Below are 144,179 nucleotides of genomic sequence, written 5' to 3'. Positions count from 1 at the left end.
TCCCTTGCCTTCAATGCTACGGGCGGCAACAATGTCATACTTGTTTGGACCAGATAGCATCAGATATATGGCCTACACGTAGATAGACAGAGGGGCGCTGTTTCGCTCGCTCGGGTGCTTTCTCCTGTGAGTTACATTCATCCTCTTGCAAATTGAAGGAAAATTATGAAACAGAGAAACTAAAGATATTTATTTATTTTGTATATATTTGGGGAGTGGGGGGGCTGGCTTCCCTTGGCATCCATGAATACATGCCACTGGTAAGCGGCAGGTAGCCTAGTGGCTTTTGGGCAGTAAACAAAAGGTTTCTTGTTTGAATCCCCAATCAGACTAGGTGAAAAATCAGTAGATGTGCCCTTGAGCAAGGCACTTAACCGTAATTTCTCCTGTATGTCGCTCTGGATTAGTGTCTGCTGAAAGACTAAAATGTACATATAGCTGGCTAAAATGGCCATAACAGTATCACTCCTGAAATAACTTCCAACGCTCAAAAGGCTTGGCAGTATAGTCTCAAGCTTGCCAGTTGCCCCTTTCTTGTTACCATTGACTCTGACTCTCTCTTCCCTTGTCTATCTCTCCCCCAAGTTCCAGATGTCTCAGAAGATCAAGGCAGGGTCGGTGGTGGAGATGCAGGGGGATGAGATGACCAGAGTCATCTGGGAGCTCATTAAGGAGAAGCTCATCTTCCCCTACCTGGAGATGGACCTGCACAGGTGAGTTATACCTGCTGACTGTATTCATTAGTGAACACCGTAGAAAAGCGTTTTGTAACGGGAAACGTCTTTCAATGAAAATGAGCACTTCTTATTGAAGAAATTCACGTAGACCCTCCCAGTTCGAGGGGGGGGGGGTAGAAGACTTGTCACACCAGACGAGCTTGTCAACACCTGCTTCAGCTCCTCTGTGATTCAGTTTTTACCTGATTTGTCGATACTCTCTTTTTRRTGGTCAGGTCACATAGTCAYGAAAACCCATTTCCCTGTAATTTCCAGGAGTACACACAAGTGATGTGGAAATGCTGATAGTAGCTGTGCACGGCACGTCACTACGCTAACCCTTGACACTAGCACAATATCACCAAGGACACACCTGTGTGTTAGTTGTCACTGCATATTATTGCGCAGTATACAACGGGTGGGTCTAATCTGGAATGCTGATTGGTTAAAAATTCATTCCAGRCGTGTCTATTCCACCAGCTAAATCTATGACGTTAAAATGCCTATTTACTGATTGCGCAATCCACTGTCTCATCAGCCCAGCCAAGCAATTTATAAAATTGATCTCCACTATAAAAAGCATCTGGACATTATCTCACATTTCTTTTAGACTAACATTTAGTTTTCAACAGTGGCGATTTGTATAAATCTTGCTGTCTGTCTCTCTGACATTTGCAACATTGTTTCAATATTTAAATTCAATCTCCAGCTGTCCCATGGTAATGAACGTGTCGGGACGAGACAGACAGGCAGGCAGTTTTTCTCAGCCAGTCGAAATCATGAACAGCTGGCATCATTTTTATGGATATATACAAAGGAATGTCAATTGAAAAAAGGTCAAATGAAATTAAGTGCAGCTAGTTTGCAGACTTTCCAGCTTCAGTTTGAAGTGATTGTGTTAGCTGTGTTGTTGGCTAGCTCCTCTGAACAACAGTGTCCTGACGAGTGAACAAATGTTGTATGCCAGACGAAATCACACCTCATTAGCTCATTGTTATGGATGTATCCAAATAAATGTCATTAGAAAACAGCTTAAAGAAATGCAAATGTGGCTACTTTACTGTTATTCTGTCTACACTTTTTGACGTGACTGTAAGTTAGCCGTAGTTGGCTAGCTAGCAAGCAAGGGATAAGAACGTTGCCAGCCAGTATGGCAATGGAACATTTAGAACAAACGACTGGGACACGTCCATAGATACAGAACAAAAAGACTGAATGACCGGGTCGTGTCTCTAGCAACCAAACTGATTGGCTTGGGTAGTAACCCTAGATTTGTTTCTGGACTATATCTTGTGSAAGGATGAAATGCATGAATAAAATCATTAAAAAAATATTTTTTTAATGAAAATGTCAATCATTTGAATATGTTGGTAACCCGTTGTATAGAAGTGATAATACCCTTGAAGCCGGTGTTTGGAGGATATATTGTCACGGTTTGCCTAACATCACCTGTGCCAATATACCCTCCAAACACCGGATTCTCTGGCATTATCACTTAAACTTGTTTTTTATTGTACTCTTATGCTACCCAGTGTTAGATGTCTGTTCAGCATGTGTGGAGTGTTTCAAGTATTAGATAAGAGAGAAGTGTGCTTCTGTTGTGCTGCCCAGATCAAAGGGAGTTGGTATAATAATTGATCACTTGTATAGACAAATGCATATTCAAATTCTGAYGACGAGTCTGTCCCTAGGTGTAGCATAAAGACCAATGTATTATCCAAACCTGCAGACAATCTGATCACATGACATCAGCAGTCTACTGTAGTTGCTACTCTACTGACTGACCTAGGACGATCAAGAAAATATAATTTTCAAGATGTACAACTCTGGTCTGTATATCTGAACAGTTATAGTCTCATTCTCTAGTACCGTCCATTGATTTCCCACTCCTATTTTTTGCACCGCCAGTATATGCCCTTTAGACTGGACTGATGACACACACACCAGTGTTAATTTTGGCACAATTTATTTTTATTTAGTCTAGTCTTCTTTCATTAAGTCTTAGTCACATTTTTGTCATTTGAATATTGATTCAGTCTATTGTCAAAATGACAAACAGTGGGCCATTTTAGTCAACTAAAAACCCTTTAATTGTAAGTCACATTGCATATTTACTGCCTCATTAACTTACAGTAAACATAAATCACTGACTTCCATGTGCACAAACATATTTTTATGCATTACATTCTATCGCATGATTCTCTTCCCAACAGCCAAATTGGCAGAAGAACACATTACTCAGCAGCAGATTGAAAATCCCCCCTTGACAGGGCTCCAGACTAGCATTTTCTCCTGGTGGGATTGGTGCCAATTACTTTTTCAGTTGGCGGCACCAGCCCAGGATTTGGTTGCACCAATTTTCCCCCGCGGCATCACACCATATAAAAAAGGTGTTATCACATCATTCACAGTGCTTTAGACTGTGTAATATACTACTGAGGTGGTAGGCTATTCAATAAATAAGTTGTTTCATCTAACATGTCCAAGCAGGAATGCATGATTCACTCGGAATGGCCGATCCATGCTTCCTATCTTAAAGCCATATCAAATATCTTGGTTGTAAAATAGTTGCTATTGAGCTCAATATTAAGAGATGACAAATAAYTAAAAAATATAGCCAAAGAAAGTTGAGAACAACAGTAGTTGCATCCAAAGCTTTGTATTTCCCACAATTGCATTTTGAAATGTACAATCAGAAGCCTTTTTTCCCCTCTCCCGGAGCACATCCGGGGAGAGAGAGGGGCTCGCTCATTATTGAAGCAGGCCCAGGAGCTGGGTAGACTTTCATTAAAGGAATTGTGAGGATAATGCACTTTACTGTTTGACCAAATCATGGTTTTATCTGAAAAAATAGGACGTTTTGAAACGTTTGATTAATGTGACCCTAATGATGATCAGCTGGCACTGATGCAACCAAGTCAAAATGTGACTAAATGTTTGCAGTCTGGAGCCTTGTCCCTTGACATACTGTAGCTAAATTGCAATCAAAGTTCTGTCAAGTAGTGGTCTGTTAGGTTGGAGCAAACTAACTAGCTAGCATTATAAATATTTTATTACCTGAACATATACGGTATATTGGGATGGTGCGCTTTCAGATTTCTCTTGGGGTTGGTAGTATTTTTCCCAGTCAACTTGTGGGTGCCAACGCTGTCTACTCCAGTGGTGGAAAAAGTACCCAATTTTCTTATTTTAATGTATACTCCAACACTCAGACATCATTTACATACAAAGCATTTGTTTTTAATGAGTCTGCCAGATCAGAGGCAGTAGGGATGATCAGGTATATTCTCTTGATAAGTGTGTGAATTGAACATTTTTCCTGTCCTGCTAAGCATTAKAAATATTACAATTACTTTTTGGGTGTCAGGGAAAATGTATGGAGTAAAAAGTACATAATTTCAGGAATGTAGCAAATATAATATGTAGGTAATATAAACTCATCAAAAAAAGAAACGTCCTCTCACTGTCAACTGCGTTTATTTTCAGCAAACTTAACATGTGTAAATATTTGTATGAACATAACAAGATTCAACAACTGAGACATAAACTGAACAAGTTCCACAGACATGTGACTAACAGAAATGGAATAATGTGTCCCCGAACAAGGGGGGGTCAAAGTCAAAAGTAACAGTCAGTATCTGGTGTGGCCACCAGCTGCATTAAGTACTGCAGTGCATCTCCTCCTCATGAACTGCATCAGAATTTGCCAGTTCTTGCTGTGAGATGTTACCCCACTCTTCCACCAAGACACCTGCATGTTCCCGGACATTTCTGGGAGGAATGGCCCTAGCCCTCACCCACTGATTCAACAGGTCCCAAACGTGCCCAATGGGATTGAGATCCGGGCTCTTCGCTGGCCATGGCAGAACACTGACATTCCTGTCTTGCAGGAAATCACGCACAGAACGAGCAGTATGGCTGGTGGCATTGTCATGCTGGAGGGTCATGTCAAGATGAGCTTGCAGGAAGGGTATCACATGAGGGAGGAGGATGTCTTCCCTGTAACGCACAGTGTTGAGATTCCCTGCAATGACAACAATGATGCTGTGACACACCGCCCCAGACCATGATGGACCCTCCAAATCGATCCTGCTCTAGAGTACCGGCCTCGGTGTAACGTTCATTCCTTCGACAATAAACGCGAATCCGACCATCACCCCTAGTGAGACAACCGCGACTCATCAGTGAAGAGCATTTTTTGCCAGTCCTGTCTGGTCCAGCGATGGTGGGTTTGTGCCCATAGGTGACGTTGTTGCTGGTGATGTCTGGTGAGGACCTGCCTTACAACAGGCCTACAAGCCCTCAGTCCAGCCTCTCTCAGCCTATTGTGGACAGTCTGAGCACTGATGGACGGATTGTGCGTTCCTGGAGGGATTGTGCGTTCCTAACTCGGGCAGTTGTTGTTGCCATCCTGTACCTGTCCCGCAGGTGTGATGGTCGGATGTACCGATCCTGTGCAGGTGTTGTTACACGTGGTCTGCCACTGCAAAGACGATCAGCTGTCCTTCCCTCTCTCCCTTTAGCGCTGTCTTAGGAGTCTCACAGTACGGACATTGCAATTTATTGCCCTGGCCACAACTGCAGTCCTCATGCCTCCTTGCAGCATGCCTAAGGCACGTTCAGGGAGATGAGCAGGGACCCTGAGGATATTTATTTAGGTGTTTTTCAGAGTCAGTAGAAAGGCCTCTTTAGTGTCCTAAGTTTTCATAACTGTGACCTTAATTGCCTACCGTCTGTAAGCTGTTAGTGTCTTAATGACCGTTCCACAGGTACATGTTTATTAATTGTTTATGGTTTGTTGAACAAGCATGGGAAACAGTGTTTAAACCCTTTACAATGAAGATCTGTGAAGTTATTTGGATTTTTAAGAATTATCTTTGAAAGACCGGGTCCTGAAAAAGGGACGTTTCTCTTTTTGCTGAGTTTGTTTGTTTGTTTTATTTATATATTTATATATATATAATCTCCCCCAAAAATACTTATGTATTTTTACTTAAGTACTTTACACCACTGGTCTTCTCCCGTGGAAACGTTGCATTCGGTCTTGTTTGAATCGACACAATAAGTACAGTGGCTCCAAAAGTTGCCCCCTTTTCTACGGGGAGCTTGTGCCGTGCACCGGGAGAGTAGCCATGGTGTGTACCTTATTTGCATCAATGATGTGTGTCCACCAGATTGGAGAGCTGTTCAATTTCTCCAAAAACTCTTGCCCATTCCATTTACAAGTCAGATTTTAGTCACAGAGATAATTTAGTCTCATTTTCGTCAACTGAAATTAAAAATAATTTTCATAGAGTTTTTTCTGGGTCTATTTAGTCAGTTATCGTCTAGTTAATTGCCACTGAAAATAGGTGTTTGATGAATATTTTCATAATTTTTTTTGACAAAATTAACACTGACACACACACACACAGGAGTTTAGCTGCAGTGCAGTTAATATCACAATTCACATGACCTCACCCTCTGTCTTAACTCAACTTCAAAACTGAGTTTTGGACCGAATCACCTAAAGGCCCGGAATAAATCCATAAGGTCGGTTTGTAAGAGCTGATTTCACAATATTTTCAGTATTAATGCAAGAAGGTGTATAAGGTGTAATAGTAATTATATAACCAACAGAGCCACATGAGCACAGTCAAGTCATGATACAAACCTCCAAGTGTTCCAAACCCATGACCTAACCTCTGTCATCACAAATGTCCAGGGATTTTTTTTTGTAATTTAAAAAATGTATCAAATTATGGCATCTGTGAAGTTGGTCAAGCAAGAATGCCTAACTGATAGCTTGAGGTGGGGGGGGTTTCTTGGTGGGTTGTGTTATTACTGCTGTCTCGGTTTCTGTGTGTCTGTAGGGCACCCTCATTAGTTTCAAAAGTTTTAGGAATGCATTCATTGGTGTGGGTGGGGGATGTGGGGTGAGTGGACGGGTCATCTTGGTCAATCCCTCAGACTGCATAAACAGCCCTCTCAGGAGGCAGTGCAGCTTATCTCCATCACACACAATTACACAAAGCCTGTAGTGCTGTTTCACACCGTCTCAGAGATTGTGTGTGGTGTTTCACAGAGACATTGAGTTACACCTCTACTGTGTGCTGATCTGTGGTTGTGTATCCTAATATTTCTTATCTAACGTACAGTATTTCTGTGGTGCAGCACATTGTTGTAATACTAGGCTACGGGCGAGAGGAGAGGAGAGGAGGGGAGTGGAATGAGAATCTGAAAAACTGGATGAAAGGTAGTTTCCGAAGGAAAGGCCTACAAGCAAATTATGGGTATTTATGCTTAGTCTTGTCTTTTTGGAAGTACGGGTGCACACAAAGTACTATTTTTGTGGGGTGATGAAACTGGTGTTCCTTCCTACACTACCTTGTTTTTGTGAGCAGAGCATCCCCATCCCTTGCGAGGATGTGTTGGGTCTTTCAGAATAGTTTTTTTTGTTTGCATCTTCTACAATGCCTTCCGAAAGTATTCACACCCCTTGACTTTTTCCACAATTTGTTGTTAATAAGTGGGATTAAAAATGATTTTAATTGTAATTTTTTTTGTCAATGATCTATACAAAACGCTAATGTCAAAGTTGAAATGAAAAGGGGGAAAAAACACTAATATATCTTGATTTAGGTAAGTATTCAACCCCCTAAGTCAATACTTGTTAGAATCACCTTAGGCACCGGTTACAGCTGTGAGTCATTCTGGGTAAGTCTCTAAGAGCGTTCCACACCTGGATTGTGCCACATTTGTCCATTTATTAATTCTTCAAGCTCTGTCATATTGGTTGTTGATCATTGCTAGACAACCATTTTCAGGTTTTGCCATAGATTTTCAAGTAGATTTAAGTCAAAACTGTAACTCGGCCACTCAGGAACATTCACTGTCTTCTTTGTAAGCAACTCCAGTGTAGATTTGGCCTTGTGTTTTAGATTACAATCTCCCAATGTATGATGGAAAGCAGACTGAACCAGGTTTTGCTCTAGGATTTTGTCTTTGATTAGCTACATTCTGTTTTTTTCTTATCCTGGTAAAACACCCCAGTCCTCAACGATTACAAGCATACTCATAACATGATACAGCCACCACTATGCTTGAAAATATGGGGAGTAGTACTCAGTAATATGTTGTATTGGATTTGCCCTAAACGTTACACTTTGTATTCAGGACAAGTGAATGAATTGCTTTGCCACTTTTTTTTTTCCTTCAGTATTACTTTAGTGCCTTGTTGCAAACAGGATGCATGTTTGAGAATATATTTTTATTCTGTACAGGCTTCTTTTCACTCTGTCAATTAGGTTAGTATTGTGGAGTAACTATGTTTTTCATTCTTCCTCAGTTTTCTCCTATCACAGCCATTAAACTCTTAACTGTTTTAAACTCACCATTGGCCTCAAMGTGAAATCCCTGTGCGGTTTCCTTCCTCTCCGTCAACTGAGTTAGGAAGGATGCCTGTATCTTTGTAGTGACTGGGTGTATTGATACTCCATCCAAAGTGTAATTAATAACTTTACCATGCTCGAAGGYATATTCAATGTCTGTATTTMTTTTCCATCTACCAATAGGTGCCCTTCTTTGCGAGGCACTGAAAAACCTCCCTGGTCTTTGTGGTTGAATCTGTGTTTGAAATTCACTGCTCGACTGAGGGACCTTACAATTATCTGTATGTGTGGGTTACAGAGATGAGGTAGTCATTCAAGAATCATGTTAAACACTTATTGCACACAGTGAGTCCATGCAACTTATTATGTGACTTGTTAAGCACATTTTACTCCTGATCTTATTTAGGCTTGCCATAACAAAGGGGTTGAATAATTATTGACGCAGGACATTTCAGCTTTTCWTTTGTAAAAATTTCTAAAAACATAATTCCACTTTGGGGTATTGTGTGTAGGCTACTGACAAAAATGTAAACCGAAAGACTTTGTTTCCTGGGTCCCATGCTGCTTTGCTACAGTGTGGCTCTGTGAACTGGTAGAGCAGGGGACTCCATGGTGAGGTGGTTCAGTCATCTGAGGTAGCGGTTTGGATTGGGAATCCCCACTGACTTCATTATAGAAGGCTTAAAACCAACATAAAAAAACACACATTGTATCAGAATTAAATATGATTGTATCATAGTATAGCCAACTGTAAAACAAATAATATAATGTCAGATTAGTTTCACAGCCCAATGCACTTTTCATGGCATTTTCCCTCCCATGAAACCTGAATGTAACTAAATTCTACTTTCTCCCTACCCCCTTCCCTGCTCCTCTCTTCTGCTACCCTCCCTGCACTTCCATCAGCTACGACCTAGGCATGGAGAACCGCGACGCCACGGACGACAAGGTTACCGTTGAGGCGGCGGAGGCGACGCGACGATACAACGTGGGCATTAAGTGTGCCACCATCACGCCGGACGAGAACCGGGTGGAGGAGTTCAAGTTGAAGCAGATGTGGCGCTCGCCCAACGGAACCATCCGTAACATCCTGGGAGGCACCGTGTTCAGGGAGGCCATCATCTGTAAGAACATCCCCCGCCTGGTGCCCGGCTGGGTCAAACCCATCATCATCGGCAGGCACGCCCACGGAGACCAGGTAACCTTTTACCAACCGTTCAGCAGTAGAACCCTTACTAACCATTCATCAACCCTCCTTTACTCTATGCACCCCTAATGAGTCTCTCAAGGTCGCTCTCTAGGCCCTTCTTCGTCCCTCGCTTCCTTAAATCTACCATTTTTGAAGGTAATTGATTACCTCAAAGGTGGAAGGATGGATGCTAGGCCGTAGGTAGACGACACAATGTGTTTATTAGTTCCTTGTATCTGTTAACACGTTTTCAATGAAGGGAGATCTTGTACACCAGTCTCAAAATCAGTAACCGACCCAGTTGATCACATGTTAACTTTATGCCGACTAGAGCTGTGGTTGTCAGGCCTGCTCACAGGGAGACAGATGGGCAGGCAGGGGCCTGGTGTTGTCGCTGAAGGCTCAGTCAGTCACTGATTAAATGGATCTGTTGCCCTTTGGACCATGATGTTGACACTTGTCTCCCTGGATCAAAGTCTCAAACTGCTACATCATTCATACTGTACAGCAGCTAGAGGATAATAGAACATGTACGTGGCACCATGCCATAGTTAATATGCTCAAATGACAAATGAGGTGAGCGCTGGGTTGGTTACTGATTGTTGAGAATCGTGTCACGTTATGGCCTGGATGCATGATACATGTTTTGTTTTACTGCTATTTCTCGATTTGCTTTTTCTGTTGCATCCACACTCCTGATTGGTAGAAGCCATTCGGAACAATGTTTCATATTAGCCCAATATACAACAGCATTGTAACCTGTCATCTATTCATAAAGAACTGTTAGCATATCCCCCTGAGACGCCCTTGGAGAGTGGGGTCACAACCAGGGTCTGCCATTATTACCTGTTGCACCAGACAGGAGGTGGCATTGCTGTTTTTCTCCACTAGATGGAGTCCTGTCTGTATTACATCTATTGACCTCTCCTCCTGCCTCTTTTCACAGTACAAGGCCACAGACTTTGTAGTACCAGGGCCTGGGAGATTGGAGATGAAATTCACACCCAAGTCTGGGGAGCCAATGAACTTTGTCGTCCACGACTTTGAAGGTAAAACAACATGTTTACTTGTCGATGAAAATATTTCTTTGTTCTTGTATAGGCAATAATGTCCAGTACAGATTGTGTCSCTTATATAACACTGTGTTAGCCTATGGTGCCAGCCTGGGTACATCATATTGACTATCTTTACATTGTGTTTGCAGTGTAAATATTACAAAATGAGAATAGCGTTATCTGATTTAACTCTGCTTGTAGGATAAATCAGCCATGGACCTCCCTTTCCTGAACATACTCTAGACAAACCTTGAACTTTYATTAAGGTTGGCTCCATCGTTCTGTTTGAATGAGAAAAGGCTGTCTTAATGAGGCTGTGTGTGTGCATGCATGTTTCTTTGTGTGTGTTTGTGTGACTGTGTACCGTATCTACATGAGAATGATGCATGTGTCTGTCTCTCTGTCCTCCAGGTTCAGGTGGTGTAGCTCTGGGGATGTACAACACAGACAGCTCCATCAGGGACTTTGCCCACAGCTCCTTCCAGATGGGCCTGGTTAAAGGTTGGCCTCTGTATCTCAGCACCAAGAACACCATCCTCAAGAAGTATGACGGACGCTTCAAAGATATCTTCCAGGAGATCTACGAGAAGTAAGACTGCCTAACCTCAGAACATTTAATCAAGTCGAGTAAATCATTATTGTCCCTACTGGCAATATATTTTTCAGGAAGTAGATCATACATGATCATCATACATGAAACATGATCATTATAAATAAAGTATGGTTGATATATGGTCAATGGCAGGCAAGCCCCCCCCCCCCCCCCCAACTACCATGCCTCTTTTCAATGTATGGCTCACAAGTTTAGAATGGACAGATTGAGGTTTTGGTGTGTAAACCCTCTCCTCAGACCTGTTCCTGTGTGTGTCGCAGGGAGTACCGCTCTAAGTTTGAGCAGAAGGGGATCTGGTATGAGCATCGTCTGATTGATGACATGGTGGCTCAGGCTATGAAGTCTGATGGAGGATTCATCTGGGCCTGCAAGAACTACGACGGAGACGTTCAGTCTGACTCTGTAGCACAAGGTGAGATAGTCTACATGTGTACTACAGTAGCTAGCTCTGAGGGATAAACAGTATCACGAGGTGAGTTACTGTTTAGCTAGGCTTTCTGAATGAAAACAATGTCATTGGCTACATTGCTATATTTCTCACCTTAAATGTAGGTTTTCAAGGCAGACTATACACTGTATTCTGATAGAAATTTAGTTTGCTGTTAAGCACTTTGCGACTAATGTATTTGTGTGTCCACCAGGCTATGGGTCCCTGGGTATGATGACCAGTGTGCTCATCTGTCCTGACGGCCGTACAGTAGAGTCAGAGGCTGCCCACGGTACAGTAACACGCCACTACAGACAGCACCAGCAGGGCAAGGAGACCTCCACCAACCCCATTGGTAAATAACACATAGATAGAAAGGAAAATAGAACATATTGTATCTCTATGACTGATAATACCTGCTCTTAAAACCTCTAGTCTAGCTTCTTCCTTTTCACTGTTTTTATATCTGAATGTACCAGCCAAGAGAAATAAAGGCAATACAAGGACCTAGGAAAAGATTTCCCTTATGTGTTGTGGTCGTGTGTGCGCAGCGTCCATTTTTGCGTGGTCGCGGGGGCTGCTGCACCGGGCGAAGCTGGATGACAACGCAGAGCTGCGTGTGTTTGCTGAGGCCCTGGAGGTCGTCTGCATTGAGACCATCGAGGCTGGCTTCATGACCAAGGATCTGGCTATCTGTGTCAAAGGCATGGCAGAGTGAGTCACACACACACACACACACACACACACACACACACACACACTTCAAACTTTCTTACTTTTCCCCTCTCCTCCTTTCTTAGTACCAAACGCTCAGACTACCTGAACACCTTTGAATTCTTGGATAAGCTGGCGGAGAACCTGAAGATCAAGATGTCCAACCAACCCAAACTGTGATCTCCTCATCTCTCAATTACACACACACACTGTTGACACCCGGGACTATGGGTCCCAAGCCAACACTAAACCACTGACGGAGGGACTGTTTGACCCAGTACTGAATCAATCATTCCCATCTCCAGGAGTCTGTCTGCTAAAGGAGATTCCTTGTCCAGGAGGAGGGGATGTAGGCTTCAGATGTAGGCTGAGCTGAGGCCCCTCCATTGATCATTCACCACTATAGCAAAGCCATATCTTATGGTAACACTCATCCAGTCTAAGTGTCCTGAATCTTAACTTGAGATCCATGAGCATAACTCATGTTTATCATGATTTTAAGAAATCTGTGAGTTAAGTGTGATTATCCAAGTTAGGATTCTCGCAAGTATGATATTATGACTGTCAATACCATCACATACAGATGGTTCCAGAAATCAGACTGGACACAGAGTCAGTAATATATTTTACGATAATTGCACTGTTTTTTTTTTTTTATGATGACGTGTGTGTTTTTAAGTGTTGTCAGTCAGTGATCAGTAATAGTGGCTTGTCCTGCCTGAGTTTGTCTGAGGGTTGTCTTACCCTTGTTGCCTTATTTGTTTTATGTCAAGTAATTGATCTCAGTGTCACACATAATATATTCCATGATGACTACTGTGGTAGACGAAAGCCTGCTTGATTTTTGACTATGTTGACTTTGATTCACACAAAGGTGTTAGCATCACTTACTCCTTATGGATGGTTGTGGAAGGGGTTGTTGTGGGCCTGCTCGTTGTCTTTGTGTGTATAATCCATAGCGTAACACTTTACTCCTCAAATACAGAAACCAGTGTCAATGTACGTCTGCCAGTATCAGGGGTTGTTGGTTTGTACTCCACGGTGTGTGTGGTTAGAATATTAACTCAATAAATATTTTATTTTATTGTGGTCTTGTGCTTTTAGTTTTTCTTGTCTATTACCCCATCAATCCAAATTTTAAAAAAGAAAAGAGAACTGTTTATCTAGCTCCACTATATCTTACAAGAACAGCTTTGGAAGTTTGTAGAAATATAATTTTCCTCTTAAAGTTTGCCACCAGATGGTGCCATAGTAATCCATGTGACATTGTCATGATTGGTTGTCGTGACGATGTATGTGCATATTCCTTTTAACTGCTCTCAAAACTCTGAAGATAATGGTAGGTTTGCAAAGTAACACTGGGTACGAAGCAGTATCCGTGTAATCATACAAACCAACAAGACTACTATTAATGTACCGTATCATAGGCTGTCAGATTGAATTTGACAACCTGGACTGAGCCATTACTCAGTCACTGAAGTGGAATGAATATATCATCTYTAGCTTCTTTAATTTCATGCAGAGATAAGATAGACAATAGGCTATTCATATCCAATGTATTATCAGTTGCAGCACGACATCCCTATAATCCTAATATATCACTGTATGGATGACTGACTGGGTCATGCATCCACATTGGGAGTATAGGCCTACAGCAGTGCACTGTCCTCATACACACTCGGGGACACCCTTGACATGATTAGCTTTTTGCACCAGATGGCATCCACTTGGTTAATCCTAGCGGAAGCTGAGATGGGTGGATAGATAGACACAGAGGAAGGGAAAGCAGAGGCACTTGGTTCTCTCCATCGGATGTCCAAGGTTTCCAAAAAGGTATCAGAGCCTGCAGGGCTGCTACTATTGTCCCAAAGTAATTGGATTTGGTCRGGGGGAAGGATGTCTCATTTGCCAGTCTGAGGCTCCACAAAGATGGCTGTGCCACTGAAAGAGCAGGATCATTATCTGTGAATGTGAACAGTGGTTACTGTTTTCAATCAGGGATGGATGGGACAACATTGCATGTTGCTTGTTGTTGATATCTCTGTGTTATTGATCTGTCAGCCCTCAGAGGGAGTAAACCCAGCTAGCACATAACATTCTGAAAATGTTTCTTAGAGCTTGGTGAGAGTGTGGTTGTCCTATGGTTATTTTGCATTCGGCCATCCTAAAACTTTCTGAGAATGGACCAGGATAGTGGCTTGGCTTTGGAACATTCTCAGCACATTTTAAGGAAATTGACAAAAAAATATTTTCTTGGTACTTCATTACTTTAACAGAACATTTACTGAAAGTTAAAACATGGTTACATTTAATGTTGGTAATTTTCTAAGAACATTATCCAACTGGTTTGACATTGGGAATGTTTTCAGATTGTTCCCAGAACATTACGAAACAACATTCTGCTGTGGGAATGTCAATACTTCAGCATAACGTTTCCTCGTGGTTCTATTTAAAGTCATGTTCTCATATTGTTCCAAGAACAAAGAAAATGTTCCACAAAAACCACAACTTTAGTAACGTTCAGAGAACATTCTAGGAATGTTATTTAAAAACATATGTTCCATTCTTAGCATCAACTAAACTGGCCTCTTGTTTAGGTGTGTTGCGCTCGCTAATTGGCCACACCTGATCTTAATGAGTTCTTGTTTCCTTTGAAATGGGGTATGTTTGAATAGACTAAAATTAACAACTTTATATGTGTAAAAAAGCAAGGCACTACCTCCATCCTGGTGGTGCAGTGGACTTATTCCATTGATAGAGAACAGAAGATTATAGGTTTGAAACTCACTGATGCTGCTGAGGGGAGCGCCGCTCATAATAATGGCTGGAATGGGGTGAATGGAATGGCATGTAACACACAGAATCCATGTGCTTGATGTACAGTATTTGGTACCATTCCACTAATTTCCCTCCAGCTATTACCACGAGCCCGTCCTACCCAATTAAGGTGCCACCAACCTCCTGTGCTTTCTATAGCTGTATGTCTATGGCGACTACAAATCTAGCACATCATGTTGTAAAAACCATGTTTCTTAGAGCTTGGTTAGAGTGTGGTTGTCCTATGGTTATTTTGCATGCAACCTTTCCACAACTTTCTTGGATTGGTGCAGGATAGTTGCTTGGCTTTGGAACATTGTCAGCACATTTAAGGACCTTGACAAAAAAAACGTTATTTACTTGGTATTTCATTAATGTAGCCCTTTAAACTTTTGGATTGGTGTCTAAATTTAAACGCAGCGGCTGTACAGTAACATTCTATACATGACGTCAGAGCTCTGGGTCTATGCTTTACAGCTCTGATTGGGTTTTGACTGACAAGAAGTTGCCCCCATCCTTCCCGCTAATTGGGCAGCTTTTGTAAAAGACAAATGTACGAGTGAGGGAAATACTGTAAATTAAGGGAACTCAATGCATTTTAAAAGATGAGAGGATTATTTTATTATTGTTCAATTTTTTTAATCCTGTTTCCTCGGTATTCAATTGTTCGTAACAGTCTTGTTTCGTTGCTGCAACTCCCACACGGACTTGGGAAAGGCGAAGGTTGAGAGCCGTGCGTCCTCCGAAACACAACCCAACTAAGCCACACTGCTTCTTGACACAATGCCCATTTAACCCGGAAGCACCAATGTGTCAGAGGAAACACCGTACACTTGGCAACCGTGTCACCGTGCACTGAGCCCAGCCCGCCACAGGAGTCGCTAGTGCGCAATGGGACAAGGACATCCCTGCCGGCCAAACCCTCCCCTAACCCGGACGACGCCAGGCCAATTGTGCACCGCCCCATGGGTCTCCTGGTCGCAGCCGGCTGCGACAGAGCCTGGACTCGAACCCAGAATCTCTAGTGGCACAGCTAGCGATGTAGCGCCTTAGACCACTGCGCCATTCGGGATGCCCCAGGGTGTCATGTTCAATGGCGCCCTGAGACCACTAAGTAAAAGAAACAAAATACAATAACAAGTACACCACACCAAAACATCACCAACATCACAGCCATAATAAACAAGTGACTAAATAAATCAAAAAATAATTGCACACCTCGGTGAACTAATTTATCATCAGGGTTTTAAAATGCCCTAGTGGTACCAGGGAATCCAAATGTAATTAATTTTGTAAGTGATTCCAAAAATGTGGAGTGTAAAAACTAAAAGCGGATTTACCTAGTTCGGTGGAAACCCGAAGAATCTGAAGAGTTAACCAGCCCTAAGAACGGGTTTGGTATCTCATTATTTTATATGTTAGCAATGAAGTTAGGTCAATCAAACAAATGTATTGATAAAGCCCTGTTCACATCAGCAGATCTCACAAAGTGCTGTACAGAAACCCAGCCTAAAACCCCAAACAGCAAGCAATGCAGATGTAGAAGCACGGTGGTTAGGAGAAACTTCATAGAAAGGCTGGAACCTAGGCTCTGAGCGGTGGCCAGTCCTCTTCTGGCTGTGCCAGGTGGATATTATAACAGTACATGGCCAAGATGTTCAAATGTTCATAGATGACCAGCAGGGTCAAATAATAATAATCACAGTGGTTGCAGAGGGTGCAACAGGTCAGCACCTCAGGAGTAAATGTCAGTTGGCTTTTCATAGCCGGTCATTCAGAGTTAGAGACAGCAGCACTCTCTCTCTCTCTGGTACAGAGATCAACGAATTGGCGCGGGCACTAGAACAGTCTGCAGCACCCGGCCTCACCCTACTAGACTCTGAAGTCAAATGTCTACTGTTTGCTGATGATCTGGTGCTTCTGTCACCAACCAAGGGAGGGTCCTACATGCAGCACCTAGATCTTTCTGCACAGATTCTGTCAGACCTGGGGCCCTGACAGTAATCTCAAGTAAGACAAATAAGGTGTTCCAAAAAAGGTCCAGTCGCCAGGACCACAAATTCGCATCTAGACACTGTTGGCACCTAGAGCCACAAAAAACTTATATAACATATCTGCCTCCTCCGGCAAACTACAGTCGCACAGGTATAACTTCCACAAAGCATTGTGAACGATCTGAGTAGGAAACAAGGCAGAAGACATAGGAGATCAACCTCTATGGCCATCAAAGGAACAAATTCATACTAAATTGGATCTTGGCTCAACATACTGTTGCAGTATAGAGGATGGATAACAACGACAGTATAGTCTCCTTATGCGTTGTCGAAGGACTCTGGGGTTCCGCTCACCAACCAAAGATTTCACAAAATGGGACAAACACCAAATTGAGACTCTGCATGCAGAGATTCTGCAAAAATATCTCCTGTGTTACAACGTAGACACCAAATAATGATGCTGCAGAGCAGAATTAGGCCGATACCCACTAATTATCAAATCCAGAAAAGAGCCGTTAAATTCTACAACACCTAAATAGGAAGCGCATTCCCAAACCTTCCATAACAAAGCCATCACCTACAGAGAGGATGATACCTGGAGAAGAGTCCCCTAAGCAAGCCTGGTCCTAGGCTCTGTTCACAAACACAAAACACACCCCACAGGCCCCAGAGACAACAGCACAATTAGACCCAACCAAATCATGAGAAAACAAAAATGATAATTACTTGACACATTTGGAAAGAATTAACAAAAAAAACAGAGCAAACTAGAATGCTATTTGGCCCTAAACAGAGAGTATACAGTGGCAGAATACTAACCACTGTGACTGACCCAAACTTAAGGAAAGCTTTGACTAATGTACAGACTCAGTGAGCAGTAGCCTCTGTCGCTAATTCGAGAAAGGCGCCGTAGGCAGACATGGCTCAAGAGAAGACAGGCTATGTTGCTCACTGCCACAAAAATGAGGTGGAAACTGGAGCTGCACTTCCTAACCTCCTGCCCAATGTATGACCATATTAGAGACATATTTCCCTAGATTAACACAGATCCACAAAGAATTCGAAAACAAAATCCAATTTTGTAAACTCCCATATCTACTGGTGAAATTCCACAGTGTGCCATCACAGCAGCTAAGATTTGTGACCTGTTTTGCCACAAGAAAAGGGCAACCAGTGAAAGAACAAACACCATTGTAAATACAACCCATATTTATGTTTATTTATTTAACTTGTGTGCTTTAACCATTTGTACATTGTTACCACACTGCATATATATAAGTATGACATTTGTAATGTCTTTATTGTTTTGAAACGTCTGTATGTGTAATGTTTACTGTTCATTTTTATTGTTTATTTGACTATTTGTATATATTATCTACCTCACTTGCTTTGGCAATGTTAACACATGTTTCCGCATGAGCCAATAAGAAGCCCCTTGCAATTGTAAGAACTTGAACTTGAAATCTAGCATATGATATTGAGAGAAGAGAGAGAGAGAAAGAGAGAGAGAGAGAAGGAGAGAGAGAGAGAGGAGAGAGAGAGAGAGAGAGAGAGAAGAGAGAGAGGAGAGGAGAGAGAGAGAGAGGAGAGAGAGAGAGATTATTGGAGGGAGCATACTTAAATTCACGCAGGACAACGGATAAGACAGGAGAAAATACTCCAGATATAACAGACTGACCCTAGCCCCCCGACACATAAACTATTGGAGCATAAATATTGGAGGCTGAGACAAGAGGGTTCGTGTGACACTGTGGCCCTGTCCGGCAATACCCCCAAACAGGGCCAACCAGGCATGATATAACCCCACCCACTTTGCCAAAGCACAGCCCCTACACCACTAGAAGGATATCTTTAACCACCAACTTACTAGCCTGAGACAAGGCCGAGTATAGCCCACGAAGATCTCCCCCACGGCATGAACCCGAAGGGGGCGCCAAACCTGGACAGGAAGATCACATCAGTGACTCAACCCACTCAAGTGACGCACCCCTCCTAGGGACAGGATGGAAGAGCGCCAGTAAGCCAGTGACTCAGCCCCCGTAATAGGGTTAGAGGCATAYAARCCCMMTAAATTAGGTAAGTTAGAAGCTAATGGCAGGGATGCAGGGTTGTGTTCCAAACAAAACAACTACAAGTGTGCTTGCTCTAGTTCGTCAACGGCACAGCTAGGAGAGCTCAAAAAAGCACCTTATAGTTGAAGAGTCTTCTTTGAGTCATAAAAATGCATTTAAATTACTTGGGAACTGTGCACAATGTGTCACTTGGAGTCACCAGTTTGACCTCTCACTCAAACCCTTGTGATTTTTTTGTCTTATGTTGCAACTAACCCAAATTATCCAAGAATATTCTTATCATATTACTGAATGTATACAGAGTATTTTCAGATTTCGTTATCGACAAATGCGGCGAAAAGTACAGTAAATGTAAAATGCACATAAAATCAACAGTGTAATGTTTGGATTCAGTCTTGTGTCAGGTGAACTGTTGTGTCCTCAGCTTTAGTTTAATAATGTTTCCATAATCTCCAAACTGTTCCCTTTTAATTGCTATCATGGTTATGCATATGSTTTCATATTTCTTCTATGAGAAACTTTTCAATTTAGCCCTATCCATATAGGCCAATTCCCACTAGTGTGAAGGGTTAACAGAATGTTTCCTGAAAGTTCAAACATGTTTACATTTCATTTCAAATTTGGTAATGTTCTAGGAARATTCTCCAACTGGTTTGACATTAGGCATGTTCTCAAATAGTTCAGAGAATGTTAAGAAACAACATTCTTCTGTGGGAATTTCAGTACTTCAGCATAATGTTTCCTGCAGGTTTCCTCATGGTTCTATTTAAAGTCATGTTCTCAAATAGTTCTGAGAACGTTAAGAAAACTTTCCATGAAAACCACAAGAAAACTTTTGTAATGTTCAGAAACCTTTCTATGAATGTTATTTAAAAACATACATTCAGTTCTCAGTATCAACAAAACTCTATCTTGTTAATTGTGTTCAGGTGAGTTGGCCGCACCCACTAACAGATCTTAATGAGTGCTTGTTTCCTTTGAAATCTGTTTGAATAGACTAAAATGAACAGCTTTGTATGTGTAAAAAAAGATGGCATGCTAGCTCCATCCTGGTGGCGGGGTGGACTTATTCCATTGACAGAGAACAGAAGATAATAGGTTCAAATCTCACTGATCATTTAAAAAAAAAGTGTTTTCATGATTAATGTTTAAGGAAATTAAGTTCCATGTGTCCTATCTGTGCTTGCAGTTCATAAAAGTTAACTCAAAATAAGCTAGCAGTGTTACTAAAAGTCATATTGAAACATTCAGTGAAAGTTTTAAGGAAGTTATTCAAAAACCTCCAAATAACCTATAATGTCCGTTCTCAGAGCATTAATAAAACCTCCCAGGAAAACGTTCAAGGAACCAGAGTAAAACGTTCTCAGAACCTCCCTACAACCTAAAAATAATATTCCCAGAAAAGTCAGGAAACATATGGCTTTGTTCCCACAACAAATGTGAAACCAAAAACATATATGTTCCCACAACTTCCAAGGAACCAAATGTGCCAGCTGGGTACATCCAGCCAGGAAGCTGTCTCTTCAGGTTGGTCATATGTTGATACTGTTGGTTTAGTCAGTGCTTTGAATGAACACATTCAGGAGGTCTAGTTTTGTAGTCCTAAATGTTTACTGCTATACATTGGGCCCCCTTTCAATTAAGTCTTTGTCCATCCTCCCTCTCACATCCTATAGTCATGATATTCATAATTATAACATACTATGCCCTTTACAGGCCCCTATGGAACAGCATATATAATGGCAACATAATGGCATGATTATGATTGTTCTGTTTTACATAGATTGAAATGCACTAGATGTCTACTGGTATGTGACTTAGCCTTGCATAGCAAACAGACATCCTGGCAAAAAATGCCATTCCAACATGAAAAAAAAACAGATCATAATACACAGTCAAATTGCCCCTATTTCTCCTGAAATCACTTCCTTTTCACAGATTTATAAGATAAGAGCTGTGTTTTCCTTTGTGTTCTTCTGTCTGTACTCTAACTCTGTCTCTGTTCTGTGGTGAGGACACCTTGCTCCGGTAGGGAGGACATAAGAGGCCCCTGTGCTGCCGTTTCCATGGGGACCCAACAGCCACTCTACTCTTCAAAAGCGGTCGAGCAGAGCAGAGGTAGCGGGCCCTTTGTGTTGGAGAGGGAGAGAGCAGAACAACACTGGCCAGATGAAAGCACTGCCATCCTTAAACCCAATCATAATTTAGTCATCAGAACAGGAGGGTATAATCAAAATATAGGGGGGAGATGGATGGGAGAAACAGACAGAGAGAAAAGAGATATAGATAGATAGAGTGGAGTGCGTGGGTCAAGAAACGAGAGAGGGAAAGAGTGCTGTTAGATGGAAAGATGAGGGGATACGGACAGAAATGGTCTTGTTCTTGATGTTGATACTCAACCTTATTTGCAATGTCAATCTTGTATCCAGGCAGCGCACTTAGATTGAAAGTTTTGTTGTGTCTTGCTGGATACAGACACTGTGGGAGGAAAATAACATATAATATGTATTATTGTATTACACAAATAAAATCATTATGTGACAAATTTGCATTTATACTTTACTTGGTGAATGAACAATTTTTCCTTCAAGTCTCTGAAGGAAGCAACCAATACCATTCAATGTTAGTAATGTCCGTGCTACAATTGTGTTCAATGCCATGATGTCCTTGAGGTTATCACATTATATACTGCTCTATTTATGTGTATATTATTTCAATATAATCCCATTTCAAAGGGTATTTATCCATTATAGTATTGAGCTATAAAACAGAACTACAAGTCCTTCTCTGCCTCCTGCATCGCTCCCAAAAGCAYCTAGGCCTAATCCCTGACTGCCATAATTGACTCTCCTCTCAGAACAAAAAAAAGAGAGGAGAGTTTGCTGGGACAAATAGAATTGAGCAGGAATTCACATGCAGCTCTATGTAGGTCATGCACAATATGGCGTCTGCAAGTTTACACCTGGGGCTCATAGCACCATTATCCCACAACAATGCTTCGGAGAGGAACTTATTTGAGCCCATTAGCCCGGGCCAGTCCCCCTCATTAGAGAAGGCTTTTTAAATGAGCCTAGACAATAAGCACACAGAAAGGGTACAGTGGAGCGCTGAGGGACCGAGTGAGGGGAGGTCGGAGGTTTAGCCAGAGAGCCCACGATAATTACTGTGTTTCTCTCTCTGGCCTGAATGAGACTTGAATAATGTTTCTCTTTCTGTGGGGCAAGCACAATGGACGCTGGGTAGCTTCAAGGACCGTTAGCTCTGCCCTATTAGGAAAAAATATGCTCTGTTCTCTTTCCTCCACCCCTCCACTCAGATTCGTCATTAGAGAAATGTCTTTATGACCTCTGTAGGAGGACTTTCAGTTTGAAATGTCCCCCCCGCTGCTGTCACCTGCCTTAGTCATTCGATTGGTATTATACTGGTCTTGAAGCAACTGTAGGTTAATTTGTGTGAATTAAAAAATACAATAAATGGTAAAAAAAWATATATATAATAACAAAAGGGGTGATTGAGACAGAGGGATACAGGATGAGGCAGTAACTGAAAGGTTTAGCAACTCACCAAAAGGTTGTCCATTATTATTACACACTTAGGTTCTTTCGATTAATGTTGAGATTATAGTAACACCAGCATTATCATGTTAATATCACCATACTATTACATTATTACTTATACAATAATTCATTACTATGCATGATATTGAAGAATGTACAACTCTGTACAGTAATTCTTCTGACCTGATCTGGGGGAATGCATGGCAAACTCACACAAATTGTAAGACCATGCAATAACTCCCCCGGCAGAATTGAGACGGAACATTTAATGACGGAACTATCAGTTCCATCCGGTGAACGTTTTCGCTGACGGACCAGAAAATTACATATTTGTAAACAGATTCAGGTGAGTCACGATTTATATATTTGTTTTACGTACATGTGGGTATTTAGCTAGCTTTATGTTGTTTTTGAAATACAATATTAACAAATATTGATAAATATTTGCGCGTGTAGATGGTTTTACCCCTGCTATCAAAATGACATTGTTCAAGGATGGWGGCTAGCTAACGTTAGCTAGCTTGCTAAGTTAGCTAGTTACAGTAGAGGATGGACGTTCACACCTGCTAGCTAGCTGAGTCGTTTATCTGGATTGGTCACGTTAGGCAAACTCTACAAGCTAGCTAATTATTGTTTCAATMACGAATGTTGGAAGTGGTCTAATATTCTGTGCTAATTTGGGGCTTGCTAACTAGTTATGTCAGTGAACCACTCAACCAGGATGCAGCTGGTCAGGATGTCTAACCTTATGTAAAACTGTAATACTTGCGTTGATGACAACTAGTCGACTGAAGTTCTAAGAAAGACACCTGTCTTGACTGCGCTTTCCCCTTGTATTGATCAAGGAATTGCTACCTACACTAGAGACACTTTCTCTGTTAGCTAGTTAACGTTACCACCATTTCAAATTAATATATAAAATAAAGTGCATAGTCTCTCTAGCTATAGACTATATGTTCATGCTTACAGACACACTGATGCTAGCTACTGCCCTAAATCAAAATGTATTGGTCACATACACATGGTTAGCAGATGTTATTGCGAGTGTAGCGAAATGCTTATGCTTGATACCCTAAGGGGGGATGCAATGCCTGCTGTGTGCTGCTGTGTGAGAGGGATATAAAAAGTCAGTGAGGAGGCACTGTGTGCTTCTGTGTCACACAGGGTGGTCTGCTGGGAAGGTGAGGACACAGTCGTGACTCAGCTGCTGGTGGTGCTGCTAGCCTCAGACAGTCATGCACTTAACCCATCACATGCAACCAAGCCTTTTTGAGTCAAGGTCACTCATGTCAAATGTCATGATTTGTGTTTTCCTTTTTACCGTTTGCTCTTGGGGATGGTTGAATATGTTTTCCTGGTGTTGGGCGTACTCTTTAGTGCAGGATGATTGTCTGGATGTTAGTTTGCTATGAGCATACAGTACATAGCCATGTTGACATAGTGTTTCATTAGATGCAGTGAGGTCATTGCTGAAGAGAGATTGATGAGTCCGATAGCTGCTGAAGCTGGAGTCACAACCTGCCCCAGCCTCTGGCCAGGGTTGTTGTCACGGAGATAACATTCCTAAGCACAGCCTCATCTGGCCTGCCTGCTCTCTGATCCATCCACCTCCCCACCATCACCCCCTTCCTCCACATCACCCTTTCTAGGTGAAGTACTGACTGTATGCCGTCCAGCGATTGGCTAATGGTGATGTAATGCCCTCTAAATAATTCATTACTGGAAGAAAGTGAAAGACCCTGAGCCAGAAGGGGCAAGGGAGGGAGGCAGGGAAAATCGATGGGCCTGTCAGAGAGAGAGAGAGAGAGAAAGAGAGGTAGCGATGGATGAGGAGTCAGAGGTTGCATCGGGGAGGAAGAGAAAAATAACAACAAACCCTGACAGTGAGAGGCTAAACTGGCTGGGCAGATGAAAGGGAACCCCGCTCCAACCAGGTTGGTCCATGCCTGAGGCACAGGTTGGCTGTGTGTTAGACTATTCCATTTACTCCCTCAAACTGGGATGATCCGAACATTTGAGGGAGCGTCTGATGATGAGTCTGACTTTTGAGGAGACGTCCATTTGAGACCCTTTTTAGCTGATGATTGAGGGTAGGTTCAGATTGATTTACAATGAGTTAAGATTGTTGGTAGTGAGTGTTTAACTATTTTTAGGCTATCTGTCAGGATAATGTGCATGTTCTATTATAATGGGAAATGTGAAGCTTGCTAAGCCTCGTTCAGTGCTAAACCTAACTGATGTTGACCCTGTTCTGTGTTTCTTACTGTCCAATAATCAACCCTGACATGCTTCCTTTTTTTTGTTCCCTCTTTTCCATGACACAGTGAATCTTCATATTGACATCATCACCCAATGTGGAGGAGGAGCATTCTTCTTTGTTACACACATCCATATGTGGATTCATGTGAAAGCTCTCTCTCTCTCTCTCTCTCTCACACACAAACACACAGCACCACAGTTCTTCAAGTGTGTGTGTGTATCGGCCTGTGTAAGAAAAACAGTGCCACCCAAAACTGTGCCATGAGAATTTCTGGCAAAGGCCAGACCTACTCCTCTTACTGTGCCAATCTCTGCATTAACTCAATAGGATCGTCCGCCTCTAGCTAGTTGATTAACAGAGCTGTGTTAAAGAGGGATTGTTGTCCTGGAAGGAGCTTCCTGCCCTCGAGGAACACCATCCGCTCAGACTGCCTCCCTCTGGGGCTCAGACGGCAGATGCTCCGGCTGCAAGTTCCAGAGCCACCCTGCCCCATAGAGGACCACCCCACCCCATAGAGGACCATCCCGGCCCATAGAGGACCACCCCGCCTGCCCTAACAGCCTCTCGGAGGGACCCACCCCGGGAGCACCATGGAAGGGCTGGAGGTGGAGGACATTAGTCCTGCCCTGGAGGCCACTGAGGACTTCCTACACTGCCTGGATGGGGGTGGAGGCCAAAGCCACTGCCAGGGTGGGGATGGGTTCCGGCAGCCCAGGCAACACCACCCCAAGCTGCAGGAGATGTCTGCAGCCCTGGGGAAGCTGAGCTCTAGCGGGGTTTGGGGCCTGCTGGCCAGGGAGCAGGGGACTGAGGTGTCCCCCCGTAACGTGGCCTGGGCTGACCAGCCCTCTGCCTTCAGTGTGCTGGCTCTGAGGCAGGGGAAAAGGAGTCGTGCTCGTTCCACCAACGACCTGGCTGCCCACACCAAGGACACCAACAACACCACCTCTAACTCCTCCAACACCGCCTTTAAGAAAGGCCACAACCGCTCACGTTCTGATGTCAACTACCGGCCGTCCTACACAGACAACACTAATGGCCTGCCTGCTGTGGACAAGAACATGCTGAAGAACATTGCTCTCAACGACCAGAGAGAAGAAGGTAAGGCAGGAAGGAAGAGTATGTCCTTCTTTGGTTAGCTGATAAGGACACACAGCTTATGTATTATTGGTTAATAATAGGGCTGTGACGGTAATTGAATAACCGTGTGATGGTTATGGAGGAAGACAGTCATGAAAATAAAATAACTGTCAAAACCATTTAAAAATAGGCCTACATACATTTTTTTGAAAAACATTTTTAATAAATATATTTTCATATAGATAAACTTGACCTATTAGCGGTATTATTAGCTAACAATTATAAGCAATTGTTTTGCTAACTAAGTCTGTCTATTAAACTGTCAACATCTCCTCTTTCCAACGGTCATTTGATGATCCAGCAGCTAAACCGCTAACGTTAGATGCGCGGAGGTGTAGAAGCGCTAGCCTATAGGCTATGCCACTTGATGAGTGGACTTTCTTTTATACAATGCATGTTTATAGACTCTTATTCCTATAATACGCCAACCCCCCCCCCCCCCCCACACGATTATGTCAGTGACCGTGTACATTGCCCTGGCCAATTACCGCAACCTCAAATTCCAAYACCTTCACAGCCCTAGTTGATACTCAAATCAATGCTAGTGTCTGAGCTTTAATTCTATTAAAAATGTGATAAATAGGCTTATGCTATAATGACATGTACTTTTCCTTGCTGTGTCAGAGACTGGATTAAGGTTAGGACTAGTTTCCACTTTTGTCTAAATGAAGATAATTTCAGCGTCCTAGAGAAAACAAATAGTCCTAGGCTATGACACAGCTGTACTGCATGCAGCAGCCAGTATTGTATTCTTCTGGAACACAGCAATGGCCACTCAGGATCAAATAAATCAAATGTTATTTGTCACATGCTTCATAGACAACAGGTGTAGACTAACAGTGAAATGCTTACTTACGGGTCCATTTCCAACAATGCAGAGTTAAAGATATATAACAAAATAGAAACTGATGAGGAATAAATGCACAGTGAATAATTAGTAAAAATAACATGGCTATATGTAGGGAGTAGAAAATAACATGGCTAAATACAGAGAGCACCAGTCGGTTTAGGGGTATGAGGTAATTGAGGTAGCTACAGTATGTACTGTACATACAGTACCAGTCAAGTTTGGACACACCTACTCATTCCAAGGTTCTTCATTTTTACTATTTTCTACATTGTAGAATAATAGTGAAGACAAAGTGTGAAACAAATTTAAATATATTTGAGATTCTTCAAAGTAGCCACCCTTTTTTGCTCGATGACAGCTTTGCACACTCTTGGCAGTCTCTCTACCAGCTTCATGAGGAAGTCACCTGGAATTCATTTCAATTAACAGGTGTGCCTAGTTAAAAGTTAATTTGTGGAATTTCTTTCCTTCTTAATGCTTTTGAGCCAGTCAGTTGTGTTGTGACAAGGTAGGGGTGGTATACAGAGGATAGCCCTATTTGGTAAAAGAGAAATGACAGTCCATCATTACTTTAAGACATGAAGGTCAGTCAATCCTGAAAATTTCAAGAACTTTTAAAGTTTCTTCAAGTGCAGTCGCAAAAACCATCAAGCGCTATGATGGAACTGGCTCTCATGAGGACCGCCACAGGAAAGGAAGACACAGAGTAACCTCTGCCGCAGAGGATATGTTCATTAGAGTTACCAGACTCTAAAATAGTTACTTCAGAGTTCAAGTAACAGACACATCTCAACATCAACTGTTCAGAGGAGACTGTGTGAATAAGGCCTTCGTGTTCAAATTACTYCAAAGAAACCACTACTAAAGGACACCAGAGGGATGGAGACTTGCTTGGGCCAAGAAATGAGCAATGGACATTAGAGCGGTGGAAATCTGTCCTTTGGTCTGATGAGTCCAACCGCTGTGTCTTTGTGATGCAGAGTAGGTGATCTCCGCATCTGTGGTTCCCACCGTGAAGCATGGAGAAGGAGGTGGGATGGTGCTTTGCTGGTGACACGGTCTGTGATTTATTTAGAATTCAAGGCACACTTAACCAGCATGGCTACCACAGCATTCTGCAGCGATATGCCATTCCATCTGGTTTGGGCTTAGTGGGACTATATATWTTTTTTCAACAGGACAATGATGGAAGGGCTGTGCTGTGTAAGGGCTATTTGACCAAGAAGGAGAGTGATGGGGTGTTGCATCAGATGACCTGGCCTCCACAATCACCCGACCTCAACCCAATTGAGATGGTTTGGGATGAGTTTGACCGCAGAGTGAAGGATAAGCAGCCAACAAGAGCTTAGCATATGTGGGAACTCCTTCAAGACTGTTAGAAAGCATTCTAGGTGAAGCTGGTTGATAGAATGGCAAGAGTGTGCAAAGCTGTCATCAAGGCAAACGGTGGCTACTAGAAGAATCTCAAATATAAAATATTTAGATTTAACACTTTTGTTTACTACATGATTCCATATGTTATTTCATAGTTTTGATGTTTTCACTATTATACAATGTAAAAAATAAAATTTAAAAAAGACATGGAATGAGTAGGTGTGACCAAACGTTTGACTGGTACTGTATAGGTAGGGGTAAAGTGACTAGGCAACAGGATAGATAATGTGGTGAATAATTCGAACCTCCCTGATGCATGTTGTTTAGTCTGCTTGTTTTGTATTTGTTTAGGGAGAGACCATAATATGTAATTCTGTCACCAAATGTACTCAAATGAGGAGAAAGAGAGAGGCCCAATTATCCCTCATATTAGGAGGGATTAGCATACGACTGAAAAGACATTAGTTGGCTCTAGGCAGGGAAGAGGGATGGATAGTTAGGCTTCACAAGAGGATAGTAAAATCATGGGCTGCATTCAACAGCACTTAGCATCCGAACAGATACTGCTGTTTGCCAGTCATTATAGTTGGCAATGCTTTTATGTAGGCCTAATTGTATTCTCTCTTGTCCTGTACAACATATTTCCATGACATTTGATTATGTGTGTACTGTGTAGGTAGGCCCCTAGGTGCACTTTTACCCCCTTTTTCTCCCCAATTTCGTGGTATCCAATTATAATCTTGTCCCATCGCTGCAACTCCCGTACGTACTCAGGAGATGCGAAGGTCGAGAGCCATGCGTCCTCCGAAACACAACCCAACCAAGCCGCACTGTTTCTTGACACAATGCCCGCTTAACCCGGAAGCCAGCCGCACCAATGTGTGGAGGAAACACCGTACACCTGGTGAGTGTCAGCGTGCATTACACCCGGCCCGCCACAGGAGTCGCTAGTACGCAACGGGACAAGAATATCCCTGCCGGCCTAACCCGGACGACGATAGGGCAATTGTGTGCCACCCCATGGGTCTCCCGGTCGCGGCCGGCTGCGACAGAGTCTGGACTCAAACCAGGATCTCTAGTGACACAGCTAGCACTGTGATGCAGTGCCTTAGACCACTGCACCACTCGGGAGGCCCAGGCTGTCTCTTCTTAGAACAAACCTAAGCAGAACTGTTTAATTGATAAGAGAAAACCATGAAATCCCCACCATCTTGAATAATGTGAATAAAATGGGGATCCACTGCAGTTGTTGTCACATTAGATGCAACAGGGAAAGGAGGCTTTGGTGCCACTGGCATGCAAGAATGCTTCCTCCCTTTCCCACTGCCAGCGGTAAACGTTCCCTCATAAAGACCCCAGCCCACGTACTCCTGCAGAGTCCCTGTGGGGTGATATTTACTGATTTCCTCAGCAGCAACACTCACACACTAATGCTGATGGATCTGTTGATTTCAGCATGGCCAGAAGCTAGCCAGTGAGAGAGTGGGCTTCACAGCGACCTTCAGCTGTCAGTGTTATAGTGCTGTAGGGATTTTACTTAATTTACCAATCTACTCGTTAAGGTTTTATATTTTTGTTTAAGACATTAGACCAGACATGTACTTCTGGGATTTTAATGTATAGCCTAGCTTTATTAGCTGTTAATTGGTCTTTCAATTGGTTAACCTCATCTATTGAATCTCTCAGTTCTGTTGGCTTTTCATCAACACGGAACAAAAATATAAATGCAACGTGTCGGTCKCATGTTTCATGAGCTGAAATTAAAAAAAATCCAGAAAATGTCCATATGCACAAAAAGCTTATTTCTCTAAAATGTTGTGCACCAATTTGTTTACTTCTCTGTTAGTGAGCATTTTTCCTTTGCAAAGATAATCCATCCACCTGACAAGTGTGGCATATCAAGAAGCTGATTAAACAGCATGATCATTACACAGATGCACATTGTGCTGGGGACAATAAAAGGCCACTCTAAAATGTGCAGTTTTGTCACACAACGCTACAGATGCCTCAAGTTTTGAGGGAGAGTGCAATTGGCATGCTGACTGCAGGAATGTCCACCAGAGCTGTTGACAGAGAATGGAACATTAATTTCTCTACCATAAGCCGACTCCAACATCATTTTAGAGAATTTGGCAGTACGTCCAACTGGCCTCAACCGCAGACGGTCGTAACCGACTTCAGAGGGCAAATGCTCACCTTCGATAGCCACTGGCACCAGTGGAGGCTGGTGACTTGAAAAATTGAGGAGGATGGGAGACCTACGGTACAGGCACGGGACGCACAGAGACGTCAAAGTGTGTTTCAAAAATCATCAAAGTAATTATTTTAACCTAAACCATTTAATATTGTACTATAAATGTCTTTATTATTGGGAATGGGAATGAGAGGGCTAATTAGTGTTGGGAAGGGATCACAGCAGTGATTGAATGAGGGTATGAGGTAGGAGTTGAGGTAACACAGAGGCTTAACTTCAGGGGTTGACTGGGAAGACAAACAATAACAAAACACACCACACAGTTAGACTAAAGAGTTAAGAAAGAGTTTGTCCAAGCAAGTAAAATCAATGTGTAATAATGTAATTGTGTATGTGATTGACTATATACAGTAATGAGAGAATTGATAGGGTTACTCAGTGATTGGAGAGGAAACGTTCAATGTGCCAGTTGATGAGCGGGCACATGAGACGTGGCTTCAGTTCATGTCAGGACAGAGTTGACAATGGTAGTAGTGTGGAGTGGTCATCACCTCTTAATCAGGGAACAGGAGAGGACTTAGTTGGAAATACAAATAGCAGATACAGTTGAAGTCGGAAGTTTACATACACCTTAGCCAAATACATTTAAACTCAGTTTTTCACAATTCCTGACATTTAACCCTAGTAAAAATTCCCTGTCTTAGGTCAGTTAGGATCACCACTTTATTTTAAGAATGTGAAATGTCAGAATAATAGTAGAGAGAATGATTTATTTCAGCTTTTATTTCTTTCATCACATTCCCAGTGGGTCAGAAGTTTACAAACTCAATTAGTATTTGGTAGTACTGCCTTTAAATTGTTTAACTTGGGTAAAACGTTTCAGGTAGCCTTCCACAAGCTTCCCTCAATAAGTTGGGTGAATTTTGGCCATTCCTCCTGACTAAGCTGGTGTAACTGAGTCAGGTTTAGGCCTCCTTGCTCGCACACATTTTCTATAGGATTGAGGTCAGGGCTTTGTGATGGCCACTCCAATACCTTGACTTTGTTGTCCTTAAGCCATTTTGCCACAACTTTGGAAGTATGCTTGGAGTCATTGTCCATTTGGAAGACCCATTTGCGACCAAGCTTTAACTTCCTGACTGATGTCTTGAGATGTTGCTTCAATATATCCACATAATTTTTCTTCCTCATGAAGCCATCTATTTTGTGAAGTGCACCAGTCACTCCTGCAGCAAAGCACCCCCACAACATGATGCTGCCACCCCCGTGCTTCACGGTTGGGATGGTGTTCTTTGGCTTGTAAGCATCCCCCTTTTTCCTCCAAACATAACGATGTCATTATGGCCAAACAGTTCTATTTTTGTTTCATCAGACCAGAGGACATTTCTCCAAAAAGTACGATCTATGTCCCCATGTGCAGTTGCAAACTGTAGTCTGGCTTTTTTATGGCGGTTTTGGAGCAGTGGCTTCTTCCTTGCTGAGCGGTCTTTCAGGTTATGTCAATATAGGACTTTGTTCTGGGATTGATTTGCACTTTTCGCACACAAAGTACGTTCATCTCTAGGAGACGAACAAGTCTCTTCCTGAGCAGTATGACGGCTCCGTGGTCGCATGGTGTTTATACCGGTGTACTATTGTTTGTACAGATGAACGTGGTACCTTCAGGCATTTGGAAATTGCTCCCAAGGATGAACCAGACTTGTGGAGGTCTACAATTTTTTTTCTGAGGTCTTGGCTGATTTCTTTTGATTTTCCCATGATGTCAGTTTGAAGGTAGGCCTTGAAATACATCCATGGGTACACCTCCAATAGGCTAATTGACATAATTTGAGTCAATCAGAAGCTTCTAAAGCCATGACATAATTTTATGGAATTTCCAAGCTGTTTAAAGGCACAGTCATTTCTGACCCACTGGAATGGCTATACAGTGAAATAATCTGTCTGTAAACATTTGTTGGAAAAATTATTTGCATCATGCACAAAGTAGATGTCCTAACCGACTTGCCAAAACTATAGTTTGTTCACAAGAAATTTGTGGAGTGGTTGAAAAACGAGTTTTAATGACTCCAACTTAAGTGTATGTAAACTTCCGACTTCAACTGTACATTCCATTACAGCTGCACCATAGGTTTGAACAGCAAGTTTCTCCATTAAGTTAAACACAGAGTGCGCATCTCACCCACTTGACACATCAAAGTTGCCCAAGAAACATTCCTGAATAATACCCTGGTCATCCACATAACTGACAACTGCAAGCAGACTGGTGGCTCCATAGGTCCCAGAGTGGCGGGGCAATTRTTACCCCCTGGGGCCCAGAGTTTTTCCTTATCTGTTAACCTAACCAGGAAAACTTGAGACCCTATAAGGTGTGACAGTGATTAATCCGTTGTAAAAATGTAAGAGCTATGATGGGACCAGTTTTTCCCAATCAGGTCACATGGTTTTTAAAAACTCCTGGCCCCTGGGGGAGGGGGGGGAGGTGAAAACCCTGTCCAACTGCAGCAACATTATACTTGGTCATATGAATTATAGTTAGACTAGATGAGCAAACTCTACCCAGACAGTGACAACAACTGATAGACAATAGCACTCACAGGGCTGAGCTTGCTTGCAGTTCTATGTAACTGTAGGCCTAGTAAAAAAAAATTGACTCACATCTGTCATCACTATTATGTTGATTGATTAATTCCAGTTAACAATTTGGGATTGAAAACGAATAGGCAGCCTAGCCAGCCACATTTTGAATATAAACCAAATTGGATCACATTCACATTTCTCCTTAGTTACCCTGACCAAATGGACAGCGCACGTAGSCTGTATGCAGCTGCTCTTATTAGTAGCCTACTGTTGATCAGACTGAAGAAATAGTCTCGTTTTCAACCCATAAAACATTTGTGTAATACGTTTTTGCTTGGGTCTGTCCGGATTGATTGAGTTATATTTCTAAATAAATACCGGAAGAAAGTGGAAAATGTACTTGAGCGCGTGCGGAAAAATACGCAGCGTCCACCTCTTTCTTTAATCTAACTTTTAATGGATGATGCGATGGAAGCTATCAAATCATTCTGAACTGATTTGACATCCTAGAAAAGACAGAACGTTCCATGTGTTCAGCAAGTAAAGCATCGTAACGTGCAATTACCACTGCAAGTTCATTGTAGTTGCACTTGTTAGCGGAACTTTCCCTCTCGTCGTGTCCTTTTAAAAGCCAATTCTTGAAAACCCAGTGGTGTTGATAAACCGCTTGAGAACATTCCTGTTCCTTCTTACTTTATCGTTGTGTTGCGCAGTTTGAATACGCAGACCTTTGTCATGATCGATGCAGCTTTTCCCCAGAAGCTTGAATCTGATGTGGCCATTTATATGCACCTTGCTTTTGTTTTGCCGTTTAGCTGAACGATTAATGTTCTTCAGGTCTTTGTACCCTCTTTCGCCCAAGGCACAGACTTTCCAAAAAGCAGGCAAGGCCAGCAATATCCATAGCAAACACCCAAACGGCGTTCCATAGTTGGCGGCAAAAACGGCACACTGGAGCTGGTAGATAGCTAGCTAGCTACGGCTACTTGCTACTGAAGTTAGTACAATTTATTTAAATTTGCCTTGTAAACTGGACACAAAAATAAAGTTCTAAAACCAAGAAAACAATGTATAATCTCACCCCCATCTCCTGTAATTTGAAGAAACTAATTTGAATGGAATAATAACCAAAAAGTTCAACTATCACTTTTCATCTATCCAATAATGTCACCAAGCTTCTCTTCATCTTCTTTGATGAGGTTTAACAGCGGTTGGCATCCACCAAGCTTCTCAATACATAGAACCCACCATAATGCTTTGCGGCACAACCCCAATACAAAACACCAGGTTCGTTCTCTGGTCCTAATCCTATGATTGGATGGACAACATGTCAGTTCATACTGCAAAGGTTTTAATTGGTTTGAGGTTGTCCTCCAGAAGTGGTCATAATTACCATGTATGTCTATGGAAGGGGGTAAGGCCTTTGAGCCTCTTAGGTTTTGTATTGAAGTCAATGTATCCAGAGGAAGACAGAAGCTAGCTGTTCTCCGGCTACACCATGGTGCTACCCCAGAGAGTGCAGTTGAAGTTACTATAGACCATTAAAAACAGTGTGTTTTAATCAATTATTTGGTGACATATATATTTTGTATAGTTGTATCTAAAAAGGAAAACTTTTTTAGTGTTTCACAATTTTTATTTTTATGAAATTTCACTGAGGAGGATGGTCCTCCCCTTCCTCCTCTGAGGAGCCTCCACTGACTGGCACGCTGGAGAAGTGTGCTCTTCATGGATGAATCCCAGGTTTCAACTGTACAGGGCAGATGGCAGACAGTGTGGATGGCTTCGTGTGGGCGAGCGGTTTGCTGATGTCAACGTTGTGAACATAGTGCCCCATGGTGGTGGTGGTGGGGTTATGGTATGGGCAAGCATAAGCTACGGACAATGGGAAAAAATAGCATTTTATCAACGGCAATTTGAATGCACAGAGATACCGTGACAAGATCCTGAGGCCCATTGTCTTGCCATTCATCCGCCACCATCACCTCATGTTTAAGCATGATAATGCACAGTCCCATGTTGCAAGGATCTGCACACAATTCCTGGAAGCTGAAAATATCCCAGTTCTTCCATGGCCTGCATACTCACCAGACATGTCACCCATTGAGCATGTTTGGGATGCTCTGGATTGACGTGTACAACAGCGTGTTTCAGTTCCCACCAATAACCAGCAACTTTGCACAGCCATTGAAGAGAAGTGGGACAACATTCCACAGGCCACAATCAACAGCCTGATCAGCTCTATGTGAAGGAGATGTGTCGAGCTGCATGAGGCAAATGATGGTTACACAAGATACTGACTGGTTTTCTGTTCCATGCCCCTACTTTTTTTTAAAGGTATCTATGATGTGACCAACAGATGCATATCTGTATTGTTAAGTCCATAGATTAGGGCCTACTGAATTTATTTCAATTGACTGATTTCCTTATATGATCTGTAACTCAGTAAAATCTTCAAAATGTATGCATGTTGCGTTTTATATTTTTGTTCGTTTTAACTAGGAACCAGCGAATTAAATAGAACACTAATAATATATATGTATGTTTGGGATGTTTTCCTTACTGGAAACACATTATTCCTTTCTGTTCTCTTTGAGTCTGTCTGTCCTGGTTATGGTGTCCAGGATTCACCAGGGGGTCCATTGGTAAAACATCTCGTCTCTAAAGGCCAAAGTTATAAAATGGCACTTGTTCTGTTGTGATTGGCTGTCCTTGGTCTGTCTGGGTGTGGCAGTCAGTCATTACAGTAAGAGTGACTGCTCTAGCAATTCTGTCTGGACTTTGGCAGCCTAACCGGTACTCCCTATTCCTGGTACAACCCTCCCCCCCCAAATTACACCCTAGCCCATGTACAGTGTTTATTGTCACGTCCCCATGTAAGCCTTAAGGCAGCTGCTTTAGTGTGATTACAGCTCTGGATGGACTGATATCCTATTTCAGCGTTTTATCTGCAGGACTGAGGCAAGCGTTAGCTACGTGTTGGTGGTTTTACAGAATGTCAGTTTTGATTTCAGGCTGTTGGGGCCCAAGGCTGCGTGGCGTAACGTTAGCTTGTTCATGTCTCACAGTGTTACCGGAGCATGATGTCACGGCACACAAGCGGTGGTGTAGTAATTGAACAGTGTGTGTGTGTGTCTCACCTCTTAATTCTGCTCCACACTCCACCGAGCGTGGCGACTGTCGAGCGGAGGCTGAATCTCAATCAGGCTCCTGGCTGCATTTACATATTTATTGGTCCCTAAGGAGTATTTTAGCATGCAAGTGCAAGACTCAAAGTGACACCTTGTCTGTCAGTGTTTTTGTGCAGTAAGATGGATGGGACACCCAACCACCACCTTCGTTTACCTCAGTAGTCAAGAAAGAAAGAAGGAAGGAAAGGGACCATTGCCCATTTGAACCACATTTAGCCTCGTTTCTAGAAGTATTTTCCCATCTTATTAGGCTAGCCGAGTTCATCTAGTGAATCTATTATACTATCACTAAGGGACAAGGTACAGCTAAACCACACAGTTTTGAGTTGAGTATAATATGAACTGATGGCTCAGACACCAACAATGAGTTCATAACAAGATGTCCTCTCCTCACCTGCCTCTGGGCCAGACCATTCACATCACGTTAATGTTAAGTCCCTGTGACGTTTCAGCAATGCTATCGCATCAGGTGGCACTAACGGCCATGCAGGGCCAGGCCAGGACAGCCAGTTCAATCCAGTGGAAGTGTAGGGCCGTGTAGGGCTAGGATGCTGCTGGTTGACCAGGCCCAGCAAAGCAAAGCGCCGACTGAGACTCTACTAATTGAGTCATGTCCGTGCGCCTCGCCTCCTTTGTAGCGTGAAATGAACAGTGACCTACACCGCACCCACGTGCTCACAGGAMCCTTTGAAGCCCAGGGGGACAGGCGAGCCCCCTAGCACCCCCAACCTTTGCCTGAGGGGCTCCCGAAGGACAAAGCACAGCGGCCAACTGGCCCGGCCGTCTGGTCGTCTGTCCCGGGCTTCTGGCATCTGCTCTCTCCGTCTGACAAACGTAGACATATTAGCCTACAGACCCACAGCCGCCTTTTGCCACCCTCGATTGACAGAGGAGAACAGGGAGTAGGTTGGGTCAGAGCCTATTGGGTTTTAAAGGGGAGTGAAACAGCAGGTAGGCTACATAACAGTATAGTACAAGATACATTGAACTGAACTCTGAACTTATTTTTTGGTCAGTTGATTATCAGTTATTATCATTGATTGGTCAAGGATTACACCCACCTGTTAACCCTGGTATAACATCATTTCTGATAAGGATAAAAACAAGTATACGTCAAGGCTGCGAGTTGTGCTCCAATGACAACTAGTGTATGCTGGAGCACTACAGATAAGGAAAGTGGCTCCTATATGTCTCAGACATTTCTATTTACGTGCAATGCTATTTGGCTTCAGCAATGCTCCTGGGCCACTGGTAGGTGGAGACACGTCTGCCCTTCTACACCCTACGTGCAGCCACAGCACAAGTCAAAATCCACCATGACCACTGAACAGGAAGCTGAGAGATGAGATGCAAAAAGGAGGAATGGAAAGGAAAAGAGATAAAGAAAGGAGTGTGTAAAAGAAACGGATGGAGGGAGGAAGGGCAGAGAGAGGGTGTGCCCCAGATAAGTGAGTTTCTCCTGGTTCTCTGTGTTTGCACAGCGTTCTGGGTAACAATGCTGTTTCTTCCTGCTGACCTCACAGGAAGGACTTTCAAAGCTAACTCTGCTAGTTGCTATCACAAACCAAAATATAATCTCTCACGTTCAGACCTGAGCATCTGTGTTTGGCTCCGATAAATAACGTGTCAAAAGTGCTATCAGACTTGTGGCCCTCAAATGGTGGGAGTTGCATGGTAGCCTAATTCATTTAGTGAAAACGCTGGCTAAGCAAGCTGACCCAGAATAGGCTAGGCAGTTAGAAGTTTGCCCCTGCACTTAGTAATGTGTCGCATTTGAGTTGTTTAATAAGTTGAGAATTTTAGGCTGCGGTTTGAAGATGTGTCCTTAATGACGGGAGAATGAATGTCCTACGCGGTATATTAGCCAAGAGCACACTGCTGAGTGCTGACTGTTGAATGGAGACCAGTGTTATTGATCCAATGAGCAGATAATAAGATGAAATTGCTGCAGAGACATTCTATGAGTGGTAATAGCATGTGTGGCTGGCAGCATAGCCCATTGGAAGGGCCTGCACCCATTTACAATCAGATAGTCACTGTTCTTTTGTCTGCCCTCTGAATCTTTCTAAGGCAGTTAGCTTCTACATGTAACCTCTTCCAGTAGGCTATACATTGTTCAATATAACAAGTAAGGCCTAATAAATGTAGTTCTAGCCTATGTGTTTAGCAGTGGGGTAAAAATACACTGCTCAAAAAAATAAAGGGAACACTAAAATAACACATCCTAGATCTGAATGAATGAAATATTCTTATTAAATACTTTTTTCTTTACATAGTTGAATGTGCTGACAACAAAATCACACAKAAATMATCAATGGAAATCAAATGTATCAACCCATGGAGGTCTGGATTTGTAGTCACACTCAAAATTAAAGTGGAAAACCACACTACAGGCTGATCCAACTTTGATGTAATGTTGTGAGGCTCAGTAGTCTGTGTGGCCTCCACGTGCCTGTATGACCTCCCTACAACGCCTGGGCATGCTCCTGATGAGGTAGCGGATGGTCTCCTGAGGGTTCTCCTCCCAGACCTGGACTAAAGCATCCGCCAACTCCTGGACAGTCTGTGGTGCAACGTGGCGTTGGTGGATGGAGTGAGACATGATGTCCCAGATGTGCTCAATTGGATTCAGGTCTGGGGAACGGGCGGGCCAGTCCATAGCATGCATGCTTCCCTTGCAGCTGCTGACACACTCCAGCCACATGAGGTCTAGCATTGTCCTTGCATTATGAGGAACCCAGGGCCAACCGCACCAGCATATGGTCTCACAAGGGGTCTGAGGATCCATCTCGGTACCTAATGGCAGTCAGGCTACCTCTGGCGAGCACATGGAGGGCTGTGCGGCCCCCAAAGAAATGCCACCCCACACCATGACTGACCCACCGCCACACGGTCATGCTGGAGGATGTTTATGGCAGCAGAACGTTCTCCACGGCGGTTCCAGACTCTGTCACGTGCGCAGTGTGAACCTGCTTCTTCATCTGTGAAGAGCACAGGGCGCCAGTGGCGAATTTGCCAATCTTTGGTGTTCTCTGGCAAATGCCAAAACGCCTGCACGGGTGTTGGGCTGTAAGCACAACCCCCACCTGTGGACGTCGGGCCTTCATACCACCCTCATGGAGTCTGTTTTCTGACCGTTTGAGCAGACACATGCACATTTGTGGCTGCTGGAGGTCATTTTGCAGGGCTCTGGCAGTGCTCCTCCTTGCACAAAGGCGGAGGGTAGCGGTCCTGCTGCTGGGTTGTTGCCCTCCTACGGCCTCCTCCACGTCTCCTGATGTACTGGCCTGTCTCCTTGTAGCGCCTCATGCTCTGGACACTACGCTGACAGACACAGCAAACCTTCTTGCCACAGCTCGCATTGATGTGCCATCCTGGATGAGCTGCACTACCTGAGCCACTTGTGTGGGTTGTAGACTCCGTCTCATGCTACCACTAGAGTGAAAGCACCGTCACCATTCAAAAGTGACCAACATCATCCCAGGAAGCATAGGAACTGAGAAGTGGTCTGTGGTCACCACCTGCAGAACCACTCCTTTATTGGGGGTGTCTTGCTTATGCCTATAATTTCCACCTCGTGTTGTCATTCCATTGCACACAGCAGTGAATTTATTGTCAATCAGTGTTGCTTCCTAAGTGGACAGTTTGATTTCACAGAAGTGTGATTGACTTGGAGTTACATTGTGTTGTTTAAGTGTTCCCTTTATTTTTTTTAGCAGTGTACTTTCAAGTACTCCTTAAGTGTTTTTTTGGGCTATCTGTACTTTACAATTTATATTTTTGACAACTTTTACTTTACTTCATTACATTCTTAAAGAAAATAATGTACTTTTTAATCCATACATTTTCCTTGACACCCAAAAGTAGTCGTTACATTTTGAATGCCTAGCAGGACAGGAAAAATGTAAAATTGACACACTTATCAAGAGAACATCCCTGGTCATCCCTACTGCCTCTGATCTGGCGGACTCACTATAAACACAAATTGTTCGTTTGTAAAGATGTCTAAGTTTTGAAGTGTGCCCCTGGCTATCTGTAAAATGGTGCCACCTGGTTTGCTTAATATAAGGAATTTGAAATGATTTATACTTTTACTTTTGATACTTAAGTATATTTAAAACCAAATACTTTTAGACTTTTACTCAAGTAGTATTTTCCTGGGTGATTTTCACTTTTACTTTAGTCATTTTCTATTAAGGTATCTTTGCTTTTACTGAAGTATGACAATTGGGTACTTTTTCCACCACTGGTGTTTTGCTGTATATCAAATTGTGTTTTCTGCAGATGATCCTGTTGCTGAATTTATGTTGTGTTTGTTCCAGCCCATAAGGACAGCAGCAGCGGCAGTGTGGTGAAGCAGGGTTCCCTGGAGCATCGTGAGGGTCAGAAGGGTCGTTGGAGCATCTGCCACCTAGAGCTGACCCCCTGTGAGCTGCGTCTCTACAGCCTGGACAGCAGTGGTAACCGCCAGCTCTGCACCGCCTACTCCCTGTCCCACTGCCAGGGGGTTAGCCAGCCCCAGCCACCACAGGACGGACGAGTCCTCCAGGCCCTCTTCTTCAACAGGTAAATTAACGGTGCTCAACTCTTAGGAGACCTCTTGCCAGGTCTCCTTCCTAAAATAGGTCTTCTAACCTCAACGGAACTTCCTGGATAAATAAAATAAATCAAAGATTGTTTGAGTCAACGGTCAATCACATAAACATGAGTTGCAATTGAAGCTATTTCTCTCATAACATGTTTTAATAGACCACTCACTGACCTCATCTTCAACAGCTCCACCCGCCTGCAGTTACGTGCCGCCTGCCAGTGGGAGGCGCTAGACTGGAGGAGGCAGATCTGGGAGAGAGTATTGGCTGCCCGGCCCGCCCACAAACAGGCAGAGGCGCCTCCAGTCTTATCTCCGTCGTCATCCATCTCCTCTGGAGGTCTCGACACCAGACCAGACCCCATTGGTCCTGCTGAGGCTGCCCTGACCCCTCATACCTCGCATCTCCCCCCAGCCCGGCCCACGGCCCTGCCCCTGTTCACCAAGCACTGTGCTGATGTCCTCAAGGTGGGTCTGCTCCACCAGCAGACTGACCTCAACAACTGGAGGGCCTTCACCTTCGTGCTGAGTCGTTCCACGCTGCAGGCCTTCCCAACCGAGGGCCGGGGGCCCGTGTCCGAACCTGTCCTCCACTACCCGCTGGCCTCCTGCCTGGTCGTGCAGAGGGACGAGGTCGAGGGGGCCAGCGCCGCCCGTTTCCAGGCAGTCTTCCCCAGAGAGGTGCTCCGTCTGCGGGCTGAGAGCCAACTCAAGGCCCAGGACTGGATGGAGGCCCTGCTGACGGCCGTGGCGGCCCAGAGGCCCCAGGGGGAGGAGGGTCAGGGCTCCATCCAGGCCCAGCCAGGTGCAGTGTCSATGGGGACGGGGGTGCTGCTGAGGACCAAGCCCTCCAGGGAGAGGAAGCAGAGGGATGCCCAGAGGGCCAAGAGACAGTCAGTCACCACCAGCTTCCTCAGTATCCTCACCTGCCTGGCTGTGGAGAAGGGCCTGACCACCCAGAGCTTCAGGTGTGCAGGTAGAGACCTCCTCCTGTTACCACACAGACACACACACACAGTCAGTCTGAGCAAGACACTTACCCCTAATTGCTCCAGGTTTGCCGTTGATAATGGCTGACCCTGGCCGTGACCCCACACTCCCAGGGTCTCTCAGGGGGAGTTGGGATCGCTAAAAGCACATTTCCCTAACAAAGGTTAAATTTAAAAAATCTAATTCACACATGCATGTTAATGCACACGTGTAAAATATAAACCCCCGTAAAAAAAAATTCTACACAGACACTAAAGTGACACATTCTTCACTAAAGTTCCAAAAATATAATCTGTTACATCACTGGTTCATCTACATATCTCTACTCTTTATGGAAATATTTTTTACAACATAATCCATCAAAACCGTGGCTTTATATTGACTCAAGGAGTAACCACTGTCATTACTCAAAATCTATTGATATTACTACAGAAAGAGACAGCATACTTCAGTAGTGCTCTGCAAACAGATGCATTACACAATCTCAGTCTGCTAATGAGTGTGTTCAAGAGGCCTACTTGTTAACTGGATGCATACTCCCGTGAGGGTAGCTAGCTAATGACTGTCAGATGGTGCAATATAGGCTTTGTATCTCTCAATCCTATCTACAGTGCCTTCAGAAAGTATTCACACCCCTTTACTTTTTCCAAATTGTGTTATATTATAGTCTGAATTTAAAATMGATTAAATTGAGGTATTTAGTCACTGGCCTACACACAATACCCCTTAAGGTCGAAGTGGAATTATGATTTTCCAAAAAATTTTACAAATTATTTTTAAAAAGTTTAAATGTCTTGAGTCAATAAGTATTCAACCCCCTTTGTTATGGCAATCCTAAATAAGTTCAGGAGTAAAAATGTGCTTAATAAGTTCCATGGACTCCATCTGTGTGCAATAATGGCGTTTAACATAGTTTTTTTATGACTAACTCATCTCTGTACCCCACACATACAATTGTCTATAAGGTCCCTCAGTCGAGCAGTGAATTTCAAACACAGATTCAACCACAAAGGCCAGGGAGGTTTTCCAATGCCTCGCAAAGAAGGGCACCTATTGGTAGATGAGTAAAAATAAAAACAGTCATTGAATATCCCTTTGAGCATGGTGAAGTTATTAATTACACTTTGCATGATGTATCAATACACCCAGTCACTGCCGCTTTCCCTCCAACAAAACAAACACAAACAGACAGACAAACAGCATCCCTCCAATGGAACACTTGGTAGATCAACAGATTTTTTGGGGTCTGTAATTTTATGAGTTCCTATTTTATGAGCCCCTATTTTGTTTCTCTTTATTTTTCACTGCACGACGACATGGCATTACCCAGAGTCCTGTGCGGTGGCGTTACCTTTGTTGGCAAAGCAGCTTTGTTGTGGAGGGCTTCATAAGGGCAGCTGGGAGACGGCTGGGGATCAAGGTGTCTGGGGCTCTCACCCACAGCCACCAGTCCTTTGAGCTTAGACCAGTCACCTGTTACACCACTGGGGGTCACAGACCCCCCCTCCCCAAAAACTACCTTTCACACACACACACACACACACACACACACACACACACACACACACACACACACACACACACACTGGCTGGCTGCAGCAGTTTTTGTATTTACTAGGCTTATGACCTGACCTGTATGTTTGTAGGAGTTATAGAGAGGTAGCTACAGTTCATAGTTCCCCTTAGAGATGTCGCCACCATTACATCTGTTTCGTTCCCTAAGCCTCTGGACCATAACTGATATCTCACTACCAGATAGCCCTCTCTTCTGTCTGACAGCTCAGTAAATGGAGCCATGGCGGCTCTGTGTTTGGTCTTCCTGGGTGTGAAATCTGTGCTCACTAAAAGGGGATGAATGAGGTGGTTTCCTCCTTCTCTTCTGTAACCAGCGCTCTATTAATGCATGCCGTCTGAAAGGGCCACTGAACAAGGGGAGCGGGCACCTGACGATAATTGGCCGGCATAAAGCAGAGGGAAAAAATCATTTTTTATAATCAAAGACAGGCGCCCGGGAGGCTGGGATGCTATCGTCAATGCGGAAGCTAATTGTTTGATACAGGGGCTCTTTTTGCTCGGGCTGCAGACCTGTTTGAATGAGACACAAGCAGAGAATAACAGCTGGATACAGCTTGTCCCATGCTCTGTTCACAAAACCCTTTAATTATGCGCTCTCTTTCTCTCCCTATTTCTCCTTTCTCTCTTTCTCGTTCATTCAGACTCGCACAGTCTCTCATGCTGTCACTGTGTTCACTGAACTCTACTCTTTCTCTCTGGCTCATTCTCTCCCTCTGTCCCCCCTCTATCTCCCTCTCTCTCTCTCTCTCTCTCTCTCATGCTCTCGCTCGCTTTTTCCTCTCTCTAGCTCTTCCCGCCCTCCCCAATCCCCTTGCCTGGCTCCTTGGTAGAGTGCCAGTTTCCTTTTGACTGCTTGTTCTTGTCAGTCACTTAGCTTTGGATGGAGAGTCAGGAGCCAGCCTGTTGTATTACAGTTTAATGGCTTTTCCCTAAACAAATATCCCTGGCCTCCACGGCTCTGTTAGGGGGATTAGGGGATGCGCGATGAGGAGGGGTGAGGACAACAGGCAAATAGAGGGAAAGTGAGAGAGTGGGAGAAAGAGAGGAGAGTGGGAGAGAGGGGAAGTTACCATTGTTGGGTCTGACAGAGAGCACAATGGCCAGGGAGTGTAGGAGGGGGGCGTGGGGGTTCAGGGGTCCCCATTACTGTAGCCTTCGCCCCTCTGTCTATTTGGGGGCTGTGATTGAGCACCCTGTGCCTCTTCTGTCCCCCACCTCCCCACCGGCCGACACCCTCTGGCACCAATTTGTTAGCCCCCATAAAGTATAGATGATGGATGGTGGATTGGCCCCGCCTCCTCCTGTGCCTGTGTGTGTGATTCTGGGGGGAAGGTTGAGGGAGCATGTGCACCCTCTTTTCAACTGGGCTCTGGTGTCTACTAATTACCCATCAGACCTCAGCAACTTAATGGTCTAGGAATTTGTAAAGAGGCCAGAGCACAATAGGCAAAAAAATGCAACAAAACAACCAAAAACAATCCTTGAGTTGAATCTTCTTGCCTTCATTCCCCCTGTCTTGCCCTGCTCTTCCCTGTGCTAGCCAAATCATCAAATGTATTTATGAAGCCCCTTTTACTTCAGCAGATGTCACAAAGTGCTATATAGAAACCCAGCCTAAAACCCCAAACAGCAAGCAATGCAGATGTAGAAGCACGGTGGCGAGGAAAAACTCCCTAGAAAGGTAGGAACCGAGGAAGAAACCTAGAGAGGAGCCAGTCTCTGAGGGGTGGCCAGTCTTCTGGCTGTGCTGGGTGGAGAATCTAAGAGTACATGTCATTAAGGACAGATTGGGGAGGAGAATCTGACTCAAATCTCATGTGCTTTACCATTTCTTTTTCGGCTGTTCTTTTGACCCGAAAGTGAAGTCAAAATATCCTTGTTAGAACAGCGGCCTGCAATGAGGAGTTTTGGCATTGCGTCTCAAAGCTTCAGATGAAGGGTCTTAATTTGATCACCCTGTTATTGCAGAAAACTTGTAGTGTATTCTAGGCAAAAAAAAATGCTTCTAAAGTTTGTAAGTTCCACATTAAAATATCAGACTTGATTTACCTTAACTAAAAATATATCAACCCCTATAAAAATATCCGTTCATTATAATCCACACAATAATTTACATTTTCACATTATATGTTCCTGCTGTGAGAAAGGGTCAAATTAAGATCTTACATCTGTATTCACATGAACCAGAAACAAAATTCCCAAAACAATTCTGGGCCTGGCTGAACACAATTTTTTTTAAATCAGTTATTGATGAATATTGAACTGTGACCTAAATGCATCTATAAGATTGTCACTGGTCAGATGGATACTACTATGTGAATGCACTATATTCAGGTTTGGGTATTTAAAAAAAAAAATGTTATGTAATCCGTTACTAGTTACTTGTCCAAAATTGTAATCAGTAACGTAACTTTTAAATTACCCAAACTCAGTAACGTAATCTGATTACATACTTTTAGAAGACAAAAATGTATGTTACCAATTGAACGACATCTATTGCAGGATAAATCAATGTTAAAGTTTACATAGCTGGTCATATATAGATGTTKAATTTTACTTTATGGGTTGGTTATGTAGTCTTCTTCTAACCCATCGCTTTCTACTACATATAATAATACAATTAAATTATATCTTTACATTAAAAACCAAAGTCTATCAGAATTCCAGTCATTCCAATAAATGTTATACCCCTTGATCTTCCAGAATAGGACTTGGAAGTATAGATTAGCTAAATTGTTTTACCTGAGCATAACCCCAAAACTAAGGACTTATTATCCAGCCCTACTCTGTTTATGATTTTGTTGTCATGGAGGACTGATTGGGCTCATTGATTCGAGTTGAAAAATAAATGCTGCCCTTATGGAATGGCATGCTTTGAGCGCACCTGAAAAGTGCTATTTACATGTGAAAAATGAATGCCATATGCTGCATTTGCTATAGGCCTKTTGTTTACCTTTTTGTTGGTGACACTGATATCTTGCTAATATGCAGCTGTTTAAAGGGCAAATCCACAGACGAAACAATAACAAAATGTACACCCCGCCTCTGTTTTGGTAAAAACCTGAGAGATGGGACTGGAGAAATGTAATGACTCTCAGAATAATAGACAGAGCAATGGATGCAAGGACTGACCATCCTTGATAACATGGTTAAAACAATAATTTCGATATGAGGCTATACAGTTTTTGTTTACATCTACAATGTTTACAAACATTGGAGAAAAACAAGCGTATATTTTGGGTTCCTTGTGGTGTATGACAGTTGAACTAAGCTCATGAGGCATTTATAAGTTATATTCTTCAAGAAGCAATGGATATATACAGTACCAGTCAAAAGTTTGGACACATCTACTCATTCCAGAGTTTTTCTTTATTTTTTTATATTTTCTATATTGTAGAATAATAGCGAAGACATCAAAACTATGAAATAACACATATGGAATCATGTAGTAACAGAAAAAGTGTTAAACAAATACAATATATTATAATTCTTCAAAGTAGCCACCCTTTGCCTTGATGACAGCTTTGCACACTCTTTGCATTCTCTCAACCAGCTTCAGGAGGTAGTCACCTGGAATGCATTTCAATTAACAGGGGTGCCTTGTTAATTTGTGGAATTTCTTTCCTTCTTAATGTGTTTGAGCCAATCAGTTGTGTTGTGACAAGGTAGGGGTGGTATACAGAGGATAGCCCTATTTGGTAAAAGACCAAGTCCATATTCAGCAAGAACAGCTGAAATAAGCAAAGAGAAACAACAGTCCATCYTTACTTTAAGACATGAAGGTCAGTCAATGCGGAACATTTCAAGAACTTTTAATGTTTCTTCAAGTGTAGTCGCAAAAACCATCAAGCACTATGATAAAACTGTCTTTCATGAGGACTGCCACAGGAATGGAAGACCCAGAGTAACCTCTGCCGCAAACATCCTTTCTGAATTTAATTATCTAGTTTTTCAAAAGTATCTGTAATCTGATTGGAATATTTTTGCTGGTAGCGTAATGGATTACAGTTACCGTTCTTTTTGTAATCCGTTACATCCCCAACCCTATCTATATTTGCCAATCTATAAAATAAGATTTTTGGTACAAAGCAGGTTTAAAGTATCTGTCCAGTGAACATCTCACTTTTAAGAGTTCATATTCTGTTAAATAATGTTGTTGACTCGTCCTATACTCATATTTGTGTCCATTTAAAAAATATATAGCTATTTCCTCATAGACCTTGATGTCATCTCCCTGAGGAAGATGAGTTGGCCAATCAGCGGTCTAGAGGAGAATGAGCTGGCCAATCAGTGGTCAACTTGCATGAATATCTTTAATGACCGTTATACAGCCACACCATTCCAACACAGAAAAGCAGATTTTTAACATTATTATTWTTTTTTTTTAAGAAATACTATTTCTACAAATACTACTTTTTAAAGAAATACTATAACTACTATTTCATATTGTTAGTAATTATAGGTAATATTTCATAGATATCTGGAATCACTGGGCAGTTACTTTTGCTAACCAGTCATGCAGGTCAGGACSCTACCATGAAAGGCCAGTGACCCTCCACCTGCGTGTTGTCTTTGTCCTTTTGTTTCATAAGAATTGTGCCACATGCATATGGGGCAAGTGATTGTTCACATCAAACCCATACTGAAACAGAATTTAATGAGAAATATTTATTCAGCTAATTGCACATGGGGAAACACATGGTTGTTTTTTTGTTGCCGATGTTCGTTTGAAGCCTGATTACCCCCCCCCACCCCCCCTAACACCACCTCTACCATTCTATAAGGGGCTGAATGTACCCCCAGGTTCTTCTCAAAGTTTGCTTGACCCCGGTCTTTCAGCCTGTGTGGATTCACAGGGTCCTCAGAGGAGAGGGCTTTGTAGGGAGGAGGACTGGAGTATCCAGAGGGACAACCAGGGAGAGGAGGTTGAGAAAAGAGAGATGCTTTGGGGTTGGGTGGGAATCTGTAGGTGGAAAGGGGTGTTAGGGGAAGAGGTGGGCGTTCACATCAAAAGATGGGCAGCGCATCCCCCACCCTCCCCCCACACACAAGCACTCTCACTCTCTCTCACATACAATTTTCTCCCTCACACACAAGTGTTCATCTGCCTGAATGAGACACATCAAAGCAGAGGCCTCTTGTCTTTGCCCCCTGTGCATGCACACATACACACACACACTGGTCAATGTCCCCTCAGCGGTGCGGTGGTGTAAAACGTCGGACAGTTGAAAGCGTGGCTGAGTAGGAACCCCTCTCTGAGGACGACAGAGCAGAATGACCCTCTCTAGCTGTGGGACTGGGACCTGAGGGGCCACAGTTTCATCATAGCAGCAGGTAGACCTGGGGTGCCTCAGTATTACAACAGTGGATTTCTCTCACGTTCCATCTCCTCCCATCACCTCTCCTCCCCTCAGTGTCAGACATTTTGAGGCGACACTGGAGGTTTTGGGGAATCCCTACAGTGGCCTCTCAAGTGGGAGCTTGAGATGGTGGGTCCATGGTTTTATTCCTCTTCTTTCCCACACTGGTGGGCATAGACAATCCTAGAGGGCATGTTGTTACCATGAGCACCACTGCTCTGCCCTCTGCACTCTACACTAGAAGGCTACTAGAATGTACCTAGCTGTGTTAGGGGGCTGTGGCTTTAGGGAGGACATAACCATGAAGTAAGCTCCCGTGTGGCTTAGTTGGTAGAGCATGGCCCTTGCAACACCAGGGTTGTTGGTTCGATTCCCATGGGGGACCAGTATGGAAAAGTATTAATMTATGCACTCATTACTGTAAGTTGCTATGTATATGAGCGTCTGCTATATGACTAAACTGTAAAAATGTAGATCAATATGCGTTTGTTTTTTTGTGTGAGGGTTTTTCTTGTTGTTGTTTTTTTACTGACAGTGACAGCAGACCCAGCGGCCGTTCCAGCTGTGGTTTGCTAGTGGCCAGCTCCTTCCCAGCAGTTACACAGCGTTTGGCCGCTGGCACTGACCATCCTCTCCTCTCTGCTGGACATTGCTCATGGAGGCCCTAACATCCATCACATACTCACTAAAATAAGCCACATCATCCACATCATTAGTATAGGATCTGTATTGCCAAGGCACAATCCAACACAACAAGTTACCGTCCAGATTTAAACATGCTGGATCCTATTTCAGAGAATCTAACTTATACAGAAGCCAAGGTGTAGTTCTGGAAACGACAATGTTAGTGAATGCTATCAATAATTTCCGAGAACACTTGGAGGAGCCCTTTTCAGAAAACCCCAATGGCTAAATCCAGCCCTAGTGAGTGAGTTGATGGGCATCAGAGCAGCAGCAGGCTGGTTTGTTTTCTGGGGGAGTGGATGGGATGTGTGTATTTATGGAGCGGAGTGGTTAGTGTGGGTTTGTGCTGCGCTCCTACACTGATTACAGGGCAGCCCCGACACACGACACCCCGCCGCATGGTCTGTGGTACACTCCACACTGCAGCCTCGTGTGTGTGTGTGTGTGTGTGTGTGTGTGTGTGTGTGTGTGTGTGTGTGCAGGGATGGATGGTAAAGAGGGAACTAGAGTTGAGGGGGGAAGACACCAACTCTGTCTTTTTATAGCTTGGGGTCCCTGCCCCAAAAACCTCAAGTTGACATTAGCTCCAGTGTGCCTGATTGGTGCGTGGCTAACTCCTTACCTCAGCCAGTGGCAGTGCAGCCCCTGTGTTTATGCCATATTGCCTTGGGTTTAGGAAGGCATAAGGAGGAGATGGGTTCTCTCTCCAAGAGAAACGGGCACACCACATCGGTCCCTGCTTAGTCATTTATCTGACTCATTGGGGCCTCTTATATTGCTTTGGGTTGTGTTCTTCACCGGCTTTCCCTCTGACTGAATCACAGTAGAAACTAATGGGCCTCAAAGTTTGTCCCCAGAGTTTGAGGTAATTAAGATGTTGGCTGGAGAGGCTATTGGGTTAATGTAGTGTTTGCGATCTGTAAGGTTTTTACATTGGTGTCCCTTATGTACACAGTGGTGAATGTTCAACCAATTACTCCCAAATTTATTTTACACCTGGACTAAAAAGCATGCTCATTGAAGAATCTCCATTACAAGTGCTCGGCCTAATGTCTGTCCAGGAATAGGCTTGAGCCACCGGCCCGATATGTTTTTATTTGAGACGCATTACCCTTTGGTTTCTCTCTGTAGTCATAGAAGGGCACTAGTGCTCTATCAGGTACTTCAACAACAACATCCCATAGAAAGCCTCCGCAGATAAAGCAGACAAAATCAGAGACTTGTATTATGTTCATTCTAAGTCTCTCAGGTCCTGATCTGCTGCTCTGATAGCTGGCATCGGTGTCCGGCTATGGAGACGGTGTTTTCCTCTCTGTCTTTTCCTCTCCTCTGTCTCTTTTCTTTCTTTCTCTCTATCCACGTCTGATCTCTTGCCCCTCTCTTGTCTCTGTGAAGTTAAGAGGAAGGCACCACGCTCCATCGAAAAAGAGCAAGAGCGTGCAAGTCTTTATCCATCTGATGTCCTTCCCCCTCTCCCTCCATTGCCTTCTCCCTCTTCTCTTGTTCCTTTCTTCCTCCGTGGCGRTCCCGGCCCTACCAGATCATCCTGGGGATAAGGGATACCTGCCGTTGCCCCGTTCACCTGTTTGGGTTCCAATCGTCACCCGTGGCGTGGGACCTGAGTATTTGGGGGAATGCAGACAGGAACAATAAAAGAGGGTTTTCAGAGGATAGCAGCACTACTAAAGAACCTCAATAGAAGCCTAGGATCTCTCTCTTTAGTGTTCATTAGACAGCAGAGCATTGAAGTCCCTTCTTGTTGTGACTGCAGGTAGGAGTGGGGGAACCTATTGATCTCTACCTCAGTCTCAACTGAGTTTGAGGGATTTACTGAACAGGTGATGTGGCTGCAGTTGAATGGTTCTTGTAGTTATAGATGTTTGTTTGCTTGGTTGAACGTGGTTAGTGTGGCAATTAAGAGGTGCCATAAACTGCTACATATTAACACTGTGTTTAAGGGCCCAGACCGACTGGGTCGCTCCTCTCTAATCATTAGCCGTAGCAAATGGGACTTTCAATCTCCTGACACACACACACACACACTCACACACACACACACACACCCTTATCCAGTATCTCCTCTCTATCTCTGTGCAGGGTGTCAGAAGCCAGTAGGGTTGTCGCGGGGCAAGGCCAAGGTGTGTTGCTACAGTGGCAGGTACTACTGCCAGAGCTGTCATCAAGACAACCTGTTCCTCATCCCTGCCCGCCTGCTGCACAACTGGGACACCAACAGACACAAGGTGAGAATCAATGGTGATAAATGCACACATTTCAGAAATATGTCCAGCTTATTGAGATACACTCTAAAATGCACTTGGGAACGTTCCCTAGTTACACACATGCTTATCTTAAATTGGGTCGACCCATGGATGTGGGTTTGGGTGCCACCATACAGTATAGAGATTGCTGCCAGGTTACATTTTCCCTCCAAACTACCCCATGTGGTCCCACAATCCTCACACACACACACCATATCATCACACACACCACACACACACATCAAGAAAACACACACAAGCACACACACACCACACACACACACACACACTACACACACACACCACACACACACACACACACACACACACACACACACACACCAAGCACACACAACATAATACGATAATCGACATACAATACATACATACATACATACACATATGTATACACAGTCACAACCCCACATCCCTATGCGTTCTCCACCACTCAGCCCTCCCATCCCTCCCCTGTGTGTCCTGTCCAGGTGTCCAAGCAGGCCAAGGAGTTCCTGGAGTTTGTGTATGAGGAACCCCTGCTGGACGTGCAGCAGCTGAACCCGTGTCTGTATGAACACTGTGAGGGCCTGGCTGCAGTACTGCGCCTGAGACAGCAGCTCCAGTCCCTTAGAGCATACCTGTTCAGCTGCCGCGCTGCCGTGGCCGAGGACCTCCGTAGAAGGTGAGAGCGGGGCAATTTCCAAACGGTAGTAGACCCAGTTCCTCCTCAGAGCATACCTGTTCAGCTGCTGCCCTGCTGTGGCCGAGGGGGGCTTTGAAGGCGAGGGGCATGGGGAGAGGGGAGGAGTTAAAGAATGATTCATCAAGGCCTTGATTGTTCATTGAGTCAGGTGTATGAGCACTGAACTGAAACTCCATGACCATCTTTAGTGACTACAGATATAAAGAGTTGTGAATGGGCAAGATGTTGGGGGGCCACGACAGTGAAGGGTGATGTGAAGGAGGAAGAGAGAGAATGGTGTGTAATGAGACTGCAAGCATCAAAGTAGGATTTCATAAAACACAGGAATATAGTGAAGAAGTTTGGAATGGTAATTGTATGTCTGATGTCCATTGAAAGACCCTTTGTTGACTTGATTCCTAGCCCATGTTGAGTATGACTGTATGTAGGCCTTAAGGCCCCTACATGCTCTCTCTGTATGATGGGAATGAGGGGATTGTGTTTATGTGAGGGGGTCCAGACTAAAAGGCCTGTCTCTGGGGTGATGGATGCTCACTGCCCTGGATGGGGTCACTCCCATGGACTACAGACACTCTTCGTACCCCCTCCCCACACTATACTCTTGTACTCGCACTTTGTGAAGTACACTCAACACATCTCTAAAGAACTGGTTAGTAAGCTTCTCATTTTGTCCAGGTTAGTCACATTGTTTTTAAAGACAGTCCTGGTCCATATACTTGTGTCTAAAACATGTCCTTCTTTATGTGCTTTTGAGAGTCTGACTGGCAGGTTTATGTCCTCTGTCTACAGTGAGTGTGTAGGTCGATGTAGACTGCAGACATCTCAGGTTCACCTGTCCTTTTGATGTCTGTCTCTGCTGTGCTGAGGTCTGTTTGAAGTAACCTACTGACAGAAACCAACAGAGAGGGTGGGGCTCTGAGACCCTCCTACTCCTCCACACCCACCCTGGGCCCTCAGAGCCATCCCATCTGGCTGTCGGAAAGAGGGTGTAACTTCATCTAGCTGTGATGTTTACGGCAATGGTGGCGACCCCGGAACGATGCTCGCTCACCGAGGCCCATGTTTACCGCTACACCATTAGCCCACAGCGGCTAATGCCCCACACTTCAAAACACTACAGGATTAATGAGGCCGGAGGCGCTAAAACCTTCCCCCGGCCATCCATCGGCCCTCCATAGGCCTACCATGGCCCTGAACAGGGCTAAAGGGCTAGGGAGCTCGGAGGAAGCCTGCCCTGTGTTTATACTCAACCCCTGGGAGATGGGAGAGAGCTGTCACGGCCCACACTGCCTGCGCTGATCTAACGCACACCTCTGAACCCCACGGGTACCCCACTAACACAGACACACAGAAACGCTGCAGACGCTCAGACACACAGAAACGCTGCACGTGTGTGGATAGTCTGCACACATACATATGAACACACAGGCATGCACCATACTGTTTACAGACATCGTTCATAGTTCACGCTAAGTGTACAATACTTTATCTCCTATTCACATAAGCCGAAGTCATAACCTCCATTAAACAGTGAACCTGTTGTAATCAATATATAATAGTTGTAGTCTTATCAAACCACACACTGACTGACTGGTTGTGATCTTACCCCAGCAGGGTGTGCTGGTCGGTTACTGGCAGAGCCAGCGCTGATACCCACAGGAAGAGTCAACACTGCAGAATCAACACTGTGTGTGTGTGCGTGCGTGTGTGCGTGCGTTCAAATAAAATGTTATTGGTCACATTGTTAGCAGATGTTAATGCGAAATGCTTATGCTTCTAGTTTCGACAGTGCAGTAATATCTAACAAGTAATCTAACAATTCCCCAACAATTACCTAATACACACAAATCTAAAGGGGTGAATGAGAATATGTACATATAAGTATATGGATGAGCGAGATGGCCGAGCGGCATAGGCAAGGTGCAATAGATGGTATAAAATACAGTATATACATGTGATATGAGTAATGTAAGATATGTAAACATTATTAAAGTAGCATTATTTAAAGTGCCATTGTTTAAAGTGACTAGTGATCCATTTATTAAAGTGTCCAGTGATTGTGTCTCAATGTAGGCAGCAGCCTCTCTGAGTTAGTGATTGCTGTATTGCAGTCTGATGGCCTTGAGATAGAAGCTGTTTTTCAGTCTCTCGGTCCCAGCTTTGATGCACRTGTACTGACCTCGCCTTCTGGATGGTAGCGGTGTGAACAGGCAGTGGCTCGGGTGGTTGTTGTCCTTGATGATCTTTTTGGCCTTCCTGACATCGGGTGCTGTAGGTGTCATGGAGGGCAGGTAGTTTACCCCCGGTGATGCGTGGTGCAGACCGCACCACCCTCTGGAGAGCCTTGCCGTTGAGGGCGGTGCAGTTGCCATACCAGGCTGTGATACAGCCCGACAGGATGCTCTCGATTGTGCATCTGTAAAGGTTTGTCAGGGTTTTGGGTGACATGCCAAATTTCTTCAGCCTCCTGAGGTTGAAGAGGCGCAGGTGGGCCTTCTTTACCACACTGTCTGTGTTGGTGGACCACACTCCGAGTGCCCTCACCTCCTCCCTGTAGGCTGTCTCGTCGTTGTTGGTATTCAAGCCCGCTACTGTTGTGTCATCTGCAAACTTAATGATTGAGTTGGAGGCGTGCATGGCCACGCAGTCATGGGTGAACAGGGAGTACAGGAGGGGGCTGAGTACGCACCTTTGTTGGGGCCCCAGTGTTGAGGGTCAGCGAAGTGGAGATGTTGTTTCCTACCTTCACCACCTGGGGGCGGCCCGTCAAAGTCCAGGACCCAATTGACAGGGCGGGGTTGAGACCCAGGGCTCCAGCTTAATGATGAGCTTGGAAGGCACTATGGTGTTGAATGCTGAGCTGTAGTCAATGAACAGCGTTCTTACATAGGTATTCCTTTTGTCCAGATTGTGCAGTGTGATGGCGATTGCGTCGTCTGTGGACCTGTTGGGGTGGTATGCAAACTGAAGTGGGTCTAGGGTGGTCGGTAAGGTGGAGGTGATATGATCCTTGACTAGTCTCTCAAAGCACTTCATGATAACAGAAGTGAGTGCTACGGGGCAGGAGTCATTTAGTTCAGTTATCTTTGCCTTTTTGGGTACAGGAACAATGGTAGCCATCTTGAAGCATGTGAGGACAACAGACTGGGATAGGGAGCGATTGAATATGTCCGTAAACACACCAGCCAGCTGGTCTGCGCATGCTCTGAGTACGCGGCTAGGGATGCCATCTGGGCCAGCAGTTTGTCTGAAAGCGTGACGTCGGTGTCCGTGACGTGGCTGGTTTTCTTTTTGTAGTCCGTGATTTCCTGTAGACCCTGCCACATACGTCTCATGTCTGAGCCATTAAATTGCGACTCCACCTTGTCCCTGTACCGGCATTTCGCTTGTTTGATTGCCTTGCGGAGGGAAACACTGTTTATATTCATCCATATTCCCAGACCTCTTTCCATGGTTAAATGCYGTGGTTTGCGTTTTCAGTTCAGGGGAGGGCTTTGTATGCATCGCGGAAGTTAGAGTTGCAGTGGTCGAGTGTACTACTCCTGCGRGTAGTGCAATCAATATGCTGATAGAATTTAGGTAGCCTTGTTCTCAAATTTGCTTTGTTAAAATCCCCAGCTACAATAAATGCAGTCTCGGGATATATGGTTTCCAGTTTACATAGAGTCCAGTGAAGTTCCTTGAGAGCCGTCTTGGTGTCTACTTGTGGGGGAATGTACACAGCTGTGACGATAACTGAGGAGAATGCTCTTGGTAGGTAAAATGGCCGGCATTTGATTGGAAGGAATTCTAGGTTGGGTGAGCAGAAGGACTTSAGTTCCTGTATGTTGTTAMGATTACACCATGAGTCGTTAATCATGAAGCATACACKCCCGCCCTTCCTCTTCCCAGAGAGTTGTTTATCTCTGTCGGCGCGATGCATAGAGAAGCCCGGTGGCTGAACCGATTCCGACAACATATCCCGAGAGAGCCATGTTTCCGTGTTTCCGAATGTTACAATCTCTGATGTCTCTCTGGAAGGCAACCCTTGCTCGAAATTTGTCTACCTTGTTGTCAAGAGACTGGACATTGGCGAGTAGTATACTCGGGAGCAGTGGGCGATGTGCACGTCTACGGAGCCTGACCAGGAAGCCGCTCCATCTGCCCCTTCTGCGGCGCCGTTGTTTTGGGTCGGCTGGGATTAGATCCATTGTCCCGGGTGGTGGTCCGAACAGAGGATTTGCTTCGGGAAAGTCGTATTCCTGGTCATAATGTTGGTAAGTTGACGTTGCTCTTATATCCAATAGTTCTTCCCAGCTATATGTAATAAGACTTAAGATTTCCTGAGGTAACAATGTAAGAAATAATACATAAAAAAAAAAAAATACCTCATAGTTTCCTAAGAACTCGAAGTGAGGCAACCATCTCTGTCGGCGCCATCGTGTGTGTGTGTGTGACAGACGTGATACAGTCCCGTCGAGGTGCTAAGTCACCACTGATAAGTGTCCTCCTAGCTGGCTCTGCTCTGTTTGCTAGCCAGGCCTGTATCTGGGGGTTACCACCACTGCAAACACTTGACCAACGAGAGGAAAGGAGAAAAGGAGATTACTGTCCAGCCCTTGTGGACTGGCACGCAGGCAGGCCGGCCCCTGTCCAGCCCTTGTGGACTGGCACGCAGGCAGGCCGGCCCCTGAGAAAATGACAATCACACAAACCAGGGGATTTAACAGGGATTGACACGGCAGACTGGGTGGCTACTGGATGTCTCTATTGGAGGCTTAAACACTCAGGTTAGATATCACAGTTATGATGCCTTTTTTTAAACCACTTGTTCCTTCTCCAGTGATTTGTTGTTTTGGGAAGGAGTTCTCCGGGGGTATGTTCTTTACAATGTAGAACGGAAGTGAGTGAAGATGAAGATCCATAGTGGGTTTTCATGTCATATGGCCAAAACATATTTTGTAGCAATCAGGGTGAGAGGCAGGTAGTCTCCCCTAAATATGTCTGTCAGTAGACATACACCCTATGCTCCTGCTTCCTTGAACATAACACTGATATCCTCCAATTAAAGCTGGTGCTGTCCCTCTGATGAACCCTGTACTGTAGCAGTTACATTAGTCAGTTATGGCATGGACTGTACATTCCCTAGCTGTGTGTCTGGTATGTATGTATGCTCTATGTTGTTCTGACTCTGGTTGCGTTCCATATGCTACCCTATTCTCTATGAAGTGCACTACTGTTGTCCAGGGCCCATAGGGCTCTGATCAAAAGTAATGCACTATGCAGGGAATAGGGTGACGTTTAGGACGAAGCCTCTGACTGCTGGCTTCACTCTCTCAGTAGGGGCTAGTCTCTCTGACAGTCCCCCCAACTCTCTGTCTATCTCTTACTGACTGGAAAGCTACACACACACCTCCCTGGCTATCGCTTAACTGTAAAGCTTCCCACAAACACATGAAAAGGGAATTCATCCTCAGCTAAACAAATTGCCCGCCCTCTGAGCCTGTGTGTGTGTCAGGTTAGTGCTGTAATGAAGCCTGGCTAATGAGGCCTGAGGCTGATGTGTGAATGGGGCTTTGCTCTCTCTGACTGGACCTTTGCCATGCCTCCTCTCACAATGACCACATAAAGTCTGCCTGTCTGTGGGCATACACGCACACGCTCTGCCTCTATATCTGAGCAAACTCATACATGCTTGATCACACACTCTCTGTCTCTCTCTCTCTGTCTCTCTCTCTCTGTCTCTCTCTCTGTGTCTCTCTCTGTCTCACTCTCTGTCTCTCTCTCACTCTCTGTCTCTCTCTCTCTCTGTCTCTCTGTAGAATACTGATGTACACACACATTCCACATAATTTATATAGATATTGCAACCCTCTTCAGATTAAGGCGTGCCATAGAACCTGCATAGAGCTGTGTATGTGTGTGCCTCTCTCCACTCTCAGGAGTCACATTAGAGTTGTGTGTGTGTCTCTTTTCACATTGTGACTAGTGCAGAGAGTGAGTGCACCCAAATTGTCCATGTGATCCCATATCTCCGCCTCTCTCTCTCTCTCTCTCTCTCTCTCTCTCTCTCTCTCTCTCTCTCTCTCTCTCTCTCTCTCTCTTCTCTCTCTCTCTCTCTCTCTCTCTCTCTCTCTCTCTCTCTCTCGCTCTCTCTGTGTGTGTCACTTTGTGGATTCTCGAGCTGTAATGTGAGCTAGCGTGGGCGTGTGTGTGTGAATTAGTGTGTGTATGTTTGTCTGTGTGTATGTGAGTATGTATGCTAACGTTTGTATGTATGTAGTTCAGGCAGATGAGCGTAGAGAGGGCTGTAATAGCGAGACAGGCAGGATGAAGAGAGCATTGAGGGTACCCCGCTTCACCCCGTAATAGAGGCAGAGGGATTTTAAACCCCTATACCCCAGCCTCCACTGCCACCCCAACCCAGCTCCCACTCTATTGAATTGACCCCCATTTTCAGGGCAATTTGGKCACTCGTTGCCACAGTTACACAGGCCCGATCATGGCGTGTGTGTGAGAGACGTGACTCATGGTGTGCATTCTGTTATCGTCCTAAATTAATCTGAACATGAAAGCAGAATCTCCTTTCTGTCATGTATGATACTGTCATGTTGATGTATAAATATACTTTCATGTTTAATATGCTGTATGTAATACTGTAATTAAAAATAATAATAATTTCACCTTTATTTAACCAGGTAGGCCAGTTGAGAACAAGTTCTCATTTACAACCACGACCTGGCCAAGATAAAGCAAAGCAGTGTGACAAAAACAATAACACAGAGTTACACATGGGATAAACAAAKGTGCAGTCAATAACACAATAGAAGAATCTGTATACAGTGTGTGCAAATGAAGTAAGTAATTACAATTTAGCAATTTACACGAGTGATATATGTGCAGATAAGGATGTGCAATTAGAAATACTAGTGTGCAAAAGAGCAGAAAAACAAATATGGGGATGAGGTAGGTAGTTGGTTGGATGGGCTATTTACAGATGGGCTGTGTACAGCTGCAGCGATCGGTAAGCTGCTCTGACAGCTGACGCTTAAAGTTAGTGAGGGAGATATAAGTCTCCAACTTCAGTGATTTTTGCAATTCGTTCCAGTCATTGGCAGCAGAGAACTGGAAGGAAAGGCGGCCAAAGGAGGTGTTGGCTTTGGGGATGACCAGTGAAATATACCTGTTGGAGCGTGTGCTACGGGTGGGTGTTGCTATGGTGACCAATGAGCTGAGATAAGGCGGAGCTTTACCTAGCAAAGACTTATAGATMACCTGGAGCCAGTGGGTTTGGCGACGAATATGTAGCGAGGACCAGCCAACYAGAGAGCATACAGGTCGCAGTGGTGGGTAGTATATGGGGCTTTGGTGACAAAACAGATGGCACTGTGAAAGACTGCATACAATTTGCTGAGTAGAGTGTTGGAGGCTATTTTGTAAATGACATCACCGAAATCAAAGATCGGTAGGATAGTCAGTTTTACAAGGTTATGTTTGGCAGCATGACTGAAGGAGGCTTTGTTACGAAATAGGAAGCCGATTCTAGATTTAACTCTGGATTGGAGATGCTTAATGTGAGTCTGGAAGGAGAGTTTACAGTCTAACCAGACACCCAGGTATTTATAGTTGTCCACATATTCTAAGTCAGAACTATCCAGAGTAGTGATGCTAGTCGGGCGGGCGGGTGCGGGCAACGATCGGTTGAAAGCATGCATTTGGTTTTACTAGCATTTAAGAGCAGTTGGAAGCAACGGAAGGAGTGTTGTATGACGTTGAAGCTCGTTTGGAGGTTTGTTAACACAGTGTCCAAAGAAGGGCCAGATGTATACAGAATGGTGTCGTCTGCGTAGAGGTGGATCAAAGAATCACCCGCAGCAAGAGCGACATCATTGATATATACAGAGAAAAGAGTCGGCCCGAGAATTGAACCCTGTGGCATCCCCATAGAGACTGCCAGAGGTCCGGACAACAGGCCCTCCGATTTGACCGGCTGAACTCTATCTGAGAAGTAGTTAGTGAACCAGACGAGTCAGTCWTTAGAGAAACCAAYGCTGTTGAGTCTGCCGATAAGAGTACGGTGATTGACAGAGTCAAAAGCCTTAGCCAGGTCAATGAAGACTGCTGCACAGTACTGTCTTTTATCGATGGCGGTTATGATATTGTTTAGGACCTTTTAATGTATGATATACCATTAAACGGTGTTATACATTTACATACGTGTACTTTGAAGTTACCGGTCAGTTTATTTCAAGTAAAACATGAAAATATATGCACGCACTGCTGTAAAGTGTCTGTCAAATGGTATGTATTATTATATATTATGAAAGGATATAAGTCATGGTTCTAAGAAAATATTCCAATATTTGAATACATACGGTAAAAAAGTCAATCTAACTCGACCAAAACAATGGAAATGCCATGGAAATGCATAGGGGAAAGATCTGCYGGGAAAGATTCCGAATATCCTCATTGCCCCCCAGCAAAATTAGCCTACATTTTGGCTATTATTTATTTGTATTTCACACTATGTTGAGGTAAAAATCTGAGTATAATGCTTGTATGGATGTTAACCCCAACACATGTTCATGTCACCTTAACCAATCAACTGCATTACAGTTCAAAATGTCTTTAACTACCACCACCAATTTTTTATGCTAGCWATGCTACCAGCTTATACGAACGGGAGTTAGCATTTAGCTGTCACTTCTTCTAAACCTTAAAAAGGACATTTCTAAATGTTATGCAGGGAAAACAGCGAAATAGATACACATCGGACTTTAGTAACCACATTGTGGGCCTGTTACTTATACCAATCATTACGGATTTGACAAATATCTGCTTTGTTAGATCAGATTTGTTAAATATGCACCAATCCAACGTCCTCCGTCTATTCCCCAGTCTGCTTTCCATTGACCTCTTTACTGCATCTATGCATTAGTGTAATGCTCTCTCTCTCCCCATAGGATCTTCCCCAGAGAATACCTACTGCAACACATCCACCTGTACTCACTGGCTGACCTGCAGCAGGTAAGACACACAGGCTGCTTTTAGGCCATGTCTACACTTGATAGTTGATGCAGCTTTTGTATTCTGATCATTGAGTTCTGATCATGCAGCTTTAGCTCTGATCATTGAGTTCTGATCATGGAATTTCGAATATGTCATGCTTCTACACTAGGGATCATCAACTAGATTTTTTTTCTTGAGGGGATGGTCAGTGAGCCGGAATATAATTACAAATCATTTGTAGACTGCAAATTGACTGCAAGAAGCACAAACGGATATAATATTTGACTAAAACATAATCATTTCAAACCTTACTTACATTTGTTTACAATCACGTGTCTCTATTATGCGTGGGAATACTTGGGAGCAGAATTCCACAATTAAAATCACTTGGAGCTGATTTCCTGGTGTTTTTACAGTCTCATGTTTTTTTATTACATTTTCTTAAACTTTGGGGGACAAATAAAACCACCGGTGGGACAAATTCGACACGAGGGCCACCAGTAGGGGAACCCTGGTCTACACCTACATTTTAAATATGTCTACCGTGTCCACATTGTGTCCGGATTCCCTTATCCCACACTATATTCAAATGCCTGTATGCATTCTGAAAACGGTGGAAAAGGCTAAATCTGATAACACAACAACAACTTGATGGCAGTAGCCAACTACTGTAGCTAACTAGTCAGCTAACCTCTCTAACTAGCCAGCAAGCTAGCTAGCAAAGCTAAAGGGATTGCAAATAGGTTAGCATTTATGAAGCCAGCAAACACATTCCTCATACGCTAGGAATGCATTTCCTCCAACGTTTAAAAAGATACTTTGGGATTTTAACTTGATCTACTTCCCCCAGTCAGGTGAATTTTTAGGTCTCTGTGTCCAGTATGAAGGAAGTTCGAGGTAGTTATGCGAGCCAATGCTAACTAGTGTATGCTAGCAGATACCCATAGACTTCCAGTCATTGTGCTAACTCTAGTTAGTATTGGTTCACAAAACTACTTCTAACTTAACTCTGGGGAAGTAGATATTTGGTATTTTATTAGGATCCCCGTTAGCTGTTGCAAAAGCAGCCACTCTTCCTGGGGTCCACATGAAACATAATACAGAATGACATAATGCAGAACATCAATAGACAAGAACAGCTCAAAGACAGAACTTTTTTTAATGGCACACATAGACTACATATCAATGCATACACACAAATTATCTATGTCAAATAGGGCCTCATTGACAAAATATAGATAAAGGGCCTCATTGACAAAATCCCGAAGTATACCTTTATTAATAACCCCCTAAATTCAATCGAATTAGCATAATAAAACAATTCCCTGAATTATCGTTTGTTTATGTGTCAATTAATCCTGATTTGACACGGGGGGAAAAATGTCATTCAAAATGTCATTCGTTCAGTCAGTTTAAGCTAGAGATATCTGTTTTTTGCATTGGATGCGTCTACAGTGGGGCAAAAAAGTATTTAGTCAGCCACCAATTGTGCAAGTTCTCCCACTTAAAAAGATGAGAGAGGCCTGTAATTTTCATCATAGGTACACTTCAACTATGACAGACAAAATGAGAAAAAAAAATCCAGAAAATCACATTGTAGGATTTTTAATGAATTTATTTGCAAATTATGGTGGAAAATAAGTATTTGGTCACCTACAAACAAGCAAGATTTCTGGCTCTCACAGACCTGTAACTTCTTCTTTAAGAGGCTCCTCTGTCCTCCACTCGTTACCTGTATTAATGGCACCTGTTTGAACTTGTTATCAGTATAAAAGACACCTGTCCACAACCTCAAACAGTCACACTCCAAACTCCACTATGGCCAAGACCAAAGAGCTGTCAAAGGACACCAGAAACAAAATTGTAGACCTGCACCAGGCTGGGAAGACTGAATCTGCAATAGGTAAGCAGCTTGGTATGAAGAAATCAACTGTGGGAGCAATTATTAGGAAATGGAAGACATACAAGACCACTGATAATCTCCCTCGATCTGGGGCTCCACGCAAGATCTCATACCTGTCTCTTATACACATCTAGATGTGTATAAGAGACAGGCCATGTATCGTGAGATTTTGAGTGAAAACCTCCTTCCATCAGCAAGGGCATTGAAGATGAAACGTGGCTGGGTCTTTCAGCATGACAATGATTCCAAACACACCGCCCGGGCAACGAAGGAGTGGCTTCGTAAGAAGCATTTCAAGGTCCTGGAGTGGCCTAGCCAGTCTCCAGATCTCAACCCCATAGAAAATCTTTGGAGGGAGTTGAAAGTCCYTGTTGCCCAGCAACAGCCCCAAAACATCACTGCTCTAGAGGAGATCTGCATGGAGGAATGGGCCAAAATACCAGCAACAGTGTGTGAAAACCTTGTGAAGACTTACAGAAAACGTTTGACCTCTGTCATTGCCAACAAAGGGTATATAACAAAATATTGAGATACACTTTTGTTATTGACTAAATACTTATTTTCCACCATAATTTGCAAATAAATTCAATAAAAATCCTTCAATGTGATTTTCTGGATTTTTTTTTCTCATTTTGTCTGTCATAGTTGAAGTGTACCTATGATGAAAATTACAGGCCTCTCTCATCTTTTTAAGTGGGAGAACTTGCACAATTGGTGGCTGACTAAATACTTTTTTGCCCCACTGTATATGTTGTTCCATGTAGGGAATCTGTTATTGAGTGCGTTTGTATGGGCTGATGGCAGTTTCTTTCATCAAATAATGTTTTCATAATTTTTTTTTATGCTTCAAGGGGTCTTAAAATTCTAAATCAAATAGCAAAATTATCCTTGGTATGACCTTCTTAAAACAATTCCATATACACTATATATACAAAACTATGTGGACACCCCTTCAAATGTGTGGATTTGGTGTGGATTTTGATTTGGTGTATAAAATCGAGCACACAGCCATGCAATCTCCATAGGAAACATTGGCAGTAGAATCACCTTACCGAAGAACTCAGTGACTTTCAACGTGGCACCGTCATAGGATGTCACCTTTCCAACAAGTCAGTTCATAGCATTTCTGCCCTGCTAGAGCTGCCCCGGTCAACTGTAAGTGCTGTTATTGTGAAGTGGAAACGTCTAGGAGCAACAACGGCTCAGCCACGAAGTGGTAGGCCACACAAGCTCACAGAAAGGGACCGCCGAGTGCTGAAGCGCGTAGTGCGTAAAAATCATCTGCAGCACAAGAACTGTTCATTGGGAGCTTCAATAGACTGGGTTTCCATGGCTGAGCATCCCCACACAAGCATAAGATCACTATGCTTAATGCCAAGTGTCGGCTGGAATTGTATAAATCTCGCCACCATTGGACTCTGGAGCAGTGGAAATGCGTTCTCTGGAGTGATCAATCACGCTTCACCATCTGGCAGTCCGATGGACGAATCTGGGTTTGGCGGATGCCAGGAGAACGCTACCTGCCCCAATGCATAGTGCCAACTGTAAAGTTAGGTGAAGGCTGTTTTTCATGGTTTGGGCRAGGCCCCTTAGTTCTAGTGGAGGGAAATCTTAACGCTACAGCATAAAATTACATTCTGCACAATTCTGTGCTTCCAACTTTGTGGCAACAGTTTGGGCATGACAATGTCCCCGTGCATAAAGCGAGGTCCATACAGAAATGGTTTGTCAAGATCGGTGTGGAATATTTGTCTAAATATTTTGATATTGTTTTGTATTTTTTACCTCTTTCTCCCCAATTTTGTGATATCCAATTGGTAGTTACGGTCTTGTCCCGTCACTGCAACTCACAACCCTGCCAAGCCGCTCTGATTCTTGACACACTGCTCGCTTAACCCGGAAGCCAGCCACACCAARGGGTCGGAGGAAACACCGTACAACTGGTAACCAAAGTCAGCATGCATGCGCCCGGACCGCCACAAGGAGTCGCTAGAGCGCAGTGTGGAAGAACTTGACTGGACTGCACAGAGCCCTGACCTCAACCCCATCAAACATCTTTGGGATGAATTGGAAGCCAGGCCTAGTCGCCCAACATCAGTGCCCAACCTCACTAATGCTCTTGTGGCTGAATGGAATCAAGTCCCCACAGCAATGTTCCAACATCTAGTGGAAAGCCTTCCCAGAGGAGTAGAGGCTGTTATAGCAGCAAAGGGGGGACCAACTCCATATTAATGCCCATGATTTTGGAATGACATGTTTGATGAGCAGGTGTCCACATACTTTTGATCATGTAGTGGGGTACTGCTCACTCCCTCTCTCTCTCTGACCCCCCCCCCCCCCCTCTCTTAACAACCCAGGGAGAGTCCACAGCCCTCTACTCCCCCTTCCCTGCTCCCTCCATGTCCCCCTCTCCCCCTGGCTGTCTCTTATACACATCTAGATGTGTATAAGAGACATTAACAACCCAGGGAGAGTCCACAGCCCTCTACTCCCCCTTCCCTGCTCCCTCCATGTCCCCCTCTCCCCCTGGCCCGTTCACTAATTACACACATTCAGAATCAACAGGCAGGAAAACAAGAGTGTGACAGTCCACCGTTCTTCCCTACATCCCCTGCCCTGACACTGTCTCTCTCTTCCCCCTCTTTTGCTATCCTTCTATCTCCTTTCTCCTCCGCTTTACCCCCTCTATCGCTCTGTACTTCTATCCCCTCTCACTCCTCTCTCTATCCCTCTCTCACTCTCTCTCTTTCTCTCTCTGGGTGTCTGCGTGTGTCATTGTCACATTCTCCAGTGGACTGCACACAACACTCAGCCAGGTTATGATGCCCATGTCAAACAAACTCTAATAGATGGCTTAAAGTGTACCTCAAGTTGAGGACACCGCAACATGCTACTACAGACATGCTGCTACAGGCAACTTACTCAGGGCTTGACAACTGCTTTAAAAGTTGCAAACAGCTCAACAAATAAATTGATGGATGGCTGCATTTGTTTTCCCCATAATTTATCAACTATATTAGAACCTATTTGCCAAGTACACTTTTCCCCATATATTCTCTCTCTCGCTCTCGCTCTCTCACAGCTTCTTAATTGGCTTTCCATATTAACGAGCTGTTTCTTTTATTTCTCCTGAATAATCAGAGCTCCTTCATCAAGCCTGGCTTTTATTGTTGCCCGGCGAGATCAATGAAGACTGAACCGTCTCTCCCTGGCTAGTTATAGACTAGACCCAGTCCTTCATAGAAAGCAGCAGTGCACTTGGCTCTTTGCTATTGAACTCCCAACAAACGTGTCCTATTTGGAGCAGCCTCCGTCTTTAAACCATCAGACTGTTGGCCATATTTGTTTGCCCAGGGCCTGCCCAGAGGCTGGACTTGTTTGGCTACTGGCCCTTTTGTTGCTTCATTGAAATGTTTTTTTGCTTTTCCAGTTGTAAAGTAGTGGGATGGGGAGATAGGCTTGTTGTGGAGGACTGAGGAGTACCATATAGATGCTAATTGTATTGTGTGTCGTGTACCGGGGCAGCAGTCCTAGTCCTGCCAACGACCTACAAACAACTGGAGGGGACAAAGGGGCATTGAGCAGCCCCGGCCCGGATTGCACGGTGGCCATGGTGACACGCACATACGTGCAATAGGGCAGATTCCCACACTGACACCCTGGCATACAACTTACGCACACCACAGGCTATCTAGTAGCCACACTGACGTATACACAAGGACTTCCTAGTTGAGCCCAGATACAGACATAGACACAGGCATTAGGCATGTATGCCTTTACACTGGCACGCTCATTGGAATAGGGGCATGTTGGTCATCTTGAGAGCTGTTGGGTAAATCGTAATTATGCAGCTTTTTCGGGAACTGTAAGATATTGATTTTAAACTCAAAAGTTGCATATATTTCTGCATTTAAACATTTAAAAAAAGCTTGAACACCGCTGCCTCTCAGTCCCACACAGACCTACACGGACATTCTCTCTATCTCTCACTCACTCTCATCCATAATCACACTCCCCACTACACGTCTTACACACACACACACACACACACTGGGGCTGGTAGTAATCCTGTTTGGTGAGAGGGGTGTTATCCAAACAGAGCTCACCCTGTCTTTATGTGTGTAATCCGGGTGGCTTTCTGAGCATCACTAATGGAGGCCCGGCCTTCATCAGCGGAACACTAGAGAGGGATAACGTAGCGGGTGTTAAACAGAGGTTTTAGGGGATTAAGCCGTTTGGACCACAAAGCCCCCCACACGGGACAGGGCCAGAGGGGTGTGACTTTATGAGGAGTGGGGGGTGAGGAGGATTTGATTGAGGGGTGTTGGTGGAAGGAGGGGGGGTGCTGGGGCTGGTGTTCCAGGAACAATGACACTGCAGCGAAGGAAGYCAGCTGCAGGCAGGACAAACGAATGGTAGCCCCGCTCTGACTGCACCCCTCCCTCAGACCAGCTGTAGGTGGGGTATCACTTCTCTGAGGAGAATGTATCCACCTGGTTGGCAAAGAAAGGGAAACCTGGGGCTACTGCCATTTTCTGTTTTTATTTTTTCCTAAAGCATCTCCCATTCACACCTCTCCTGCCCTTTCTCTCCCTTCAATTCCAACTCTCTCTATCTCTCTCACTTCCTCGCTCTCTCCCTCTGCAACTTTTGCCTTCTCTCTGTCCCTGTCCCTCTGTTTCCCTTAATCTCCCTCTCTCCTTGTCCACTGAGCATCAGTCCCAGTCAGAAGAACCCAGTGTGGTGTGTTGCCAGTCGTTTCATTCTCCTAAACTAAATTATGGAGTGTCTTAATTACCTCTGGTGTCAGCATTGATCAGGGGTGGCATATATCATCTGGGCTGGGCTTGGCTAGGGGATGGGGAACACTGCCTGGCTGGCTGGCAGGCTGCTCTGCCTGTCTGGCTCTCTGGATTGCTGGCTGACTCACTGACTGGCTGCTCTGCCTCACTGCTCCACACTACACACAGCCTTTGATTGCTGGGCTACAGCCTGACTCATGTCACCATGCTAGACAGCATTATTCACAGTGTTGTAGCTCTCCCAGACTGGGGTTGCCACAGCCTCCGGGCTGGAGGGATGGAAAGATGGAGGGATGGAAAGATGGAGGTGTGGTGTGTTTTCAGCCACTGCTTGAGGAGTTATAAGGACTGTTCCTGGTTGTCGCCCATTCTCTAGGTAGTTAGTCATGAGCTGTTGTAGACCAGTTAGTATTACATTATGTAATCTCTCATTCTCTGTCCAAACCATACAGACATAACCTCCCCCTCCCCTGCAGAGCACCTTTTCAGTTATACATCTCCATTGTGTGTACGTATGCATGTGCGTGCGTGTGTAGGAGTGGGGGTCGGGGTGGTCTCCTCTCCTTTCTTCGTTCTCCTTTCACCTTCAGCCCCCCTCCTCACCCCCATCCTCCTTCTTCAGCCTCTCCTTCCCTCTGTCCCCCTCTCCCTCTCTCTCGTCTTTTCTCCTTCTCTTCTCTCCTCCAGGCTGAAGAATGCCTGGCAGGCCTTAATTGGTGCAGCCCCAGCGCTGCCAGGTGTAGCCACTTGTCTCTGCCCCCTCAGCTTCCCTCAGTGTTCTCTGGAGGTCCACTCAGGCCCATTCCCTTCCCCAGCCCCATTCAACAGAGCCACAATGCTCTCTACCAGGCCCTCACCAATCAAAGGCCCTGCCGGTTTTAACTACTCGCCCACCGGCATTCACATATCATTTTTTGCTAAAACGGCCCCCAAAAAAAGGAATTCCCCCCGCCCCCCAGGCCTCTCCAGCCAGCCTTTCTCCCAGGGCCTTCATTAGTTTTGATGTAAATTCCCGATGTGAATTCCTGACGTGAACTCTTGTCCATCTCCTCTATGCGCTGCGCTGCATTGGCTCCCAATGGGACCTGTATTAAAAGTGTTTATCCTCCCAGGGAAAATTCTGCTGTCTTCTTCTCTCTGTATAGTAGAATATATTACAGCAGTACATTCTTATAGATGGGAAATAGAATGGTTGAATTAGAATGAAAATGTTGAATTTGAATTCTATCGTGGAGAATGAGGAAGAGAATGTTTTGGAAAGTACATTTTATTTCACTTCATCCATTATTCCCTTTTTTCCTTCTCTCTCTCTCTCTTGTCTATCTCCATCTCCTTTTTTCCCCTACCTCTCTCTCTCTCTACAGGTGATTGATGGGAAGCTGGCCCCCTTTCTCTCCAAGGTGATTAAGTTTGCCAGTTCCCACGTCTTCAGCTGCAGCCAGTGCAGAGAGAAGGGCTTCATCTGTGAGATGTGTCAGAACGGACAGGTCATCTACCCCTTCCAGGAGAGCGCCACGAAGAGGTGAGGCCCCTTCATGCACAGATATAGGATCAGCTCAATACTTCAACAATCTTAACCTTATTAACTATTCAGGGTAACAGAGAAAACGGATGTTAGATCAGCGACTTGCATGATGGCATCCTGGAAGAATGAATGGAGTAAAGAGGAGTGTGTCTCTGTCTCCTGTTAATTACACGCTGGCAGGGGCACGGGTGACAGGGAGAACATGGTGTCCTGCTGGAGAGGAACAGTTCATCCCCCTAGTCCCTTGCTCCGTCCCTGTTTCTGTCCTTGTCTCCCTCTGCCTGAGCCTTATGACATGCCACTGTTAAGGAATGGCCCTCTCTCACCTCAGGGAGGTTTCATTCACTTTGGAGAGAACAAGACAGGAAGGGGGAGAAGAGGAGGAAAGAAGATCCTCTCTTTTACAGGAGAGGATGGTGGAGAAGAGGAGAAMAGAGGACACAGAAGAGGACAGGGTAGAGTACAGGGGAGATCGCCAGACGTGGCTGTGCTGCTCTTGGCCAGAAGCCAGAGAGCGAGACAGGCAGATAAAACATTCATTAATGTCTAGTCTGTCCACACACTCTTAAATTATTGATCTCTGCTGCCTCAGCTCACACACATCTCTCTTCTGGGTTAACGGAGAGCCTCTGAAGGCAGGGCCGTGAGAAGCAGCGGTTGTGTGTGTGTGTGCGTGCGTGCGTGCGTTACGATCTTTGCTGAAGTGAATATATAATATATATTAATCTGTGCTCAACTAGCTTTAAAGGTATCAACTCCCCACATAAACATTATGCTGTTTCTTCAGCTGACAGAAGATGCTGTAGACTAGAGCTAATGATTTAATTGCAGTGCTTGGTACACACACACACCCTTCACTATCAGGCTGGATGGCACACCTCAACTGTTGACCAGGGTTTATTGCCCTTGGCTAGGAAGTATCACATTAACTGATAGTGATAGTACACCAGTTATACTGTAGTACGAGTAACAGCTTAGTCCCTGGGCCAGACTTTGACCCCCGAGAGCAGGACCTGCTCCTTTCCTGGTTGCATCAGCTTTACCACCTCATCCATGACATAGCCTGGGACACTCAGTTAGTTAGCCTGCCATATAGACACTGTTAATCATCAATAGGTGAAGAATTGGATTCTTTGGGACTGGTGCCCCATTTTGATTAGAGTGGCTATGAATATGTTGTGTCGGATGCATTCCATAATCATTTCTGAAATATGTTCTACATTGTTTATTCCAATTTATGGTCTTTATTTTTTTTAACTTTCTAAATGTCACTACAAAATGTATTTATTTTCAGGCAAAGTAAATGCTTTCACCATTCCATGTTCCAGAAGTTTTATGGTGAACTGTGTAGCCTAGTTAAGTGGATGCTGAACAAGGTTTCTCTCGTCTTATCTTCTATACATATGCTCAGCAGATCGCTAGATACTGCCACCTGTGTATAATGCTGTCCTGTCCTATAGATACCTGGGAGGGTGGCAACGTGATCAAGCCTCCAGACGGGGCTGGACAGGGCTGGGTGAAACTAATGTTCATCCACTCTTTTAGTACAGTGATGTGTTCATCTGGAAATGTATATTTCCAGCTCATACATTTCCGACATCAGTGACCAACCTACAAGCTAAAACTAATATGCTTTTTCCCACCCTTCAGATTTGTGTTGTATTGATGTTTGTGACTCTGTGCTTGGTCTGTATGTGTCCAGATGTGATGGTTGTGGAGCGGTGTTCCATACAGAGTGTCATCAGAAGGCCCAGCCGTGTCCACGCTGCGTACACAGAGAGCTCCACCATAAGAGAGCCTCGTCTTTCTGGAGCCCTGACGACGATACACCAGGCTGCTTCACACTGCCTTACCAGTACACCTGATCACAAATACACACACATCCTGGGACAGACACACACACACACACACAACACACACCACACACACACACACACACACACACACACACACACACACACACACACACACCACACACACACACACACACCCAACACCCGGAGATACACACACACACACCACACCACACACACACACACACACACCACACACACACACACAACACACAACAACCCGGAGATACACACACACACACACAGAGATTGAAACAGCGGTTCCACTCCACAGAGCTACTCTCACCAAAGTCAATGGAAGCATGTGTGTTTGTGTGTGTGAGCCGGCCAGGATACACAGTGAGAGTGTTGATGACTAAGAAAGGGTTATGCTCTCTCACACACACCTGCTTTGTGAGCTAAGCTGACATCACTCTCACCTGGGAGAGATGGATCCCAACGCAACACCCACCGGAGAGGAACTGCTCTGCCTCTTAGCCTCTCTGCTATGTGCTATCTTCATAGTGCTGCCACACACACACACACACAAACACAGATACACACACACACACAAACACAGACACCACAAATAAAGGGAGAGGGACTATGCTGACTCAACAGCAGGGATTGGTCCTCTTGACTTTCTGGACACAGTCGCACACACACACACACACACACACCACCTGAAGGTGTTACGAGGTGACCTGTCCACATAGACATACACACACCAGGTGACCAAACAGCTGCTTAAAAGAAGAACAGCTGGTGTGATGTCACTATAGCCTATATCTATAGCCTATATCTGGACTGTTGGTGTGATGTCACTATAGCCTATATCTGGACGTTGGTGTGATGTCACTATAGCCTATATCTGGACTGTTGTGTGTGATGTCACTATAGCCTAATCTGGACTGTTGGTGTGATGTCACTATAGCCTATATCTATAGCTATATCTGGACTGTTGGTGTGCTGTCACTATAGCCTATATCTATAGCCTATATCTGGACTGTTGGTGTGCTGTCACTATAGCCTATATCTATAGCCTATATCTGGACTGTTGGTGTGCTGTCACTATAGCCTATATCTATAGCCTATATTCTGGACTGTTGGTGTGCTGTCACTATAGCCTATATCTATAGCCTATATCTGGACTGTTGGTGTGCTGTCACTATAGCCTATATCTATAGCCTATATCTGGACTCTGTTGGTGTGATGTCGCAACTCGCTATATATTTGGACTATATATCTGAACTCTACATGTCCCTCCTTCCCCACACTGTCCCTCTGCCCTTCACTCTCTCTTTATCCTCCCCGTCACATGTTTTTGCACTATTTATGCATGTTCATTAGGATGTCAAGCCACAGACTGGGCTAGTAGCCACTGTATTTAAGGATGAGTTTGCTTATTTAACTCACCTCTTAGCCCTTAGAGCCCCTCTAACCAACCAACCTTTATCCAGACATATTCAATTGGAGGGTCCAAGTGGGGGGACGCTTATTATGATCAAGACACACTTGAAACTAGAATGAGATTGAGTCATAGTTATTTTCAAATCACATATCATCCTACCATGTATACTTTTTCCTTGAGAGTGATAGGACAGCAGTAGGGAGTAGCTGCCCCTATGGGGCTAGAGGCTGGTGGATGTATTGACTGTCTCCATTATACTCAGTAGGAAAGGCTCCATCAGGTCAGCCCTACATCCCCCAGGCCTCAGCCACAGAGGGCCCAAATTACAGTCTATGGAAAAGACTATGTTACGCAAGCCATCTCAAACCCACAGGAGCTGGGACTCTTCTACTGCTATGACTCAGTGCTCTCACTCTAGAGCCATATAGTGAGTGAGTGAGTGAGTGAGTGAGTGAGTGAGTGAGTGAGTGAGTGAGTGAGTGAGTGAGTGAGTGAGTGAGTGAGTGAGTGAGTGAGTGAGTGAGTGAGTGAGTGAGTGAGTGAGTGTGTGTGAGAAAGGTGGTTATTTGGGGAGGGGGGGTCTATGACTCCCTAGTGTGACTGGTCTAAGCTCAAAGGACTGGTGGTGGAGGATGAGAGCCCCAGTGTGTGTACTGTATGTGTGCTTTAGGATCCCCTTTTTCCATTACTTGAACTCTACTTGGGCAATAATATGTTTTCTCTGCATTGTTGCCTTTTCCTCTCCTCTCTTTCTTCTCCTACTTTCTGAGGTACTGTGCTTTAATCGTACAAACTTTACAAGACAGAAGCTTTAGCTTGAGTCATGTCTTCCTTATGCAGCTAGGCCTTTATTTTCAGATTCTGCTTTCCCTAGAATGTCTTTGTTTATCACTTTCCACATTTCTTCCCATTTTGTCCCATCTCTCCTGAAAGGGCCTTAGTACCCCTTAAGCTGCTCATCCAAGTTTTGGTTTGTTTATTTATTCACGTATTTGTATGTAAGTGTGTATGGTTTACATTTGAAGTTACAAGTCATGTCACCTTCTGGAAAAAGGCTTGATTGAAAGCTGGATAACAGCTAACTCTGGTTCAGGCTGTTTGTGTGGCCTGCTAACACTGAGCCAGTGTTACCAAGCAGCACTAATGCCCTGAACAAGAGCAAGATAACGGCTAGCTAAGTGGCTGTGCTTGTTTAAATGCAGCTACATTATCATTTGTTTTTCAGTATTTTTACATTTTGCACTATCAATTATTTTGCTGTTATAATGTTTGGGGTTGTATGCTATTATGTCCAGTAAATCAATCGCTTGTTTTTTGTGTGAATTATAATTACCTGCTCTGACCATTTCATTCATGTTATTTATTGAGTGTCTTTTCGCCTGCCTTAAAATGAAAGCCAATCCTGTTACAGCGATAATGTAGTTTGTGTGAGACTGACGTGTGGGCTTCCATCTTTAATCATCAAAATGCCTCAGATGCCCATGTAGTATTAAGCCATGTTTCTGTTTTTCATTGTATAGAAGAGATCCAAAACCGATGGTCACTGTTGCTTGAATAAAGGTGTTTACTCCAATCTGGAAAGCAAAGGAGATAATATCTTAAATATGATATTTTCTTTTAATTGGCTTCTAGCAAAGCTCAATGTACTAAGAGCAGAAAGGGAAGGCTTATAAACCGTCTGTTCTTTGAAGTAAAACTCTGTGCATACTTGCAGTAAAATGTACATAACTGAAGTCTATCAGAGTGCCGGCTCTCATAGACTGTCTTAAAAAGCTTATATGACTAGTAGTGTTACTGCTTCTCTTAATGTATGTTGAGCTTAAACATCAGGAATTCACTGCACTGGAAATGGTGGACAATACAGTCACTACTGAGGGACTGATGAGGGCATTGAACCTAAGGGAAGTATTCTCCTGGACATGTTTTTCCTGTTCAGATGGACCGACAAATAGGGATATCTTTCTTTCCACAAACTTTCTCCAACCTTCACACCATGAGCACTTAGTTTCTGGATTAATGAATACACCCTGCTATTCAATACTGGGTTTTTATTGTGGATTTTACTCTGCCTTTGTTACATTTTGTTATTTTGTATCACTTATTTATTTTATTTATGTTGTGCACCAACCAGCACTTTGGACTTCAGCACTGTTTCAGGTTTACCTACTGTTCTATCTACTGTTTCGATATGTATCACAGCCAACAGCCAACCTCTTACAGAGACTTGTGTTTCAGTACCTGATCCCTCCTTCCTCCTGCTTTTCTTTGTCTTTTTTTTTCAGTTTTTACCACTGATGCCAATAAAACAAACAACTTAATACAGGCTGGTGTGGACAGTGATTTTCTGATCTGGAGTGAATACTCATTGGAGGCAGATGTATGATGACACTGTAGGGACAGGAGTTTCTCCATAACAGGTAAAAAGCCAGTCCCTAGAGATTTACCTTCTATGGTCACATGGTCTGGTTAAACTGGTCCTAGTTAGATAATACATTTGTGAAATACATAAGTCCCTGCTTGTGAGTCAGAACCAACCTAAGAATGGTAACAGTCGAACAAATTATTCAGTCCTGTCTATTTATATTCGTAGTCCTGTTGATCGCCCTAAATTACGTTTCATATTGGGCTTGGTTTGGTTTAGGGCCAGAGCAGGTCCAAACACTGACTCTCTGACTCTCACTAATCCCAAATTACAAACCTGACTGAATGTATCAGGTTCCTTTCCTCATGGAGGAGAACCAAGACCCAGCCAGCCTGAGGACCTGTCACAAACCACACTTTACTAGCAGCCTTGTAATCATCAAGGCTCTGACTGCGTTCCACCACTCGCTTTGTGGCTTTTTTTAATAGTGAATTGCCTTATATTGTTTATGCTGGCACAGGCTGGTACATTACCTTGTTCTGTCCTTATTCAAAGGTTAAGATCTGAAAGAATCCTTGAAAGAATGGATTAATCCAATGGCATGCCCTCATGGGCGAGGCAGGGTCCACCTGGCATCACCCAGCCACACCTCTCCAGCCTGGCATAGGATTGGGGAGGAGTTGTTCCTAACCACTGATACAGGGTCAGATATTATTTCATCTAACCCAATGGTTAACAATAGGACTGGATGCAGGGTAGTCTCATCCTAGATATGTGGTTAGGGCCAACTTCTACCTCGAGCCCTGGCATACAGCAGCCAATGGGATCCCTGCTCCATCTGTCAGAGCAAACCACTGAGTCCACACAAAGCCTGAGAAACCCACTCTCCCACCATCACCCCCACGCCCCCCTTTTCTCCCTGCCTTTTTGGCAGCAGCCATTCCTCCAGGTCTTGTCCAGGAGAGAGCACTAAAGCTTTCCACCTGACAGACAGTAATCCACCGGGATCTGAGGCCCACCGATGGGCTGGAACATGCCCGCCCACCATGTGTGCGTGTGTGTGTGTGTTCGCCACTTTTTTGTTCTCTGAAGTGGCAGAGAGGTTTGGGTGGTTTTTAGAGGGGCCTTGAGCCTCGCCGCTCTGTTGATTCCAAACTCCATTAAGTTCTTAATGTTGGACAGGCCAGAGTTGATCTCTCTCTCTTTTTTTTCCCCCTTACCCCCCCTTTCCTAAATGGAACCCTCACACATTTCTTTCCCTAGGGGACACGGGGGTTACAGGCGTTGTAACCCTTTAAGATTTTAAACAGATTTTCAGTGTGAGGTATTAACGACACCAAGTGTTTGTACTTGTATGCAATGAGTGAGTGGAGCGGTTGACACATTCCTTCCCTTCTATTGGAAATATATCTACTATAGTTACCAGAGGAATGAAAGCCCTGTAAAATGTCATTGGACTTTGAAACAATAACTCTGTATGTAAATTCTGTATGTAGTTTGCCGACATGACAAAAGATATGTGTCCAAACATGGTTGGGAAAAAATGTTGCTCAGCCTTTATAGTTCCTATCCTTATTCTCCTCCCGAATCTCTCAGCAGGCTTCCCAAACAAGACGAGTAAAAGTGTAACAAAACTCTGTGTGTGTGTGTGTGGATGTAAGTGTGTGTGTGAGGGGGGGGGTTGGGGGCACGTGCATGTGTGTGTGCAGACTGTGTATTGCCTGACTCATTTGCCTGTGATTTGTATTGAGGAGAGGGCAAATTGAACCTGAGTGTCGACCGCGCTTAATTGTCATTGCCAATTAGTGCGTTGTCAGCGGCCACAATGGCTCAACTGTACCGAGTGGAACACGGTCCTTTGTGCTTCTCCAGTGGCCCGGGGGCCYGTCAAGACTCATTTAGGGCCTTGACAACAAGAGAGGAGAAATGCAATAAAATAAAAAAAGAAAGAAAACAAAAGGCGGTTTAAGGAGAAAAAGACGATTGGAGAGAGGAGGGGTGGAGAGAGGGTAGAGGGAGGAGGGCGGTGGACACCGGTAACATGGGATGGAACGCAAGGCTGAGGGTCCTTTTGAAAGGGGGAAGAGAGTAGTGCTACGACCCCCCTTACTAACCCTCCCCTTCTCTGACACACACACATACACACACATACATACACACAAACTGGCCCTCTGACATGGGGCAGCCACACAAAGGCACACAGGACCCTGCTGTTCTGGGTGACCTGGATCAGAGGAGAAAGAGTAGCTAGTACTTCTGCTCTGTACAGTTACAACTGTTGCCTTATGGTGCATTCTGACTGGGGCCTCTAGCATAGACCTATGTCCATGTGTAAAAGCCTATGAATCTAAACTAGGTCATTGCTCTGCTCAGTCCACATTATCAAAAACATTGTGCTTTACTCAAGTGAGTAGCTACACTATTTTGATTGGTTGGGGTCAGTTCCATTTTATTTCAATTAAGGAGATACAGTACATTGAAATTCCAATTCAATAATTTGAAAGAGGCCATTTATTTTCAATGAGGATTTCTCCATTCCTGAAGTGGAATTCCAATCCACTTTCTCTAGTTTACTGAATAGAGATGGAGTTGACCCTAGCTCTGGTTGCTAATGGCTACTGATGCCTGCTGTGATTGTTGCTTTCTGTTGGACAGACAGGGATGGACAGTGATGGACTGCTACGAACACACAGCAGTTTAGCCATCTCTGACAGGCAGATTCAGTGACTTCCCCAGGTAGACGCTAAATTCCCACAGCAGCACCCTAACCAACACCAACCCAACCCCCTCTACAACATGTCACACCACTCTCAGTCTAGTGATGCTCTCTTTGCCCTCTGACTAAAGGTTTGAACTGGTTATTAAGTCATTTGTTGGGCCCAGGCTCATGGATAGAGTCACATAGCAGGATATATTCCTGGCCCCAGGTATGTGTTATAAATAGGGCCAGGGTTGTTTTCCAAACCATGTTATTAACTGACCAGGAAAATCTCTGGTCCCTAGCTGAGGCTCCTCACTGTATGACAACACTGAACAACACTGAAAATATTACTGTTATACAAAACACTCAAACTATTATAGAAGTGGGGATTGGAGTTACAATCTTATCACACAAAAAGTGGGATTTACACATGATTGTAGGTCCCTAAATGTGGGATTATGGTTGTTTTGAGTAATTATGTCCGGTATTGTGTATCCCTGACCTCATGTCTATGTATATAAAGGTTAAATCATAGAGTGGGAGGGGGAGTGGAGACAGGAAAATGTGAATGCATTTACAAATGTAACATTGTGTGATTAGCCTTTTGTGTGTGTGTGTTAGTGTGTGTGTCTATGGAGAAGGCTGAATGAGGAGCAGGATAAAGGCTTTTGTGTAGACACCTGTACGGGCACGTAGGCTCATCCCTGGCCCTGGAAAGAGAGAGAGGGGAGGGAAGGAGGGAGGGAGCGGGACGGAAAAGCCAGGGAGGGGAGCATTGTGCCACAGATTTTGCCACAACACTCAATTTTACTCACATACCCAAGCTAACTGATATGGAACCCACAATCTTTACTGTGTGTGTTTTGTAGGTGAGCTCAGGTCGTTATTTTGATTCCAAAGAAATCAGAAGACCTAAATAAACTGACCTGTGATTAGATGTTGTGTCCAATCTCTGAGCAGCTCCGCCTGTGTGGTCAATTGTTGATTAGGTTTGCCTAGCTGTCAGATTTGTTGATATGCTGTTCTCTGTAACCTGTGGTTACCAGACTGGTCAATGATGCAGGTCAGGGTTTGTTTGAATGTGTCAAGTCTTAGTCAAACATCTCAGGTACCAGGGAAATTTAGCAAGAGTGACCCAGCGCGTGTGTGTTTTTGTGTATGTGAGGTTTAGTGTGTGTGTGTCACAGTTTTCTTTTTCTTTTTTTTACATTTAACCTTTATTTAACTAGGCAAGTCAGTTAAGAACAAATTCTTATTTACAATGATGGCCTGCCCCGGCCAAATACTAACCCGGACGACACTGGGCCAATTGTGCGCCGCCCTATGGGACTCCCAATCACGGCTGGATGTGATACAGCTTGGATTCTAACTAGGGACTGTACAGTAGTGACGCCTCTTGCACTGAGATGCAGTGCCTTAGACCGCTGCGCCACTCGGGAGCAGTCTTTTGATTGATACCACAGAGTCTTTCAGGAATGTGGACCTTTCTATTGACTCATTTATCTTGGTAACATGCAGTTTATCCAATGGAATCTGGGTGTGAACAGGTAATCGAAACGCTTGACTAGGCAGTTAAGAGACACAGTCAGTCAGACAGACACATAGATGCATTTGCGCACATACACACACAAACACACACACACACACACACACCCTGCAAGACCTTTGGACTTCAGAAAGCCTCAGCACCTCTATGTCACCTGGGCAGGAAATGTGTGTGTGTGTATCAACCCTATCCTGTATGAATGTTCCCTGACCTTAAAGAGACAGGTCAAAAGAAACAAGCTGAGTGAAACCATGGGCTACGTCCCAAATGGCACCTTATTTCCTATATAGTGCACTACTTTTGACCAGGACCCAAAAGTAGTGCACTATATAGGGAATAGGGTGCCATTTGGGACACATACATGCTTTGTGGAGGGGCCTTCCATGTGATCACAGTGTATGTCTTGTGTGTTGGACCCATTGTCATGAATGTTTAGACTCACTCCTGCTAGGTCAACACACTCACAAAGCACGACTGTTGTTTACCTTCCCTATATGCCTACTTATTTACCTTACCTATATGCCTACCCTCCCTCTCTACCACAGGAGGCTGCTGAGGGGAGGACGGCTAATAATAATGGCCGGAACGGAGCTGATGGAAGGGCATTAAACATGTGTTTGATGTATTTGATACCATTCCACTGATTCTGCTCCAGCCAGTGGATGACCCCGTCTTCCGCAGTTAAGGTGCCACCAACCTCCTGTGCTACCTACCTGCCTCCCTATCCAGCCTGGTCTCATAGACTAGACATAACATAGTAAGCATAAATCTGGGACACTCAAATTAGTAAGATATGCTACATTTGGTATGGTTACATAAGCCAGAAGGTTACTTAAGGCAAAAACGAAAGGAGGGTGGTTGGGTGGGCATATATAACGCGAACGTCTAGCAACCTAAAGGTTGCGTGTTCGAATCTTATCATGAACAACTTTAGCATGTTAGCTAAGCAACTTTGGAACTAGTTATTACTTTTTAGCTACTTTGCAACTACTAAACCTTCCCCTAACCTTAATCATTTAAATTAACTCTTAACCCTAACCTAAACCTAACTCCTAACCCTAACGTTAACACTAACCTTAACCCCTAACCCAGGTATTCCTGTTGGGGGTACGCCAAATAAAAATGTGATTAACATTTTATTTTTTTATAATAAAAAATCTTCACATTTTCAAATAGTACATTTATATTTTCCAACGGGGCTATACATTTGGGTGAGTTTTTTCTTGCCTGAGTAGCCTCGTTTCACTGCCAAAAATAAAATTAAACCATCTAGTGTTCAGCAAAATAACAACACAATGTCAAATACAGGTAGCCTAGTCAAATAGTTAACATCCAATCACATTAACCATTACTCTCTTGCGGGAAACCTTCACTCGTGCGCAGACATTTAGAAACCAAACATGACAATTTGAAAAATAAGCAACTGTAGTTTTTTGAGCGAGAATCAAGACAACTTTCGAGTAGTAACTTGTTTAAGAAGTTTTTTTTACATTTTAAGACACTGATGCCCTTTGCAACCACGTACCTACAGTTGAAGTCGGAAGTTTACATACACTTAGGTTGGAGTCATTAAAACTCGTTTTTCAACCACTCCGCAAATTTCTTGTTAACAAACTATAGTTTTGACAAGTTGGTTAGGACATCTCATTTGTGCATGACACAAGTAATTTTCACTTATAATTCACTGTATCACAATTCCAGTGGGTCAGAAGTTTACATACACCAAGTTGACTGTGCCTTTAAACAGCTTGGAACATTCCAGAAAATGATGTCATGGCTTTAGAAGCTTCTGATAGGCTAATTGACATCATTTGAGTCAATTGGAGGTGTATCTGTGGATGTATTTCAAGGCCTACCTTCAAACTCAGTGCCTCTTTGCTTGACATCATGGGAAAATCAAAGAAATCAGCCAAGACCTCAGAAAAAAAATGGTGGACCTCCACAAGTCTGGTTCATCCTTGGGAGCAATTTCCAAATGCCCGAAGGTGCCACGTTCATCTGTACAAACAATACTGTAGTACGCAAGTATAAACACCATGGGACCACGCAGCTGTCATACCGCTCAGGAAGGAGACGCGTTCTGTCTCCTTGAGATGAACATACGTTGGTGTAAAAAGTGCAAATCAATCCCAGAACAACAGCAAAGAAACTTGTGAAGATGCTGGAGGAAACAGGTACACAAGTATCTTTTTCCACAGTAAAACGAGTCCTATATTGACATAACCTGAAAGGCKGCTCAGCAAGGAAGAAGCCACTGCTCTAAAACCACCATAAAAAAGCCAGACTACAGTTTGCAACTGCACATGGGGACATAGATCGTACTTTTTGGAGAAATGTCCTCTGGTCTGATAAAACAAAAATAGAACTGTTTGACCATAATGACCATTGCTATGTTTGGAGGAAAAAGGAGGAGGCTTGCAAGCCGAAGAACACCATCCCAACCATGAAGCACGGGGGTGGCAGCACCATGCTGTGGGGGTGCTTTGCTGCAGGAGGTACTGGTGCACTTAACGAAAGGAAGGCAATCCTACCAAATAATAATTAAGTGTATGTAAACTTCTGACCCACTGGGAATGTGATGAAAGAAATAAAAGCTGAAATAAATCATTCTCTCTACTATTATTCTTACATTTCACATTCTTTAAATAAAGTTGTGATCCCAACTGACCTAAGACAGGGGATTAAATGTCAGGAATTGTGAAAAACTGAACTAAATGTATTTGGCTAAGGTGTATGCAAACTTCCGACTTCAACTGTATGTGTGCATTCTCGGCCCTCTCTAGCATGAAAACGAAATACAGGCGCAGACTGTGTGTGGAAATGATTTAAGACTGAGACTCTCCAATACAACCCAACATTGCAGAGTTATGTGCATCCTTTCAAGCACACCCATCTCATTAACCTGTGGTGAGCTATTCACCCTTTTTGATAAACAAATAAGGTTTTATATGTAAGATGGCTAAAGAAAGAACAAAATTATTGATTATTATTATTTGTGCCCTGGTCCTATAAGAGATCTTTATCGCTTCCCACGTGCCGGGTTGTGACAAAAACTCACACTCATTCTTATGTTTAATAAATGTATTGTATAGTGTGTGTGTGGCAGGCTTACAATGATGGCAAAAAAACAACATTTGAGATTGAACTGACCCTGGTGCTAGAGGGGGTACGCAGCTGGAGGTTGAATCTTTGAAGGGGTATGGGACTTTAAAAAGTTTTGGAACCACTGCCCTGACCCTTAGCCTAGCTAATGTTAGCGTTAGCCACCTAGCTAACGTTAGCCACAACAAATTGCAATTCGTAACATATCATACGAATTGCAATTCGTAACATATCACAAGAATTGTAATTTGTAACATATCATACGAAATTAGATGATGGACATCCACAAATTAATACATACCATGTCATACTAAATAGATTTTCCTGGATTTACATACAGCATAATAGAGAATTCTCTGAGACCAGGCTGCCCTTTTATTTAACTAGGCAAGTCAGTTAAGAACAAATTCTTATTTACAATGACAGCCTAGGAACAGTGAGGTTAACTGCCTTGTTCAGGGGCAGAACGACAGATTTTTACCTTGTCAGCTCGGGGATTCAATCTAGTAACCTTTCGGTTACTGGCCCAACGCTCTAACCACTAGGCTACTTGCCACCCCTACCTACCTACCTACTTCCCTACTTCCCTACCTACCTACATACCTCGGCCTGCACTGACTGATAATTCAGGATGTTAAGAATTGGACTGGTCCAATAATGCAGGGCCTCAAGGTGGGTCCTTGTGGTCCTCTGTAGCTCAGTTCGCAGAGCATGGCTTTGACTTTGGCGCTATTTTACTAATGCTAGGCTGTCAACCATGTCCAATCACCATCTCCATGTCCATGATTCAAAAGCCAATCATGTATAGCTTCTCATTCTTTGGAAGAAGGACTCAGCCTATAGCGTCGTTCCATCTTTTGAAAGATGGAGGGGTGTGATGCTATTGGTTGACTCAACCAGACAGAACTGTAGCTAGCTAGCTACTGTAGCCAACCATCTCCAACTTTCTCCTAAATGATCAGCTTTTCATACCACAAGGTAAGATTAAACACCATACTGCAATGGTGATATTAACCAGAGCAAACTTGTTTTCCAACAGTAGAAGTTAAATAGCAACCGCTGGTAACGGTACAGTAAAGTTACAGTAACTCTAGCATTAGTTTTCATAGGTAAGAAAACTCTCAAAGTTGGTGAGATCTAAAATATAATACAATCTGCTAACGTTAAGTTATTGCCCATTGTAGTAAATGTTATTCTGCTAGCTAAGTTTATTAGCTATCTAGCTAATGTTTGCACTCTATGTAAACAGCTTAAGGTATGGTCACGCATTACATTTWGAATTTTTTTTGCTAGGTAGCTATATTATTATGCCAGCTAGCTGTATTATTATGCCAGGTAAGTTAGATAATGCTTTGATATCCAGGGGATGAACTTTGTTCTAGCCATAGCTAACATATGTTTAGGAATTTAGGAATTAAAATCAGTCAGTCCATGATATTTTATTTAACCAGGCAAGTCAGTTAAGAACAAATTCTTATTCACAATGATGGTCTACCCAGGATGACACTGGGCCAATCACGGCCGGTTGTGATACAGCCTGGAATCGTACCAGGGTCTGTAATGACGCCTCTAGCACTGAGATGTAGTGCCTTAGACCGCTGCACCACTCAGGAGCCTAGCTGATATATCAAATCAAATGTATTTATATAGCCCTTCTTCCACCAGCTGATATCTCAAAGTGCTGTACAGAAACCCAGCCTAAAACCCCAAACAGCAAGCAATGCAGGTGTAGAAGCACGGTGGCTAGGAAACTTCCGCTCAAAGCATCAACTAGGAAGAAACCTAGAGAGGAACCAGGCTATGAGGGGTGCGCATTCCTTTCTGGCTGTGCTGGGTGGAGAGATAAGAACAGGCCAAGATGTTCAAATGTTCATAAATGACCAGCATGGTCAAATAATAATATCACAGTGGTTGTCGAGGGTCAACAAGTCAGCACCTCAGGAGTAAATGTCAGTTGGCTTTTCATAGCCGATCATTAAGAGTATCTCTACCGCTCCTGCTGTCTCTAGAGAGTTGAAAACAGCAGGTCTGGGACAGGTAGCACATCCGGTGAACAGGTCAGGGTTCCAGAGCCGCAGGCAGAACAGTTGAAACTGGAGCAGCAGCACGGCCAGGTGGACTGGGGACGCAAGGAGTCCATGCCAGGTAGTCCTGAGGCATGGTCCTAGGGCTAGGTCCTCCGAGAGAGAGAGAAAGAAGAGAGAGAAAGAAAGAGAGAATTAGAGAGAGGCATACTTAAATTCACACAGGACACCAGATAAGACAGGAGAAGTACTCCAGATATAACAGACTGACCTAGCCCCCGACACATAAACTACTGCAGCATAAATACTGGAGCGTAGACAGGAGGGGTCAGGAGACACTGTAGCCCATCCAATGATACCCCCGGACAGGGCCAAACAGGCAGGATATAACCCCACCCACTTTGCCAAAGCACAGTCCCCACACCACAGAGGATACTTCAACACACAACTTACCATGAGACAAGGCCGAGTATAGCCCACAAAGATCTCCGCCACGGCACAACCCAAGGGGGGGCGCCAACTAGGACAGGAGATCACGTCAGTGACTCAACCCACTCAAGTGACGCACCCCTCCTAGGGACGGCATGGAAGAGCACCAGTAAGCCAGTGACTCAGCCCCTGTAATAGGGTTAGAGGCAGAGAATCCCAGTGGAGGGGAACCGGCCAGGCAGAGACAGCAAGGGCGGTTCGTTGCTCCAGTGCCTTTCCGTTCACCTTCACACTCCTGGACCAGACTAACACTCAATCATAGGACCTACTGAAGAGATGAGTTTCAGTAAAGAATTAAAGGTTGAGACCGAGTCTGCGTCTCTCACATGGGTAGGCAGACCATTCATAAAAATGGAGCTCTATAGGAGAAGCCCTGCCTCCAGCTGTTTGCTTAGAAATTCTAGGGACAATTAGGAGGCCTGCGTCTTGTGACATAGCGTACGTGTAGGTATGTATGGCAGGACCAAAACGGTAAGATAAGTAGGAGCAAGCCCATGTAACGCTTTGTAGGTTAACAGTAAAACCTTGAAATCAGCCCTTGCCTTAACAGGAAGCCAGTGTAGGGAGGCTAGCACTGGAGTAATATGATCTATTTTTTGGTTCTAGTCAGAGTTCTAGCAGCCGTATTTAGCACTAACTGAAGTTTATTTAGTGCTTATCCAGTAGCCGGAAAGTAGAGTCTTGCAGTAGTCTAACCTAGAAGTAACAAAAGCATGGATTAATTTTTCTGCATAATTTTTGGATAGAAAGTTTCTGATTTTTGCAATGTTACGTAGATGGAAAAAAGCTGTCCTTGAAACAGTCTTGATATGTTCGTCAAAAGAGAGATCAGGGTCCAGAGTAACGCCGAGGTCATTCACAGTTTTATTTGAGACGACTGTACAACCATCAAGATTAATTGTCAGATTCAACAGAAGATCTCTTTGTTTCTGGGGACCTAGAACAAGCATCTGTTTTGTCCGAGTTTAAAAGTAGAACGTTGCAGCCATCCACTTCCTTTTTTCTGAACACGGCTTCTAGCGAGGGCAATTTGGGGCTTCACCATTTTATTGAAATGTACAGCTGTGTGTCATCGCGCAAAGCATTGTAAAGTTAACATTATGTTTTCGATTGACATCCCAAAGAGGTAAATATATATGTGAAACAATAGTGGTCCTAAAATGGAACCTTGAGGAACACGGAAATTTCCAGATGATTTGTCAGAGGACAAACTGATATATTTTCCGACAGATAAGACTAAACAGGCCAGAACTTGTCCGTGTAGACCAATTTGGTTTCCAATCTCTCCAAAAAGAATGTGTGATCGATGGTATCAAAACAGCACTAACGTCTAGGAGCACGAGGACAGATGCAGAGCTCTCGGTCTGACGCCATTAAAAGGTAATTTACCACTTCACAAGTGCAGTCTCAGTGCTATGATGGGGTCTAAAAACAGACTGAGCATTTCGTATACATTGTTTGTCTTCAGGAAGGCAGTGAGTTGCTGTGCAACAGGCTTTTTCTAAAAAATGTTGAGAGGATGGAAGATTCGATATAGGCCGATAGTTTTTATATTTTTCTGGGTCAGGTCTGCTTTTTCAAGAGAGGCTTTATTACTGCCACTTTTAGTGAGTTTGGTACACATCGGTGGATAGAGGCCGTTTATTATGTTCAACATAGGGGGCAAGCACAGGAGCAGCTTCTTCAGTAGTTTAGTTGAATAAGGTCCAGTATTGCAGCTTGAAGGTTTAGAGGCCATGATTTTTTCATCATTATGTCAAGAGATATAGTACTAAAACACTTAAGTGTCTCTCTTGATTCTAGGTCCTGGGAGTTGTTGCAGACTAGGACAACTGAGTTTGAGGAATATGCAGATTAAAGAGAGTCCGTAATTTGCTTTCTAAATGATCATGACTTTTCCTCAAAGAAGTTCAGATGATTTATCACTGGTGAAGTGAAAGCCATCTATCTGGGGAGATGCTTGTTTGGTTTAGCTTTGCGACAGTATCAAAAATAAATTTTTTGGATTGTTCTTATTTCCTCAATTAAGTTTGAAAAATAGATGATCGAGCAGCATGAGGGCCTTCGATACTGCGGTACCGTCTTTCAAGCGTGCGGAAGACTTCCAGTTTGGTGTGGCGCATTTCCGTTCACATTTTAAATGTTTCGGAACTGCTTAAGCTGGGTATTTTGTATACCAGGGAGCTAGTTTCTTATGACAAATGTTTTTAGTTTTTAGGGTGCAACTGCATCTAGGTATTGCAAGGTTAAATTGAGTTCCTCAGTTAGGCGGTTAACTGATTTTTGTCCTCTTGACGTCCTGGATAGGACGAAGGGGGTCTGGAAGGGCATCAAGGATCTTTGGGTTGTCTGAGAAATTTATAGCACGACTTGATGACTCCTTGGTTGGGGTCTGACAGATTATTTGGTTGCGATTACAAATGTAATAAAATGTGGTCCGATAGCCAGCATTATGAGGAAAAACATTAAGATCCAAACATTTTATTCCATGGGACAAAACATAGGTCCAGGAGACTGTGACAGTGAGTAGGTCAGAAGACATGTGGACAAACCCACTGAGTCGATGATGGCTCGAAGCCTTTTGGAGTGGGTCTGTGGACTTTTCCATGTGAATATTAACATCACCAAAATTTAGAATATTATCTGCTATGATACAAGGTACCGATAGGAATTCAGGGAACTCAGTGAGGAATGCTGTATATGGCCCAGAGGCCTGTAAACAGTAGCTATAAAAAGTGATTGAGTAGGCTAAATAGTTTTCATGACTGAAAGCTCAAAAGACGCATTGGTTATTTTGTAAATTGAAGCTATTTGTAAATGTTAGCAACACTCCGCTTTGGGGATGCACGGGGAATGGTCACTAGTGTAACCAGAGAGGTGAGGCCTCATTTAACACAGTAATCATCAGGCTTAAGCCATGTTTCAGTCAGGCAATCACATAAGATTATGATCAGTGATTAGTTCATTGGCTATAACTGCCTTTTGAAGTGAGGGATCTAACATTAAGATAGCCCTATTTTGAGATGTGAGGTATCACGATTCTTTCAATAATGGCAGGAATGGAGAGGTCTTTATTCTAGTGAGAGTTGCTAAGGCGAACACCGCCATGTTTAGTTTTGCCCAACCTAGGTCGAGGCACAGGCACGGTCTCAATGGGGATAGCTGAGCTGACTACACTGAGTGCGCTAGTGGCAGACTCCATTAAGCTGGCAGGCTGGCTAACAGCCTGCTGCCTGGCCTGCACCCTATTTCATAGCCTAAATTGACTATTTGCTAACACCATGTATTCTTGTAGGCTGACTATATTAGCATAGTTTACATTAGCTTTGCTGTGTATTGCTAATTGTTCTTGTGGTAGTGTTATACATCCATCCTGTTGGTTTCAGATGTCTAAAAGAAGGGCACTGTGTGCTAGCTTAGCCAGCTAGTCCTAAGGAGGACTCCGGCACACTGCAGGCGGGAGGTGGGGCGACACCGTGTGCTTTTGTACTTTTTGTTCGTCTAGAAAACATACTGTATTACTAGAAAAAGCTGTCATTAAATATAGGCCTTTACTACTAATGAACAGCAACTTTATTATAATATTTGGCCATCAAATTGTCATTGCATATTGTAACAAAGAGTATACACAGTGTCAAAGTCCCAAGCTGTGATCTTGTCAACCAATCACAACAGGTTAACAAAAGTTCCAGAGAGAGGTAGAGTTCATCACCCCTTGACTCAAGGTTTTGGGTGTGGGGGATGGGTAGTGGGGTGAGCTGCTTGTGAGTTCTGGGAGATGGTGKAGTCACCAGCAGGTGACTTCATAACAGGCTTGCTTATGTATTGTTACAGATAGAGAATTGTCCAATGCAGGTCCATGGACAACTCTGCTCGGGGGGCTTCAGAGATGTGTCTGTGGATTTCACCCCCAGGAGATCAAATGAATAAAGCTTACAGGCTAAACGAACATGCATTCTCTTTTCTGATTTACTGAAATTAGATACCATACTCTAGTGTTGTCTCTGTATTTTCCCCCCTATATTTGAAGCAGGTCTCTATCTACAGCTTCGCCAGTGCCTGTGTCTGTGTCTGCTGTTCAGACTCCTCCATTGAGGACTGCAATTGAACTTGTTGTCAATGGTAAATGTTACATTTCTTTTTTTACTATTAGGTTTTTCTTTCTCTTTTGCAGTTCAATAAGCAAKGTTTTTGGAGGCTCTCGTTTCTGCAGTAAGACCAAACCTTAACTTGGCAAGGAAGCCTTTTAATTTTTTATTTCTTTAACCTTTATTTAACTAGGCAAGTCAGTTAAGAAAGCCTGCTCATGTAAATCAAATACAGACTAACCTGTCAAAAGCTTGGCTTGTATTGATCTGTTTTTATAACAGTATAACCTTAAATAATCTTAATGTAACTACATAGATGTCCGTAGCCCGGCCAAGTTCTCTACAGCCTCTCTGAGTMCCCCCACCACTACACAGCGTCTGAGTACCCCAATCCCTGCACCCCTGTCTGTGAGTGGAATTGTACCTGCTACATCATACACTGTTGTCATTTTAGAACTAATACCTAGAACTTACATCAATCAAACATGATGGAGAAAAAGTATTGTGTGTCATGTTTGAAATATCGCATGACCATATTGTCGGTATTCATACACATATTTCCCTTTAGCATTTCAGCATGATGTGCCTAGGAAGCCTGTTTGGGAAAATATTATATAGCTTAACCTGTCAAGAGCTTGTTTGGTTAATACTGTTCACCCTCAAATCATTTTCATATTAGGTTATATAATAATCTTCTACCATTTCCCCTTCCTCTCGGCCCTTCTCCAGCCCTGCTACAGCCTCTGTGAAGACCACCTCGCCTTTCTCCCAGACCCCCTCTGCTACATCCTCTGTGAAGACAGCCACTCTGCTGTTTCTAATGGGCACCGCCAGCTCTTCTAGAGCTTCTGAGTGCTCTCCTCTGATAGTAGTCTCTAAGTGCTCTCCTCTGATAGAGTTCCTAAGTGCTCTCCTCTGATAGAGTCTCTAAGTGCTCTCCTCTGATAGAGTCTCGTAATTGCTTACCTCTGATAGAGTCTTCTAAGTGCTCTCCTCTGATAGAGCCTCTAGTGCCTCCTCTGATAGAGCTCTAAGCTCGTAAGTCTCAAGTGCTCTCCTCTGATAGAGTCTCTAAGTGCTCTCCTCTGATAGACTCTAAGTGCTCTCCTCTGATAGAGTCTCTAAGTGCTCTCCTCTGATAGAGCTCTAAGTGCTCTCTCTGATAGAGCTCTAGTGCTCTCCTCTGATAGAGCTCTAAGTGCTCTCCTCTGATAGAGCTCTAAGTGCTCTCCTCTGATAGAGTCTCTAAGTGCTCTCCTCTGATAGAGCCTCTAAGAGGAACCTCAGTACAAACACGCTGTCATTTCTTAACTAATATTGTTTTTAAAACTGTGTCAGTGTTTTGATTTTATTAAGATATTGTGAGTAATCATATTAATCTATTTTTGGCTTGTTTTGCATTCAGTTGTCTTTGTCATTCTCAGGAGAGCTGATTGGTGTGTGGACAACCTGCTCAGGCAGACTGGGAAGGCCATACATGACATGGACCTGACTCAGAAGAGACTGATATTCAGGACTATTCAATGGACCCCAGAGGCTAGTCTTTTGGATGGCTTCACTAACACCACCACTGCTGACTTCTCTGCTGCCAGGCCCACCCAAACTGCTCCCACTACAGTCCAACCTGCTTCCTCCAGTGTCAAGTCTGCTGCCACCAATACCTGGCCTGCTTCACCCACAGCCCAGTCTGCTGCCAGCCAAGTCCTCCCATGCAAAAAAACTTGAGTGACAACGCGTCACTAGTTTCCATATAGACCCTGCTGGAAGTTTCCATATAGACCCTGCTATACTCCAGCCCTTTTTATCTTTCTAAAATTAGGGTCATCCAGTAAATCAGACTGAGCATTAACCCACGGTTGTTCTCGTGTGTCACAAACCACTAGCTTCCTTCCCACTGGGCACACCTGGGTAGAATCTATTTGGTTCCCACGTCAATCCAATGAAACTACGTTGAACTACTACGTTGAACTACTACGTTGAACTACTACGTTGGTTCAACGTAGTTTCATTGAAATGACGTGGGAACCAAATTGAATTGACATCTGTGCCCAGTGGAATGTGATGAATTTATAATTATATCAGGTAATATGCAGTCCACAAGAAACTGCAACAGATAACTGAATATTTAAGATACTAATTGCAAGATACTAATTGTATAGTACTCGAACTGGGGACCTTAGGGTCCACTCTTCCCCTTCCTCTCCTCTCCCCTCCCCTTAACTTATTATTGTTCCCCAGCTTTGGCGCTTGCTTTGATTCCCGGGACCACCCGTATGTAAGAATGTACGCACGCATGACTGTAAGTCGTTTAGGATAAAAGTGTCTGCTAAATGGCATATATTATGTTATTATTATATGAATTCGTTTTTCCTGACCATGTGCAAAGCTGAGACTGACCCTAGGGACCTATAGGAAGTGATGTCAAGGGGATGTAGTTCCTTTTTCTGCAGGTGTGTGTTGATCATTCAGGCTGCATTTTAATAGCTAATCAGACGAGTTTCATGCCACTTCATTCCTTTGCTGGAATAGGCCCTTAGGGTAAACACACACTATACAGGGACCCATGAATACACARACACACCCTCTCCAAGACAATCCCCACCCTTRATTTGTCCCTACATTGACTCTTTAGCTATTTGTTTGACCCACGGTGCATATACATATACAACCTGCTYGCTGCATCCATGTATTGTGTGAAATCCTGTATTAAGACTACACTACAGTAGGGTCTGGCTGCCATCATCTGGATCACAAGTTCACATACTGAGGGTATGTAGGCTACATTTCCCTACATACTACTCAAAAGGTTGTATTCAGCCCACAGTATACATCTAGAGTATGGCATATTTGGTGTGTGTTATCATACTTTATTTTTTTCACCATCATACTTTCCCTTGAAGTGCAGGTGCGTTACGTCTCCAAATGCCACCTGTCCCTCCACATCCGGTGGGCTACATCTTAGTCCATAATTGAACTGATTTGGTCAATATTGTCGCCCACAACTCAGGTCCTGATTGGCACAAAAGGTACAAGGGGCGCGGCGTTGAAGTGCGAGTAGGCGTGGTAAAACTATCCAAACAGTCCTGGGCAATGAAACCGAGTGCTCGAGGACTGGCGCTCTGAATGAGGTGGGCGTTCTGTAGCGGGACGAGAGGGGTCTCCTGAGTTATTTCGGCTCCAGCGCAGTGAGATGTGTAGCGCAACACAGTGATACCTGCTAATATCATTGGATACAAATTTGGAAAACAAGTGCMTTAGTTTGGAATAAAACGTCTTTGTGGTTATCCAAGTGATCGGACAAAGGCAAGCGTAACGAGTTTCCCAAARTTTGGATAGAGAGGAGTGTAAACCTGTTTTCTACCTCTACATTAGGACCCCGAGAGCGGCTGCATAAAGAGTGGATTCTGTTTTTATTGGATTTTAATCTGGACTTCAAATTAAACACATRATTTTCCTAAAATGTATTCAAACATTTTTGCTTCCAACTGTTTTTTATTGAATATAGAGCTGCTGTGACCGAGGCACGGGTGACTTCACCTGTCATGCGGGATACAAACTAGGAATAGGAAATCGTTTCCGGATTAAGCCTGCGGTTACAGTTGTTACATTTATTGGCGCGTGACCTAACTGCAAGTAAAGAGGAAATTCATTTTAAACTCATGTAATTGTAAAGCTTGGTGAATGATTTACAATTCGACCTCTTTAGACACTCGACTTGGTGCTTTAGTCCATCTTTCGAAATCCTCACACATGTTTAATTGATTCGTTGGATTAAACAACAGTGAACGTTTATTTAGATTTTTTTCCCGGACCTTAACTGCATTTATAATCACCATGGTTCATTCGAAAGGTGCTCGTGCTGTTGGAACAGAAACTTGTGGTCTGGAATGAAACTTGTCGGTGATTTATAGAACAGAGGACTCTGGGCATGCTGCTGGAGCAATTACTCTCTCCTGGGATTTCATATTTCCGAGATGCAGTCATAAATTAAAGGAAGGACTGAGCTGAGAAAATACTCAAATCCACAGCACACAGTGCAATTTTTCTACCTATATTTCTTTCTGGAAATATCCCACTTTCCAATGGCGACCACAGTAAAAACCCCGCTATGCGGTGTCGTCCGTTGGTTGCTCGCGCTGCTCCTCTCCCAGCTGCCCCGGCTCGCGCAAACTGCCTCCAAGGATATAGTGTGTGAGCCCATCACGGTGCCCATGTGTAAGGGCATCGGATACAACCTCACCTACATGCCCAACCAGTTCAACCACGACACCCAGGAGGAGGTGGGGCTGGAGGTCCATCAGTTCTGGCCCTTGGTCCGCATCCACTGCTCCCCAGATCTGCTCTTCTTCCTGTGTTCCATGTACACCCCTATCTGTCTGCAGGACTACAAGAAGCCCCTGCCCCCCTGCCGCTCTGTATGTGAGCGGGCCAAGCGAGGCTGCTCACCCCTCATGATCCAGTATGGTTTTGAGTGGCCAGAGAGGATGAGCTGTGAGCAGCTGCCTCAGCTGGGAGACGAGACTCTGTGTATGGAACAGAACAGTAGCGAGACCACCACCCTTTCCCCTCCCTTGCCCAAACCCACCCCCAAAGGCACCCGCCGCAGGCAGCCCGCCCCCAAACCCCCCGCCCCCCAGGAGTGTGACCGGGACTGCCGCTGTCGGGACCCTCTGGTGCCTATCAAGAAAGACGCCCACCCCTTATACAACCGGGTCCACACTGGCCCTGTGGATAACTGTGCCCAGCCCTGCCACCACCCTTACTTCTCCCAGGACGAACGCACCTTCACCACCTTCTGGATCGGCCTGTGGTCCGTCCTGTGCTTCGTCTCCACCCTGACCACCGTTGCCACCTTCCTCATCGACATGGAGCGCTTCCAGTACCCTGAGAGACCCATCATCTTCCTGGCTGCCTGCTACCTTTTTGTCTCCCTGGGCTATATTATAAGACTAGTGGCGGGTCACGAGAGGGTGGCGTGCACTGGGAGCGGAGACCAGCAGCACATCCTGTATGACACCACTGGCCCACCCCTGTGTACCCTGGTCTTCCTGCTCATCTACTTCTTCAGCATGGCCAGCTCCATCTGGTGGGTGGTGCTCTCCCTCACCTGGTTCCTGGCCGCGGGCATGAAGTGGGGCAACGAGGCGATCGCTGGTTACTCCCAGTACTTCCACCTGGCTGCCTGGCTGATCCCCAGCGTCAAGTCCATCGTCGTCCTCGCTCTGAGCTCTGTGGACGGAGACCCAGTGGTGGGGATCTGCTACGTGGGGAACCAGAGTCTGGAGAGCCTGCGGGGATTTGTGTTAGCTCCCCTGGTGGTCTACCTCTTCACCGGCTCCCTGTTCCTCCTAGCGGGCTTTGTGTCTCTGTTCCGCATCCGCAGCATCATCAAACAGGGAGGGACCAAGACYGARAAACTGGAGAAGCTMATGATCKGGATRGGYTTGTTRACGGTGCTTTACACMGTTCCTGCTACTATAGTAGTAGCCTGCCTGGTGTACGAGCAGCACTACAGGCCTGGTTGGGACCGGGCTCTATCCTGCTCCTGTCAGGCTGAGAGACAGAGGCTGGGCCTGGGGCCCGACTACGCCGTCTTCATGTTGAAATACTTCATGTGTCTGGTGGTGGGGATTACGTCCGGTGTGTGGATCTGGTCCGGAAAGACCCTGGAGTCGTGGAGGAGGTTCACCGCTCGCTGCTGCCTCTGCTGGGCCTCCAAGCCCACCGCACCCCCCTCCATGTACAGCGAGGCCAGTACGGCCCTCACAGGACACCCCAGTGTGGCCCTGCCACCAGGGTCCTACCACAAACCTGCCCTGCCCTCACACGTGTGAACGGGACCCTAGAGGGTAGAGGAGCCACGAATGCACATGTCCAGTGATAGCCCCCTGTCCTATGTTGACTGTGAACGTGCCTCACCTGGAAATTGGACAAGATGGTGACTGTGATAAAAACACCATACAGCTCTCTGGAAGGAAAAGGGACAGAGGACAAGGAGATAACCAAGTAATTCCACAGGTTCTAAATAGAACATTTATTGACCAACCAGCCTCACTAGCTCTTCTTCTTGGAACATGAAGAACAGACACAAATGTGTTTTAACAGGAAAGAAATGGAACGTTTGTATCATATGAACTCTGTGGTACTTCTGATGCGCCTTACTGCTTTGGTAAAGTACCACTACTTCAAAAGAGCCACTAGAACATTCTCTGAGAGGGGGAAAATGGAGATGTGTTTTTATGTGTATAAACCAGTACTCCTGTCAATCTATCTGAACCATTAGAGATTACTCACTATTTATTCCTGTATACAGTACCAGTCAAAAGTTTGGACACACCTACTCATTCAAGGTTTTTACATTTTTTGAAGCTATTTTCTACATTGTAGAATAATAGTGATGACATCAGAACTATGAAATAACACATATGGAATCATGTAGTAAACAAAAAAGTGTTAAACAACTCAAAATATATTTTAGATTTTAGATTCTTCAAAGTAACCACCCTTTGACTTAATGACAGCTTTGCACACTCTTGGCATTCTCTCAATCGGCTTCACCTGGAATGCTTTTCCAACAGTCTTGAAGGAGTTCCCACATATGCTGAGCTCTTGTTGGCTGCTTTTCCTTCAATGTTTGGTCCAACTCATCCCAAACCATCTCAATTGGGTTGAGGTTGGGTGATTGTGGAGGCCAGGTCATCTGATGCAACACTCCATCACTCTCCTTCTTGGTCAAATAGCCCTTACACAGCCTGGAGGTGTGTTGGGTCATTGTCCTGTTGAAAAACAAACAATAGTCCCACTAAGTGCAAACCAGATGGGATGGCGTATCGCTGCAGAATGCTGTGGTAGCCATGCTGGTTAAGTGTGCCTTGAATTCTAAATAAATCACAGACAGTGTCACCAGCAAAGCACTCCCACACCATCACACCTCCTCTGCCATGCTTCACGGTGGGAACCACACATGTGGAGATCATCCGTTCACCTACTCTGCGTCTCACAAAGACACGGCGGTTGGAACCAAATATCTCAAATTTGGACTCATCAGACCAAAGGACAGATTTCCACRGGTCTAATGTCCATTGCTCGTGTTTCTTGGCCCAAGCAAGTCTCTTTTTATTGGTGTCCTTTAGTAGTGGTTTCTTTGCAGTAATTCGACCATGAAGGCCTGATTCACGCAGTCTCTTCTGAACAGTTGATTTTGAGATGTGTCTGTTAGTTGAACTGTGATGCATTTATTTGGGCTGCAATCTGAGGTGCATTTAACTCAAATGAACTTATCCTCTGCAGCAGAGGTAACTCTGGGTCTTCCTTTTCTGTGGCAGTCCTCATGAGAGCCAGTTTCATTATAGTGCTTGATGGTTTTTGCGACTGCACTTGAAGAAACTTTCAAAGTTCTTGCGCTAGCTTCTGTATACCACCCCTACCTTGTCACAACACAACTGATTGGCTCAAATGCATTAAGAAGGAAAGAAATTCTACAAATGAACTTTTCACAAGGCACACCTGTTGATTGAAATGGTGACTACCTCATGAAGCTGGTTGAGAGAATGCCAAGAGTGTGCAAAGCTGTCATCAAGGCAAAGGGTGCCTACTTTGAAGAATCTCAAATATATTTTGCTTTGTTTAACACTTTTTTGGTTACTACATGATTCCATATGTGTTATTTCATAGTTTTGATGTCTCCACTTTTAATTTACAATGTATAAAATAGTAAAAACAAAGAAAAACCCTTGAATGAGTAGGTGTGTCCAAACTTTTGACTGGTACTGTGTATGATGCTCTATAAAAGATTATGGATTGAGCTGGCCCAGAATGCCCCCATTATCCAGGGTATTATTCATTGTGGACACTGAGTCCGTAATGGGTGAAAACAAAACTCGAGGAACACTGATGAAAATATATATTTTTTATTTTCAGCATGATCCCGTGATTTAAATCACAATATTCTGTATGAATCAAGTACATATGTGGTATGGATGTGTTTGTATGCTGCTCGAGTTGAATCAATCAGTATGTACCAATGCACAAAATCTTTGCCATATTCTGCCTGGTAAATCCAGCTTGGTTGACTGGCCGGTCTGTGAACAACCTAGCCGGTCAGTACAATAGTAGGATGAGGACCTCTAGCCCAACTGTTGACCAGTTGCTGGACTGGAGTTATGGTAAAACAGCCTCCCAAGAGGTAATCAGAGTATGGATGTGGAGCAATGTACCAGTAAACAACAGTTATGAAGTCTATACTTTTCTCAAACAGTGTATTATTTTATTTTAGAAATCAATGTCAAAGGTAACCTCTAAAAAACCACAAGCCCCATAATAGCCATTGCAGTAAATGTAGTGCTTTGGAATAGCCTTGATACTGAACATGTTGTAAAGTGGTTTGGAGAGACTACTGTCTGTCAGATCAGTCTCCCAGGCCAGAAGAGAGTAGTCTCAAAGTGCACCTGGCTTTTGCTCAGTGAGTCCTTTGCCATTGTGTTACTGCCCCTAGTGGTACACACAGGAACTGTTCACACCAACCCAATGGTGAACTTATGTATCTCTTAGGGCTCTGTATACATTTTCAATGACCGTGTCAGTACTTATCTTGTGAGTTTTACAAGTCAGAGGTTTACAAAAAATGGCAAAACATTTCTGTTCAATGGTATCCTGCAGACATCAAAAACTGTCTTCTCACACTTGATATACTAATCATCTATAGGAACTGTGGTGGAGAGCCAGAGTATGGTTGAACCAAAACTCTGGGTGAACCAAAACCTTGTCAAGTAGCCGTTTTACTCTGCTGTGCTTGTCCAAGTTGTCGTGTGCCTCATTGTTTTTCTAACCAGACTAATGTGTAAATGGTCCAGTGTCTGTTTCATTTATTAGCCTGTTTCCTCTGTGTGTGTTCTACCCCATCATTTGTACATCGGCTTTGGCATCCTTCCATAGGAGTCTGGACTGCATCGTTGTGTGTACTTAATTCTCCAAGAATGAAATGTCAGATTTCTTTAAATAGATATTTATGAAAATGCATTCTTTCACTCGTTTCATTTGTCTCTGACTGATAGAGAATTAAACTGTGGACCAATCTGTTTCTGAGTATGTGTCATTTGATGTGTAAAGTAAAATGTACATTTTTACAATGCGCTGTGCCACTCTTGCATAGTCTCATCTCCACTCCAATGAAAGCCACACGGATGTTTCATGATTAGTGTTTATTTAAAATACTCCATCTGCAAATTATTTTTCCATTTAAAAACAGAAAAAAATGTCACAGCTAGCAGCCTACATAGTAAGCAATTMTTTTTTTTTTAATAAACAGGAAAGGAGTCTTTTCTTTTCTCTCTGTAGTGAATACGTTTTTTTGCACAGGGGTCTGGGACCGGCCAGTCAGGGGAGGGGGCATGAGMGGCTGCCAACGACAAATCCCTGAGAGGTACGAGTTGGTATGGGGTTTGTGGCGAGTCATGGTTAGGTATCCTGGAGTGTTTGTTGGTTAGGCCGTAGAGGTCAGATATTGTGTCGCTGTCCAGTGAGCACAACATTGGTGTATGGCTGTCCAATAAGAGAACAGCATTCGAGTGACATTTGTCCAATGAGAGAACAGCACTGTAGTATGGCTGGCCTATGAGAGTACAGCATTGGAGCAGCGGATGCCCACCAGGTTGTCAGCGCTAAAGGACCTCCTCATGGCTGCTCGGCTCCGGTCCTTATACTTGTCCTCACACAGTCTGGAGATGGCCTGAACACACACACACACACACACACACACACAGGGATGAGTGACTAGTCACTGTGGCTTCAAACCTAATGGACTGGTTAAATTCCCTTTCTACAACTCTTATGTGTCCCTCTCTGCTACCATCTTTTCTGTGACGCATTCTCAAACCTCTACTGATACCTGTAAGCTCCATCATAGCCCTCTCCCACCCACCACCCTTTAACTACCCCTCATTGCCGTACCTCCAGTTTCTGTGCCCTCTCGTTGCCGAGTGTCTCCAGTGGGAAGCGGAGGTTGTTGTCGTCAGCCAGAGAGCGCAGGTCGAAGTAGTACTTGGCATAAACACTAGCCGGGACGTTGATGTTGAACTGCAGCAGCTCCAGGAATTGGCGTTCCATCTCGTTCCTGAAAGGGGAGAGAGCGAGGGAAACATGGTTAAACATTCCTAGTAAAAGTTGCTCTTAGGCACAGCTATAGGATCAACCTCCCCAAATGAAATAATAACCCTGACAATCAGTGGGGGAGAAATYCCAAATGGACTTTAGATCAGTGATAGGGGTAGCTTCATCCACAGGCAAGCCCTCAGGGCATCAATCTAATCAATAGCAAACTCCACTTGTCTTTCCCTGGAGCAGCAAGGAGAACGGTACATGAGGGCTATTCATTCTAACTGTCCTGCAGTGAAGACCATACTGGCTTTCTGACAGAGCGGCTTGCTTCAGGTATATCATGTCTCTCCCTGTACAGATCCCCCTCATCATCCTCATCTTCACGACAATGAATAAGAGCGGCATGCCGGTCACCATGGAGACAGCATCCAGGATGCTTTGTGGGAAAGGAGACATGAGAGGGCCAGGGTGGCTGAAGGTTGGTGTGTGTGTGTGTGTGTGTGTGTGTGTGTGTATTGGAAGGCTGGTCTCCCAGGGAAACTAATGGAGCGGGCGAGGGCTGGGGCCATTATGTAGTAGCGGTGAGAGCCACTCCAGACCCTCCCTCCCCTTTCCTACCCCCGCCAGTCCTTGGCCCAGCTCACAAAGAGCACTTCAATGGAGGAGATGAAACTAGACCGCGAGAAGAGAGGGAGAGCACACACACAGAAAAACATGTACACACGTGTACTGTTAAACAAATGAGACATACAACACACTCCAAAACCTACTAGAATGATGGCCAGTAGTGTAGTGAGGAGCAGCCTACTGATTGCTTTGAGATTGCCTTCTGAACACAACCTCACTCAGCCTCCGTGCCTCTCTCCCTCTGTAGTCTCCTCTCAGTTTGATCCTAACACAGGGGCCCACATCACACAGCCCTGATCAGAGCTAGAGACAAGACTACTATACCAGTCTACAGACCACCGCCCAATGACTGATCATCAGACCAGGAAGGCGGTCTACGTCTGTCCTCCACCTGGACATGACTCAAAAGAATGACTGCCAATGAGCCTCTTCCTTCAATGTGAAAAGATGACATCGGAACCAGCACAGTACGGTTCAGGTTGGCACAATAGTGAAAAAAGGGTATATTGTGTGTAATGACTCTATATAAAAGTGACAACTGTGGCAGACGTACATGTCCTCCACGGTGATGTCTTTGAGGATCTGGCAGTAATCTACGTTCCAGACAGCCTGGTCATCCCACACCTTGGAGGCCAGCAGGATGGCCCCCAGTACAATGCGCTTCCAGTTACATGGACAGATGTCTATCTCAGCGTAGGTCAGCAGACGCTCCAGGTACACCTGGTGAGGTAGATAAACCTGCGGTGGCTATTTCACTTCAGAAATGTGATTGGCACAACAAAGAAAATAAGTAAGCGCAATCAGTGGGTAACAGCATGTTATTGATTTATTTGAACCAATCACACTGTAATAAACAAATGCAGGTCTACTCTGTTCATTGAGATGAGGCTCTGTTCACTTGACTTGCTGTGCTTTATCAATGGTTTCTAATACTTTGCTGCCCTCTGGTGGTACATTAGTGCAGATGCAGGTTAATACAAAATCAAATCAAACTTTGTCACATGCACCGAATACAAGAAGTGTAGATTTTACCGTGAAATGCTTACAAGTCTTTAACCAACAGTGCAGTTCAAGAAGAGTTAATAAAATATRTACCAAGTAGACTAAAGTAAAAAATAATAAAAAGTAACAATAACAAGTCAATGTGTGGGGGTACAGGTTAGAGGTAATTTGTACATGCAYGTAGGGGTGAAGTGACTATGCATAGATAATAAACAGTAAGTAGCAGCAGTGTACAAAACAAATGGGGGGGGTCAATGTAATAGTCCGGTGACCATTTGATTAATTGTTCAGCAGTCTTATGGCTTGGGGGTAGAAGCTGTTAAGGAGCCTTTTGGTCCTAGACTTGGCGCTCCGGTACCGCTTGCTGTGCGGTAGCAAAGAAAACAGTCTATGACTTGGGTGACTGGTCTGACAATTTTATGGGCTTTCCTCTGACACCGCCTATTATATTAGGTCCTGGATGGCAGGAAGCTTGGCCCCATTGATGTACTGGGCCATACGCACTACCCTCTAGCGTCTTATGGTCAGATGCTGAGTAATTGCCATACRAGGCTGTAATGCAACCGGTCAGGATGCTCTCGATGGTGCAGCTGTAGAACCTTTGAGGATCTGGGGACCCATGCCAAATCTTTTCAGTCTCCTGAGGGGGAAAAGATTTGGTCGTGCCCTCTTCACAACTGTCTTGGTGTGTTTGGATCATGATAGATCGTTGGTGATGTGGACACCAAGGAACTTGAAACTCTCGACCCGTTCCACTACAGCCCCGTTGATGTTAATGGGGGCCTGTTTGGCCCACTTTTTCCTGTAGTCCACAATCAGCTCCTTTGTCTTGRTCACATTGAGGGAGAGGTTGTTGTCCTGGCACCACACTGCCAGTTCTCTGACCTCCTCCCAATAGGCGGTCTCATCGTTGTCGATGACCACTGTTGTGTCGTCAGCAAACTTAATAACGGTGTTGGAGTCGTGTTTGGCCATGCAGTCGTGGYTGAACAGGGAGTACTGGAGTGGACTAASTACACACCCCTGAGGGGCCCCAGTGTTGAGGATCAGCGTAGCAGATGTGTTGTTGCCTACCCTTACTACCTGGGGGCAACCAGTCAGAAAGTCCAGGATCCAGTTGCAGAGGGAGGTGTTTAGTCCCAGGGTCCTTAGCTTAGTGATGAGCTTCGTGGGCACTATGGTGTTGAACGCTGAGATATAGTTAACAAACAGCATTCTCACATAGGTGTTCCTTTTGTCCAGGTGGGAAAGGGCAGTGTGAAGTGCGATTGAGATTGCGTCATCTGTGGATCTGTTGGGGCCGGTATGCGAATTGGAGTGGGTCTAGGGTATCCGGGAGGATGCTGTTGATGTGAGCCATGTCCAGCCTTTCAAAGCACTTCATGAGTACCGACGTGAGTGCTACGTGGTGGTAATCATTTAGGAAGGTTACCTTCGCTTTCTTGGACAACAATATCTAGCYGAATACATCTACAGCACYGGAGGTTGGTGGAACKTTATTTGGGGATGGGCTTGTGTTAATGGCTGGAGCGGAATGGTATCAAATACAGCAAACACACGCGCCGTTCCAGCCACTATTATGAGCCATCCTCCCCTCAGCAAACTCCACTGATCTATTGTATCCTTTCATATATGTGTTGATTAATCATGTATTCGCTGCTGATACGTGGGTGTATAATGTGTTTTGATTGTGTTGTTGCTGACTGGACTCACCAAGGTGACAATGGCACACTCTGCAGTGAGCTGTGCAGCGCTGAACAGAGTTCTGACAAAGCGGTAGATGCGTTTGTGCTCGGGGTCCGTACGAGAGTAGTCACCAGGAACCTGCTCTCTCTTCAGGGAGAAGACCGGGTTAGACACAGATACAATATACACCAGTGGAGGCTGCTGAGGGGAGGACGGCTCATAATAATGGCTAGAAAAGGAGCGAATGGAATGGTATCAAACCATGTGTTTAATGCATTTGATACCATTCCACTCATTACCACGAGCCCGTCCTCCCCAAATAATATGCCACCAACCTCACATGATACACCAGCCCAGATTCAACACATTCAGTCTTAAATGGCGTATAGACTACTCTCAACAAGATACAGTTGAAGTCGGAAGTTTACATACACCTTAGCCAAATACATTTAAACTCAGTTTCACAATTTCTGACAATTAATCCTAGGAAAAATTCCCTGTCTTAGGTCAGTTAGGATCACCACTTTATTTTAAGAATGTGAAATGTCAGAATATTAGTAGAGAGAATGATTTATTTCATCACATTCCCAGTGAGTCAGAAGATTACATACTAAATACTAGTTGATTGTATCATTGCCTATAAATTGTTTAACGTTTCAGGTAGCCTTCCACAAGCTTCCTACAATAAGTTGGGTGAATTTTGGCCCATCCCTCCTCACAGAGCTGGTGTAACTGAGTCAGGTTTGTAGGCCTCCTTGATCACACACACTTTTTCAGTTCTGCCCACAAATGTTCTATAGGATTGAGGTCAGGGCTTGTGATGGCCACTCCAATACCTTGACTTTGTTGTCCTTAAGCCATTTTGCCACAACTTTGGAAGTATTCTTGGGGTCATTGTCCATTTGGAAGACCCATTTGCAACCAAGCTTTAACTTCCTGAATGATTTCTTGAGATGTTCCTTCAATATATCCACATCATTTTCCTCCCTCATGAAGCCATCTATTTTGTTTAGTGGACCAGTCCCTCCTGCAGCAAAGCACCCCACAACATGATGCTGCCACCCCCATGCTTCACAGTTGGGATGGTGTTCTTTGTCCCCATGTGCAGTTGCAAACCGTAGTCTGGGTTTTTAATGGCGGTTTTGGAGCAGTGGCTTCTTCCTTGCTGTGCGGCCTTTCAGGTTATGTCGATATAGGACTCGTTTTACTGTGGATATAGATACTTTTGTACCCGTTTCCTCCAGAAGCTTCACAAGGTCCTTTGCTGTTGTTCTGGGATTGATTCGCACTTTTCGCACCAAAGTACATTCATCTCTAGGAGACAGAACGTGTCTCCTTCCTGAGCGGTATGACGGCTGCGTGGTCCCATGGTGTTTATACTTGCGTACTATTGTTTGTACATGTTTTTTTTCTGAGGTCTTGGCTGATTTCTTTTGATTTTTCCATGATGTCAGGCAAAGAGGCACTGAGTTTGAAGGTAGGCCTTGAAATACATCCACAGGTACACCTCCAATTGACTCAAATGATGTCAATTAGCTTATCAGAAGCTTCTAAAGCCATGACATCATTTTCGGGAATTTTCCAAGCTTTTTAAAGGCACAGTCAACTTTGTGTATGTAAACTTCTGACCCACTGGAATTGTGATACAGTGAATTATAAGTGAAATAATCTGTCTGTAAACAATTGTTGGAAAAATTACTAGTGTCATGCACAAAGTATATGTCCTAACCGACTTGCCAAAACTATAGTTTGTTAAACAAGAAATTTGTGGAGTGGTTGAAAAACAAGTTTTAATGACTACAACCTCTGTGTATGTAAACTTCCGACTTCAACTGTAAATAAAATATTTAAGTAATTTCTAAATTTAGGTGAACTATCAAACCTAATGGGTTTATGTTGAGTTTTCTACTAGCTAAACTAAATATTATTCAATCCTCCTGCAGTGGTGTGTTTTATGCTGAAGTTGGAACTAGAGGTGCACTGGGCTGGGCTATGGCATAAAGTTACAGTGTAAGGTCTAGAAGGGTGTGGGCAGACTGGCTGATGCCAGATATTGATGTAGACAAGGGCAGACACACCAGTACAGACAACAGTAGATCCACTGCAGATCCCTGTTTGGATGTAAACCTATATTAGAAGCTATTCTTTGGAATACATAAGATTCTGCAAACCCAGAGTGGATTATGGCAAAACTGGAACTGCCCACTCACCGACAAGGGGTGCATCTTCTCATCAAAAATGTCCAGTGACCTGTCAGAGTCCCTGAGACAGAGAGAACACCACTCTTTCACAAACCCCAATACACAGACATTTTGCCAGGCCCAGAGACCACCAACAGATCCATAATACCTACTACCTATGTATACTCAAAATGAACAAGTCAAGACACTGCCACTCACCTGTTTTTAATGTGGTAGTATATCGCTAGTGTAACACTGGAAGAGGAGAAAGATAATCCATTAGGACCTGTGTTCAACTAGAAAAGGTACATGTCTTGTCTGTGCATATGAAGGTAGCAGGAACCCACCATTTTATTGTGCTTTTCAAGTTGGGCTGGCTGACCGTGCTGTCATCTATAAAGATGGTGGAACAGGAACTGTACTTCTTAGAGAGAGGAGAGGTCTGCAAAAGGAAATGTGTGACATTCAGTGGAAGTTGTCTTGGAAGTCAGACAATGCTACACTGCTCAAAAAAATAAAGGGAACACTTAAACAACACAATGTAACTCCAAGTCAATCACACTTCTGTGAAATCAAACTGTTCCACTTAGGAAGCAACACTGATTGACAATAAATTTCACATGCTGTTGTGCAAATGGAAAAGACCAAAAGGTGGAAATTATAGGCAATTAGCAAGACACCCCAATAAAGGAGTGGTTCTGCAGGTGGTGACCACAGACCACTTCTCAGTTCCTATGCTTCCTGGCTGATGTTTTGGTCACTTTTGAATGCTGGCGGTGCTTTCACTCTAGTGGTAGCATGAGACGGAGTCTACAAACCACACAAGTGGCTCAGGTAGTGCAGCTCATCCAGGATGGCACATCAATGCGAGCTGTGGCAAGAAGGTTTGCTGTGTCTGTTAGCGTAGTGTCCAGAGCATGGAGGCGCTACCAGAGACAGGCCAGTACATCAGGAGACGTGGCGGAGGCCGTAGGAGGGCAACAACCCAGCAGCAGGACCGCTACCTCCGCCTTTGTGCAAGGAGGAGCACTGCCAGAGCCCTGCAAAATGACCTCCAGCAGGCCACAAATGTGCATGTGTCAGCATATGGTCTCACAAGGGGTCTGAGGATCTCATCTCGGTACCTAATGGCAGTCAGGCTACATCTGGCGAGCACATGGAGGGCTGTGCGGCCCACAAAGAAATGCCACCCCACCACATGACTGACCCACCGCCAAACCGGTCATGCTGGAGGATGTTGCAGCAGACAGAACGTTCTCCACGGCGTCTCCAGACTCTGTCACGTCTGTCACATGTGCTCAGTGTGAACCTGCTTTCATCTTGAAGAGCACAGGCGCCAGTGGCGAATTTGCCAATCTTGGTGTTCTCTGGCAAATGCCAAACGTCCTGCACGGTGTTGGGCTGTAAGCACAACCCCCACCTGTGGATGTCGGGCCCTCATACCACCCTCATGGAGTCTGTTTCTGACCGTTTGAGCAGACACATGCACATTTGTGGCCTGCTGGAGGTCATTTTGCAGGGCTCTGGCAGTGCTCCTCCTGCTCAAAGGCGGAGGTAGCGGTCCTACTGCTGGGTTGTTGCCCTCCTACGGCCTCCTCCACGTCTCCCTGATGTACTGGCCTGTCTCCTGGTAGCGCCTCCATGCTCGGACACTCGCTGACAGACACATCAAACCTTCTTGCCACAGCTCGCATTGATTGTGCCATCCTGGATGAGCTGCACTACCTGAGCCACTTGTGTGGGTTGTAGACTCCGTCTCATGCTACCACTAGAAGAAAGCACCGCCAGCATTCAAAAGTGACCAAAACATCAGCCAGGAAGCATAGGAACTGAGAAGTGGTCTGTGGTCACCACCTGCAGAACCACTCCTTTATTGGGGGTGTCTTGCTAATTGCCTATAATTTCCACCTTTTGTCTATTCCATTTGCACAACAGCATGTGAAATTTATTGTCAATCAGTGTTGCTTCCTAAGTGGACAGTTTGATTTCACAGAAGTGTGATTGACTTGGAGTTACATTGTGTTGTTTAAGTGTTCCCTTTATTTTTTTGAGCAGTGTATATTGAACCCTATCCCTTTGAGGTAATTGATGCTAACGCTAGCCTGTGGTGGCTATAGCCAAATAATGACGTCACCAATTGGTTGCAGTCACTCCTGACAAACTACTTCCAAGGTAAAAGGTTAGGTTTGAAATGTGGGTGAACTAGGCTATGTAATCTTGGGTCAGGGCAGTCACTATAATACAGATGTGTAGTTGAGGCAGGACAGTGGACACACTTAAAACATTCATACCAGGTCTCCTGTTTAATTGTGTTTGTCTTCTAGCTGACCGGACACCCCAGCCACTTACTACAGGGCTAGTCTGTTCTGTTCACCACAAGTACATAGGCTACATGAACACACACACACAGTAGGGTATTTGACCAGGTCAAAAAGCCTAGGCAATTAGTTAGTTTCCACAGTGGAGATATTAAATAGAGGTCAGAYCAAACAAAGATTAAGAGGGCAGCCATAATGTCAGCCAACCCTCTGCTCAGACCCTATAAAAGCTGACCAATCATCAGGTATGATGTCAGATATTTAAATTTGCATATGTATTAGTTTGGTGTTGTCCTCCAGAGTAGGGACACAATGTTTTGGTGTCTCATCTGCCAGAGCCACAGTGCATCCGATGACCCCAGGTGACAATGACATCATACAGCTAACTCTAGAGCATGTGATGAATACACACAGTAGCCACCCCCCACACACACAAAACCTTAATTATTGTTGGTTGACAAAAACCCAACCTAACCATGAAATACTTACATGACTAACATGGTTTATGTGATTGCTTTTCCTCTTGTCTTGCACTGGAAGGAAAAAGAAAATAGGCCATGTCAGACTCAGGCAAAACAGTCACATTGAAAGGGAAAGGATGAGGAACAGTCACATTGTGCTTATGAGAGAGCATAGAAGAGTCACTTACAGTAGCCTAAGTATCATCTCTTTACATAGCGTGCTAGAGCAGAGACATTGGTGGTGGAGAGGGCGAGTTACCACCGTACCAAGTAGCTAAAGTGCATAAAACGAGAGTTTGAGACGTGTGCTGTATGGACTCTCACGGCATCATGATCATGTCTCGTGTGATGATGTGATGCGAGCAGAGTAGATTACTTACACGCACAGTCTGTCTGGGACTTGCTGAGGAAGATGGTGCTGACTCGGGCATGGTTCGATGGGTGGGACTCCTGGGCCAGGTCTGGAACACACAAAGTCACCATGGACCAATAGAAAACAGTAGATAAAAGGGGATAATGATACAGACTGTTATTGAAGAGACTGACTTGTTCCGTGGTTAGTGATACAGAGAACAGCCTGTGTAAACTCTTAGTTCACCGGAGGCCGGTATGTTGACCAGAGGCCGGTATGTTGACCAGAGGCCGGTATGTTGACCCGAGGCCGGTATGTTGACCCGAGGCCGGTATGTTGACCCNGAGGCCGGTATGTTGACCCGAGGCCGGTATGTTGACCCGAGGCCGGTATGTTGACCCGAGGCCGGTATGTTGACCCGAGGCCGGTATGTTGACAGCAGCATCATCGCATACTAAACGATGAAGATCGATTTGATGACCTCATTTGAAACCACACCACATAAATCGGTCCATTACACACAGGTTCAATGGTTAGGCTTAGCAATTAGACAACCTGAACCAACCGTAATGTATTAACAGCTGCCTCTCTGTCTGGGATTGTGAGCCCCTGGTGTGGAACGTGGCAGGCAGGGCCAGGGGGATATCAGGTCAGGCGGCTTGGCAGAGCCAGCATACCCCCCGTCCACTCAGGCTGTGGCCGGGGATGGTGGTATGGGACTGGCAGGGAAGGGGCAACAATGAGGCCTTTGTCTGGGGTCTCTGTGGAGAACACTGGGTTCTCTCTCCTTAAGCTCCACCCATACTGGCCAGCATGCTGAGAAACAGAAGGTGGAGCAGAGTGCCAGTCATGCCTGCCCATCTGCAGACATGCTACCGAACAGCGTGTGCGCTTTGCAGAGCATAGAGAAGCGTCATGGACAACTTGGACCAACAGGTAAAACCAGTGGTTTTCAACCTGTGGTCCAACCACTGTTGATCCGTGGGGTACTGGAGGTAGTTTTTTGGTAAAAAGCAATTTGATATTACAATAGGCCTTTAAATCTGTTACAGTCACTGATAAAATTGACTCTTAAATTTGACCACTAAAATATTTGTGATTTGGTGGTCCCCGGAACAGAAAATGTTGAGAACTGCCGAGGTAGACTTTTGCAACACGGTGCAACATACACACTTCTGCCACTACCGATCAGATAAATGGCACGCTGTCTGGGATTGTGAGCCCCTGGGCTCCCGAGTGGCGCAGCTGCCTAAGGCACTGCATCTCAATGCTAGAGGCATCACTACAGACCGTGGTTCGATTCCAGGCTGTATCACAACCGGCAGTGATCAGGAATCTCATTGTGCGCCGCCCTATTGGCCCAGCGTCGTCCTGGTTAGGGTTTGGCCGGGGTAGGCCGTCATTGTGAATAAGAATTTGTTCTTACCTGATTTACCTAGTTAAAAGGTTAAATAAAATACAACTCAGATTAGAGTACATCAGACACCATCATGTGATTACTGCATCCTAGATAAGATGGAGCCTCAGCTCCCCTACCCAGCCACACATCTCCTCCCTCCACCAGCATCTACCATTCACGCCCTGACCCCTACATGGACTGGAGTCTTCCTGCCGGGGAATCCCATGCCCGCTGAGCACTGWCTGTGCCCGTCATGGTATTTCTGTCCCGGCTCCACTGCTCCAGTTTAAGAGGTATGCCACTGCCATGTGATGCCAGGAATGGGATGTGGAGGTGGAGCCAGGCGGGCATACAGTATCTCTCAACAGTAAGGAGGGCAAGCCATGGTTAGCATGTTACCCACTAGCCTATACATACCCACTACTGCAGTAGTAGGCCTATATGAGAATCTGCCCTGCCCCTGGACCTACTACAGCAGGTATAGGTCTTCCGAGTCATAACCAGTGGTCATACAAACTGGATACACAGATTACTTCATTCAGCCCCCTTCACTCGTATTCGTCCCTTTTTGCCATGGCTCATGCTGTGTTCTTATACTATCCGAGTGACTCAAAATCAATGGGGGCCCCATGCCATGTTTGAATTTTAGTGTTGCGATTCAGTGATGTAAATGCGAAAGCACAACCGTCACTCACCGCTCTGTTTTTCCTCTATGTCACGGGCACTCAGAGGCTGCGTGACAGCGAAGCCTAGTCTGACTTGCCGGTTTGTTCTTACATGCTAAATAAAAACATATCTAGTATCCACTTTGCTCYCGCTGCGATGGTTGTGATGGTGATGTAGTCTATTGTGCTAAAATGCGTCACTGGCGCTAGGCCGAAGAGTGGCTGTCTGAAGTCTCTGCACATGGTGATTACGCTCTAAAACTTCTCATTTCCTGGCTCTCACAAGACAACACTTTGGCATGAGTGGCCCTTATCAGGTGATCTACCCTCAGTTCAGTCTCCTACTCGTTATCATCCACCTACAGCTGGTCCTAGACCTGTGATGAAAAGCAGGAGGACTGTCTTCATAATAGTGCTGAGCAATTAGTGCTTTTTGAGGTCGGTTCGGTTATTAAAAAATAAAGATTTTCGGTTTCGATAATTGTTTTTAAACATGAAATGCACTATGCATTATGTGGGTTGAATGCTGTAAAACCACAATAAAACAATGAATAAAAGTCACATGACGGTAGTGACTGCCATACCCATGACACTTATTAACAATCAGTTATTCACAGTATTTAATACAAATATTTCAGGTTGTGTATTTAACATGTTTTATTTGATAACTTGTATTTCATTCCAAATCATCTCTATAGAGCTGTTTCCTATGCTGTCTAACAAAACCACTATTGTAGTAGTTCAAAGTAAATAAGAATACTTTTGTAACGGTTGAATACCAATTATTAATCACTTAGATAATGTATTTTCAGGTAAAGATGCCTCATGAAAAAACTGCTCTCTTGATCGTGGATTCTTCTGTCTCCTATGTAGCAGGCGTAAAAGAAACAGACTGGACAAGTTTAGCAGTCAATGGACTATGGTCATTGTAGTTAATTATCAAGTTGTCTGCGGTAAACTATGTAGAAACTATGTTGGAAACTACAACTCCCTTCTACATCACACCGTTTGAGCTTGATCCGATTTATCTCTAGAGAAACTGCAGCACACATTGAGCTCACCCAACAACAAAAAAGAACATGGAATTCCAATAATTTAACCAAAGTCAGTTTAAAAATGAAAAATAACTGACATTTCAGTAAAAAAACAACAACAACTCAGCACTACTGCATAAGGACACAAAGAGAGACTGACCATCTAACCCTGACCCAGGGTTAGCCTTACAACAGCTGGGTCCAACACACTAGGCTTAGTGCTAATAGACAGGCAGACCCTCTCTCTCTCTGAAGTCAAAAATAAACCAAGGGGGCTGGGGAAAAGTGCTCTCTCAAGGGAATGCCTCTGTTACAGTAGGGTGGGTAAGGTGTTGCAGAGATCAGAGGCTATATCAATGATTCATTCATCCGTTTATGGCAAGGACTGCTAAAACAAAACATCCTTGTAACATTGCTGCAATTCTTTCATGAGGAGGATATCCCAAGCTGGAAGGCATGCAATGAAATCACATGGGAGTCATCCATAGACACAAGGGGTCTTATACTCACTGAGGATTAAAATAGTTATACTGTAGCTACATAACACTGCTTATCAGAGCATAGTGTACATAGTATTGGTTTAAAACAGATTTTCCACTTGTATATGATGTGTGTGTGTGTGTCAGCTGTCCTGTGGTATAACATCGGGATGCCAGGGATATCTGGCAGATTTGGGGAATAGATTCTTGGGGGTCTGTGCCATATTACACCAACCAGCCAGCCTCACCATGCAAATGGCACCCTATGCCATAGTGCAGTACTTTTGACAAGGGCCCATAGGGCTCTGGTAGTGCACTAAATGTAGTCCTTTGTAGTGCAGTTGGTAGAGCATAGCACTTGTAATGCCAGGGTAGTGGGTTTGATTCCCAGGACCAACCATATGTAAAATGTATAAATGCATGACTAAGTCACTTTGGATAAAAGCATCTGGTAAATGGCATACACTCACTAGCGTTTTAGGTACACCCACATTTTAGGTACACCCATTTAGTACCGGGTCAGACCCCCCCTTGCCTCCAGAACAGCCTGAATTATTTGGGGCATGGAAATGTTGCTAAATTGGTATCAAGGGACCTAACGTGTGCCAGGAAAACATTCCCCACACAATTACATCAACAGCCTGTACTGTTGAGACCAGGCAGGATAGGGCCATGTTGCAGCAGATGACCACACCGGGTTCCACTCCGATAATGCTGCTTACGCCAAATCCTGACTGCCATCAGCATGATGCAACAGAAACTGGGATTCGTCAGACCAGGCAATGTTTTTCCACTCTTCAATTGTCCAGTTTTGGTGATCATGTGCCCACTGGAACCACTTCTTGTTTTTCCTCTGATAGAAGTGGAACCCGGTGTGGTCGTCTGCTGCAATAGCCCATCCATGACAAGGAACGACAAGTTGTGTGTTACGAGATTTTGTTCCACACACCACTGTTGTACTGCGCTGTTATTTGCCTGGTTCAAACACCCCTCCTTCCCAGGCAGCCTCACCACACCTAACTTTATGTGCATGTAATTCAATTGGCTACAGACCTGAGGGAGGTGTATGAGAAATGGTGTGCGCAAAAGACTAAATGTGTGTAAAACTAATCAGAATATTGTACCTTTAGTATCTCTACTGCAGCAACTACAGCAGCTAATCCCAACTGCGCGTGCTTGACACCTACCGTCAGGCTCCTCTCTGTCGCTAATGTGCTGCAGGTACGGGCCGGTGTCTTCCCTCACGTTCGCGCTTATTTGGTAGTCTTCCTGGCGGTCCGCCAGTTGCCTTGGTAACTTTGGGCTTCTCTCCGGGGACACGCAGCATGCTATCGTATTCCCCATTCCGCACGAGGAATAACTTCAATACTATTTTAGAATCAAGAGTAGTGCAAAATTCCTTCAAATCAAGTATGCCAGCTAGCTAGTTTCAGCTACCAACAAATACATACGCTTATCATTCAGCTACAAAAAACATTAAAAACAGAAAATATTAAATTATAAACCAAATTGCTGACAATAAATATCAATGAATTGCACTTCTGTCCATGGGGGTGTGCTTGCCTGTTCTCCTTCCGCACCATGCATTAATCAAGATTGCTGGCTGTGCAACAAAAATAAAAAGCGATGTTTCTTCGTGTATACTATATTAGCTACATTGAGCAAAAACAAGGTTGCTCGCTACTTAACGACATAAATCATTTGTAACACCGAGGTCATCAAGAAGCTATTTAAACCTGAGCAATACAAGTGGCTGCCCATTCATCCATTGGCCATTCCTTTACAAGCAAAGTCAGCTAGCCAGCAAGCTAGCTATAGCAGCAACGGAACACTGTCTGTATGAGCGATTAGCTTGTCCCTTTAAACAATATAACTACTCCACGCATATGCAACTAGTTTCCAACCGTCGATTCCGAAGTAAATTAGATATCTCACGCCAGTCCCTTTTTTGATTACCAATCCCAGGATCAGACGCCAACTCTATCCCGAGGCTTGGTGTTCACGTAGCTGCCGTCTTGATAAAGAAATCAAAGCCGGAGCGGTTCAAATCATTTATCGAAGTCAATCTGGTCAAGTCTTCCCGAAGTTCATCTTCGACCCCACCCCCCTAACTTTCGGACTCAGGATCATCCGTTACCCCCTCTTCCCCACCGGCCAGTTCTGCGTACCGCTCGCAGCCACTACCGCCATCTGTTCCGAACACCGCTACCTGGCATGCACAGTTGACAGAATTCCTTAAATTACTATTGGGCGTGTAATCAAAACGAGTGGAATTTCTCAATGGCCATTGGTTCAAAAACGTGTAAATTGAAATTAATTCGGGAAAATAAATACGTTCAGAGCATACATCTCATCCTTATTGCTCTTCAAAATATGAATAATTAAGAATGACCGTCTCCCATCGTTCAATGGGCGGATTCGATCATTCTGAGCCGCGGGACACCGGCCCATGGCCTGTGACGTAACCTAKGTCGCGTGGTCCTGTCGTCAACAAGGCACCATGGTGCATCGTCCAGAAACATACATATATTTTCCATAAAACATACACTCACCGAACAGTTTATTACTAAAACGAATGCAATCAACTTTCACCCTGTGCAAAACACGCCGACCCGACCGCCTGATTAATCGAATCCGCTCATTGTACATGTCCAATTTTTATTTTGATGTAACCTTTATTTAACTAGGCCAGTCAGTTAAGAACACATTCTTATTTACAATGACGGCCTACACCGACCAAACCTGGACGACGCTGGGTCAATGGTGCGCTGCCCTATGGGACTCCCAATCACGGCCGGTTGTGATACAACCTGGATTCGAACCAGGGTGTCTGTAGTGCCAGACAGCTGCGCCACTCGGGAGACAATCAAGTTGTTCCATATAACGACACCGCTTGTTTAATCGTCATTTGATTGGACAAAAAAACAAGGAAAAGGCCATACCTCAATTATTCTTACAGAAGCAGCGCCTTTATATTGAGATAGCTCTTCATTCTGAACATTTTAAAATTCCAATTAGAAGACGCTCAGGTCAGAAATTATAACACATACTGCTTGCAGTTAGAGAGGTAGGAGGTGAACCAGTTTAGGGCAGTCCCACAGATGGCAGTGTGCTCTCTGAGGTGCTGCTGTGTTCTACTGTGTCAAAAGCAACACTGAGGTCCAGAAGAATCAAGATGGTGGGGGATCCTGTATCTGCAGTAATGAGCAGGTCATTAGCAGCCGCCTTCACCAGGGCTGTCTGTGCATGGGTCTGAAGCCAGACTGGAGAGCTTCGTAAAGCTGGTTAGCGCTGAGGTGTGAGGGAAGTTGAGTTGCCACCATCTTCTCCAGGAATTTAGATATAAATGGGAGGTTGGAAATAGGTCTGTAGTTTGAGAGGAGGTCTGGGTCAAGGGATGTTTTTTTGAGAAAAGCGGTGATGGCAGCAATTTTGAATAGTGAAGGCACCTGCCCGCTGTGGAGGGACTTGTTGAACAGATTTGTTAAAAACTGGATGAGAGCAGCTGAGCATGTTTTGAACAGTGATGTTGGAATAGGGTCGAGAGTGCCACTGGTAGTTTTCATTTTTTATATTAGTTTATATTAGCAAAGTCACTTAGAGGATGAGCAGATACGGGTGGTGGTGTAGGAGCCAGAGTGGGGTTAGATTTGGAGGATAGTATGTTCTCTCGGATGGTGTTGATTTTAGCCTTGAAGAACTCAGCAAATATATTGCATTGTTCGGTAGTTGCTGTGGGAGGGCCAGAGTCTGTAGGGTGGAGGAGGTGACTGATGGTGGAAAACAAGGTCCTAGGATTTCCTCGGTTGTTGTCTATCATGGCAGAGTAGAAGGTGGAGCGGGCTGCTTTAATGCTTTGAAATAGCAAGCCTGGTGGTCTTTATGGTTTGCTCTAGCTTGCGGCCATGGGTATTCATCAATGGTGTACTGTATATKAACCCTGGATTGCTGATGCTATATATTGGACATTGAGAGGCTTTGAAGCCACCGGTCAGCCATATTGGCACTCCCCAGTAGCAGCAGTCCTCCATAGGAATGAATGGAATTCTACAGTGTTTCAATTAAATGTTTCAAGGACGAAATTAAATGTATGGAAGTATTTTTGTTGTTATAGTGGGAACAGTAACATTTGTGCGCTACAAAACATTTTTTTAAGGAAAATGTTTTATTTTTATGTTTATTTATATAATTATGTACGCATTAAGGTGTCTAATAGAATAAACGTGTCAAAAACAAATGTAGACATTAATAAGTGCATTTTTATAGCTTCCAAAATCTTTTTAACAATGGTAGAGGAGTAACAAGATTGCTGTGCGGTGGCTTCAATACAGCGCCCCCTGTCAGTCATCCAGGGTTTATACACATCATTGGTCTTCATGCAACTCAGCTCCTCTGTGAACCATGGGGATGACCATTGSAAGGATAGTTTACGTGTTTTTTCAGGGGCAAGGCTGTTTATGGTCCTTAGAGTGCTGTTATACAGGTCAACCATCACATCAGGGGTGGACTCATGACAGTCAGCTTGTAGGGCAGGGAAAACAGACTCCTGGAAGATGGGGGTGTCTAGGGACATGATGTTTCTGAATTGAATAGTGTGCTTTAATAGGCTCATTTTAATGGCTGGAATGGAATCAATGGAACAGACTCAAACATGTGGTTTCCGAGATGACGAACCAGCACAGGTGTAACCATACTGACTAACGAGGTGACACTAATTGGTGCGCCCCACGTGCTAACATCCAACCTCGAAATATAAAAACTAAAGCCAATTTCTTTGAAAAGTACCCCATAGGGAGTTTAACATTGTTATCGTCTTTCTGTTACTACTGGACTTTTTGCAAGAACTTTGCTGTGATTGTTGCGCTACTTACAGATTTGATCAGTGCGAACGTCGTTTTCTGGCTTTTGAGAAGACAAAGACCCTTTCGGTGCTAGCTGCTCCGGAWTTTCGTTGTCCATTTGCTTTGTACACCGATTCCAGCGACGTAGGAGCAGGGGCCTACGTCGTGGGCTATACTCGACCTTGTCTCAGGATGGTAAGTTGGTGGTAGAAGATATCCCTCTAGTGGTGTGGGGGCTGTGCTTTGCAGATTCTCACTGGCAAACTCACACGTGCGGTGCAATCTGTATCGAAAAGCGCAAACGTGCTCCAACAGATTTGTTTTGTGTTTAAGGTGTTGCCCTGCAACAACCTCTCTCTCAGCAAGCTCAAAGGATCTCTGTGTCCAAACACAAGCTCATTCGGACTAAAACCAAGACATTCCTGAACAACCTCCTGGGCTGAAAACAGCGGGATCCATTCATCCCAGTCTTTCTCAAACTCAAAGCAGTAAGCTCTTAACATCGACTTCAAAGTCTGATAAAATCTCTCAAGAGCACCTTGAGACTCTGGGTGGTATGCACTAGAGGGGCAATGGGTAACACCCAATTGCTGTAGCAGTGACGGGAAGACCTTTGACATGAAATTCGAACCTTTGTTCGATTGCACTACCTGCGGAAGCTCAAACGCTGAAAATAATTTCACCAGGGCCTTAACAACACAGGGAGCTGTGATTTTTCTCAGTGGAATGGCCTCAGGGAAATGAGTGGCAGTGCACATGATGGTCAAGATAAAGTGGTTACCACTCTTTGCTTTGGGCAAAGGACCAACACAAACCACTAGAACCCTGCTGAAAGGTTTGTCCAAAGCAGGAATAGGCAGCAAAGGTGCAACAGGTTCAACTTGGTTCAGTTTACCCGTCCGCTAGCAAGCACAACAGGATTTATAGTAAGACACAGTATCCTGTTTCAGACCAGGCCAGAAGAATTTATGCAAGATACGGTCATACGTCTTGTTGACCCCAAGATGGCCTGCCATACTACCATTGTGAGCCAACCTCAGTATCTCTTGTCAAAGTGTAACTGGAACAAAAATTTGAGAAACAATGGGCCAATCGACATGCCCAGAAGTGGCGCGAGAATGCCATTTCCTTATTAGAACACCATCTCTGTCAAAGTAACCCCCACAAATTTAATCAAACTCCTCCTCTGGACGTATCTCAGCGAAAAGAGGGGAAAAGGAAACATCTTTACTTTGTTCAGCAATCAGCTGCTTCCTAGACATCAAGTCCTACAAACTCGCTCACCTTTGGGGTTTCTTTTTTTTGTTTATTACCCCTTTTTCTCCCCAATTCRGTGGTATCCAATTGGTAGTTACAGTCTTGTCCCATCGCTACAACTCCGATACGGACTCGGGTGAGGCGAAGGTCCAGAGCTGTGCGTCCTCCGAAACACAACCCAGCCAAGCCAAGCCGCTTCTTGACACAATGCCTGCTTAATCCTGAAGCCAGCCACACCAATGTGTCGGAGGAAACACCGCACACCTGGTGACCGTGTCAGCGTACACTGCGCCCTGCCTGCCACAGGAGTCACTAGTGTGCGATGGTACAAGAACATCCCTGCTGTGCCAAACCCGGGCGACGCTGGGCAAATTGTGCGCCGTCCCATGGGTCTCCCATCACAGCTGGCTGCGACAGAGCCTGGACTCCAACCATGATCTCTAGTGGCACAGCTAGCACTGCGATGCAGTGCCTTAGACCACTGCGTCACTCGGGAGGCCCACTTTTGGTGTTTTCAAGGGAGAGGTCAACTCAGGAGAGGTCAACTCAGGAGGTTTACCGAAATCAGGATAACCCATAAACGTCTCAGACAGATTGACCATGGTGGGATTGTTGACATCCTCCTCAACACTAGACTTGTTCCCGGCGACTTTCTTAGACAGCACGTGTAACGGCACACGCTGGAAACACTCTAGGGTACTTTCTGATTACCCATCAGGTTCCTATACTCTGGATTCCTTACAAACGACAGGATTTGGCACGACCTTCCCTCCAGCCAAATCGTTTCCCAAAATGAATGAGACCCCTGTCACTGGTAGGCTAGGCCTCACTCCAACGATCAGACTCAAGTTCCACATTATACAAAAGAACTTCCATGAAACCCATCTCCACGCCTTGCACTAACCAGTTGTTGAAGTGTCAGACAAAGGCAATACACCCTTCAAATGAATGACTGGGCTGCCCAGTATCTCGCAGTGTCTTCACCGGCTACTTAACAGCATTGCCACTCTGCAGAGACACGAACCCGGGTTCATGCACATCTGATCCAAAATCTTGTTTAGGAGCTACACCAGTCACAACCAGACACTTAATGGGCTGGAGTGCTCCCACAAGAACAAACTGCTTTTTCTCAAATTTTTATGTTTTAACTTAGGACACAGAGACAATGTGTCCTTTCCCACGGTAGTAATGACAAACTGGCAGATACAAAAAATACTGTTTTGCGCCAATCCTTATCTTTGGGCACTGCAGAAAAGGACTGAAACCTCGCAGTAGGAGGTGACTTCTCTGGATTGCTTTTTGCGTAGGGATAACTACTGGGTGCTTTGTTCATCTACAAGAACTGCAGCTTTCTCAGGAGTGAGATCCATAAATGTAGGTAGCAACCCTTTTCGTGAAGGCAATTTTTGAACTGCTTGAGAAGTATGAGTGTCTTTAAATCCTCAAAGTCCAAAAAGACAGGCTTGTTCCCTTAAGAACTTAACATGYCTTTGTGATTCCGTCTTTTGTAATTTACGGAATTGTTGTCTGTTGGTCTTGAGAGAGGTGGAGGGTTAACACCTTTAGTTGTCTCTCCGTATTTGATTTCTAGACAAACAATCCTTTATCTGATCTTCCCTGTATTCGTTTTGCTGCACTTTTTGGTTTGCTTTTGTCTTGAAGTTTGGTGTGGGTTTTAACTTAGGCTAATTTAGTGCGTGCTCATGGTGGGTGTGTTTTAGGTTCCAGTTGTTGTTTCTAGTCAACTTTCAGTGGACACCCCTGTTGTCACGCTGTATAATGATAGGACCTAAAATAAAGTACGTCATGAAAACAYTGAGGACAAAGCCCAAAAACAAACACGTATATATATATATAACACAGGGATGTAACCCAAACAATAGAGTGAGGTGTAAACCTCTAAATAATACACGGGACGAGACCCGTAATAACAAGTGCACAATAACACGTAGCACGAAAGCCGATACAACGGAGCACACGACCAACGGACATGGGACAATGATCGACAAGGACAATGGGGAACAGAGGGCACATATATACACATATTAATCAGGGGGAATGGGAACCAGGTGCGCGTAATGAGATAAGACAGTCCGCGGTTGGTGGTAGTGAATTCAGTTCAGTGACGCCTAGAAGGCTGGTGATGTAGACCTCCGGAGCTGGTGAACTGAATGAGCAGCAGTACCGGGGGAAGAGTGTCTTTCAGGACCCCTCTTAGCTTGACCTGGTAAAATCAACGATGTTAGCTACATAGCTAGTAGCTAGCTAATGAACAGCGTTCCAMTCCCAAAGAGAGAACTATGAAAATACAAAAACACAATTGCAACAAAAATATCAAATGTTATATCACTTCAAAATAATGATGCAAGTCCAGGTCTAATTTCTGTTTCCTAACCTCAGATACAGAGACCTGTGAAAGCTGATAAACCCTGTCTGCTGATGAATGTCCCAAAGAAAGTCCCAAGTCCTGGAGAGACTGAAGGGTATATCTCCAACGTGTCATATATGCTATTGGTTTACTGTTACAATTGGTTGTAGGACTACCAAAATACTGTTAAAAGTAACAATGCATAGACCTAGAACATGCATGGACGACCTTGCTCTTAGAGGTCTAGCTACTGGGTGTGCAGGTTTCTGTTCCAGCCCTGACATTCTGGCTATTATTTGTAATAGACACTTGTTTTAGAGTAAGATGAATGTTTAAACCCACTAACCATTTACATATGCGTTCTTTGTATGATATGAAATAAAGTGTTGATTCTTTGATTTAAGTATAGTGTKTTTTTTGGTAATTTAACATTCCTTGTTTGTCTGGTTTATTTGGTTGTCATTTACTCTCATTTTGTCTGATTATATTGCACAGATTTGCAGCTGCAGCTGATGTCCTTGATCATTGTTATAGGTGTAACAATCTCTGTATGGCTGAGCTAGGATGCAACCCCTGTCCACAACAGCACTTCATACCCACAAAGCAGCGTCCATTATCCTACAAAAAACATAATCTTGGTTGGGCTAGGATAACAGTACTTTAGTTCGCAGGGCAGGGGACATCACCACACGAAGGCTACTAGGGCTTTGCCATACTTTGTCTTTCCTTGATTACTCGCATTCTACCTCCTCAACTGTATTGTCTTGCAACTGTATTGGAGGAGAAGGTGCAAGGTCCCGCCCATCAGACCTATCCATGCTCTACCCTTTTGGTTACAGTGGATGTGAGATTATTTATGGCATGCATGCCAAATGCAGACATACGATGAGATTAATATTGACCTCGTGGGCATGACAATTAATCTTGATGGTTGTACAGTCGTCTCAAATAAAACTGTGAAGGACCTCGGCGTTACTCTGGACCCTGATCTCTCTTTTGACGAACATATCAAGACTGTTTCAAGGACAGCTTTTTTCCATRTACGTAACATTGCAAAAATCWGAKATMTTCTGTCCAAAAATGAMGCAGAAAAATMWATCCATGCTTTTGTTACTTCTAYGTTAGACTACTMCAATGCTRTACTTTCRGGCTACCCSGATAAAGCACTAAATAAACTTCAGTTAGTGCTAAATACGGCTGCTAGAATCCTGACTAGAACCAAAAAAATGGATCATATTACTCCAGTGCTAGCCTCTCTACACTGCTTCCTGTTAAGGCAAGGGCTGATGTCAAGGTTTTACTGCTAACCTACAAAGCATTACAGGGCTTGCTGGCCTACCTGTCTACCTTGTCCTGACCTGTCATACCTACACGTACGCTACGGTCACAAGACGCAGGCCTCTAATTGTCCCTAGAATTTCTAGCAAACAGCTGGAGGCAGGGCTTTCTCCTATAGAGCTCCATTTTATATGGAATGGTCTGCCTACCCATGTGAGAGACGCAGACTCGGTCTCAACCTTTAAGTCTTTACTGAAGACTCATCTCTTCAGTAGGTCCTATTTGAGTGTAGTCGGTCCAGGAGTGTGAGGTGAACGGAAGGCACTGGAGCAACGAACCGCCCTTGCTGTCTCTGCCTGGCGGTTCCCCTCTCTCCCACTGGGATTCTCTGCCTCTAACCCTATTACAGGGGCTGAGTCACTGGCTTACTGGTGCTCTTCCATGCCGTCCCTAGAAGGGGTGCGTCACTTGAGCGGGTTGAGTCACTGACGTGGTCTTCCTGTCCGGGTTGGCCCCATTGGTTGTGCCGTGGCGGAGATCTTTGTGGGCTATACTCGACCTTGTCTCAGGATGTAAGTTGGTGGTAGAAGATATCCCTCTAGTGGTGTGGGCTGTGCTTTGGCAAAGTGGGTGGGGTTATATCCTGCCTGTTTGGCCCTATCCGGGGGTATCATTGGATGGTGCCACAGTGTCCCCTGACCACTCCTGTCTCAGCCTCCAGTATTTATGCTGCAGTAGTTTATGTGTCAGGGGGCTAGGGTCAGTCTGTTATATCTGGAGTATTTCTCCTGTCTTATCTGGTGTCCTGTGTGAATTTAAGTATGCTCTCTCTAATTCTCTCTTTCTTTCTTTCTCTCTCGAAGGACTGAGCCTAGGACCATGCCTCAGGACTACCTGGCATGATGACTCCTTGTTCAACTGTTCTGCCTGCGGCTATGGAACCCTGACCTGTTCACTGTGATTACTATTATTTGACCATGCTGGTCATTTATGAACATTTGAACATCTTGGCCATGTTCTATTATAATCTCCACCCGGCACAGCCAGAGAGAGGACTGGCCATCCCCATAGCCTGGTTCCTCTCTAGGTTTCTTCCTAGGTTTTGGCCTTTCTAGGGAGTTTTTCCTAGCCACCGTGCTTCTACACCTGCATTGCTGCTTTTTGGGGTTTTAGGCTGGGTTTCTGTACAGCACTTTGATATATCAGCTGATGTAAGAAGGGCTATATAAATACATTTGATTTGAAATTTGATTTGTTTAATGCACTTGAACATTTGGCTTGTCATTTCTATACTGAAACCGGATTAGCAAATCCTCACACATTGTTTACATTTTGTTGAGATGTTTTCTCCATTTCAAATTATAGTATTAGAAATAGGAAACGCAATCACATATCAGTGATAATTTATATGTGTCACAGATGGCCTGAGGCACCTTAATTGGGGAGAATGGGCTCATAGTAATGGCTGGAACGTAAAAAATGGAACGTATCGAACAAGTCAAACACATTGTGTCAGAGTGTTTGATACCATTCCATTAACTCCATTCCATCCATTATTATGAACCATTCTCCCCTCTGCAACCTTTTGTGGTGTGTGGGAATCATTTGCTAATAACATGAAAGAATAGAAAAGGCTGATACTGGCAAGATCAGTGTGTGGGTTTTTCTTTTTCATAAGACAATTAATGAGGCTAACCATGTTGAAGGATATCCAATTTGACTTCTACAGCTACTGTATATGCTGTCATGAAATGGATTAGTGCAAGCCTGATCCTTGTAATGAAGGTAGGTAGGCCTTAAGGATGACATGCACAGGAGAGAGATATTACTAGCAAATATCACTATGAGTGTTTGCAGAAAGGAATTATTTAAGGTTATTTGATTTAATTTCAAAATACATGTTGCTTTAAATAAAGTTGCAATTTGTTTGCTTCATGTATCATTCTGGTGTAATTAATATGCAGTTCTACATTATCACCACAAGTTGCCTTCCGACTGGTGCAGCGGTCCAAGGCACTGCATCGATCCTGGACTGTATTGCAGGCTTCGACCGGGAGACRCATGAGGCGGCAAACAATTGTCCCAGCGTCGTCCGGGTTAGGGGAGGGTTTGGCAAGGCAGGGATGTTCTTGTCCCATCGCGCCTGTGGAGGGTCGGGCGCATGCACGTCGCCAGTTTGACGGTGTCTCCTCTGAAACATTGGTGCGGCTGGCTTCTGGTTTAAACGGGCAGTGTGTCAAGAAGCAGTGCGGCTTGTGTTTCGGAGGACGCATGGCTCTTGACCTTTGCAGCGATGGGACAAGACTGTAACTACGAATTGGAAATGACGAAACTGGGGAGAAAAAGGGGGTAAAAAATAAATAAAAATGATCTGCGTTAGTGTAACGGATGTGAAATGGCTAGCTAGTTAGCGGGTACGCGCTAGTAGCGTTTCAATCAGTTACGTCACTTGCTCTGAGACTTAAGTAGGGTTTCCCCCCCGGCTTTTGTGGAGCGATGGGTAACGACGCTTCGTGGGTGTCAGTTGTTGATGTGTGCAGAGGGTCCCTGGTTCGCGCCCGTSTCGGGGCGAGGGGACGGTACTAAAGTTATACTGTTACATTAGCATTTGTACAATAGTCTCCTATAGCTTTACAATGTAAACAAACCACTAGCTAGGTCTAGTAGTTGTGAGGTCAATAATACATGCCTAGCACAAGCTAGTGGGTCATTAAAACTACAGTATATTTCTTAATTGAAACTAAGTGAGCTATACGCTTGGTAAAATATATTTGCGTTTTGGAGGAAGTAGATGAAGAGCTAGGAGAGACAGATTGGTGAGGGGGGAGTGAGAGGTTGATAGTGAGATAATTACTGCTGCTAGCTAACTTTTGATGTAAACAATGTGGCCGTCAAAACATTGGACTCGTATGCTAGCAACATTTAGTTTAGTTATATTGTTGGCTGTCTTGAGATAAATTATCTGGCTAACAAGGTAAGCTGATCTTTACTTTGACATCACGCTAGCTCTGTGGTTATTTGCTGTGCTCGCCAAATGTAACAGCACCAGAGCAAACGGATAATAACCAGGAAATTAACGTTGTCTGATGATTTGCGCGTGCATATCGAACATGTTATTGTTTTGACAGTTAAAAAGTTCTATAAAATGATGACAAATAAGGCACTTTGAATGCAATTTATTGTGGCATAAATGTTTACAAAAGAGTGGTACAATGTGTTACATAGCGCTTTCAAAATGTCTATCTGTCCATAGCTGTGGAAAGATGTTTCGGGGTGGTGACATTTTTTAAAGATTTTTTTTTGTCTGCTGACAAGTACTTTGCTTCGCTCCACTTGTACAGGAGTAATAAAGGCCTAGTGCACTAATTTGATTAAATGTTTATTTCTTTATTGATCAGAGGACAGCACCCCTATTCCCCACGGCTTTGTATCTGTCTAAAGTGTGGATCGTTTAGCGCTTTAGTTTAATGCTGTTCACAGACAGTATATACAATGGACAGATACACAACTGGAACACAATAAAACCTCCCTTAACAGGATTACATTATGTACAATAAATGGTATTTAAAGATTACAATTTGTAAAATTGGCAATATTCAAACAGGGCACAAAAGTTTAGAAAAAGGTTATTGTTCAAAGTTCCACTATGACAGGCTGTTCATGCAAGAAGTAAAGCCAGGTTATGTACCTCAAAATGATACAGAAACCAAACCACTAGGCTATTGATCTTTTTTGAATTCATTCAGCTACTTAAATTTAATTAAATGCTAAATAAAAAAGCCTATAGGCAAGTTTACCTCTTGGTATCTTCACTGGTATTTTGTCAAGATGAATTCTTCTGTTCAAGCAAACCTCACCTACTGTTTTGTAAGCGCCATTGACCTGCTCTGCTCAGTTCTGCTCTTCTGTCATAAAATAATTAGTTTTACAGAGCCGGCAAAGCTGAAGCTCAAGGTGTGCTGTGTCAAATTGCATCCCTTCAGCATGAATCCATAATCTACCCTGAAAAAGCTTTGCTAAGAGATTACCTCTGCAATTTGTCATGCTTGGATTCAGCCGCACAAATGACTTGTCAAAGCGTCTGTAAAAACTGAAAGAGTAGGGCCAGGACAAGGTAATGATTCAAACGACTCAATAGATGGCTTTGCCTTTTGCAAGCAACAGAAGAACAAAATTACAGTGCTACCCTTGCACAATGATAATCAGAAACATTACTTTCTGTGACCATTTCACACGAACCCAACCCACTTTTCTTTTTACAATACCATTCACATAATATGATGAATGGTGTACATTATAAACAGTCTGTTAATGTAGAAAAATAAAGCAAGCAGAGTGACACTGGATTGACTGAATCTCAACGTACAAACACAGTAAAAATGATAACCATTAACAAACTACCCCCATCCTAACAGAAAACTGAAAACTCAAGAAGCTATGCTGTTTGATGTGCATGAGATGAATCTGGGTATTCACACTGAAGATACATTCCAATTCCAATGTGTTGATTTGTTTTTCATGGTTCACCCAGGATCAATATATTTAGATTCCTGAATACAAAAAGACTAACAAACTAGGATTTTGGTACTGATTATTTCCACAAATAATGTTTAAAAAAAAAGATATTACAGTTTTGGACTTGGCTGAACCATGTATTTATTTCACATTCAATTCAGGAATATTCTAGTGTCTAAAATGTATTCTTATTTATAAAGTACAAACAAAGACAAAAAATGTAGGAAGAAATGCATTTACTGTACCGTGACATTACATATGACATAATATCTAACAAAAAGAAAAAAAGCTTTTGTTGCATGATGGTGTTGCTTCCTAATCTAGGGGGGGTGGGGGTGTGCTCTGTGATGAAATGCATTTATAGTAAGCATGTTACAACATTCGCAAGAGGCTTTTACAACCACTTAGGGCTCTCAGTCCTCTGTACAGATGAGTGGTGTGGCCGGCAGAATCACATTTATTTCTTAGCCATTTACAGTTTAATGAAACCCAGAGGAATAATTGAACTAATATGTCTTGTGGGTTGTAATAGCTTCCAACAGGCTGTTCACTCGCCTGCCTCAAAAGAAGATGAGCAGAGCACCACAAAGCATGATGAGTTTAAAAAAGGCCTTTTTCTTAAATAGCTGCCGACATTGTAATAGGCCTGGTAAGCTAAAGGAATATACATGTATATATTTTTATATTTTTTTTATGTGCTGCAGTATATGATACAAATACGTTAATCTATATTGGTTTCATATTATGCATAACAATTTTCTTATCAAATCAATAGAAATATCATAGTAAAATCTACACATGCTGTAGGCTCCATGTACAGTAATTATATCAAAAGAAAAATAATCAATATGTAATACAACATGGTACTACTTTATCCTATCATAAACAGAATATAAAGTATCTCTGTCTGTGATGTTGGAAGATTGATCCCAAGTCCTACATAAACCTACTAACGAATTGTTAATGTAATCGTATACACTACCGTTCAAAAGTTTGGGGTCACTTAGAAATGTCCTTGTTTTTGAAAGAAAAGCAAATGTTTTGCCCATTAAAATAACATCAAATTGATCTGAAATACAGTGTGGACATTGTTAATGTTGTAAATTACTATTGTAGCTGAAATCACTCCTGTGTTCCAATGGCACGTTGTGTTAGCTAATCCAAGTTTATCATTTTAAAAGGCTAATTGATCATTAGAAAACCCTGTTGCAATTATGTTAGCACAGCTGAAAACTGGTGTTCTGAATAAAGAAGCAATAAAACTGGCCTTTAGACTAGTTGAGTATCTGGAGCATCAGCATTTGTGGGTTCCATTACAGGCTCAAAATGGCCAGAATCAAATAACATTCTTCTGAAACTCGTCAGTCTATTCTTGTTCAGAGAAATTAAGGCTATTCCATGCGAGAAATTGCCAAGAAACTGAAGATCTCGTACAACGCTGTGTACTACTCTCTTCACAGAACAGCGCAAACTGTCTCTAACCAGAATAGAAAGAGGAGTGGGAGGCCCCAGTGCACAACTGAGCAAGAGCACAAATACATTAGAGTGTCGAGTTTGAGAAACAGACGCCTCACAAGTCCTCAACTGGCAGCTTCATTAAATAGTACCCGCAAAACACCAGTCTCAACGTCAACAGTGAAGAGGTGACTCCGGGATGCTGGCCTAGGCAGAGTTGCAAAGAAAAAGCCATATCTCAGACTGGCCAATAAACATAAAAGATTAAGATGGGCGAAAGAACACAGACACTGGACAGAGGAACTCTTGCCTAGAATGATCAATTAGCTTTTTAAAATTATCAACTTGGATTAGCTAACACAACGTGACATTGGAACACAGGAGTGATGGTTGCTGATAACGGGCCTCTGTACGCCTATGTAGATAATTAATTAAAAATCAGCCGTTTCCAGCTACAATAGTCATTTACAACATTAACAATGCCTACACTGTATTTCTGATCAATTTGATGTTCTTTTAATGGCCCCAAAAATGTGCTTTGATAAAAAAAAAAAAAAGACATTTCTAAGTGACCCCAAACTTTTGAACGGTAGTGTATGTACTGAATGTATGTACAGTAGTACACTCACCATAAATATGTGTATGCCGGAGATTACAAATGTATCTATTCCAACAAGATTTACTTGGGTGAATTTAATCTCAGATAATTGCCATTAACCCATAGAGGGCTATGTGGTGTGTACTGACAACTTTCCCCTGTATTCAGACATGAATCTGTTTTCTTCAGTAGTTATATGGGATCCATATTCCACCACCACCTAGCAACAGCCCAAATCTTTAGAGCGTAACAAAAGTAGCTCAAATCTCAGATATCAAAATGTAACGAAATAAAGAAAATACCCAAGACACTTGAAATGGAAGATGAATCCGAGTTGATGGGTTATACTGATTATGGAGGTTTAACCTAAGCACTGAGATCTAGAAAATAACATAATCTGATCTCATATGATCTACTAAGCAGGGCCCGGTTTCCTGATAGCGATGGAATTTAGGCGTGTTTTAACAATGTATCTTTCCCGAAGATGTAACATGCGTTTCCCAAAACACCACATAGAGAGAACGCTCGCTAAGAGCGTCGTTTGATCATGTGTCGATACTGATAGGATTGAAAGAAAGGGAACTTTCCTCAACATTATAATTATTTCACAATACTGACGACAGATCAGCTCCTAGAGTGATATTACCATGGCCGCAGGAAGTTGTTTTGGGGTGGGGGTGCTGAAATGTTTTGTTGACGGGGGAGTTGGGGGGCATTTCCCCGCTCTGCTGTTGAGTATTTTTCTCCGCTCATACAGGGGTAATAAAGGCCTAGTGCACCAATTTGGTTTATTCAAAGGCCTAGTGGACTAATTTGGTTTATTGTGATATATCAGGGGGTGATTCAGCACCCTTACTTCCCGCGGCTGTGGATATTACCACCTATGGATGCAAATATTGAGGCGCCTTTAGTCTAATGCTTACCCACTAAATCAAAGATTTGGCACATCATTGAGCACGTTAGGCTACACATCATGAAATATATTGAGACAAATTACAAACATTAGCCTAGTAGCAAAATAGAACTCAATTGATTGAACATGGTATGTATTTCAATAGGACTGAAATAGGCCTATATCCTACTGTTTATATTTTAATGCAGTCATCTCGGTTTTCATTTGAAGCATATTTTTAGACGTTGCTTGTTTGTATCAATTACAAAGACATTGTCAACTTTGCATTCGTAGTCAACTTTGTTCTGAAGTTATCGGCGGTCACAGAGAGACGGATAAACCATGTGATGTTTAGCAGAGATCTTCTGTATATAAAGGGAGGGCAAAAAAGCATCTAACGACGCACTGCTGTTCTACGAGTGGTGTGAAGCATGCGTTAGATTACGAGCGCTTTCAAGTGCAATGTTAATAACGAGATTTAACGAGGCTCCTACAAAGGTTCTAACGATGAACTTAGCCTTAAGATGCTTTTGGGAAACCGGGCCCAGGGAAATCTACAATGTCTTAACTGACTCCAATGCCAGGGTTCTGGAGGCTACCTTGACTTCCTTGTCTTGACTTCCTCTTGAGCTGATTGGACATTCAGACGCTAACCCTCTTGTTTGATTGGCTAACCTTTGTTAGTGAAGACATAAGAGGCTTTGGGTTAATAAAAAATGACTATGTCAGAAGTCTGTGACTTCTCTTCCCAGTAATCAAACCCCAAACAAGAAGCTTGAATAGGGTAAAAGAGTTAGTGTTGTGTTTCACCACGTTATCCCTGGAACCACAACTGACGAATGAATCCTCATCCTTTCAGTTCCGCGGTGGGATAATATTGAGAGAAGTTGGGAGAGGCAAAGAAAGATGAAAAGGTGGATAACAAGTGAGCGGGAGAAGAAGGAGTGGAAGCAAGAGGATGTGAGAGAGAAGACAGGGTGAAAATGGATTGGTGGATGGGAGATTGGGGGACGTATGGGCCAAAGTGGTCGTGTTTACTACAATTCCCACAAAGCACTGTCCATCACTGATCTCCCGTCCATCAATCCATTTTCATTCTGTCTTCTCTCTCACATCCTCTTGCTTCAGATGTCATGGGTCATGCCCGTAGGCCAATGCTTGGCAGAGTCTCTGTACAGGTCAGTGGGCAGTCTGATGCCCGCTGAATAGGGAGTGACAGTTGGGCTAGGATGGGTTATTTTGAAGCTACTCAGATTTATGGCAGTACAGGTCTTTAAGTGCTTTCAGTTCCTCTATGAGGGTTTTGTTCTGGTTCTCCAGCACGGCCACGCGGTTCTCAAGACACTTGACATACTCCTTCTTCTTCCTGCGACACTCGCGGGCCGCCTCTCTGTGACACAACAAGGACCAAGACACAGTTAGGGAAACCTCTGGCTATTGGCTCAGCTAGCATGGGATGGTACACATCATCTTCTCTAGAGCAGCTTCTAGTTTTGTGCCAAAAACTCTTGAAGTTTTTCTTCATTTGTATTTGTAAATATGTATATATATAGCCTGTGACTGCATAGAATTCTTCCAATCCTTTATGCTGTACATGTTTTGTGTTGTATGTCATCTGTCTTGTATCTAGCAATCCGTCACCATACATGAAGTTATTGGAATTGAATGAATTGATGGTCTTGGTTACACTTTACTTAATGCAAGCAGGTATAATGCTTTATTACTTGTAGCATGTATAAGCCCTAAAATGGCTTATTATAAGGTTTACAGGTCTTGGCTAAATGGAGTTCACAATAGACCATAACCAAAGGGAACCTCACTCTGTCCTTACCTGTTCTTCATGAGTCTGACCTCTCTCTTGCGGGTAACTTCTACCTCTGGGCCCCCCTGGCCAGACAGGGCAGGGGAGGAGGCCATGACCACCCCAGGGGCGATGGTGCTAGTGGGGGCCGTGCGGATCTGGTAGGCCTGCACATCTCCCGACGCAGCTGGGGAACAATGGAAACGATCCAAACGATCTCAACCACTCCGATTGACTGTGTGTTTTTATCCATATCAAGAGGTAAGGCACTACCACTCACCTTGCACTACCACCTGGTTGCTGGGCACCAGGATCTGCTGGCCGTCCGAGGTCTGAGCGTACTGCAGGATGGTGGTGCCCTGCTGGGCGGCCGCAGCGTTGGTCATAGTCAGGGTCTGCAGTCCCTGGATCCCGTCTGTTCCGTTATTGGCCAGCTGGATTGCCCCGCCCTGGGTGATGGCGACTGGGAGAGGGGAGGGAAGGAGAGAGCAAGAGAGAGAGAGAGAGAGAGAGAGACAAAGAGAATACAAAGAGAGAGACAGAGAATGAGGGCAGACAAAGAGAGCGAGAGAAGGAAAATAATGTTGTAACATTAGCAACTAAACATCTTGCTTAAAATACCCTCTTAAATTACCTCTGTCAGTGACTGAAAAAATAACTTTTGCTGCTCCGATGACCATGACATTGTTGAGTAAAAGAACAAAGGGTCAAACGTGACGTACTGTACTGGCCACTGCTGGTCTGGTAGATGGGGCATGATGTGGGCATGGTAACCGTGGTGATGGCGGGCGCTGTGTCCTCCTCCGACTTCTCTTCCTCGATCCTGGGAACCCCTGGGGTGTCACCTGATGACAGGTCATTCAGGATCTTCCTGTTGGGGTTATAGGGCAGGACGTCAGATAAACACAAAGGAACACCTACAGTAATCACAGCACTGCATTATCACACACACACCAAACGGTACCTATATGAGGGGCGTCGTGAGAGGATCTCTCTGCGTTTCTGAGAGTCAGTCACACTGTCCACTGACTCCTGAGAGTCTTCACTCTCTGCTAGGGTGGAGATCTGGAAAAGTCCAATCAGGTGTGTTAGTGCTGGGCAGGAACAAATATTTATTTACACTGTATTTCTTCAACACCAGGGTTGGTGATCATAATTGGTGTATTATGACCAAGTCTGGTTGGGATCACAGTGAATTCTTCTAGTGCTAAGTTGTTGTATCTAAGCTAAGGGTTTGGCTAAAGTTTTTTATCTTAACGACAAAGCTCTATAAATAAAGGTTAGATGAAAAGGTCTACTCACCTGAACAGTCTGGACCTGTGGTGACTGTATGACAGAGGGCTGAGCGGCCTGGATGACGCCGTGAACCTGGACCGTCTGACCGTTGGGCAGCTGCACCAGGGTGACCGTAGGACCGCTGGATGTGGCGTGACCTGCTGCCATGGAAACCTGCAAAGCATAAACATAATCCTGCTGTCCAGGGGACACACACCTATAACTAGAACCCCCGAGTTCTCCTGGTCTGGAAAAACTGGGCCCTACTACTTACGTTTATAAAACACCTGTTTGCTACATTCTTTTGTCTCTGTATGTATACATATTTACTGCATTGGTGTGCATATGAGAATGAAGCGGTAGCGTGAATGATGTCAGTATGTACAGTATATTCTGTGACATCCTACTGTCTCCTGCTTGCATCTTGCATCAGCCTCTTCTGCTGTAACTGAACTTGTGGGGGGGTGACTATTTCCATGTCTTCCTATTTCTTGTACAACAGGGTCATGCTGACTACCGTCTCCCAGTGAGTCATACTGTATATATCTGCTGGGTGTGTGAAGTGGCATACCATTCCCTATCAGTCAGAGAGTATTCACAACCCTGTGAGGGACTGAGTCCAGTCATAGATGAGTCAGTGGGGTAGTGAGTGGTAGATGTAATGTGCGAGTGTGTGGTAGAGAGGCAGAGTAGGCTTACCTGTGAGTGGTAGTAGTAATGTTATACTGTACTAGTGTGTGGTAGGTAGATGGGCCGGCTACTTACCTGTGCCAGGGTGGCTATCTGTGCCTGGGAGATCTGTTGGCTCTCTGTCTCTGACACTGCCGTGTCTCCTCCCTGATGAACCTCTGCTCCCGACTCCATGGTCATCGACTTAGCTGTAGGGGAAAAGGGAGAGAAGGACATTAGGGTTAGAGAGGGCTTATATTGGACTTTCTGATACATTTTATGGATGTCTTGTTATGATCATTAAGGAGAAAATCTCAGTAATGCTGATGATCATTTCAGCTGGTTTGACCTGGTTTTTGTTGAGAGATATGGTAGTATTGTGCTTAGTAGTACTTTCTACTTGTACTTATTTTGAAGGATTCAACACAACAGATAGTTAGTTACCTGGCACCAAATGGAATTTGGGGCGGCAGGTAGCCTAGTGGTTAGAGCGTTAGGCCAGTAACCGAAAGGTTGCAAGATCGAATCCCCGAGCTGACAATGTAAAAATCTGTCGTTCTGCCCCTGAACAAGGCAGTTAACCAACTGTTCCTAGGCCGTCATTGTAAATAAGACTTTGTTCTTAACTGACTTGCCTAGTTAAATAAAGGTAAAAATGTGTTATTATCATGCTAATTACCATGTAATAGCAGATTGTGAGCAATGCATGTAATTAATCTGCCTTCACAGCTCATTGAAAGGAAATCAGTGGAAAGCCTGTCTCTAGAATCAACCCACTCCTTGTCTGTTAGACAAGTGTTTGTTTCTGCAAACTGACCACAGCCGTCCTTCCAGCTTTTATGAACAGAGTATTTAATAACTGAAACAGATGTGGATTATGTGACTGTTTGTAACTGACCCAGTTTTATATGTCTTGTGTCACTTAAAAGTGACTGGCAACATGATAGCTTGTACCTCTCAGAAGTCAAGCGGGGCGAAGCCGCTTCTCACGGATGTAACTGAGAGGTCCAATGTAAGTTGATAAGTTCTCAGGGCTATTCCTAAGCTTGATCATACTCTTCTAAAGCTACATAAGAGAGTTGGGGCTACCCMTTGACAATGTGATGTCCTTTTTGGGCTGGAAATCTTTTTAGGAATGTCCTGAGACAACCTTGGAAAACAGATGGCATTACTATAAAGAACAAATTATTCCATTCTGGCTGAGAAATACCTTGGAGACTGGCGTAGAGGAGTAAGGAAGTGACCCCTTCCTAGGTTATGAACACACACACACACACACACATTTACAAGCATTTCCCTACACCTGCAATAACATCTGCTAAATATGTATTTGCGACCAATAAAATGTGATTTGACACAAACACCCCCCCCTATCCCCTGGAGAGGTCATTCATCTCATTGTCTAGGAATGCGTCACTTTCCTCCGTATAGGGCCTAGCAGCTAGCGTGTGTTTGGTTTGGGCAGCTGACATTCCCTCTGGTACACCTTGTTCAGCAGAAGGCCTGTACATCCACCTAATGGCTACCAAACATAGCATGGCTGCACATGAAATGGCATCCTATACCCTATATCAGGAGTCCCCAATAACATTCAGCCGTGGGCTGATTTTTCCTTGAGCGGATGGTCGGAGGGCCGGAACATAGTTATAAATAATTTGTACAGTGCAAACAGACCGCAAGAATCCCAAACAGTATTTGACAAAAACAGAATCATTTTAAACTTTAATTACAGTGGAATACAATCACATATGCCTCTCTATTTATGGGTGGGAATACTTGGGAACAGATTTACTCAATTAAAATAATTTTGAGCTAATTCCCTGGTGATTTTTCAGTCTTTTATGTCCCCKAAAAAATTAAAAAATATCAGAAAACTTGGGGGGCCAAAAGTAGTGCACTATTTACGGGATAGTGTGCTGGCCTCTGGTCAAAAGTAATACACTATAAAGGGGATAGGGTGCCATTTTGGACTCTTCTCTAGACCTTTAAGCTTAAATATTCTCTGATAGCTGTTGCTAAACTCCACAGAGTCCGACCAACTCAGACTTGGCAAACATGTGCACTGCCAGAAACCCATTACCAACATGTCATGCATTGGCTTTATCCGCTAGAGGCTTTTCCCAGATTCCCAAAACACTTCCGCCTCCTACTCCACTGTCTTGTCAATATGCCATGTCTTTAGACTAGCCAGAGAAATGTTTCACCTAACAGGGATAGCTAGGACAGGACACACACACGGGACAGGGCTCTCAGGCAGTCTGTGGCCATAGGCACATATGTGTTATGACTTGTCTGGCCTGTCTGGTCTGCCAGTGCCACCCCAACGGCGCTAGCTCTGTCTGTCAGAGAATACAATGTTGGAAATCCCCCTACTACCAGTGACCATTGGCTGGCTGCTAAACATGGTAGTCTGGTTGTGGAGGGGAGGGAGGGCCAGCAGCCACAAGCCCTCCCTCAGTGGAAAAGCAGGGTCATGAAAGAGGTGCCTGTAGACAAAGGGAGAGAAACAGCTTCATTCTCCCCTGCTAGTCAACTCTTTTTTCTTGCCCTTTTTATTTTATTTAACCTTTTCAGAACCATAGAGAAAGAGCACGGCAGAAGAACATTTGTGGAATAAAGCTATCAACCATGAGTGTAGCCTATAGATTTTGACAATAATATTTTGACAATGTAATTWAAAAAAAATAGTTTTTACTAAATAGCAATGCAACAGTAATAGTGTGTAGAATGATCAATCATTATTAAAGTCCCATTCAAAAGAAAGAAATTAAAGCATCGTGAGCTCACACACTGCATCACAGTCGGTCACAGTTCATAACGTCTCTGTGAAATCTTACAGAGTTCGCCCTCTTCAAAAGTCATTGGGTGTGTTCGAGCGGTAAGGCTTAAAGTAACCGACTGTAGACAATAGTCGAGGAGTGAAGTTGGAGGAGACAGCTGAAAGTCGGACACTAATGTGGTTTTCAACAGCAAGGCTCAGTGCAACATGGCAGTATAAAAAAAGATTTCTCTAACCACCATATCACACATTTTCTAACTGTAAAAATATGTGTACATAACGACTTTATATCTGCTCAGTGACAAGACAGAGAGCCACATGGAGAGTAGCGACGCCCCCTTTGTGTCATACCGTTCATAAATAGCTTACCATTGGTTTAACATTTAGTTCGCGACAATTTTTGTGAACTTCTGAGAGCGATATATAACATTATTTCATGCTATATAATAAGTGAATATCCAAAATAGGCTTACCAAAAACTCATGGCCTTATGTGTTTGAGAATGTTTTGACTAGACTCCACTTACATAACTTTATTTTGGCAAAAAACGACTAGAAGCAAATAGACTAGCATTACGRGATGGGTCATATTATTGTAGCGACCCAGGCATATGGATACATAATCCAAATTAGAGCACGTGTCTAAACTGACGATTTCTTATTATAGACTAGGACAGCAAAGCAACAACKCTTCTCCCAAATAGTTGGTTTGACAAGTGGACTAGGCCTACCCCTATAAATAAAATCGACATTTCTCATAATTTCTTATTCTGGTTTATGAAAGCCAATACATAATTTTGCACTTTAAGAATTTAAGTTCAATAATACTCAACACATTTTTCGTACGAACAATTATTTAGCAGTTGAGTTTGGCTTATAGAACCACTACATTTTTTAGGCTACATAAAATCTAAGACAGCCCCCTTTGCATTTCTACTCTACAGGCGAGGGCTAGGCTGCTGCGCAAGAATACCCACAGCGCGCGAGTAGCCTTCACTAGGCTTTTGAAAGCAGAAAGTCTAATATTTGATCACAGTGCGCATTTGCTTGTAAATGTCGCATCACAGACTATGCTGTCCAAACAAGCAATATTCTCGATCCTGACTGGCAAGCTAGCATACTCCTCATTCCCTGCCTTTTTCTACTAGCCGCAGCAGCCTCCCCTCCCTCCATGCCTGCATGACTGCCTGAAACAAGCCCGCCGCCATGATCTCTTTGTTCAACCGATATGAACCGGACCAGAATACAGTTTATGTGGGACGCGCCTTGTCTCTCTTCCCCTGGACACTAGTCCTCTCTTACCGAAACAGACTCCCTCGGTCACTCCCGGGCCCTCCGAGCTCCACTTTTATTCAGGCCGACACGTAAGAGACCGCGTCAGGCTACACCTCCGTCGCGTCACCGAGAACAACAACACCGAGAACGAGAGGGACGAAAATCAAATCGTCAGCGGCACCATCGAGAACGACCGAATGATGGCCGGAACAAGCCGAACAACTGACGGAGTAGACCGAAGTCATCGCGAAAATAGGCGGAAAGGAACGAACGTTTAGGCGAGACATAAATGGTCATAATTCTGTTACAAAGTAGCAGCGTATTTTGATACATTTAAGCGAGGTTACTTTGTAGCGACTAGTTGGTACGCCAACCAAGTGAAGTGCAATGTTACAATGTGGCAACCTGTGCTGTGTGTGTCCCAAGGTTATTATAGTAAATTTAGTAAAAATATTAAATCAAATACTTAACAAACCGCTAAATGTATCTAAAACTAAAATATACTTACACTATTATACTGTATTTGACTCCAAAACGAAATAAAATACAAACCAAAAATGAACAAACCACTAAATATATCATAAACTAAAATATACTTACACTATTATACTGTATTTGACTCCAAAACTAAATCAATTACAATAAAAAACATCATGTTTTCAGTTTTAGTTTTTTTCTCTCAAAGTTTTGGGCAAAATCAAATGGGGTTTTCACAATTTTTTCTAAAGTGTTTTTAAGCTTCTGAATCTGGTGGGTCACATTGAGATTTACTTTAATTCAAATGTAGACTCAGCAAAATTTATATTTCCACAAGCAGAGATGCAGATATTGGTTGTGTTCCCCTGCTCAGATGTTGCATGCATCAGATTTCTATACATTTTAGTTACGTCCCTCTGCTCAGAATTTCCGAAAGCATGCCAGATCTTACAATGCATGGATAGGTATTTTGTGCATCAGCTAACCACATCATATGGTATAGCAGTCTGGTGCTCGATTGCACAGTCAACGACTTGGCATGCACCCATTGGTTGATGCATGCAACTTCTGAGCAGCGGTACGCGGCCATGATGTGGTTAGCTAATACCTAAAATACCTATCCAAGTGTTGTAGGATTTAGCAGACGTCAGCAACGTCTGAGCAGATGAACACATGCTCCCATTGAGATGAGCGCAATGCAATAATTTGCTCTCACACAGTCACACAAAGTATCTGCACATGTGCACAGGTGCTTCAAACTGCTAACTAACAATGGGCGCGTTTGAGTGTTAAGCTGAAAGTAGCAAACTGTAGACAGAAGTCGATGAGTAAAGTCGTGGGAGATGCGTCTGCACCGACAGCAAATTGGACAACTTTTGCTTTCTTTTTTAATATTTTTTTTTACTTTTCTAAAAACATATTCAATGCTTTCGGAAAGTATTCAGACCCCTTGACTTTTTTCACATTTTGTTACGTTACAGCTTTATTATAAAATGCATTCCAAAAAATTGTCCTCATCAATCTACACACAACACCCCACAATGACAAAGCAAAAACATTTTACATAAGTATTCAGACCCTTTAGTACTTTGTTGAAGCATCTTTGCCAGCGATTAGAGCATTGAGTCTTATTGTGTATTAAGCTACAAGCTTGGCACACCTGTATTTGGGGAGTTTCTCCAATTCTTCTATGCAGATCCTCTCAAGCGCTGTCAGGTTGGATGGGGAGGGTTTCTGCATAGCTATTTTCAGGTCTCTCCAGAGATGTTCGATCAGGTTCAAGTCCAGGTCCTGGCTGGGCCACTCAAGGACATTGCGACATTACATCTTGGCTGTGTGATTAGGGTTGATGTTCTGTTGGACAGTGAACATTCACCCCAGTCTGAGGTCCTGAGCGCTCTGGAGCAGGTTTTCATCAAGGATCTCTCTATACTTTGCTCTGTTCATCTTTCCCTCAATCCTGACTAATCTCCCAGTCCCTGCAGCCGAAAAACATCCCCACAACATGATGCTGCCACCACCAAGCTTCACTGTAGGGATGGTGCCAGGTTTCCTCCAGACATGATGCTTGGCATTTAGGCCAAAGAGTTCAATCTTGGTTTCATCAGACCATAGCAAGACCTGAAAATGGGTGTCTAGCAATGATCAACAACCAATTTTGAATTCAGGCTGTAACACAACAAAATGTTTAATAAGTCAATGTAAGCATGGAGACTTTCTGAAGGCACTGTATATGGACTTAGTCTAGTGTCTGTGAAAGCACAGTAGAACTTGGTGTCAGTTCTATACAGTGGAGGCTAGCTCTATGAAGCCTTTATGAAGTTTTTTTTATACCTTCCGCCAACTGTTCCCTGTCCCCTAGAACCTGTGTTTTAAATGGATGATGGATAGACGTCCAAAATTGGAGACAAATTAAAGATAAATTAAAGAGACAAATTAAAGATAAAAATCAGACTTTTTTTCTATTGCTCCTTGAATGAAACGTGCAGTTGACATTAGCCCACTGGAATGTATAAATGTAGAAAGCCTTTTGAAAAGTGTAGGCCTCGGCCGGCCTATTGAAAAGGGTAGGACTAGGTCTATTGAAAAGGGTAGGTCTGGGCCTATTGAAAAGGGTAGGTCTGGGCCTATTGAAAAGGGTAGGTCTGGGCCTATTGAAAAGGGTAGGTCTGGGCCTATTGAAAAGGGTATACTAGGCCTATGAAAAGGGTAGGTCTGGGCCTATTGAAAAAGGGTAGGACTAGGCCTATTGAAAAAGTATCATGGCCTAATTGAAAAAGTAGAGCAAGGGCCTATTGAAAAGGGTAGGTCTGGGCCTATTGAAAAGGGTAGGTCTGGGCCTATTGAAAAGGGTAGGACTAGGCCTATTGAAAAGGGTAGGACTAGGCCTATTGAAAAGGGTAGGACTATGCCTATTGAAAAGGGTAGGTTTGGGGCTATCGGAAAGGGTAGGTCTGGGCCTATTGAAAAGGGTAGGCCTAGGCCTATTGAAAAGGGTAGGTCTGGGCCTATTGAAAAGGGTAGGTCTGGGCCTATTGAAAAGGGTAGGTCTGGGCCTATTGAAAAAGAAAGCGGTTGAGACATCTGAACTCATTTTATTTATCAAAAGAGCACGAATGGATTGATGTTTCTCCATTCTCTACATCACATATCAATCAATATATTTAGGTTAGAAACTGATACACTGCATTTTGTCAGCCCCACTCTATTTCCAACAAGTATTCAAATGCTTATCACTGTTAACCTCAGTTGACAAAACGGTTGATCAATGCACCGATGAGATAATGACTGTTATTATTTTAGAATACTGTACAAAGCCTATGGGCACATAGATGATTGTTAGTTTTTTCTTATTGTTATGTAAAACTTGTGAAATAACCCAGAAGAGGGTGGTCTTACCACTTTGTCATGGGTTGTCCTTTCACTGACAGTACCTCTTCTGTCCAGATGGGGGCACCCTACAACAGTGTACTGGAAGAGGACCAATGGCTTCCAGTCTCAACCTACTGCCTGTTTAAGAGGGGGTTGTAGCTGCTGCGGTGGATATGTGAGTTTATCAAGGCAATTTTTTTTATAATCCTCCAGATACTCGCTTGTACTTGTTTTATCTGTTTAATAGTGCTTTATGGCCACGAGCCATAAAAAACTGCTTTTTATTGTGACATGAAACACATTGTTTGGGGAATTGACCCTGCCTCGTTAATGAACAACAGTGAATTTGCGGCTGCTGGCTAAAACCTCAAAGGAGAAAAAAATACAATTTTGACCAAGCAGTGTAACGATCTTTTTGAAAGAGGAACAAACATCACAGTCACACTAACACAGAGCTGTCCGTGCTCACATATGCATAAACAGACACAGAATAATCAATAGAAGCATTTGGTCTATTATCATAAATACGCTGTGCATCTGTGTTCGAATAATCAGCTTTTTATCACCAGGTGGTTGGCTTTGACTTGGCTAATAAACACTATAGTTTGTTCAATATAGAGATATGTCACATAGAAAGAGATGCAGGGAGCTGCTTCTCTTTTTATTCTCTACCTTGAGTATGTCTAGTGAGTGTGTGCTGACTGTGTGTGTGTGTGTGTGTGTGTGTGTGTGTGTGTGTGTGTGTGTGTGTGTGTGTGTGTGTGTGTGTGTGTGTGTGTGTGTGTGTGTGTGTACCTGGCTCTGTGTGTGTACCCGGCTCTGTGATTGACCTTGAGAAAGCAGGCACAGTTGGAGCAGAGTGGGCCGTGGAGGCTCTTTTTCTTTCTCTCTGAGCCCCGCTGCGTGTCTTCCCCTGGGTTAGCGCTCGCTTTGTCTTTGGCTCCCCGCCTCACGCTCATCGCGACCGTATCCCTGGGCCAGCATGGAGCCAACCTGACGGGCTAGCTGAATTACTCTGCTCTCCTTTAGGAGACCCTTTCATACTGCCAAGGTGCTCCACCAAAAATGCATGAAAGGCCTAACCATGCCTCAAGCTTTGAAAATGCATAACCAAATGGTAATTCAAAGGAAAGAGACAGGTGTCTTAGTGTATGATACAGTTCATGAGGCATTTCTTTATGTCTGATGCATGTATTTACCTTGGTTACTAAAGGAGCTTGGTGTGTTGTTATCTAGTATTTGGTAGTATTTGTTCCTCACAGCTTGCACTGCATCTCACACTTTCTTTGTTGTTTCCTCTCTAAAGCTTTCCTCAAAATGCTCATGAAAGAAATATCAAAACAGTTTGATTTCGTATAGAAAAAAACCATACAGGCTTTATTTGTGGATGTTCTCTCGCATTGTGTTGCCCCTTGATAGTTTGTTTTCTGAAGCAAACGGCAACAAAATATTGGCTATATTTTATACATGGTTATTTTTCTAATCATTGGGGACGGGGAGGTTTTGAGTAGAACTGTAACGGTTATTGGTCTATGTTATAATTTATGTTTGCATAGGGCCTTATGCAACATTCAACAGCATCTATTTACATTCTATCCCCAGTTAATAGGAACTGATGAATTGCTCTGTGTTTAGGTGCTAGTGAGCCTTGTTGTCACCTTTACTTCCTCTGCAGGGAGAAGCTTTCAATGTGCATCAGGCAGATAGGTCTGAAACAGCAGGGGACTATTGTCTTCATTCAGTATAGTGGAAGTGAATGAGTTCTCTACTCAGTTCTGAAAAACTGTGTCCGTCTCTGTCTCAAGGGCGGGGGTGTGTGTCTCTTTGTTAACAACACCTGGTGCGCAATCTTTAATATTAAGGAAGTCTCAAGGTTCTGCTCGTCTGAGTTAGAATACCTCATGATAAGTTCTAGACCATACTATTTACCAAGATTAGTTTTCATCTATATTTTACTTAGATGTCTATTTACCACCACAAACTGATGCTGGCACTAGGATTGCACACAATGAGCTATATAGGGCCAGAAGCCATCAAGAAAATGCTCATCCAGAGGCAGGGCTCCTAGTGGCCGGTGATTTTAATGCAGGAAAACTGAAATCCGTTTTACCTCATTTCTACCAGCATGTCCCCTGTGCAACTAGAGGGATAAATAACTCTAGATTACCTTTACTCCACACACAGAGACACATAGAAGGCTCTCCCTCGCCTTCCATTTGGCAAATTTGACCATAACTCTATCCTCCTGATCAACCTGGTCTCAGAGCATTTTGTAATATTCTGTACGTAAATCCATTTAGTATGATATATTCCATTTGGTATGGTATGTGTTAATTTGTGGATATCCATCACCCATTTCGTATGATATGTTACGAATTACAATTCGTATAATATGTTACAAATTTGCCTAAAACGTATAATATGTTAAAAATTTGCAAAACATATGCTATGTTATGAATTTTTAAGATGTATGATATGATACGAATTCTAGTTAGCTAGCTGGCTAATGTTAACTAGGCTAGGGGTTAGAGTTAGGGTTAAGGTTAGGGTTAAGTTTAGGAGTTAGGTTAAGGTTAGGGGAAGGGTTAGCTAAAAGGGTTAAGGTTAGGGTTTGGTGAAGGGTTAGCTAAATGGGTTAAGGTAGGGGAAGGTTTAGCTAATGTGCTAAGTAGTTGGAAAGTAGCTAAAAAGTAGTAAGTAGTTTAAAAGTTGCTAATTACCTGAAATGCTTAAGTTGTCCTAGATGAGATTCGAACTCGCAACCTTTTGGATTGCTAGGCGTTCACATTATATGACTACCCATCCACTCCGACCAACCACCCTACTTTGTTTTTTGCCCTTAAGATGGTTGATCTTTCTTATTTAACCATCCCAAACGTAACATATCGTACTAAATGGAGTGTTTCGGATTTACATACAGAATAATACAAAATGCTCTGAGACCAGGCTGTCCTAATTCCTGGTTACAAGCCAGAACTCAAACAGGAAGTACCAGTGACACGCTCAACTCGGAAGTGGTCTGATGAAGCATATGCTAACCTTAAGGACTGTTTTGCTAGCACATGTTCCGGGATTCATCTGATGACATTGTGGAGTTTACCACATCAGTCACCGGCTTCATTAATAAGGGTATCGGCGACGTCATCCCCACAGTGACCGTACATGCATATCCCAACCAGAAGCCATGGATTACAGACAACATCCGTTTTGAACTAAAGGCTAGAGCTGCCGCTTTCAAGGAGTGGGACACTAACCCAGACGCTTATAAGAAGTCCCGCTACTCCCTCCGATGAACCATCAAACAGCAAAGCTTCAATACAGGACTAAGATTGAATTGTACTACACCAGCTCTGACGCTCGTCACATGTGGCAGGGCTTGCAAACTATCACAGATTACAAAGAGAAACCCAGCCACAAGCTGCCCAGTGACACAAGCATACCAGACGAGCTAAATGCCTTCTATGCTCGCTTCGAGGCAAGCAACACTGAGCCATGCGTGAGAGCACCAGCTGTTCCCGAACACTGTGTGATCACGCTCTCTGTAGCCAATGTAAGACCTTTAAATAGGCTAACATTCACAAGGCCGCAGGGCCAGACCGATTATCATAATGACCCCTACTCGGAGCATGCGCTTACCAGTTGGCAAGTGTCTTCACTGACATTTTCAACCTACCTACATCTTTCAAGCAGACCAGCATAGTTCCTGTGCCCAAGAATGCCAAGGTAACCTGTCTAAATGACTATCACACTGTACCACTCACATCTGTAGCCATGAAATTCTTTGAAAGGCTGGTCCTTGCTCATATCAACACCATCATTCCAGACACCCTGGACCCACTCAATTTCGCATACCGCCTCAACAGATCCACAGATGACACATTCTCTATTGCACTCCACACTGCCCTTTCCCACCTGGACAAAACGAACACTTATGTGAGAATGCTGTTCATTGACTTTAGCTCAGCATACAACACCATAGTGCCCTCAAAGCTCATTACTAAGCTAAGGTCCCTGGGACAAAACACCTCTCTCTGCAACTGGATCCTGGACTCCAGGATCCAGTTGCCGCCCCCCAGGTGGTGAAGTAGTCAACAACACATCTGCCACACTGACTCTCAACATGGGGCGCCCCTCGGGTGAGTGGTTAGTCCCCTCCTGTACTCCCATAGTGAGGGCACTATGACTGCGTGGCTGCGCATGACTCCAACACCATCATTAAGTTTGCCAGGGATACAACTGCGGTAGGCCTGATCACCGACGACGATGAGACTTGGCAGTGTGGTGCCAGGACAACAACCTCTCCCTCAATGTCAGTAAGACAAAGGASRTGATTGTGGACTACATCTAATGGAGGGCCGAGCATGCCCCCATTCACATTGTAATGGCTGTAATGGAGCTGGTCGAGAGCTTCAAGTTCCACTAAGGATCTATCATGGTCCAGACACACCAACACAGTCGTGAAGAGGGCACAACAACACCTCTTCCCTCTC

General features: G+C 44.1%; 5 protein-coding genes across 12 annotated transcripts in view; 3 read left to right on the top strand and 2 right to left on the bottom strand.

Moving 5' to 3' along the window:
- idh1 (isocitrate dehydrogenase (NADP(+)) 1) overlaps positions 1-12,741 on the top strand; it is a 14,398-nt gene extending 1,657 nt beyond the window's left edge. Inside the window, exons 2-9 of the mRNA XM_024005859.3 lie at positions 586-713; positions 8,993-9,284; positions 10,222-10,324; positions 10,742-10,919; positions 11,204-11,355; positions 11,585-11,725; positions 11,922-12,084; positions 12,171-12,741. Of these exons, the coding sequence (XP_023861627.1) occupies positions 592-713; positions 8,993-9,284; positions 10,222-10,324; positions 10,742-10,919; positions 11,204-11,355; positions 11,585-11,725; positions 11,922-12,084; positions 12,171-12,264 (1,245 nt within the window). The 5' untranslated portion in view covers positions 586-591 and the 3' untranslated portion in view covers positions 12,265-12,741. The remainder of the gene's footprint in view (positions 1-585; positions 714-8,992; positions 9,285-10,221; positions 10,325-10,741; positions 10,920-11,203; positions 11,356-11,584; positions 11,726-11,921; positions 12,085-12,170) is intronic.
- A 10,066-nt stretch (positions 12,742-22,807) lies between these two features.
- On the top strand, positions 22,808-71,541 carry plekhm3 (pleckstrin homology domain containing, family M, member 3). The gene is made up of 9 exons (XM_024005847.2): positions 22,808-22,870; positions 24,849-25,885; positions 40,433-40,676; positions 40,887-41,674; positions 51,405-51,550; positions 52,054-52,247; positions 61,211-61,274; positions 69,326-69,483; positions 71,189-71,541. Exons 2-9 carry the CDS (start codon positions 25,375-25,377, stop codon positions 71,349-71,351), a joined length of 2,268 nt encoding a protein of 755 aa, XP_023861615.1. The 5' UTR covers positions 22,808-22,870; positions 24,849-25,374; the 3' UTR covers positions 71,352-71,541.
- Positions 71,542-91,430: 19,889 nt separating this feature from the next.
- Positions 91,431-96,277, top strand: LOC112081265 (frizzled-5-like). Its single transcript, XM_024147605.2, has one exon. It carries the CDS (start codon positions 93,124-93,126, stop codon positions 94,873-94,875), a length of 1,752 nt encoding a protein of 583 aa, XP_024003373.1. The 5' UTR covers positions 91,431-93,123; the 3' UTR covers positions 94,876-96,277.
- A 1,945-nt stretch (positions 96,278-98,222) lies between these two features.
- ccnyl1 (cyclin Y-like 1) lies at positions 98,223-113,761 on the bottom strand. 5 transcript variants are annotated; one of them, XM_024005796.2, is made up of 11 exons: positions 113,275-113,756; positions 112,527-112,707; positions 107,791-107,871; positions 107,439-107,482; positions 104,979-105,073; positions 104,851-104,886; positions 104,662-104,713; positions 102,479-102,598; positions 100,317-100,483; positions 98,990-99,152; positions 98,223-98,768 (listed from the first exon to the last, which is right to left on the bottom strand). In XM_024005796.2, exons 2-11 carry the CDS (start codon positions 112,681-112,683, stop codon positions 98,652-98,654), a joined length of 1,032 nt encoding a protein of 343 aa, XP_023861564.1. In that variant the 5' UTR covers positions 112,684-112,707; positions 113,275-113,756; the 3' UTR covers positions 98,223-98,651. The 5 variants fall into 5 exon arrangements, with proteins under 5 accessions (XP_023861564.1, XP_023861574.1, XP_023861555.1 ...); XM_024005806.3 differs by having other exon boundaries at positions 113,296-113,756; XM_024005787.2 differs by having other exon boundaries at positions 112,527-113,756.
- An 8,592-nt stretch (positions 113,762-122,353) lies between these two features.
- Positions 122,354-136,533, bottom strand: creb1b (cAMP responsive element binding protein 1b). Of its 4 annotated transcripts, none has more exons than XM_070447869.1 (8): positions 136,369-136,533; positions 132,385-132,497; positions 131,647-131,817; positions 131,309-131,409; positions 131,067-131,215; positions 130,625-130,807; positions 130,375-130,531; positions 122,354-123,415 (listed from the first exon to the last, which is right to left on the bottom strand). In XM_070447869.1, the coding sequence occupies exons 2-8, from the start codon at positions 132,487-132,489 to the stop codon at positions 123,394-123,396; spliced, it is 888 nt and encodes a 295-aa protein (XP_070303970.1). In that variant the 5' UTR covers positions 132,490-132,497; positions 136,369-136,533; the 3' UTR covers positions 122,354-123,393. The 4 variants fall into 4 exon arrangements, with proteins under 4 accessions (XP_070303970.1, XP_023861524.1, XP_023861533.1 ...); XM_024005756.3 differs by lacking the exon at positions 122,354-123,415 and adding an exon at positions 124,245-129,933 and having other exon boundaries at positions 136,369-136,532; XM_024005765.3 differs by lacking the exon at positions 122,354-123,415 and adding an exon at positions 124,245-129,933 and having other exon boundaries at positions 131,647-131,814; positions 136,369-136,532.
- Positions 136,534-144,179: the final 7,646 nt, after the last annotated feature.

The sequence above is a fragment of the Salvelinus sp. IW2-2015 genome, linkage group LG2 (assembly GCF_002910315.2).
Source record: "Salvelinus sp. IW2-2015 linkage group LG2, ASM291031v2, whole genome shotgun sequence".
Classification (NCBI taxonomy): domain Eukaryota; kingdom Metazoa; phylum Chordata; class Actinopteri; order Salmoniformes; family Salmonidae; genus Salvelinus; species Salvelinus sp. IW2-2015.
This window is presented reverse-complemented; position numbering and strand designations above follow the sequence as displayed.

Bases quoted from the DNA above. Each gene is read 5' to 3' on its own strand.
- ccnyl1 (XM_024005787.2), bottom strand. From the start codon at position 112,683: ATGGGGAATACGATAGCATGCTGCGTGTCCCCGGAGAGAAGCCCAAAG. The intron at 107,872-112,526 runs GTAGGTGTCAAG...TGTGTGTTCCAG, and splicing joins CGACAGAGAGGAGCCTGACG to ACCTGGCCCAGGAGTCCCAC. The intron at 102,599-104,661 runs GTGAGTGGGCAG...TTCTCCCTGAAG, and splicing joins AGAAGATGCACCCCTTGTCG to AGAGAGCAGGTTCCTGGTGA.
- creb1b (XM_024005756.3), bottom strand. From the start codon at position 132,489: ATGACCATGGAGTCGGGAGCAGAGGTTCATCAGGGAGGAGACACGGCA. The intron at 131,818-132,384 runs GTAAGTAGCCGG...TCCCCTGGACAG, and splicing joins AGATAGCCACCCTGGCACAG to CAGGATTATGTTTATGCTTT. The intron at 129,934-130,374 runs GTAAGGACAGAG...GTTGTGTCACAG, and splicing joins GTCAGACTCATGAAGAACAG to AGAGGCGGCCCGCGAGTGTC.